At 43.4% G+C, this 144,179-nt stretch overlaps 3 protein-coding genes, 1 long non-coding RNA gene and 1 pseudogene across 10 annotated transcripts in view; 3 read left to right on the top strand and 2 right to left on the bottom strand.

Annotated features, from left to right (window-relative positions):
- Nucleotides 1-16,356: 16,356 nt before the first annotated feature.
- On the top strand, nt 16,357-16,629 carry LOC102923030 (non-histone chromosomal protein HMG-17 pseudogene; annotated as a pseudogene).
- A 31,276-nt stretch (nt 16,630-47,905) lies between these two features.
- Fbxo15 (F-box protein 15) lies at nt 47,906-109,993 on the bottom strand. Of its 7 annotated transcripts, none has more exons than XM_076555653.1 (10): nt 109,815-109,993; nt 102,352-102,462; nt 97,551-97,655; nt 94,812-95,054; nt 93,973-94,182; nt 90,847-90,973; nt 86,940-87,022; nt 85,901-86,043; nt 53,267-53,391; nt 47,906-48,264 (listed from the first exon to the last, which is right to left on the bottom strand). In XM_076555653.1, exons 1-10 carry the CDS (start codon nt 109,991-109,993, stop codon nt 47,995-47,997), a joined length of 1,596 nt encoding a protein of 531 aa, XP_076411768.1. In that variant the 3' UTR covers nt 47,906-47,994. The 7 variants fall into 7 exon arrangements, with proteins under 7 accessions (XP_076411768.1, XP_076411769.1, XP_076411770.1 ...); XM_076555654.1 differs by lacking the exon at nt 109,815-109,993 and adding an exon at nt 109,671-109,803; XM_076555655.1 differs by lacking the exon at nt 109,815-109,993 and adding an exon at nt 109,382-109,621.
- On the top strand, nt 62,887-63,412 carry LOC121823896 (small ribosomal subunit protein uS10). The gene has a single exon (XM_042263740.2). The coding sequence runs from the start codon at nt 63,016-63,018 to the stop codon at nt 63,373-63,375; it is 360 nt and encodes a 119-aa protein (XP_042119674.1). The 5' UTR covers nt 62,887-63,015; the 3' UTR covers nt 63,376-63,412.
- A 332-nt stretch (nt 109,994-110,325) lies between the features above and the next one.
- Timm21 (translocase of inner mitochondrial membrane 21) lies at nt 110,326-117,046 on the top strand. The gene is made up of 6 exons (XM_006988412.4): nt 110,326-111,005; nt 112,984-113,046; nt 113,136-113,233; nt 115,166-115,239; nt 115,322-115,427; nt 116,627-117,046. The coding sequence occupies exons 1-6, from the start codon at nt 110,711-110,713 to the stop codon at nt 116,723-116,725; spliced, it is 735 nt and encodes a 244-aa protein (XP_006988474.3). The 5' UTR covers nt 110,326-110,710; the 3' UTR covers nt 116,726-117,046.
- A 15,468-nt stretch (nt 117,047-132,514) lies between these two features.
- Nucleotides 132,515-144,179, bottom strand: part of LOC121824026 (uncharacterized) — a 21,081-nt gene continuing 9,416 nt past the window's right edge. The window contains exons 2-3 of the long non-coding RNA XR_006065760.2: nt 133,803-133,965; nt 132,515-132,958 (exon numbers count right to left, since the gene is read on the bottom strand). This is a non-coding gene — a long non-coding RNA (uncharacterized LOC121824026). The remainder of the gene's footprint in view (nt 132,959-133,802; nt 133,966-144,179) is intronic.

Genomic DNA, 144,179 nt, shown 5'->3' with positions numbered 1-144,179 from the left:
TTATCCATGCTCAGGTCATCTGCTACCATTTGTGTCACCTCCTTTTTCTTTAGGGTGGGGTCAGTATGACATTCATAGCCCAGTGCAGACACCTATCGGTGTACACTCAATACTACAGTGCACAGATTCTGCCTTCCAATATGGCACCGTCATTATTTCCTCGGGAATGATTAATTCTTTTCATTCACTAGAACAAGGACGAAGACTGAAGACACAAGACTCTGGTAGCCCCTCTGTGACAGGAAGCACCTGGCACAGTCTCTGCAGGAGGACATTGTTTAAATTTTTTCAAGATGATCTTGTGACTTAGAGATTGACTCTAGGGAATGTTTCTTGATAGGACACAGATCTTCATGCAGTCGATGCAACTAGCTCTGAGACCCGAGCCAAGATGTTCCTCTTTCCATCAGCAGAAACCAACAGAATCTGCATACTAGTGAAGGGGTCAGACTGCGACAAGAGAGCACCATCCCATCCCCTTAATTAATATTCTCGTGACATCCTTAATGAAAAGAACGCAAATGTGTATGTCAGAAGCCCATAGAAATACAAAGAGTGTTTTTAAGCTATGCTTTAATTGGGCTGGCAAGAAAACTCAGTAGCTGAAGGAGCTTGGTACCAGGCCAGATAACCTGAGTTCAGTCTGAGGAACCTGAATGGTAGAAGGAGAATCAACACCCACAAGTTGTCCTTTGGTCTCTTGTATGTGCACAAAAAATAACAACAACAATAGTAATAATAATAATTATAATAATAATAATAATTAAAATGCAAAAACTGTATTTAAATTAATATTCAATAAAGGGTAATTATTTCTTAATTTACATTATGACTTTTATCACTCTCAAAAAAAATTTGTGGCCTTTTATTATAAAGTCAATGTTGCCAATAGTCAGGCACATGACTTGGCACACTTCACTCCGACAATGGCAGCTAAGACTCCAGGTCTCCAGTGCAAGTGCAGTGGGTATGTGGTAAGGCTGACTCAGCAGAGTCATCGTCCTTGTGCACATCATTGGGACTATCTTGCTGAGGACCAGCTCTGTGCAGAAGAATGAGGCAGGAAGTTTGCAGACCATATGTTAGTCCTCACGTTGTCTTAAACATATCCTATGTGCAAAGCACACAATGAGAAGAGAATGTTATGAGTCTTTGTTCACCCCCGGTGTTTATTAGAAGCCTTTCCAATATCATGCTCCTGATGGTCCTTAGATGTTTCTTTCCATCCAAAATTATCAGTTCAGGACACTAGTCACCATTATAGGCCATCCTGGACTGGGAGTTTTATAAAAAAATAAGTAATGTGTTAACAGTCCTAGCCTATGATAAGTATAATTTGAGGTCATTTTCATGGAAATTTTTAATAGTAACTCATTATAAAGCCATAATAGCCCTCATCCTTTCTGGAAAATGTCATCATTTGGAAACAACCTCTTGTGATAGGAGAAAAAATTGCCCTTTGAGACCTAAAGGAATTGAAGCATGGATGGGACTTAATTTCCCTCAGGCCAACCTGCAGGTCATTGGCAATGCTTAAACAAGCCACTGCACCCCTCCCCCATCCATCAGATGATGCTGCCCCTTCCCCATCCATCAGATGATGCTGCCCCTTCCCCATACATCAGATGATGCTGCCCCTTCCCCATACATCAGATGATGCTGCCCCTTCCCCATCCATCAGATGATGCTGCCCCTTCCCCATACATTAGATGATACTGCCCCTTCCCCGGTAAGTGTCAGCCTACACCTCTCTCTCAAAAGAAATGGAGCTTTTACCTTCTTCATCTAGTCTTCTTGACAGCGTAGATCTGTAGAATCAATGTTTTAGGGGATAAAGAAGCTTTATAAATTACATCTTAAATAAATTCCAGAATTAAGCAGTCAAGTAAAAGCTGGTCCTCTGAGTCCCAGGTCAGGGTTCCTTCACACAACAACCCGAATAACTCAAACTGTGTCTTGATCAGCTCAGCTTTATGCAATTACAACTTTTTCTTCCTCTTTAAGTTAGCTCATTAAGTTTCCTCTAAGCGCTCAGACCATCTTGAGCGATGCGAAAAAACTGAATTTTAGATATAGCCTGCCATACTCATAAATGTTGCTAGCCCTGGCTCACTGTTGGCTAAAATGAGGTAGAAAAAAATGATTCCAACTCTTAAAGAACTGGGTGTACCTCAGTAGTAGAGTATGTTCATCTGGCTTCTGTCCTGTGGTAGCAACAATACCTATTTCATGGGACTCAAAGACAGTCGTTTCTAAAGCAAAAAGCTGTTTCTAAAGAGCTTACCTTAACTATAGATGTGTTCATTCAGTTTGCAAAGGATGTACAGGCTCACATGTGGGGGTGGGAGAAAATTTGAAAAATAAATAAAAAGAAAGAAATATCTGCAGGAGAAAACCTGGTTCCCCGACTCGGTCTGCATAGACTTAAACACACAGTACTCAGTGTAAGGGGCAAAGCCTTCCTCTCCAGTAAAGATTAATATACAACCAAAGACATTTTCATCTGTGTGAACAAAGAAATCTAAGAAAGTTGGGCTACTGAGAGAACAGCATAAGTAAAATGCCACGCAGTGTTACAAAGGTCCAAATAATAACGATTGCGCTGGGTGATGCCAACTGTGTATCGAAGCTCTGAGGAAAGATGTCATCTCCAAGAAAAACCGAGTCGTATTTGGTGAACACTGCTGTGTGGTAGTAGCACTCATCGCCTTATAGACCTGGACTCTATGCCATCTTCAGCTACCAATGGATGATCTGGCAAGTCCTTCCTTTTCCCAGGAGAAATTTACCTGCCTTGTAAGAAATATAACTGCACCAAGCCACTTGTTGATGGGAAACCTCAGCTAGCCACATGAGATTTTGTGAGAACTACAGCTCTGGATCTGGAAGTGAGATCTTAGGACAGATGGTGGCTCCGTCCATCCACCTGCTGAACACTCTCCTAAGAAAAACCCCAGCCAAATCCCACAGGAGTGAGCTGCTTCTTCTGTAACTACCAAAAGGCCAATTTACAAAAATGTAAGGAACAATAAATTGGTTTATGAGCTGTGCTGTGCAAGCATGAAGACCTGAGTTTGGATGCCCAGAGTCTATATAAAAAGCCAAACACGGTGGTGCACGTCTGTTCGCTCATAGCTGGAGTGAAGAGACAGGAAGTTACCTAAAACTTGTTAGTGAGCCTCACCACAACTGTGAGCTACAGGATCAGTGAGAGACCCTCTCATGATGATGATGGTATGGAAAGCAACTGACAAAGATGCCCAATAACAGCCTCTGGCTTCCACATATGTGGTGCACACAAGCACAAGCACACCTGCATGCATACACATGCACCAAGAAAAACAAGTAAAAATAAATAAATACATTGATTTGCTTCATTGCATTAGATTAGGTTTTAGATTTGTTTTAGTTAGGGTTTCTATTGCTGTGATGAAACACTTTGACCAAAAAACAAGTTGGGGAGGAAAGGCTTTATTTGGCTTACACTTTCACGCTATAGGCCATCACTGAAGGAAGTCAGGACAGGAACTCAAAACAGGGCAGGATCCCAGAAGCAGAAGCTGATGCAGAGGTGCCTCCCTTTGCCCCACCTTGTAGGCATGACAGTTGCCGAAACCTCAATGGGGGTTGGAATTTCCAGATCAAAGCTGGAATGGCTACCCACTACAACACATATTTAAGGACTCCACTGGATGAATTCTGAACATGCCATTATCAAGCATTAAATAATTTTGACCAAATCATTCTCGGCAAAAATTGTTCCTATTACCCTCGTATCACCTGTCAATGGGAACTCTATTCTCTACACACAATCAGACAGGATCATGGTTTTTTGGTTTTTTGTTTGTTTGTTTTTTAACTCTCTTCCAATTTTCAAGATGAAAAATGGTTTTTCATCTTGCTTTAATATTTCTCTCATGAATGAACATTAAACCTTTCCTGGGTTGGGAGATACCCAGGCTCCTACCTCACTGAGCTCTGTGGTCTCAGCTGACAAGGTCTTCTGGAATACTACCTGACAGTCTGGGATAAAAGGACAAGGCTGCTACAAAAACTACACAATGGAAGGTGTAATTTTAATATATGGACGACAGAGATGATCTTTATAATAGAGCCTGAAGAGTCACAATCAATTTTTCTGACAGAAGAATCTCACAATTCATTGACCTAAGGCACAGGATGGATGCTGGCATTTCCAGAGTGGCCATGTCTGCCTCTCTCATTGTTACATGTGTACACAGTAAAGTCTCACCCACTCCTTGAGCAAACCACTAGTGATAAAAATAAATTTCACACTGATAATCGCTAGAGCCATTGTTTTATATTGTAAGCCTTTAGTGACAGCAATATATGCTCAGATTTCTCTCCTACATTAGTTAATTTTTATCCTCTTAAATTTTTTTTTTGAGTGTGTATTGGGGGATGCATGAGCCACAGCACATGTGGGTCCTCGGGTTGCCAGGCTTGAGAACAATCACCTCCACACAGTGAGCAACCCAGCCAGTCAGAACTCTTTAAAACTCCATTAAGGAATCTCTTTATTTTAGTTATTTGAAATATAATAGAGTAGGGCAAATGAAAATTGCTTAAAATATATTACTACTCAAATTTCCCCTCAAAGTTATTATTTAGGAGAATATTACAAATGTAAGTTTAGAATTATGTAGCACTTTCCAAATTTCTATTAAGAAGAAAAGCATCGAACTTTGGGCCAAACATCCTCCCATGTTTTTATTTCATTGCCTGAACACTCCCTACATGCTCATTAATATTTTCTCTGTATTTGAACCTCTTCTTTCTGCTAGTTTTTATTTGTGTGCTCAGGACTAGATAATGGACTAAACCTTTGAAGACCTGTAATAACCATAGTAGCCCGAGCCAAGTGTTATTGGCCCCACCGGACCCAAGTGAGAATAGAGAGTCAGAGAGGCCAAGGAACGTCCCAAGTCATAAGAGACTCTCCTCCAGCCTGGGAACCAAACTCACTCACTCCAGCCAGTTCAAGCAGGCAATGCAGGAAGGTCCCAGGTCTGTATCTTTTTAGTCCCACATTCATCCTGTGCTCCAGACCCGTGTATCGGCTGACCTCCCCTTAGCCACCTGCCACCCGGTTTCCTGCTCATGGCTAACGGCTGTCAGGATGAAACGTAGACAGTGTGCACATGCTGCATGCCAGCCCAGGTCCTCAGACCCAACTCTGAACAAGGATCTTAAAATACAGAGATTGTGTCTCCTAGGAGTGTCAGAAGTTACATCTATGAAGATTCACCAGCATGGCTGCCCAAACATGAGCTGAACAAGGACAACATTACACGTGCCAAAGTGGATGGAGGAAAGCCCACAAGGCCTCAACCCTACCCAAAATACTACAGGCAGCTAAGGAATGCTAAGAGTGGGAGAAACAGTCTTCCCCAGGGAAGAGCACACAGATTGGTTATCCAATACCAAATGTTCAGCCCTGAAAACACACATACAAGTAACACTATACAGACTGAGCAGGCTATATTTATATATTTAGGGATATATACATATGCATATACATGCCATATATGTATGGAACCACAATTAATAAAAAAGGAGATTATGAATTTGAAAGGGAGCAAGAAGGGCTATCTGGGAAGGTTTGGAGGAAACAGGGAAGGGGGAGATAGACATAATTGTATAATAATCTCAAAAATAAAGATATAATTTTGAAACAAGGGAAAAATAGACACAGACTGCATCGTGAGCTGGGGGAGAAAGAAAACAAGTCCACAAATGCCATCTTTGACAAAAGGGTAAACGGGTGTGAAGTGCTAGAGAAGATCGCTGGAAGGTCTCAACTGAAATGTGAAGTTTGATAGAAAATTGGTACCAGTAGGTAGGGCAGCATGCTCCAGGATGATGAAGAAGATAAAGTATGACCAGGGAGACCCTGAGCAAAGGAAAAGCAAGAAGAGAAATGTGGAGTGGAGGTTAGAGAGAGACAGAAATCAGATTAAACTGTCTGGATTCTTCCTCCAAACATCTCCCAAACTATCTCCTCCTGTCCAGCGGGGTTGGGGACACCATGAGAACATGATCCACACGACCAACCAACCTGGGCTCACAGGGGCTGACAGAGACTGAACTGACTATCGGGGAGCCTGTAGGAGTCTGACCTAGGTCCTCTGCACATATGTTATGGTTGTATAGCTTGGTGTTTCTCTGAGACCCCTACCCGTTGGAGTGGAAACTGTCTTTGCCTCTTTTGTCTGCTCTTGGGCCCCTTTTCCTCCAACTGGGTGCCTAGTCCAGCCTAGTACTGTAATTTGTTATGCCATGTTCAGTTGATATCCCTGAGAGGCCTGTCATTTTCTGAAGGAAAACAGAGCAGTGGATCTGGGAGAGAGGGGAAGTTCCAGAAGGGGAGGAGGTTGAGGGAGGGGGAACAGCTGGGCAGAGTGAAGGGAAGGGAAACTGTGGTCAGGATGTAATGTATGAAAGAATAAACTCTCTGGTGTGTGTGCGTGCGTGTGTGTATGCATGCGTGCGTGTGCGTGTGTGCGTGCGTGTGCGCGTGTGTGTGTGTGCGTGTGTGTGTGTGTATGTGTGTGTGCGTGTGCGTGTGTGTATGTGCATGTGCGTGCGTGCGCGTGCGCGTGCGCGTGCGCGTGCGCGTGCGCGTGCGCGTGCGCGTGTGTGTGTGTGTGTGTGTGTGTGTGTAATGCTGGCAATAGTTTGCCAACTGGCTTCTCTTCCTCGTTCTCATTCTTTCTCCTCCTCACCTTGTCCACTGCTGTTGACCTTTTCTCACACAAATCTGCTCACTTTGCATTCCTGTTAGCAGCTCTCATCTCTAAATTGCTGCTGCTCAAGGCAGGCTAGCTCTTCTGAGCATCCCTCTGGACCTCTGCTCAGAGGGATATCTTCCCTCAGCACTGAGCTTGTGTGAGGTTTCCCTTTCTCTTTTCCACAGTTTACCACATCATCTGCACAGACTTCCCTTCCTCTTCACTCTAAGACTCAAGTCCTTCAGGTGAGTCATTTTGGCATTCATCACTTCAGGAAAGAAAATGCCTAGAAATTCAGTTCTCAGAAAAGTTGGAGGCGTTGATATGCCAAAGCCACCTTCTTTAGACCAGTGACTCAGAGTTGAGAAGCCCAGTGTCTGTGAGGCTGAAGATGGGGCAGAAAGATATGAACCTTGGCTTCATCTCTTTAGTGAGCGGAGGTGGTTCCATCCTGTGGAGAAAGTGCCTCAGCTTGACTAAGCCTGGTTGGGCAAAGGGCCCTGGACATAATCACTGGATTAATAACCATGGTGGGATGTAGCTGGAGGGCTTCTCTCCAGGTTCCCCAAGCCCCGCAGTCCCACAATCCACTTATAAAATAATTACTCAGACGCTTATATCACTTATAAACTGTATGGCCGTGGCAGGCTTCTTGCTAACTGTTCTTTTATCTTAAATTAATCCATTTCCATAAACCTATACCTTGCCACGTGGCTGGTGGCTTACCGGCGTCTTCACATGCTGCTGGTCATGGCGGCGGCTGGCGGTGTCTCTCTCCCTCAGCCTTCCGCTTCCCAGAATTCTCCTCTCTCCTTGTCCCACCTACTTCCTGCCTGGCCACTGGCCAATCAGTGCTTTATTTATTGACCAATCAGAGCAATTTGCCATACAGACCATCCCATAGCAGTGGGAAAACATTATTCATAACAATCAGCTTTCTGGTGAATGAGAAGGTTTTTCTATTCCCTTCTGGGTATGTATATATGTTGTTAACCAGTCTAGACACTTCTGTGCTAACCTTATATAACCACACACAGTGGGTTCACATTCTGGCAGACAAAGCCAAAACAAATACAGCCAAGAAAGGGGGAAAGAATTGATATATTACCTGCAGTGCACACATAAAACACAGAAGTTCCTTCCCAATGCTCTCCCTGGACAAAGAAAACACAGATATTTTAGAGAGTTTAGAAACTGTCATAGAAGAAAGTAATTTAGGGGCAGTGAGGGAGCACATCTCTGAGCATGCTCAGTCTAAGAACATAAGGGAAAATGGTAGATACATTTGAGGCATGCTCAATTCGGTTGTGATTGTTTTGACTGCCAATGTGACTGACATAATCAAGAAAAACTCAGAGAGTCTCAAGGAAGTATTGTTAAGACCAGGTTAGCCCGTGGGCATGTATATGAGGGATTGTCTTGCTTCTATTAACTGATGTGAGAATACCCAGTCTGGAAGTACGCAGCACTATTGCTGGTTTGGGTCTTGAATGTGGAAGAACAGATAAAATGGGCTAGAGGGAAGCATGTGTGTGTTCTCCCTCTGCTCCTGGGTCTTGTGATGTGACTAGCTGCTTCAAGCTCCTGCCTTGACTTCTCCGAAATGATGGACTATAAAACCTAGACTTGTAACCCTTTCCTAAGTTGCTTTATGTCAGGGAATTTGTTACAGCAACAGAAATGGAACTTGACAAGAACCTCATGGAGCACGTTTGAAAGGTTAAGATGGTGGACACAAGAACACCCTGGACATGTCCAGTTAGTGTGGTAAAGATGAGCTGGCACGCTTGGCTTTTTCCAACATGTTTTGGCTAAGAAAAGGGAAAAATTATTTGAAGGTGTGCCTTACTTGTTGGCTAACACAGGACCACAGCTGGCCATCTCACAAGGCAATCAGCCCAGCCAAATTTCCCTGAGAAATTCTAGATCTACCCTGTGCTCTCCTTGTGAACTCTTCCAATTCAGGCCCCAACTTTCTTAGAGAGTGCAGGTTGCATAAGGCAGGATCAAGTAGCACATTGTAAACGCCCCTCATGATGGTCCAGGAGCATGCAGAGAGCATCCTTTGGTTCCCACACTCAAGATAAGTGGCTTTCCTTCACATGCTCACATGAGGACACAGTGCTTGACCCCTGCCAGGAGCCTCCACAGTGGCTCCTCTGAAGGAAGCTTCTCTCAACCCTCAGCATCAGCTGCAACTCAAAAGCCAGGACGACCCAGGGGCTTCACTTGTCTCATTTCTAATGGCGAAAGAGCAACGCCTGTGCCCAGACTGCTGCAGGACCTGTGCCCAGGCTGCCGCAGGACCTGTGCCCAGGCTGCCGCAGGACCTGTGCCCAGGCTGCCGCAGGACCTGTGCCCAGGCTGCTGCAGGACTGGGCTGCTTTGGGCACGGGGCCTGGTACAATACACCAATGACTTCTCTTCTACTTTCTCTAAGTGCTAGAGTCGGGTTAGCCAAAAGGACAGTGCTGCATTTCAAAGCTGCACAGTCATTCCCCGAAGCAAACTCTTACAAAAACTTTCTTTAAAAGATAAAGGGGCAGTTTTCACTCCCATATAATTTAAAACAGATTGGAGAGAAAAACAGGAAGGCGCACATTTTCCAAAGGATGAACGTGTCAGAGAAAACAGTGAATCTCATGCCTAGACAGCCTACCCCAGTGCAGTTTCTAATTGTTCTAATAACTCATTTTTACTGGGAGATCAAATCACCATCAAAGGAAATGATATCCTCTTAATGTCTTATTAATAACGGCTATAGTCCTCAGAAATTGATAACGAAGGCAGAATTCAATTGGGTCAGATACATCTTCAACTGTATCATTGGGTGGAAGTGAGCTGCTCACAGAATGTCCATAATTACTGCAATTCGGCTTCTTGTTAAAGTCTGAAATTACATGGCTGACATCCCTTTTGTGACAAAAACACTTTTAAAGGCCAGAAAGTTTTAGACTCTCTGGTGAGAATGCTTTTGATTGGAAGTTTCTTGGACGCAGCTGCAGCAGTTTCGAGGGAAGCTGTGCCTGTGCATTTTCCTTCTGCCCAGAACATTTCAGGATCTGTTGTTTTGATTGCAACATTGTCCAGCAGGCCAGACTGATGATTAATTTGTGCTATTAAGCTGACTAAATGCTCCTTTCAGATGGTCCTTGAAAATCTACCCTAGGCACAGTCTTGAAAGTGACTTGATTGCAGATCTTGGGTGGCACAGAAGAGCTATGTGGTCCTTCCATTTAAGCAGTATGCACTGATGTCCTGCTCATGCAGGACTACCATGGCTCCTTGAGAACCCAGAAGGAGTTGGGAAGAAAAGCCACACCTGCTGTGTTCCCAGGGGCCATATGAACATGATGAATGGTGGGAAGTCAGTCACTAACCAGGTAAGTAGCAGTCTTGTAAAACAGACTCTGGCATGGCTGATGAGGACATTCCCCTTCTTTACCAACACTCCAGCATGGTAAGCTAAGAGGTCAGCTGACCAGCAGTGTGCCAGAGTGGACATGTGACCCAATGTTCTAGTTAGCTTCCTGTTGTTATGATAAACACTGACCAAAACCAACATAGGAGAGGAAGGGGTACAATTCCTCTTACAGGTGACAGTCCATCACCGAGGAAAAACTGAGGACAGGAGCTCAGGACAGGAACCACAGCAGAGACAATGGAGGAACACTGACCACTGCTCCCAAGCTCCTGCTCAACTACCGTCCTATAAAGTCCAGGCCCAATACTGCCTAAGACAAGTACTTCCCACTACGGTCTGGGCCCTCCTACATACAACAGCAATCTAGAAAATGTCCCACGACACAACTAATAAGGGCAATTCTTCACCTGAGGCTTTCTCCAGGAGACTATGGGAACTTGTTTTCCAGTAACTGCAGCAAATGCTTTTTTTTTTTTTCCAATACAACCCCCCGGCATCTCTAGCACAGAGTGAGCACTGTGAAGAAATGACTGCCTTTCAGATTGCCTTTGTGACTGTTGGGAGGAAGAACAAGGCATAATATCTTGAAATCCCTATAAGGATTATCTGTTTCTCCATCCCAGTTCCTAAACCCATTTTTACTGGTGAAATTCTATGCAAACTAGCATCTGAGTATTTCTAATCTCTCCTTTCTTATGTTTTTAAATAAAGTATCAGTGTTCTTACTGAATTTTTTCTGGTTAGAAAATTATATAACATATTTTGATTATGTTTTCCCCTCTTCCTACTTCTCCCAGATCGGCCCCACCTCCCTACCCACCTAAATTTATGTCTGTCTATCTATCTATCTTTCTATCTATCTATCTATCTATCTATCTATCTATCTATCTATCTATCTATCTCAAAATAAAACAGAAAAATTAAAATTAAAACAAAACAAAAAACCAACAAGACAAATATTGCCAAAACAAATCAGAAAGCCCACAAACAACAACACAGAGTTGATTTTGTGTTACCCTGAGCATGGGGCCTGCCCAAAAGTGCAGTTGATATACCCAATTGCTCACCCGAAATCTAAGTTTCTTGCTTGTGAGGTGCTGTTCTTGTATTGGGATGGACCATCCCCTCATTTAGGTGAGGTCTCTGAGCTTCCATTCTAATGGGTGGGGTGAGACTTCAAACAAGTAATCCCATAAACTAACAAATGAATACTCATGAATGCTGGGTACCGGGAAGAAGGGACTGCGCCATCCTTATAACCCCTGGCTGTTCTGTGCTTTCCCGGTGTCCTCTGGGCTCCCTTTTCATTTATCTACCTCAAGATGGGGCTTTAAGCAAACTCAGGATTCATTCAAATTAATTTTGCTAAAATGTAAATTTGATCATTTTAAATTATTCTCTTACTTTAAAAATTGGGTTGGGTTCCCATTTTGCATAAAGAGATGCCCAAATAACTTGCTGTTGCTTATGGCCCTACAGAAATTGGCCAGACCCTTTCCATCTCCATCTCCAGTACATCTACCCATTCACTCCCTACACCACCCAATTCCTTTTCAGATTCCACTCCCTAAATTCGGTTTCCCCCTTATTATGTGTTACTAGAAGAAAACCTAAGTCAACACTCTGGCTCCACTTGATCTTGGCTAATTTGAAAGTCATTGCTAGGGACTGGGCAGATGGCTCAGCAGTTAAGGGCATTAGCTGTTCTTCCAGAGATCATGAGTTCAATTCCCAGCACCTACATGGTGGCTTGCAACCATCTGTAATGAGATCTGGTGCCCTCTTCTGGCCTGCAGGCATATATGCAGGCAGAATACTGTATACATAAATAAATAATAATAAATAACTCTTTAAAAATAAATAATAAAATAAACATCATTGCTTTTGGGGGTTGCAAAGCTAAGGAGGATGCTGCTGGCTTCCCTCTGCTTTGCTGTAGATGATGCCTCAGATTAAAGCCACCTAACTGTTCTGCAAGGTTTCATTTCACTAGCTTGTCCCTGACAATTGCCTTTCAGTTACCTCCCTCTGTCCTCCAAGGTCTTTATCTCTGTCTCTCTTGGTCCTCTGGGAAAGGTAGGCTTTGCCATCTTCTGTTTTCCCAAGGAAAGATAGCTTGGTTACCCTAATAACTACACTAGTAACTACAAATGGGGAAAGGATCCAATAAGACACTAGTCATGCACCTTTCTCAACAGTACCTTCTTTTTAGATTCACAGGACCCACAATATCCAGTGGCGCACAGAATACAGTAGTAGCCCATGTGTCAGAGCAGCAAGCCCCCATGTTTACAATTGTCTTTGAGAAGCCTATCTGCTGTGCCTCCCACAGTTCTGTGCATCAGCCTTGTACTTGCTCCCCTAGGTCCTTGATGGTGACAGACTTCCTACTCATTAGTTTTCTAGTTTTTCAAGTAAATACTTCCCATTGCTCCAACAATTTATTCTCAAGTAATTGTTCCTTCCTTGGATTTCCAGTTACATAATCTTAATATGAGCCCATCACCATAGGGTCTACCTCCCAAGACTGGGTTGGCATGGGTACTGAGTCTTTGGTCAATGTTATCACTCAGTAAACATGAGCTTCTCTTTCCTGGCTGGAAGAACACATTTCTGATAACATGTCTCCCAAAACTCCTTATGATATTCTTGTGTCTCTGACTAAGGTTATTGTTTTTCAGAATTAAGCCCCATCTTTCCATCTAGATTAGTATTCAGGAGGAAACACTGGTTTGTTCAACTATGTTTTCCCCACAGTCCAGCACAAAAGGATGGTCAGTAAATGTTTGCTGAATAGATGAGTTAACAAACAAATGTCTCAGCAAGTAAAGAATAAAGAAAGCCAAAGGTCTTCATGTTCTGTATCTACCACTAATGTCATATTTATCCTAAGTCTTGGGTGAACACATCTATCAGTCCTTGTGGAATCTGATAATGAACCATCACAGAAATGTTTAGAAAGTAAGAGTAAAGCTGGGCAGTGGTGGCTCATGCCTTTAATCCCAGCACTTGGGAGGCAGAGCCAAGTGGATCTCTGTGAGTTCGAGGCCACAGTGGTCTACAGAGTGAGATCCAGGACAGGCACCAAAACTACACATGGAAACTCTGTCTCAAAAAACAAAAAAAGAAGAAGAAGAACAAGAAAGAAAGTAAGGGTAATTGCTTCTGATGAGTGATAATTTTGCTCATTCTTAGTAAAACTGTGTGTTGGTTATAATTATGAGCTATTTTCTAACAAGAAGTATAGCAGTAATTTTAAAGTTTTCTTCTACTAAAGATTCTGAACATGACTGGTGGTTCTCCTACATTATAACCATGGCTATTCTAGCAACAGGGACCCAAGGCTCTCAGTAACACAGGGTTTAAGCATCTGGCCAAGTTTGAGCATAGGAAGCTGGTTAAGTCTTAGGGTATAGAGAAGATATAAGAATGAGGACCACTATCTGCAGCATATATTTTAAACAGTTCTTTGGTCGTTTAGCTTATGGTAGAGATAGGAACTTGAGATCATATGCACTTGTAGCTTCTTAATGAGATTTTTCCATTACATAAGAGTACATGCCACAATTCACATAAAATCAAATGTGAAAGGTCTTAAATCACATATAAAACTAGTATCTTCTAAGTTGCATCAAGAATACAGTTGCTTCCTTTTCCCAGAAATGTCATTCAGATATAGTATAGAATGTATAGATTATACACACTTCTCTTTGTGGCCAACCTGACGGCTGCTGTACAACTGAACTTCACATTGTAGTAAAGGAAATCAAACATAAACCCAGCTAACATGTCACTAATCAGCACTATTCCTTTGTTGATATTTTTTATTTGAATTATGTTTATGCACGTGTGTAGACAGAATTTTCTCCATCCTGCCTTGCCCAGCAGTCCAGACAAATCTCTCCCACTTGCAGTCGTACAGCTGCTTATAAAATAATTACTCAGAGGCGTATATTAATTACAAACTGTATGGCCTGTGGCTTCAGCTTCTTGCTAGCTAGCTCTTTCATCTTAAATTAACTCATTTCTATAAATCTGTATGTTGCCATGTGGCTGTGGCGTTACCGGTCTGCTGGCATCCTGTTGCTCCTTCTGTGGCAGGCTGGCATCTCTTCAACTCTGCCCTTCTTCCCTCTGTATCTCTGCTTGGACTTCCTGTCTGGCTATAAGTTTTCTTGCCATAGACCAAAAGAGCTTTCTTTATTATCCAATGGGAGCCTCACATATTCATGAGGCACTGACTACATACAGGAGTCATCAGAGTGTCTAGGACAAAGCAAAATTCAGATCCTTCTCACAGGGAGCTTATGATGGAATGAAGAGGCACATTAGTCTCACTAATTACCAATGACACAGGCAGGCCACACAGAGGCACTAGAGAAGTGAGATGATCTATGGGCACCGACAGAGAGGGCACCTGATACCTAAGGACAGCGACAGTGGCTGTGGTCCCTGGAGGATGATCAGTGTGTCAAAGGCAAAAGAGCTGGATGAGAAGCAAAATGAGGCAAGCTTCCAGAGGACCTGAGTTTGATTCCTAGAACCCACATGGCCTCTCAAAAGTTTCTGTAATATCAGCCCCCACAGGATCCCATGCACTCTTCCAGCCTCCACAGGCACTGCCCCATATGGTATATAGACATATATGCTGTCAAAAGACCCACATTTATAAACTAAAAATAAAGGTTAACTTAAAAAGAGAGAAAGAGAGATAACCAATAATAAATTACACAATTCTGATAGGCATGTCAGGGTTTGGTATGAAATTCTCTCAACATTTCTATAAGTTTGGGCCTTTATATGACTTTTTAAAAGTTAAGAAAATGTCTCTAGAATTCTACAGGAATGATTTTTACATTCCTGTCAAGAGGTCAGTCAGCATTAAGTGCTGGGTCCTCCCATGGTCTGATGCCAGATGCCACAGAGACTAAAGAGCAAGGCCTAGAAGCTGAAAATAAAGATTGTTTGGGTGCTAAGGAACTGCATGTCCCACACTCCACCTCGTCATCCCATTCTGCCAGGCTCCCTGTGTCCCATAAGGTTTTACTTTCTCCATCCCTCTTCCCCCTCATCAGTCAGTGGTTTGGCTGTTAGAATGATAGCATCTGGCTGAGGAAAACATAGCTACGGTGAGCTAAGGATTTGAAAGCTCTGGTTCTGAGCCCTTGGCTGGAGATATGAAGGTCTTCTTCTGTGTTATGAAGTGGTTCTGGCAAAGGCTCTTTCCAGCAAAAGAATATTGGTGACCCCACAGTCAGGTGTTGGTGGTGGGTGGCACATTCCATGTCTGTTACCTTCTGTCTCTAACATACTCAGTTCTAGGTGGGTGGCACCATTAAAATGTGTAGGCCTGAATAATTTTTGCAAGAGTTTATCCATAGTGTACCCCACTGTCTCATTTGAAGGCACAAACTCTTATGAGCTATCTTTGTAAAGCAGAAATTGATGTATACTATATACTGTAACTAGTCTTTAAGACATAAATTACTTAATAATTAGACAAAGTTTAGTTTTGTTTTTAGTTTAGTTAGATACGTTTTATTGAAACTCTCAAAGACATGGAAGTCTGCAGTACAGGAAGTAGATGAAACTACACAGGTGGGTAGGAAGGCAACTGGACAGGACACCAACCGGCTTCTCTCATCACCACACAATTGAAAACCAGTAACACTAGGACTTTTGGATTGAATTACATCCACCCCTGTTAAGGTTGTAATCTGAAGGGTTGCTAAGGGCTCATGTTCTGAACACTACTTCTCTTGCTAGGGATGATATTTCAGGAGATTGTGGAACCTTTAGGATGTAGGACTTGACTGACAAAGTAGAACACTAGGGGGGGAACTTCGCAAGTTCTACCTGGCCTCTAGTTCCAGATTTATTCTCTGCTTTCTGGTCAACCTCCCCCACTGCATCATGCCAGTGAACTCAGCTGCTCAGCTGTGCCTTTCCGCCATGACAGACCACAACTGTAAGCCTGAAGCTGCTCCTTGCAAGTATTGTTGCCACAACAAAGCAAAGCTAACTAATACAATCAACAAAATATGTTCAATTCTTAACTCCAAAAACCTTCTTTAGAAATAGCGTCTTTGGGAAGAAGCAGTGAGAATGACCCCTGGACGGACCAAACCTGTGCACCATACTGCTGCATCCCCGTGTTCAGTGCCCACGTCCCCTGCCGCCATGCCCAAAAGAAAGGCTGAACAGGATACTAAAGGAGATAAGGCCAAGGTGAAGGATGAGACACAGAGAAGATCTGCAAGGTTTTCTGCTAAACCTGCTCTTCCAAAGCCAGAACCCAAGCCTAAAAAAGCCCCTGCAAGGAAGGGGGAGAAGGTCCCCAAAGGGAAGAAGGGGAAGGCCGATGCCTGGAAGGATGCGAATAATCCTGCAGAAAATGGAGACGCCAAAACAGACCAGGCACAGAAGGCTGACAGTGCTGGAGATGCCAAGTGAAACGTGCATTTTTGTGTACTTCTGGTGACTGCACAGTTTGAAATACTATTTTTTACCAAGTTTTACAGAAATGCAGAATTTTGTTTTACTTTTTTTGTTAAGCTATGTTGTTAGGACACAGAACACTTCAATGTTTTTTGGGGGAAGGAACCTGTGTCACTAACGAAATGTCTCCCAAGCTGGACTGATGGTGGCTGATGTGGGAAAACATCTTTCCATGATAATTTTGAAAGACTCCTCTTAGCTCTCAGGAGAGATGTCCTGCTTTTGACATACGTGACCACCATGGCACAAAATGCATTGTGTGTGGAGAAACTCTAAATTCGTTTTCATACCCTCCTCCCCTGCACCAACAACATAGACATAACTCCTTTAAAACCAGAGACCTGTTGGAACCTGACCCCCAAAACTGGTTTTGCCGGTCTATCTATCAGGCAATCTGGACTTTGCAGTGGAATTGTTGTGTCCCCAAAAGAGCAGCGGTTCCTTTTATAAAAGATGGTGGATCTTCATGATGATCCTGCCGTGTTCATTTCATTTCCTGAAAGTCAGGGTTGGCTTGTGAAAAGTTGTTGAACAACATCCTCAATGTGAACTGTCAGCCCTCACTCTAAGCTCTCCCCCTTTTCAAAGCATCGAATGAAGACTCATTGGGTTTTATAGTGGCTTTCTGATTTTGGTAGTCTATACAAGAAGGGAGTTTGGAAGTTCTTGTATACGGTTAATGACTGTCTGCCCATGTCCTGCCTGAGAAACCATGATTGTTTATGGAAAGTATCTTTAATAAGCTGGATACAGTTTGGCTTGGGAAAAAAAATAGGGTCTTTGGCACTAGGAATATAGCTCATTGATAGAGTGCTTCTTTAGCATGCTCAGACCCTAAATCCAGTCCTTAACACCAAAAAGGAAAGGAGGTAAGGAAGGAAGGAAAGGAGGAGGGGAAGAGGGAAGGGAGGGGAGAAAAAGAAATGGAGTCTTCATAAGCCATCAGGTTACAGTGAAACCACATTACAATAGGGTGGACTCTAATTCAACATGGCCATGTCTTTAAGAAAAGGGAAACATTGGATGCAGACACAGAGATTACCAACTGAAGATGACGGCAGAGAATGAAGTATGTTTCTACACCCCAGGGAATGCCAAAGATTGTTAGCAACCATCCGGAGCTGAAAGGAGGCCTGGAGCCATATCTTCTTAACAGCCTCCCAGGGAGTCCATCTTTTGCACACCAGGACCTTGGATTTCTGATCTCCAGAACTGTGACAGAACAAATTTCTGTTATTCTAACCTCCTCAGCCAGGGAGCTCTTTGTCACAGCAGCTGGGAGAAACTCAGATAGGGAGATCACACTTTGTTTTCTTGCCGACTGTGATAAAACAAAACAAAAACAAACAAACACAGAACAACTGATGTCCTTATAAGAAGGGTGTTAATCTGGACCCAAACAGAGAGAACATATATGAAAACACAGGCAGAGGCTGGAGTGACAGATCCACAGAGAGGCCACAGGCTGCTGGGAACCACCAGAAAAGGTGGGAGGAGCCATTCTGAGAGCTGTCAATGGGAGCACAGCCTTGCTGACACGGTGATTTTAGACTCCCGACCTTCATGCTCCTCTGGTACCTGGCACCTACAACTCCATTGCTGAAGCCCTAGAAAATGTGACACCCCTGGAGCAAAGTGCTAGCAACCAAAATTCAGAAATAACTTTAAATGATTATAAAATTTGATCAAGTTCTACTTTCCCCCAAATGCAAGGTTGGTTTAACATCCAAAAAAATCAAATACTTTAATAGATTACATGGATATAATAATATTCCAAAGAAAAATTACCTTGAGAGATACAAAAATAGCATTTGACAGAATCCCAAATTCATTTATGTTTTTTGTTTGTTTGTTTGTTTGTTTTGTTTTTTGGAGCGGGTGGGGGTTTCGAGACAGGGTTTCTCTGTGTAGCTTTGGAGCCTGTCCTGGAGCTTGATCTGTAGCCCAGGATGGCCTCAAACTCACAGAGATCCACCTGCCTCTGCCTCCCCAGTGTTGGGATTAAAGGCATGTGCCACCACAACCCAGCTTTATTCATGATTTTTAACAAAAAAAATTATCAAATAGGAAATAGGATTAGAAATAGAAAACCAGACATGGTGTGACACATCTGTAATCCCAGCATTTGGAAGACAGAGGTGGAATGATCAGTATCCTAGTCTACAAAGCAAGTTCTAGGCAAGTCTGGGTTACATGGCAACACTACATCTCAAAACAACAACAAAAAGAAACAGAAGGGAATGCCCTCAACCTGACAAAGGACATCTATAAAAATCCAGTACCATAATAACAAAACAGCAAATGTTTCTTTCCCTCCCTGTGGGAAGACCAGAAATGTCTGTTCAATATTGAGGTGAATGGCCCTAGCCAATGCAACAGGAGACGCACAAAACTAAGGATGAGGAGAAGCAGAAAAGGGAAGAAAAGGAGAGTGAAAAACAAAAGGGACTAGACAGAAGAATCATCCAGCTCGGAAACAACGTAAACTATGTTATGATATCAGGTGTCCTGTGTGAGTAAGTCTATAAGAGTCATGGAGCACACAATCAGCACACAAATTATATGTTTTAGTAACAAACAATTTGAAAATGAAATTTGAAAAAAACTCCATTCACAAAGCACCCAAAAATGAAATAAAGTTAGCAAAATAAAAAAAAATTATTCTGAAGCTATTTTAAAATTCCCGACAGAAATTAAAATAGCAAAAATAAATGAAGGCACTTCATGTTCAAAGATTGAAATATCTAATATTGTCAGGATGGTATTGTCCTTATACTAATAAGTAAATTAACCCTAAACCATACTGAAATGCCAGAATAAATTTGTGGGGGGGGCGGGGTCTGCAAACTAGTACTCAAGTTCTTATAAAAATACAAAAGAGTAACAAAAAGCAATTTTGACCCAGAATAAAGTCAGAGGACTTATACTTTCTGATTTCAGTGTTCACTATAAAACTGCATTAATCAAGAGAGTGGCATTGGCACAGGATAGGCATATAAATCAGTGGAATAGAATTAAGGGTCCAGAAATAAACTCTTATGTAACAATCAGCTTAATTTTGACAAAGGTGCCAAGATAATTAATAGAGATGGAAAAGAGTCCTCTCAACAATCGGGGCTGAGGTAATCAGATACAAATGTGCAAAACAGTGGCAAGAAAGATCTTAGACCCTCACCACACACCACACCCCATAGTTAATGCAAATAGTTCATAGAGCTAAATGGAAGAGATTAATCCATGAAGACTCTAGAAGGAAACACTGGAAAATATCTTCTGACCTTGAGGTGAGCAACGAATTCTTGGCAACTGTACCAAAAGCCTGACCCGAAGAGTAGTCGCAGCTTTTTAAACACAAGGATGAAAGGAGAAAGCTTTGAAGAGATCATTTAATGGAAGGAAACCTAAGTGGGGGGAACAGCCTAAAGACACAAGGGCAGAGTCAATGACACAGATAAGAAGACTAGAAAGCATCATCCCAACCCAAACCTGTTTACTTACGAAAGAAGAGAAAAATGTCCAGAACAATTGGTGGTTTTGGTTTTTGTTTTTAAAAAAATTAGAAGCTAAAAATGAGAAGAAAAATAGACTAGAAGGGAAGGAGTGTGTGTGTGTGTGTGTGTGTGTGTGTGTGTGTGTGTGTGTGTGTGTGTGTGTGTGTGTGTGCATGTGTGTGAAGAACACCAGGGTCTGAAAAGGGAGATATAACAACAGATATCAAAGAAATGCAAAGAATTATGAGGACATACTTTAAAAATCTTTACTCCATGTTGCAACAGAAATACAAAAGCAAAGTGACTCGCTGAGTGTCTGGAAAAACACTTTGTGTGAGTGCAGGAGCTCCTCCCTCACCAGCCAACAGCTCCAGCCCTCTTCTGTGTCAATATACCAGCCTGCAGGTCCTAAATGCAGAACAGACTCACCCATCAAGGTGTGTAGAGCAGCCAAGGTGTCTGCACTGTGGAGCAGGAAGATACAGCTGTTCACAGATGAGATTCCAGTGCAGAAGATATCCCAGGGAAGACACTGACTATGAAGACTGTGTATGCCTGTCTTGCCAACAGCTGCATATGGCTAATAGTTACCAGTGTGGCTCAGTCAGCCCTGCCATGACTTCCACCTGTCTCCTTACACATGCACACACAGTGAGTTATGCACTCAGTGAAGGTATTCTTATAGGCATGTGTCTATGTGCTGCTTTGAATCCACAATTCAAATGGGATTGGTTGACTTGAAACCTCACATCATGTTCACGTTTAACCTTAAACATCTATGCAATCATGTTGAGTGGAGGTCCTAATGTTACTTCAGTACCACAAAGCTTATTTCTATACTTGAGTTCTTAAGTACCAACAGTGGGGGTGGTTTAAATGGTGTAGTACACATATATGTGCATATCATTTTATAGCCTCAGAAAACTGACTGGAGACCTTATGAAGAAATGTACATGCTATATATTTCTGCTACCTGAATTCTCCTGGGTAATTTGAGGGAATATTTTAAGTTTCAGTAAATCAAACAGTAAATGGACTTCCTCTCAAAGCAGACACACACACACACACACACACACACACACACACACACACACACACTTTATTCTACTGAATTGGAAAATACAAAAGAAATGGATAGTTTTTTCGATACATATCACCAAAGTTAAGCCAATATGAGACAGTAATATAAACAGACCTATGACCTCTAATAAAATAAAAGCAGTAATTATAAGTGCCCCCCCAAAAAGCCAGGGCCAAATGGTTGTAGTAATGAATTCTACCAGACTTTCAAAAAAGAGTTAATGCTAATACTCCTCAAATTATTCCACAAAATTGAAGCAGAAGGAACATGCCCAGTTTATTTTATGAAGCCATTGTTATCCTGATACCCAAACCACATAAAGACCCAACAGAGAAAGAGAATTTTGGACCAATTTTCCTTATGAATATAGATGCCAAAATTCTCAGTAAAATGCTTGCAAACCAAATCCAAGAACATATCAAAAAAGATCATCCACTGTATGGCAGGAATGAGACATCTACAAGCGGCACATTATACTGCTGCTGTGTGGTGGATTTAGCCTTTGCTAGTATAAAAAAAAAAAAAGACAGATTTCTGGGCTACACGCTGCTTGGATAAAATCATAGACCCACAATGGCTCCCAGAGCTGGTGGTAAATGTACCACCGCCATGTTGGGATGCTGAGGTGGGTGGAGCCAGCAGCCACAGGGCCATTTCAGTCTTACAAATGCTGCAGTTTAAAGAAATAGATTCACAATAAGACAAATTCAGATGTAATAGATTATAATGTGTGTAAAATATACGTAGGCTTGAAAGAGACAAAAAAGGTGATATATATAGTTATATAAACAAATACATAGTTTTAAAAAATAAAGTCTTTAAAGAGAGTAAAATTAATGTAAAAAATAAGCCACATAAAGATGAATATTACACAGAGAATCTGGATTGTGTTGTCTTTGGGATTTTTAACTGCAGAAAAACATTTGATAGTAAAAGATATTGAGTTAAACCAATATGTATATTTTAAAGGTACCTTGACTTCAAAATTTGGATGTTAAGGATGTGTTGCTTTGGAAAGGAGACTCTGCTTTTGTTCCCACAGAAAGCCAGAGGCTATGGATTTGTTCCAGATTAAGATACATCAGGTTTGACCAGCCAAGACCCCCTGAAAGGTCTCCAATGACACCAAGACTCAGATGATCCAACATCCAGAACCATTTCAAGGCAACTGGCTCAGACAATACACCCTCACAGACTACTCTATAATCCTAAAATTTTCTTTGTGTCCCCATAAGATACAGTGCCCCCCTCCAACAGGAAGTAGTAAGAGAAGCTACGCCCAAATTTCCAAATGTACCAAGCTGGCTTTGGAGATGTGTAAAAGTTAAAACCTTCCTTTAAAAAAAAAAAAAAAAGAGGTCGGGTGGTGGTGGCGCATGCCTTTAATCCCAGCACTCGGGAGGCAGAGGCAGGCGGATCTCTGTGAGTTCGAGGCCAGCCTGGGCTACCAAGTGAGCTCCAGGAAAGGCGCAAAGCTATGCAGAGAAACCCTGTCTTGAAAAGCCAAAAAAAAAAAAAAAAGAAAAAGAAAGAAAGAAAAAAGAAAAAAAGAAAGAATGGAAGGAAGAAAGAAAAAAAGAAAGAAAAGGGGAAGTACTGTGGGATGGTCTGTATGTCTCTGTATGTCAAATGTGTTGCTCTGATTGGTCAATAAATAAAACACTGATTGGCCAGTAGCCAGGCAGGAAGTATAGGCGGGACTAACAGAGAGGAGAAAAGAAAGAACAGGAAGGCAGAGGGAGACACTGCCAGCCGCCGCCATGACAAGCAGCATGTGAAGATGCCGGTAAGCCACAAGCCACGTGGCAAGATATAGATTTATAGAAAAGGATTGATATAAGATGCAAGAACTAGATAGCTAGAAGCCTGAGCCATTAGGCCAAACAGTTTAAATAATATAAGCATCTGTGTATTTATTTTATAAGTGGGCTTTCAGACTGCCAGGGCTTGGCGGGACTCGGAGAGAAAACTCTCCAGCTACAGGAACCCCTAAACAACCCAGGTTGTTACTAGGACTATATTTTGCCCTCCACAAAATGACAGCACGACCCCATTGCTGGAGGCAATACTGATATAACTCACCTCATCGAACATGGAGAAGTCAAGCTGGTGCCTGCATAGAGCCTTCACCCCTACATTCCAGTGTCTTGGGTACAGGAGGGTACTCTGAATACTACCAAAGGGGAAGCAAACACCAACCCAGCTACAAACCCTTTGGTCTACAATGGCTTACTACCTGCAAGATATGCTGAGGCAATGGTGGCACAAAACTTGATGTAACCAACCAACAAGTGACTTGAATTAAGGCCCACCACATGAGATGGGACTCACACCTGACACTGCTTGTGTGACCAAGAACCTGAGACTAGCTAGCCCAGGATCCTTCAGTAAAACTAAGTAATACCAGTCTTAAAAAAAGGAAAAAAAAATGTAGTGATAAAATGATTCCCAATGTTATTGTGCTATACTCACAGATTAGTGCCTTTCTCAGCCATCCTCTGCTGTGGGATGTTCTGTATGGCAAATGTGTTGCTCTGATTTGTTAATAAATAAAATGCTGATTGGCCAGTATCCAGGCAGGAAGTATAGGTGAGACTAACAGAGAGGTGAATTGAGGGAACAGGAAGGCAGAGGGGAGACTACAGCCACCGCTAAGACAAGGAAGATGTAAGGTACCAGTAAGCCACGAGCCACGTGGCAAAGTATAGATTAATAGAAATGGGCTAAATATAAGAGTAAGAGCTCGACAATGATAGGCCTGAGCTAATGGCCAAGCAGTTTAAATATAAGCGTCTGTATGTTTATTTTATAAGTAGGCTAAGGGACTGCCAGGGCTTGGTGGGACCTGGAGAAAAAACTCTAAAGCTACAGTCCTCAGAGAAGCTTCTTCCTGCAGCAGATGGGAACAAATACAGAGACTCACAGCCGTATATGATGTAGAGAATGAGAGGCCTTGGAACACTCAGCCCTAAATGGGCTGTCTCCATCAAATCCCTCCCCTCGGGGCTCAGTAAACCCTATGAAAAAGGAGAAAGGAAGATTGTAAGAGCCAGAGGGCATGGAAGACACCAAGAAAACAAAGCCCTCTGAATCAACAGAATCATTGTACATATGAACTCAAAGAGACTGAGGCAGCAGGCACTGGGCCTGCAAGGGTCTGTACCAGACAGAGTCCTGGAGCTGAAAGGAGAAGTGGACACATGTCCCCATCCAACAAGGAAGCTATCTCCAATTGATAACCACTTGCAAATGGAGATTTTGCTTTCACCAAGAGAGCTTTCACTGGGACAGCACACTGCTCTTAAAGGCAGTCCGCATGCCCAATAGGAAACAAGCTGAAGGGTATCTCTGGAGGTTCCCCATCTTATAATGGCAGGGCTTCTTTCCCTGCATTTTTAAAAAACTTTATCTTATATTTTTACATTGCTTTTATTTGATTATTTATTTTCCCTCCTTTTCCCTTTTATGTCCTTTGCATATATATTATGGCTTCCACTTTAGTGTTTTTATGGGATTTCTGAGGGTGTGAATGAGTGGGTCTCTGGTCCCTTATATTTATCTGTTTTGACCTATCCCAATGTGTCAATTCTTGTTTTATCTTATTTTACTTTAATTTTATTATCATTTCTTATAAGCCTGTTTGAGAGAGAGAAAGGTGGTAGATCAGGATGGGATGGGAGGTGGGGAGGAACTGGAAGAGTAGAGGGAGGAGGAACCATAATCAGGATATATTACATGAGAAAAAAATCTGTTTTCAATAAAAGGGAAAAAAGAACACCAGTGTCACTTTGTGCTAATAAATGTAATAGCTGAGAAAATCGATGGGTCACTATAGAAATATAAAATGCCAGGACAGGTCATGATAAGGAGAAGAGGCCAGTATATGTGCTTGGAGTTTCCTGAAACCTGGCATGGCAGGGACTTGGTGATTTTGATGACTACTTCAACTTTTGTTTTCTTGCCATTGAAATTTTGTTTTAGTTTATAGTTTTTGTGGCAGGCTATTTTGTGGCCCCAAAAATAACCCATTAATTCAATATCCCAATCAACATTCCAGAGGGTTTTTGAAGGATTCCTCAGCCTCATATACTCAGAATAAAAAGCCCCCACCATTTAGCCAAATACTTAACATTTAAAAATTAAGATCAAACAGGGCTACCTCACTTTCCAGATCTAAGGCCACCTACAGAGCTGCAGAACAAGGCAACTCCAGTGCAGAGACACACGTTCCCAAGAGATAGCGGAAAGAGGTCACAAATCTGCCTGTTATTTTACAAGGAAAACACACAATAAAACAGACTTTTAAAAATAAACTATTGATAGGAAAACTCAATATATTCATAGTTGGATTCATATTTTACACCCCATGAAAATGAATGACCTAGCACATAAAGAGTGAAACTTGACGGCTAATGGAAGTGAATTATGCACATCCTGTCATGGGGCTGGAAAGAGGGCTCAGTGGGTAGAGAGGCTTGTCGTGCAAAAGCAACTGAGTTCAATCCCAATCCTACATAAAGGAGGAAAGGTGAGAACTGACTCCAAAGTCGTTCTTTGACCTCCCAACGTGTGCCAAGGCTCAGTGAAGACCCACAGTGACCCTAACAATACTCTTCTTTCAAAAATCCTCTTATAGTTTAAATAAGGAGGAGGGAAATTTGAGTTTTAAAAACATAAACCATGGGGGAAAGCTGACAGATGAGAGTTAACAGAACAGGATCCAGAACACAGCAAGAGCTCCTGAAAAAGAGGATACACCAAGGGTATGCAGTGAAAAACAGAATCCAAATGTGTAAATGGGTGTACTGTTCATCTGTCACAAGTAACCAAAATAAATGCATCACCTGACAACTATCAAAAGTACAAGTGCATGTCATCATTGACGGGAAAGTAGGAAGGGTGGCCATGGGGTATGGAATGCAAGCCAATACAAGTCAGTGAACGGCTTTCTAGCCCTAAGACTTCTCTGACTCCGTGTTTCAGCGGAATGGAGTTCCTTCTGCCCTGTTGTACCAGGCTCACACAAAGCCTCTCTGCCCATCTTTAGCGAGCATCCTTTACCTTGACCTCCATGGTGGACACAGCATCTGCAGCCATCCTGCCTTCCAGCAAGGCAGCAGGCCCTCCCTGCCCTCAGCAGTCTCCCCAATCTGAGGTCTTCTCACATCACACCAAGACCACATCCCTGTGGGTCTGCAGGTTCGGGTCTGAATCTCTGCCCCATTGTATGTGTTTCTTCCTCTTTCCCAAGCCTGCTGGCCGGTACCCAGGGCTGTGCACTCCTCCAAAGCTCAGGAAGGGTTCGTCAAAACACCCAAATGAACTGAGAAAACAAAAGCAAACAAATCTTTTCGTGGTGACTTATTTAAAGTCAGAGGAATGGAAGCTGTCAGGAGAGTTTTTATGCGTGTCATAGTAGGAATGTTTGGGTTTAAAGAGCAGGTTTCTCTTCTGTGTGCTATCCCCAGTCTCCCAAGGGCATGATTCAGCTGGGTGCAGAGACAAACAAATAAGGAAACAGAAACACGCCAATTCTTATAGCACCTTCTTTCCAGGCCTCTGCACCCACATTCCTAGGTCCACTCTGCCTTTCACATGTCAGCCCTACTATAAATAATAATACACCAACGTGTCGGTGATAAACATAGTACAATAATAACCAAATTTGCTTGTCATTTGTCATGGGCAGGTGCCACTTTTTTGATACAGTAATCTTGTGAGGGATCTACTGTCACTCTACAGATGACATTTTTCAAATGAGAAAAGTGAGGACCCGAGAATTACATCCCACATGCAAGATGACTCAATTAATGGGTGGCAGAGCACGGGATGGATACGGAGTTGGTCCCATGCCAAAAATCAATGCTCTTACCTGTGGTACCAAGCCTGACCCATAATGAAGGTCAGAAGCAAACAAATGGACACCAGATATGAAAGATGATCTCAAAAGGAGACAAGGAGTGTTCACCCATTTAAAGAACCGGGTATTTATCATGACTTTTTTCTTTATTGTATTTTATTTGCATTGCTACGCTAAAACCTCAAAATAAACAGTTACTGTTAAAATAGTAAATTTTATAAAAAATGTAGGAAGAAGGTATCTTTGTTGTGACACTGAGCTACCTTTCCTGATCCAACAACGTGCATTTTTCTCTTGCTCTTGGCACCCACAGAACTGTCTTCCCAACTCTCTATTTTCATTCTCTTGTCTCCTGAAAAGCAACAGGAAGTCTTAAAGAAACAAGAAGTCTTAAAGAAACAGGAAGTCTTGCATCAAATTATGACGGGCAGAATACTCTAAACACAGGCACATAAATAGCAGTTGCAAAGTACGTATATTTTAGGAAATGTCTCTTGAAAACATGCCCCTATATTTCTAGAATGCCAACTACACCGCACAGTGACAGAGGCAGTTAGAACACTCTACAGGATCAGTCTGTTCTTTACTGGCCCCTTGTAAATCCTGTGCCCATCTTTCTGTCTGTACCCCAAGACATAAGTGGTTGGTGGGCCATTTCCAATTTACATAACCAGGACAATGTGTAGAAAAATGCAGAGCACAAAATACAAGTCCATGGCACTGTTGCTGCCTTCTAATATCGCTGAGGAAATGGAGTAAACATGCAGGTATGCGCTCACACTGTGCTCCACCACAGAAGCACAGACATGCATCCAAACAGAAACTCACAGCCAGCAGCCAGCAAGTCACAAGTCCTCCAAGATCCCTTTGGCACATTGACCTGGCCTCATTTTCATTCTGATGTATTAAGTTCCACCCAGAAGACAGGAACACACAGATGGTAGGTGTCACCCATGCGCAGGCACAAGCCCCTCAGCTGGCCTTACAATAGTCAGGCAGGTAACATCTTCACTCTATAAGTGAAGAATTAGGGGGTGGGAGGAGCAAGGAGGTGGGGTCTGTGGGTGGTATGTAGAGTGAATAGAAAATTTCTTAATAAAAAAATGAAAAAAAAAAAGAATTGGGGGGTTAGAGAAATCAAATGTCCTGAGTTACATTCTAGCAGATGACCTGGCCACGATTAGAACTTGAACTCATCTAGCCTCAAAAGGTCTGTTTTCTGTTTAATCCTGACATCCCAACGCTTTATAAAGGGCAGTGCCTAAGACATTCTGTCTCAAAACGTCTGCTTCAATCTGTCCAGAGGACAGATCACACAGAGGTCAAAGGTAAAGGACAGTTTCCACTGGATGTTAAGCTCTTCAGTTAGTGTCGATTTCGTCAGAATTCTACCCGGCCATGATTTCTACCTCACACCTATGCCTAGCCAGATCCTGAGGAACTGGGCCTTCTCGTGCTCACTATCTTGCAGGGCCCGGAAAACAGAAACAAATGGTGGCAATCCTTCTTCTGTTATCAGTACAAATGCAATAAGGGACTCGGGCTGTAAGGCCAAATCCTTCATTTACAAAACGTTTGTATTGTCTCCAAGGCACTTAGCCATGGGAGACAGCATTTTATTTATTCCTTGCAGGTTCTTTAGGCTTTCTGATTCACGATGATTAGAACTCCAAGGATGAATCAAAAGAATAAAATGCAGACACAGGACAGCAAGGCTGCAAACCAAGAGCCGCAGTACCATCCTTCACTATCTAAGACATCTGTTTGCTTTTCAGATATTAAATACCAATTACCTCCTTGACCTACATAAAGCAGAAGAATGCTAAGGAGTTTGCCAGGCACAGTAAACTAGGCTGTGATACATTCATAAATAAAGTCATTAACAGGGCTGTTAATGAGCAGAGCGATTAAGAACTTGTAGTGCTCATACAGAGAACCCAAGTTCAAATTCCAGGGCCCACATCAGACAACTTGCAACTGCCTGTAACTCCAGCTACTGAGGATCTGACGCCCTCTTCTGGCTTCTGTGGGCACTGTACTTGTGCACAAATCTACAGTTTCTTCCTCTTCTGCCCCTCTCCCCTCACACACACATCGTTTTTTAATATATTTCAAATAAAACATGTTAAAATTATTGACAAGTCACACTAAACAAACTTGGGTTGTAGTAGCACACCAAAGACAGATTTCCACAGTTTTTTTGTTATTAAGTAAATAACATTTTAATAGGTATATACCACAGTTTGTCAGTGCTCCAGAAGGAAGTGGGAAACCCACATGGCTGCTCTGCCCCAATGAATCAGCAGCTGCTGGAATAGATAGTGCTAGAAACTAGTTGGTGTTTCTAACTCTGCAGCCGTACGAACTCATAATTCTCTTTTCTCCATCGCCTGGAACATATCCAGAGGATCTAAGTCAGTGTCTCAGTCAGGGTTTCTATCGCTGCAACAAAACACAACCAAAAAGCAAGTTGGAGAAGAAAACATTTATTCTGTTTACACTTCAGCATTGTTGTTCATCACTGAAGGAAGTCAGGACAGGAACTCAAACAGGGCAGGATCCTGGAGGCAGGAGCGGATGCAGAGGCCATGGAGGGGAGCTGCTTACTGGCTTGCTTCCCCTGGCTTGCTCAGCCTGCTTTCTTATAGAACCCAGGACCACCAGCCCAGGGATGGCACCTCCCACTATGGGCTGGGCCTTCCCCATTGATCACTAATTGAGAAAATGCCCTACAGCTGTATCTCATGGAGGCATTTCCTCAACTGAGGCTCCTTCCTCTCTGATGACTCCAGCTTGTGTCAAGTTGACACAAAACCAGCCAGCACAGTCAGCATATACTACATATATCCCATTTCACCATAATGTTTTCATACATGTACACAAGGTAAATATGATTTCTTACCTCATATTACCCACACTTATTCTCCCACTAATTCCCACTGGTCTCTGTTCCATTTACTAATGACTAGGACCATTTCTATGTCCTCTTTTATGTTTCATAAATGAGATCATTTGACATTTGTCTTTTTCATCCCAGACTATTTCACTTAACACAGTGATTCTAGTTCCATTTATTTTTCTTCAAGTGGCAAAGTTTTGGTCTTCTTCCTGACTGACTAGTACTCCTATCATTGTGCATACATACTACACTCACCTGATGGTAGATATTATGAGAAATTTGAGTCTAGAACTGGATAACCTATTGGTGAAGGAGGCACTTGTCACTGGAGAAAACTGATTACCCCTCTTCTTACAGAGAATTTACCAGAGATGACCACTCAGACACAGTTCGTCTAAAAGAGCCACAGAGGATACGCAGAATGCAAATTTGAGCACGTAGCTTGACTTCAAGAGATGCTGACCCTGGAGGAATTTGAATTTCTACCCAGTAGCTTCTCTACACTTTTTTTTTTTTAAGACAGAGTCTTACTCTGTAGCTCTGGCTATCCCGGAACTAGCTCTGTAGTCCAGGTTGGCCTCGAACCCGGAGAGCTACCTGCCTCCTCATCCTGAGTGCTGGGATTAAAGGCTTGCACCACTACCCTGAAAAACTGAAGTTCTGTGTCACTTAACCCTTTGGTGGAAGAGTGCTTTTCTTCTGTTTTCCACGATGCCTGGGCTGATTTCACATCATGAGTATTATGAATGGGGCTCTGCACAGTGTGGCAGTGGATGCAGACAGGCAGGGGGCAGGCAGTGTACTGACTTAGATCCTTTTGGTGTATTTGCAGGATCGGTAGATCTCAACTATTTGTTCGTTCTGCTTTTCGCCTCTGAGAACTTCCCTGTTGATTTTCACGGGACTGCATGGCTGAGGTTCCCACCTGCAATGTGTTCTGGCTTTTTTCCCCAGCATCCTCATTGGCATTTGAAACGTTTTCCTAATGATGTCCTTTCCGCTAGTAGTGAGGAGTTTTTATTTTCATTTTCCTGATGGCTGAGGATATCAAGCCTTTCCTTATGTATCTATCGGCATAAGTAGTTCATCTTCTGTGAGGTAGCGGCTCGTTTCACTTGCTCTGGCTTTCTGAAACTCAGCTCCCACTCCTAATAGCTTGCCGCCACGCCTTCCCACGTCTGGAGCTCTGATTGGTTAGCTTCCTTGATATATGCTCCTGAAAGAACTGACCTACACTTTATAACATCTGTCATTACATTCCCATCACGTGAAACTGAGTGTCTGACTTGGTCTTCCACTACTTAGCTAACATCATTGAAAGAAACAGCTCTTACCTCCAAGGAATAGAAGGCATGGTTTATTATGGAACATATATGAGTGGCCATGGCCTGGAATCATAAATTTAGGTCTCCTTAAATACAATGTTCTAGAATTTTTGAAAGCTGTTTCATGAAATATTATAGTTTTATATAACAAAGAAAGTCATAATTACGTCAAATTTAAAATACTTTTGGTGAGAATATCAGAGACTGTTTGGGAATCTGAGGATGCTTTTCAGTCAGACGCTAGCTGATGATATTCTTAGCTTTGGGGTTGGTAAAAGTTAGTGGTCCACTAAGGAAATACACTTCAAAGGGTTTTTATCTATTCGTCACAGCATATTAGTCCCGATACTCCTGGGCAAGGAATGGCTGGCTGTTCAGGAGGCTAAAGTGAGCCTGAGATAAGGTAAATAGCCTCTGGACCTGTAACATCCCAGCCTCTCCACATCACTGAGGCTCTATCAGCCAGTCATTCTCTGCAGACACAGCTGCTTTCCAGGAATTGGTTGTTGTTTTACCTTCCTTACGTGGCTGTGCTTTCGATTACTGTCAGCCAACTGCTCAGGCCGTAGCCTGGGGGGAACTCTGTTCCCCCAGACAACGGCTCTGCTGCTGCCACTAAAGGTAGCTCTAACTACATCTCTATCGTTCTAATAAAACTCGAGATGCGAAGGCTAGGGTCAAAACCTGCGAGCCCAGAGAGTTAGAGCAGCACCTGACTTTCCGCTTTTGCTGGCGTCCTGGGAAGTCCCGCCCTTCCACACCTCCCCAACGAAAATCAGACGAAGCTCCTCCCCGTTACTTCCTGTCAACCAGCTGCTAACCCCGCCTCTCCGAGCCCAGGTTAATTTTATTTAATTAACACAAATGCAACACATCTTTATATAGTTAACAAATGCAGCATGAAAAATTGTAACACATATTTGCCTGGTTAAACAAACATTTGGTCTTCACACTAACCAGTTCTCCAAGCCTGCACTCCAGAATCAGACGTGAGGCAAGGATGTTGACTGCTAATCCACAGAGTCGGACAGAAGTCAAGATGGTTTCCTACCTCTGTGCCACAGCCAGTGCTGGGAAAAGAGGGAACTCTGCCAGGGAGACAGTGGGCATCTCTGCCCTCAGCACCTGTGCTGCTTTAAAGCCAGTGTTTAGTGTTCTGGGTCTTCCTTTCTACCTTCCTTCCTTCCTACCTTCCTTTCCTCCTTCCTTACTTCCCTCTCTCCCTCCTTCCTCCCTCCCTCCCTTCCTCCCTCTCTCTCTCCCTCCCTTTCCTTCCATCTCAGCCTCTACTCTGCCACACTGCGTCTGTACATGCTCTATTTTGGAGCATGTTCTAGCCCTCCACTCTCCACTGTGTGAATTCCCCTTATGGGTTTTGTTCTTTTATAAGTACCATCTTTTCGCTACTGAAACTACAGTCTGTGCTTTGGGAGACTTACCTTCTGTGTGTCCTCAGCCCCTGCCGGCTGCCACCCTGCCCCTGCTTTCTACATCCACAAACTACACCAATCTCCCACTGTTCTCTCTCCAAGCTCTCCTATATAAGTATGCATATAAGCCTGCCTGTTTGCTACTGAAATGTAAGTGTCTTCTTGCTGTTATCCACTTAGGAAATTAGGAGTTCTCCAGCTACTTCTGTTCCATCCCCCAGAGACACGCATGATAGATGGGTATACCATGTCTACCAACTACACCACAAAACAAACAAATATTTTATAAACATTATTGTCTCTCTTTGTGTCCATCTACATAAGAATTTCACTGGTCCATACTTACTGTGATTCTTAGTTTTTTGTCAACTTGATACAAGCTAAGGTCATCTTGGGAGAGGGAACTTTAATTGAGAAAATGCCTCCATCAGGCAGGCACATAGGCAAGAGATTAATGACTGATATGGAAGAGCCAGCCCACTGTAGTCCTGGGTTGCATAAAAAGGTAAACTGAGCAAGCAATGAGGAGCAAGCCGGTAAGCAGCACCCCTCTGCAGCTGCTGCTTCGATTCTGGCCTCCAGGTTCCTGCCTTGGCGTCCATCAATGGACAGTGACCAGGATATGTAAGCCAAATAAGCCCTTTCCTTTCCAAGTTGTTGCATTTGGTCAGTATGCTTTATCATGGCAAGGGAAAACAAAGGAGAATGCTTTCAAATGGAGTTGCCAAACTGCACATTTCATACATTTTCAAATTTGTTAGAAAATGTAAAAAATGTTTTGTAAGGTGGATGTACCAATGTGTACTCAGATGGTTGCAGCAGCTGATGAGCAACACATCCCAATCAGCACTTGGAATCCTCGGGATTTCACATTTTTTTTTTTCCAATTGGAGAATGCAGAACTGACTTGCCCTGGTTTCATGTGAACTTCCTTGAAGACCGGTGAGTGATGGCTGTCTTCCTGTTTCTGTCCACTCATGCTTCTTTCCCTGTGACTTGTTGTTCATATATTTTCTCATATTCCCACATTTCTGGTCTTTGGCTTATAGGTTTGAAGGATTTTGTGCTTTGAAAATATATTCTGAGTAACAAGCGTTTACCAACTGCCTGCCTTTTAGATACCTCCCAACATTTGTTTAGGCAGGCACCTTTTTGCATGAAAATGCTCATTTTGGTCTACAGGTTTCCCCATGGCTTGTTTTATTTTCCTGTTTGTTCTGGTTGTTTTTCTACCTTGAAAATCCCTATATTTAAATGAGACATTTTCCAGTATCTTGTTCCCATGTTTGTAGGCTTCCTTGTGTGTCAGTCTATGGAATTGTACACTTTTTTTCCCTCTCATGCAAAGTAGGGACTACAATGTTAATATTTTACTTATGGAGATCCAGAAGCATTAATGGAATGAGCCATCATTTCCCATCCATTTGATGATGTCATTCTGTCATAGTTGTTTTTGTTTTTTTTTTTTTTTGTTGTTTTTTTTTTTTTTTTTTTTTTTTTTTTTTTGGTTTTTCGAGACAGGGTTTCTCTGTGTAGCTTTGCGCCTTTCCTGGAACTCACTTGGTAGCCCAGGCTGGCCTCGAACTCACAGAGATCCGCCTGCCTCTGCCTCCCAAGTGCTGGGATTAAAGGCGTGCGCCACCACCGCCCGGCCATAGTTGTTTTTGTTATGCATGCTTTTGATTTCAGGCTCTCTAGATTGGAATGAAAAGCATGTCTTTACTTTACCCCATGTGCTCACTTGCTTAGTATTCTGAAGACCAGATGCTGCACTGGTTTGGTCACCGCTGGATCCTAGGAACATCTAGTATCTGCAACAAAAATTTTGACAACATATTTAGAAAGATAACTTTTCCCAATGGAGACATGTGGATTAAGCTGTTTTCACCACACCCTAATATTCTATAATAGATTGTAGATATGAAATATATAAGGAAAATAAAATGATTTCATTTTCTTTTAAGCAGGAGTCATTTATCAATATGTGACTTTATATTTGTCATGCCACTTAGCTGCATCCCAGTTTCATTTTAAATGATGACATGGTCTCCATTTATCATCATCCTGCATTTTAAACTGTACATCACATACAAATGAAAACCGTCATGCTCACAGGTCAGTATGTGACTACCACTTTCTCTTTTCTCTTCTCACAGGACACATATATTATCCAAGTATTTATCTCTCCTTCCCCATTTCACTTGGCTGTTGGGAGGCGAACGCAATTGTAATTCTACAAATGATAGACATGGTGATTGATCATTTATGAGATTCACAGATGGACAGAAGAGGGCCAGTGTTCGTTAGTGGACTCCTTTCCCGTTACACAGATGCGCCCAGCCTCTGGCTGAGGAATTAGCTAAAGCTTCAGCCACAGAATGAAACTGTTAACAGCTCTGGACATACACAGCTGTAAAGAGTTCTATGGGTGGAGACATGGGCACACTTCTAGTTTTCATTTGCCTCTAAAATTAACTTGCCTAATCACATACACAAAGACTTTTCTAATGGATATTCACTGCTTAATTATTTGAGTCAAGTTAGGAAATGATGTGTAATTGCATTCACTTCAACAAATGCAGTCAGCTAGACATTTGTTGACGTTCTGGTATGTAGAAGATGACATCAGTTTATTACCATAACTTCTTTCCCTGGGCAAGCTTTAATGAAGTATGAAGATTTATCAATTCAATGTGTCTTCTTGGTGGGCTTTATTTAGCATGCCAATATAGTCAGCACGATTATCTTCTTCCACATGACATCTATAAAGGTCATTCTGGAGTGAACTACAAAGTTAGATGCAAGATAAAACCTCTGTCTGTCTGTCTGTCTGCCTCTCTCTCTCTCTCTCTCTCTCTCTCTCTCTCTCTCTCTCTCACACACACACACACACACACACACACACACACACACACAACTTCAAGCTCAGAGAGCTGTAGCAAACATTACCCTCTCTGCAGCCATGATAATCCTAACTTCATGGAATTTAGTATTTTCAGCTATGTCCTCATCTACACATCTAAAGCCTTCTTTCAACACTCTCTACCTGCTGAGGAGGGAGAGCGACATTATAGCCATCTGCAGCTGCTTACTGATTTTATATATATTTATAAAATTACTGATTTTATGTATGTGTGTGTATATATGCATATATCATATTTCCAATCCCCAGACAGACATAAGTAATATCCTTTCACATGCAATACAGCAAGTGAAGAAAAAAGTTAGGACCCTCTCTTTTATTCATGAGAGGTATCTATTTCCTCCTTAAAAGTTGTCCAGTAACTTTAATTGGGGGGTCTAAACTCTTAAGAAACTTCCTTGAGTTTTCCATATGGGTGGTGGAAATGGGGAACCTGCTACTCAATTTGGATAGGCACTCTCGTGGAGTGTGCTAGAGTAGATGATATCCTGAGGCAGATCCCAATTTCTACCTACTGACTACTCAGTAAATGTTTGCTAAATTGTCTGGGAACATGACAAGGAGTCTGAGTGTAAATCTCTCTCTTCACAGACAGTTTCAGTTTCTCCTGCACTCCTGTCCCCTGTCCTCTAGTGGCCATCTTCAGGACATCCACCAGCTTCAGCAGAGATTTCTACTCTCCTTACTGAGGGATTTCTCATACTGTACACTGCACCCACGGGACTGTGCGAACACAGTGATCTACCTCAGGGAGAGTTCCTGGTGATCTTTATGACTCAGAATGACTCAGAACTCTTATGGGCTACTTTCCCAGGACATTAACCCTGCTGCTGTTTCTGAAGGAAGGAAAGGGAGCAGGTGTACGAGAGTACAGCACATCTTTATGCATTCAGAGTATCATGATGTGTTTGTCATCCCAAGGTGCCAAGGCCACACTCCCATAACCTCCATGCAGATGTTCTGCAGCGGCAGCCCCGTCCTGAGCAGTAGTGCTGGTACTGACAGGCACTTGAATGTCATCACTCCTGCATCTCCCAGAGGAGCTACATATGGTGTGAGGGTCCCCATTACATTCAGGGGTACCTGGTCACCTTTTCAGATAGCATTCTTCACTGGTCAGCACCAAAGCACAGGACAGACATCACTCTTGTTGTCACGAATTGTGGAGGAACCTGTCCCCACTTTTTCCCCAGGGTACTCTTGCAGAGGATAAGAGATATTAGGTAGAAAGATAGAGGGGAGAGAAATCAATATCCTCCAAGCTTCTCCTGTATCTTCTAAATGGCCTTTTATAAGAAGGCCAATGGGTGGAGCAAAAGACCTCCCTCTAGCACAGCCAAGTGCAGAAGTTCCAATCACCTGGTAACCACGCACATGCTCAAGCAATCCTCTAATGCAGTCCTGCTGGGTAAAGCAAGCTCAGATCTTACCAGGAAACCTTTGAGGACCTCCACAATGAATTATCATTTATGTACACAGCAGCCAAGCACATTCCATTTTCCCAATTGTGAAGCAGTATAGTTCCTGCCAAGCAGTCAGGGCTCTTCTGTCTCACTAAAAGATACATTGGCTGCTTAGGTCTGCCCATGCAGAGATCTCATCAACATCTCTGACTGGGCTGTATATGTCTTGAACACAGGGAGGGCTCAGAACATTGTCAATACATACACATAATGCCATGTTCCAGAGCTTTGTGAGTGAATGAGTGAGTGAATGAGTGAGTGAATGAGTGAGTGAGTGAGTGTGAACCTCTTTGGCAGATTTAGCAACACAGCTCTTTCTGCTAGCTGAACTTCTCAGTGGGGTTGGATAAACATCATCCGGTAGATCCAAGGCAGACACAGGAAGGAAGTCTCTCTGCCTCAAGAGTAGTTATCACTGCCTTCTAGTCTGACATGTAAAGCTGACATTAAGGGGGATATCATGTATGCAGTCAATGAGCACCTCCTGAGTACATCTCATGAGCAAAGAGAACCATGCTGTGCTTTGGAAAAAGCCTTCTGATGGAAACGAATGCTTGGCTGCCTGTCTCATACACCTTTTGGGCCTCACCACTCATCCAGGATCTCAGCATGTACTGCCAATGCTCTCATGTCTTCAGGTAAATGACTAAATTATTCTGCTTGGAATAAGTCAAGAACACAGCCAGCTCCTGCCTCCTCTACCTAGGTCCTGTCTGCCAGACAGTATCTTCACTCAACAAAGGATAATACCACACTGTGGACTTTGGCTGTGCCAGTAGCTGGAGCTCCTGGGAGTATGAAACAGGTATAACAGGACTTCAGTGCTCTGGTTCCAAATGTTTGGGGCCATGGAGTGGCCTTCCTCAAGAGGAGTCCTTTTTTATCTTGCTTGTTTATGACTTAGCTGCTAAATATTCTCTCTCTCTCTTGCTGTGGGATGGTCTGTATGTCAAATGCTCTGATTGGTCAATAAATAAAACACTGATTGGCCAGTGGCCAGGCAGGAAGTATAGGCGGGACTAACAGAGAGGAGAATTGAGAGAACAGGAAGGTGGAGAGAGACTGCCAGCCACCGCCATGACAAGCAGCATGTGAAGATGCCAGTAAGCCACGAGCCACGTGGCAAGGTATAGATTTATAGAATGGGTTAATTTAAGATATAAGAACAGTTAGCAAGAAGCCTGCCACGGCCATACAGTTCGTAATATAAGTTTCTGTGTTTACTTGCTTGGGTCTGAGCGGCTGTGGGACTGGCGGGTGACAGACATTTGTCCTGACTGTGGGCCACGCAGGAAAACTCTAGTTACAATCTCTCTCTCTCTCTCTCTCTCTCTCTCTCTCTCTCTCTCTCTCTCTCTCTCTCTCTCTCTCTCTCATCTTCCATTCTGGTTCCTATTCTTGGGAGTTGAACAAAATGATAAACCATCTCCCCAGAGATGCCTACGTAGCCATTCTGCATCAGCCCATAAGCCTTCCCTGAGTTTTCTCAGGAAGCAGTCTCAGGAGCAGACAAAACTGAACTGCCCACCTGAGTGGGGGGTAGGAGCTGAGGGTTACTTGAACTTCTTGCCTGCAGTTGCAAAGAGTGAGCCAGAGCAAGGAACAGTGTGGGCTGTGAGGCAGGTGTGGCCTTTTGCTGTCCAGCTTTTGCTCTGAAACCCAGGCTACATTCTGGACCCCCAGCCCCCAAATGCACTCACTCATGGGGGCCACTTCAAACTGTCCTCAGAGGTTTAAGGAACAGTCGTTATCACTCCCAAACCAAGGATAGTGGTATCTGGCTCTCATTTTAAGGGTGGTAATTTCTACAGCCCCCCCCCCAACACCTATCCAGTCTGTGCCCCAGGTGAACTTTGGGCAGGTTCAGTGGTTGCTCATAAGATCAGGAGCTAGACATGTGGGAAGCCATTATTCCTCCCACGATCCCACTAGGCAAGCACTTCTGTGGCCCCTAAGACAGTAATAAACTGGGACATGGAAAAGCTAAGTCACCCTCTTAAGGACACAGGGCCAATGAATGGCAGAGCCCGGCTTGCCCAGACCAACAGCATCGGCATTTAAGCTCAAAGCCAGGCTTTAAGACACAAAACCTAATGGCCAAGCCTTAGCTCAGAAGACGGAACCTTTGGCATCTGTCCAAAAACATGTTCCATCTCATTCTTATAGGCCTGAACAACATGAAGTTTACATGTCTGAGGTCATGTTAAAGGCAGAAATGTTATGCCTTGAGGCATTTCACATGCAAGCTCAAACCAATGCTGCTATGAACTTTAGAGGGAACAAAGGCACAGTGAACTACAAAAATTCAATCTCTGAACATGATTTCTCCAAATTATGACCCTGGACTGCTGCAGAGAAAATACCAGCTTTTTGTACAGAAATCGCCAATGGGCCTTCGCTGCTGGCAACTCTGAACAAGTGTTTATGGCAACCATGGAAATGTCCTATTTAAACACTGCTATTAGATGGTGTGGACCATGTGAGACATGCATTCATTAAGGGTGTGAGGTACCAAAGACCATCAAAAAACAACAAAATAATTTCACAAACATATCAAAAGTATCTAAGTGAATAACACCACCACAAGGCTGTTAGAATAGCTGGATCCATTTGAGCAAAGAAAAGGAAGACTCAGGGCCCTGGAGGGTCCAGCCTGCACCACATTCACAGTTTTACCTGCCCACTCACCAACTCTGACACTTCCCTGATCTCTTCCCATCTCTACCCCATAGACCCCATCTCTCTGTTTCTGTGATTCTCACCTCCTCTTTCTGCATCTCTCTGTCACATCTCTTTCTCTCCCACTGGCATCTCTAACATCGTCTCCCATGCTCTAGAACTCACTCATGCTCTGGCATAAACTGTTGAGCTCAGTCACCTAGTCTAGTGAACACTGAAAGACGATTTTGCCCATGTTCTTCCAATTGTCCTCCTTCTGCTTTTCTTCCTACTTAGACAAGCCCAATTAAAAATAACACCCATATCCCAGGACTCCTTTAAGGTATGCACTCACACACCTTAGCTTACACATACATCCCTAGTCTGCTGCACAAGGTGTATTCAGTTTCACTTTCAGGGCCATTGGCTCCTTTAGAGAACATCGGTTTCCTTCCTGTGGTTCTGAGCGAGCACTGTGAAACATAAGCAAGAACTTGTCCTTCAGACATAGGTTATCAGCTGCAACCCTAGGGGAAGGTAAGTGCCAGTGCCCAGAGCTGGTGCTGAATTCAGTGACAAAGGGAACGTGTCCATCTACACAGTGATTTCACCCTTTGCCAGGGCAATGCTAAGTATGTGTTCAAGAAGACAGATTCCACTCCTGATAAAGAACCCAATGTTGAGTCCTCACAGAAAATAATGAGTGAATTTCACACACACAGACAGGTGGAGAAATTCTGCCTATGCCTAGAAAAACTCTGTCTGTCTCTCTGTCTCTCTCTCCCTCCCCCTCCCTCCTTCTCTTTCCCTCTCCCCCTGTGTGTGTGTATTCCATAAGTTATGTTCCTCTAGAGAACCCTGACTCATGCCCCCTAATTTATAGAACCCATAAAGAATAACCACAAAGGCAAATACTCACATAAACCCAGGGACTGCATAGGTCACACCTGCTCCAATAGTGGGGCTGTTCATGGACTTCTAATGCCACCGTGGAAGGTTTTTTATCTTGACCCTGCATGAAATATGTTTCCGTAGCCAGGGACTTCTGCCTACAAAAGAGCTTTGAGGAAAATCTTCCTGCAGTTGTCCCTGTGCTCCCTTGAGCTCTTTGGGAAGAGCAAACACTGCTCCTGGCAGGTCAGCATTGCAAGGGTCATGACTGCAGGAGGTGGAGGAAGCAGCAAACAGAACCCTTAGTTAGTGCAGCCGCTCTGAAGCCTCCTCAGACCCCAGTTCTCCGGAATGGCCATCCACCACTTAAGGAGAACCAGTAGCAGGGGAAATCAGCAACTAGATGGCGGGATGGTGGCCAACAGAGTGCCATTACAGAAAGGCAGTGTCTTGTTACAGGAAAACAGGGAGGTGTGGTTTGTAGGTGGATATGCAGATTATCACTGGAGACCTTACTCCATGACAACCATAATTCTTGCCTAAATGCAGAAAGATCTGCTTGTCCCAGAAAAGCACAAGAACCAGGGGAACTAAGGACTCCTGGAACTTGTGTTCTATGTGAACAAATCCAACAGTTCTTACTGCAGGCCCCACAGTCCAGTCATAGCAGAATTTAGCAATTGAGTTAATACAGCCATGAACTAAATGTCTAGTTTTAAATATTTTATCACATTATAGTCCATTAATAGAATTACAAGTAAAAGACATTCATAATTGTATGACATAACAAATCCAATTGCATTTATTTGGTTATTATTCTGTCTAGCCTGTTATTGAAAAATATGCAATTTTTATTTAGCTTAAAGCACAATACACTTAAGAAGTACTTGGCATTTGAAATAAACAGAAGGGTTCAGTAATTCTTAACCCCGCCATTTCAATCCTGAGAATGTTTAGACTATTTATCAATAAAACATCTTTCTCAGAATCATAGCAGCATTAAATACCATTAAACCAACAAAATTCTTTGACCTGGTTCCTAGACCATACAAGTAAATAGCTTGTAATATAATATACATAAGATGTGTATCATATATAAAATATACATATATGTAATATGTATTACAATTATACATATAAAATGTAAATTTTACAATACAGATTTGGTTAATTTATTTGATCTCTATCCATTTCACCAATTAATATTTTCCAGAGCATGTTCTTAAAGAACCATTATTTTTCCAGGTCTCATATTCCTACATGAAGTTTTATTTACTCAGTGGCTAAATGTCACTAAGGAGGCCCACAGAAAACATCATTGTGGGGGATAGGAGAGGCAAATTGCTCTGCTGTTTTCACAGGCTATGGCTTTCCTTCGCTGCGGGGCCCTGAAGGAATGCACAGAGTTGAACAGCTGCTTCGTGGTGCCTGGGAACCTGCCTCAGGTTCCCCTTTGCAAACTGAGGCAGTACCAGGTGGAATTAGAAATCTTTCTACATCTGCAGTGGGGAAATGTGACTGCTGACTCATGGTTTCTGAAAGTTCCTGAGAGGCAGATGTTAGTTCTAAGTTGGCCCAGTGTGAAGAGAAATATTCCAGCAAGAGCCGTCGGAAGAGCTGTTCTGTGTGTGTACTTATCAAGCACTTATCCACGGAGCCATCTCCCTAGCCCTCCCATACATAAAAACATGGGTGTTCACTTTTCTCAGGAAACCTATCTGGCAGCTCTTGGGATCTTCCTGGCCAACCAGTAAGCTTCCAGTTCAGTGGAGATCTTGTCTGAAAAATAAAGTCAGAAGGCAACAGGAGAGGATATGCAGCATCATCCTCTGGCCTCTGCGTGTGCACAGGCACACAGACCTGCACATTCTCATGCACTTCGTAAATATACAATGCACAGAGAGAGAGAGACAGAGACAGAAAGCGAAAGAGACAGAGAGAGGGGAGGGAGGGAGGGAGGGAGGGAGGGAGGGAGGGAGGGAGGGAGGGAGGGAGGGAGGGAGGGAGGGAGGTGGGAGGGAGGGAGGGGAGAGAGAGGAGGGAAAGAGGAGGGAAGGAGACGGGGTTGGGGTGGGGGGAATGCTGAGTGTGTCCTCTCAGAGAATCTGGTACATAAGAATATTGCCCTGCTGTCTTCTTTCCTTTGAACACTTGAAATGGGATCTGTCTTCAAATCTGTGAGTAGAGAAGTTGTTATACTAACAGACCTCTAGGACTTATTCATCTTGCATAATTGAAACTTTATACTCTTGAATAGCAAGTTCCCACCTCTGCCTCCATGCAGCTCTAGGCAATCATCATTCTAATGTTTCTATGAGTTCTGTCTTTTATATTTCACAAGTAAAATAATACAGTAGAGAACTTGTCCATCTATGTCTTATCACTTAGCATAATGTCTTCTAGGTTCATCCATGTATTTTTCAAGGCTCAAAAAATATTTCAGCGTGTGTGTGTGTGTGTGTGTGTGTGTGTGTGTGTGTGTGTGTGTGTGTGTGTGTGTGATCTTAATCTAGGATCAGGAAGGCTAATTTCATATCGTGGCTAAGAATTGTGCTGCAGTGAACGTGAGTGTGATGTCCCTTCAATATCCTGATTTCAATTACTCTGAATAAGTAGTTGAAAATAGGACTGCTGTAATATGTTAGTTTTATTTTTAAAAAATCTTAGAAATTTCAATGCTGTTTTTCCTAGTGGCTGTATAATTTCACATTCCTACTGATAGCATTCTAACTCCTGCACATCCCCACCAACACTTGTATTTCTTTGGATGGTATCCACCCTAGAAGTCCAGGGGCTACTTTGCTGTGGTTTGGATTTACATTTCCTAGCCACCAAGCCCAAAGGATCCCCATCTCTGCCCCTCCCCCAGCTCTGGAGCTATGGGCTTACACCATGACACTCAACAGCTTTTACATGGACGCCATGACTTCTACAAGGGCTCTAGAGTCTGAGCTCAGGTTTTCACGTTTGGGCAGCAAGCACTTGACCAGGCGTTTTGAACATCTTTTATTCAGGCGACTTGTTCTTTCACTGCAGAGATGGAGGCTGGCCACACTGTCATCTTCTTATTTTGCTTTACACACTTGGGTCTATAACAGACCTGGAACGTGCCCTTGGGCATGGCATGAAGCGGGTGTTTTAAAGCCATGAATCTATCTGTTTAAAAAGTATCAGGGAAATTTATTAAGGTAAATTGAGGAAATACACTCATGAATACAGAACTGAGTAGACAGCTGAAGACATCCTCTGATCTGACCTGGAGCGATTCTACTCACAGGCAAGAGCAGGGAGAAGAGGCATTCGAACCTTCTCCCTAGGCAGAGCAAAGACCACTGGAGTGTTTCTCCAGATATTGCCACAACTAACTGTTTGGGCGGGAGCTTCACCTCAGCCCCTGACACCCTGGCAGCATATGCCCAAAGAGTCTATAGTGTTCTGGTGGAAGCTCCACCTCAACTCCCCTCGCCCATCTCTTTCCCCAAACCCACCCCTTCAAAGCCCGCCAAACACAGCTCCTCCCCCAGAGAGGCTCAAGACCACTCCCACAGGGTATTTAAGCTGCATCCCAGAAATGGTTTTCTGGTCTCTCATCCAGTCTCCTCTCTTGGGGGGCTGGAGAATCACCCGGGAATGCTTTACCCATTAAACCTGGGCTTTTTCTAATTTGGTCTGATTTGGATTGCTGCGTAGGCAGAGAGGCTTACCAGGGTGCGAAAAAACTTATCACTAATCCCATGCCATCTATTTAAAAGTAACTCACCTTTGCCACAAGCGTCTGTGTCCTTTCTGAGTTCAGCTGTTTGCACTTCTCTTACCTAAAGGGAAACGTGGAATTCAGAAAGTCCCACCCCCACCCTCCCCCAAGCTGTTACCTGGTACTTATTCATAGACTTGGGTATTCTCAGTTCCGTTAGTGGACATCAGTTTTACTTGGGTGTTCTCAGTTCTGTGTTAGTGGACATCAGTTTTACTTGGGTGTTCTCAGTTCTGTGTTAGTGGACATCAGTTTTACTTGGGTGTTCTCAGTTCTGTGTTAGTGGACATCAGTTTTACTTGGGTGTTCTCAGTTCCGTTAGTGGACATCAGTTTTACTTGGGTGTTCTCAGTTCTGTGTTAGTGGACATCAGTTTTGTACGACACAATTCTTTTTACAAGTTTAGTACTGAATTAGCTTTATGACACTTTCAGCACTCTGCCACATCCCTATGTACTCAGGGTTCCTTGCATGGTCCATGTTCATGATAGATCTTTGGTCCCCAGCACCAGAGCAGACAGGAAGTACGGTTTAGTGATCAGACCTAGGCTTCAGGACCAGGGAGATCCCAGCTCTCACCAGATGTGCTCTTCTCCTCTGGTTATTGAAGTTTCCAGCTCAGCAACTTGTGGTGAAATATCATTACTATGCCATTTACCCATAAAGTTTAGGGAGAGCTTTAAAGCTGTAATTCTACTCCATATAGTGCCTGGCACTCAATAAGCTCTCAATTATTAAAACAGAAAGCTACTATTATTTCATGGTGAAATTTTCACTTCCTCCCCAGCCAATCTTGTCAGTGAGAAATCACCTGTGTTTTATCTTACTTCTGAGAGCACTTTTCATAATTAGATCCATAGAGATGAGTGTATCTCATTTCACTATGGCAAGCACATATGTCAATGAGTAAACACATGCTGGCCTTTGGGAAAATTCAGAGTCCTTTTCATAATCAGCTAGAAACCAGAAGGTAAAGCAAACAGTGAGCAAGGCCCTGGATGGATGGGCCAAGGACCTGACCTCACCATGCAGCGCTCTAGGCTGACCCCACAGGCATCTCTTCAGCATCTGCACATCCCCTGCCCGTGCACTCTCCTCTACCCGTGACTTCCAGATTGGAAGGGGCGCTGTGCTGCCCAGCTGAAATCTGGGCCTGACACCAATTGCTGACTGACCCAGGGCCTGCTCATTTGCAGCCTGCCTTCAGCCTGTTTTGCCCCTGACCAGCCTAGTCTTGGCTCTGTGCTTCAGCTATTGTGGACACATGGGGTCCACTACTCAAGGCTCTGCTGTTACATTCTTCTGGACAGCTCATTTCCTAGGTACCCTACTGCTTGCCCTTCTGGCCTCTGGCCTGACCCTTCTAGTATCCTGTTGGGTAGTACCTGTGGCTTCTGCAGCTCACACCTATCCAACAGCAATCTCAGTCATGTCTACTACAGCTAAAAAGTCCAAGTGATATTCCTCAAAGTCATGGGAAACCCGAGAAGGCTCTCCAGGCTGAAGACCAAATAATGTTTCCCAATACCCAAATGCACTGTTGTCTTCAGACCAGCTTGTTGAAGGAACAATTCCTTTACAGGCATCAGGGAAATACTTCGCAGACTTCTCCATTTAAGCACTTTGCTTCTTGAGCATTTGTAATTATCAGGTTTATAAGCAGACCTTATTAAAAATAAGAGACAACTATCAGGTTGCTTATATAAATCTCTTGGCAAAAGGTCATCAGACCTTTGACCGGATTTTAAGTTGGACAATATTTTGCAACTGAGCACACTTTAAACACCTTTTATCCCCCACTAGGGATAGATATACTATTCTGGTGTGTAACTCAAACTTGTTTTCTTTGCCAACTGAATAATTAAGAGTTTGCACCTGTTTCTTTTCTTGAATTGATTCAACTTAATGAGCCCTGCTTTGTGGAGCTGTTTTCCGAGATGCCCCACCGTAATCAATCCTATTGCTTTGCAAACAAAGGGCTTTCTTCTTGACAAAGGAGTATGATTATGAAATGCTTTTTTTTCCGTGTACATGAAAACTTAATTTCAATACATATAATAATCACATGGTGTCTTAGCACATTTGTTGCTATCACAAAATACCCAAAGACTGGGTAATATATAAGAAAAGACTAATTTGCTCAGAGGTTATAGTCAGCATGGAGATGGTCCCACACCATATCCTGACATCAAAGAGGGCATCATATGATAAGACCAAGCAAGTGTGCCAGAGAGCTCATTGGCTAGAGGCAGAAAGAATATTAGAGGAAAAACATACTCTTTTATTATATTCCTATGATTATATTCACATGTAATAGTCATATGTAAAACAAATATATCCCATATACAATGTAACAAACAAAGCAAAATGCCCAAGGGTTAAGTTGGGTCTGTCGGAACATGCTGATCCCTTCCCAGGCCAGGGAGACCAGGTTTGGGTTTCTCTCTCCCCAGACAGTAGCCACAGCAAACGTTGGATGATCTCTGGACCCTGAGTCCAGGGCTGTGCACGACAATGTCTCATGAAGGGAGTGGAAGCCCAGAGACCTCCCGTGTCACATGGGATACTCAGGTGTCTCCAATACTCTGTAATGCTCAGCTGACACCCAGGCAGGGCACTGCCCCAGTGCCATGGTGTGGCCAGCTGACCGTAGCTGTGTTTCCTCAGCATAGCTCTGGTCGGCCACTAACGGCCGAGAGCAAAGCTCTAGTGAGGAAGCCATGGTCAAGGCGAGCAGCCAGAGTGAACCCAAGTCACTAAGACAGGACAGGAGGGAGAGACAGGAGGCAGAGTGCAAGTGTTAGCGTTCATTGTTAACTTTTCTTTCTTTTTCTTTCTTTCTTTCTTTCTTTCTTTCTTTCTTTCTTTCTTTCTTTCTCTCTCTCTCTCTCTCTCTCTCTCTCTCTCTCTCTCTCTCTCTCTCTCTCTCTCTCTTCTTTCTTTCTTTTTTTGGAGCTGAGGATCGAACCCAGGGCCTTGCGCTTGCTAGGCAAGCACTTTACCACTGAGCTAAATCCCCAAGCATATTGTAAACTTTTCATCTTGGAATAATCACATATGTTTTTAAGTTGCAAAAGTATGGCAAAGATTCCCTATTTGCTCTTCACTCAGCTCCTCTAGATGCTGCTTCATGGAATTTGGTTCCAGAACCAGGAAGTGGTACTGGTAAGACTATGTCTAGTCTACAGTCCCCCTTCCACTCCCACAGCTGCCCCTTAGGCATCTCCTAGCCTGAGCCCCAATCTGAGGTCACACTTGCTCTTTCCTGTTATCGCACACACTCACACAAACCGCACGACCATATGTTTAGGAAGACTTCCAGGTATTCTGTTTGTTCTTGTCTTACATGAATCTTTACCTGGGGCATGTGCTATTGAAATTTTAATCTTCCAAACACTAACTTTACTCACAAACCATAGTTTCTAATGGAAAATAAGAAGGCACTAGACAGCCTGCCACGGATACACTTTAACTTTTAATAAGAACAAAGTTGTAAAAAACAAACAGCTTACTAGTAACAAGACTTTCCCACCTACTGCTAAACCTCAGTATTTTGTCCCAAACCAGTGGTTTATTTTTGCTACGCTGAGGTACAGGGCCAGGCTGATGAGAAAGTACTCCTCCGTCTCTTCGATCCAGACCAGCTCTGCATGCACTCCTCCTTCGGTGTCCATGTAGTCCACACAGTAAGTGTGCCCCAGGAAGTTGGGACCGTCAGAGGGGTAGGCGGCAGATCTCATGCACACTGGAGAACTCACACACCAAAAGGGCTTCCTGTGCTCATCCAGAAGGGTCACATCCACTACAGAGCACCTCTGTAATTAAGATTAACAAGTGTCAGGATAAAATGCTCATTTTCACAGGAATTGTGACTCTGTAAAACCGACTGGAAATGCTGCTTGTGGCATCCAACTCCAAAGTCCTCTCATACACACCACAGGACCTACTTTTTATCTAAAACCCAGCTAGTGCTTACCAGACTTCCTCAGCAGACGACCTCATCCATGTGTGCGCACAAAGCTGTCAGTGTGGGCAAGTTAGTGCCGGAGCCTGTCTAAAGGCAAAGGTCTGCAGAAAATGAGAGGCCCGTGCCACTGCTTCCAAGAGGATGGCACCCTGCCCTGGACAGCAGCTTCTCAATGCTCCAGCAGACTGTTGCCTTCCGCTCTCCTGACCTGTTTCCTTGAGGCTCTGAACTTCCGGCCTCAGGTTTCTTTTCTTCGTTGTCCACCATCTTCTGTTCACACCGTGACTGGCACTGGGCTCCCCATCCACCCGTGTCTCCCTCTCATTCTCTCTTTCAAGTCTCACCATCTCCTCAGAGACCTCCACTGCTAGTGGACCAAGGACAGACTCCTAGGATCCATTCCTCACCTCAGTTATTCATCCCCACTCTCTGACTCCAGACACTGCGCCTCCCGTGAGTGCGGCACTTCCAGAACCAGCACTGCAGGCCCGGCTTCCCGCTTGTCTCTCCACCCTCCTCCTTACTCAGCTACTCCTGGTTCCCAGCCCGTCACCAGATGACAGGTTCACCAGAATTTTGTCCCTGTGATGCACTACTAGTGCATCCTGAATTACACGCTGTGAGGCACAACTATGTGTTAAAAGAAACTACACACAGCACTATCTTAGTAAATTCCGTGTAGGTAACATACACGTAACATATAACACATGTGTGCTTGTGTGTGAGAAAAGGTTTGGGAAGAATCATGGCCCATGACCCCTAACCTACCAGTCCTCTACCTCTCCTTGGGCCTCCTCACCTCAATCACGTCCATTTCACTGCTCTTCACTGGATGATCTCTTCCTCAATGCTTTATCTCACCTGGCCCCAGATCGACTAAAACCCAGCTGTGGCTGAGTCAAAGTGTCTCATGTGTGTCTGGATCTGACTGCCCAGCACAGCAGCAGAGCCACAGATGGGCATCCCCAGGTAGCCATGGTCACGCTCAGAGTTCTGTCTTTTGAGTCTACTGTGCATTACACAGCCTTTCTTCTCCCAGAACTGGCATACTGCACCCTCTCCTCTGAACCTCTGTGCCCTACTCACAGGGTGCCCCTGCACATCATGTCCTCTTGCAGAGAGATGTGAGAAGAGCACCTTCCTATCTTACACACAACTATGTCCACGTCACCTCCTTATGCACATCTGTGTTCAGTGTGCTTTTAGCAGTGGTTGGGATGGTCCCCAACAAGGAGGTAGCCTCTGACACAAGTGAGCGCTATCTCTCTCTCACCAGCTTTTAACGTTCAGACATGTTCAAGTGACCCTGGGAAGAGGGGCCCAGGAGGAGGGAGGAGGGGACAAATGGACAGACACACAGAGAGAAACAAACCTCCCAGAGCCATGGCGCCCCTTGCTCTCTCTCTTTGCAGACAAATCTATCTTCCCTCTGTCCAAAGCCTTACCTCCTGCTCACACTCCAACCCACTCTGACCCACCTCCTCCTAAGGTCTCTAAACACAGTGAACATCTGTTCAGTCTCCACCTGGGCAGGCTGAGCACTGCTTATCATTCTTGGTTTCAAATACCACCTTCCCAGCACTTCCAGAACCACCCATGGCTTCCACCAGGCCTACTACTAGAGGTCCCCACGGCTTGACAAAGCACTGGTTTTATTATATATAATCACTCTCTCTCTCTAGATGGAATCGGTCTACATCCACAACTCACAATAATCAAGGTGCCCATGGTTTCCAAAGTCTACCTCCAAGCTGAACCTCTTTCAGATTCAAGAATTAAATATACAAGTTTTTGCTCAACAACTTGGATGACCCAAAGGTCAATCAAGTTTGGTGTAATTTCTTCAAACCCATGATCATCCCAGTAAAACTGCACCTAGCTAGGGTGCTGTGGCGGTATCACTGGCTATCAGCTGTCGGGTTTGGTGCCACTCAACTTCCTCTTGCCCTCGCCATCCACCTGCAACCCACCACTAACCCTGCCTGGTCCGGATTAAATGCAAACTGATGCCAAGCTTTACTGCAGATTTCTAAGCCTGGGCTCTGTCTGGAAGAAAAAAAAAAAGATAATTTGTAGTCACATATACCTATTAAAAATAGAAATAAAAGAAACTCTTTTGCTTGTGAATTGTAGACACAGCCTTCTAATGTATAAAACACCCCCTGGGTAAATGCTGATGAAGTGTGTCACCTAAATCTGGTTCTGTTAAAAGAACAAAACAATGATTTGTTACGCTGCTTTCTTTGAAGTGACGTGTGAGCTTGACAGAGGTCTCTGATGGTCTGGGCTTCGTGGCTCCCCTGAGAAAGTACTGGTTTACTAGAGCTCGGGAATGCAGGGAGCTAACACTTGCTGGCTTGGTAACGATGCAGTGGGGAGCATCCCGAGCCAGGCCAGGAGCTCACACATCTGTGTCGGATGTTCAACCTGCAGGTCGTAGATCAGTTTTCCTCTTTATAAGAAGATGGTGGTAGAAACAAGTTACAGATGATTGCAGTGACTAAATGTCATGTGACCCGCACAAGACCATGCTCTAGGGTCAGGCACTGCGCTTCCTGTGCAGTGTGTGCACAACTAGGTCTGTGTCGAGTTGCCTGAGGGGTTCAGTATCATTCTCGGTGACATACTCCCTAATCTGTCTGGCTCTATCCCTGTCAGAATCTCTCATTTATAGATTTCTTTTGACAATCCTTTCCTTATGTCTTCTTTTGGTTTTTCCTTTATGCCTTGTCATCTTATACATTAGAAAGTTATATCTACAATTCCCAGGCCAAAGAGATTATCTTTTATTTCTATTTTTAATAGTCGTATGTGTCTAAGAATTACCTTATTTTTCAGGCAGAGCCTTCCTCTGTAGCCCAGGCTAGCCTGCACTGGCTGTTACACCTGCCTTAGTCCTCTAGTGTGAGGTAAAGGTGTGAACAAGCACACCCAGCCAAAGTCTTTTTGTCCTTTACATTCTTCCTTTAAACAAACACAACAAGGAAATCAAATCCCCTAAAGTCAACTTCTTAAACTGCATTTTTACTGTTCACTGTGCTTAGGGTGGTCAGATTCCTGGAGGGAAATCCCTGAGCTATACAGCACACACGGAACACGGTGTCCCTCACTTGGATACTGTCTTTGGGAACTCCAAGGATAAATTAGCCATAACACATAATACTGGCTCCAAACATAAGTGGTATATCCACATCCACCCAACCTCCAACTCAGGAGACAACACCTTTCTTCCCTGTGAGAAAGGTATCATTGGAGAAACTGTCCAGGGCCATCCACCACTACTTCAAAGATTCAGAATCCCGCCTCTAGAAACAGTGCCCTGAGCTTGCTGGAGGGCCGAGTTCTGCAGCTGTTAGTGCAGCCTCTGTGAGAAATGCTGTGGGAGTCCCGCAGACTTGCTGATAGAGGACTCTCAGGGTTGAGTCTTCCTTACTGCAGTTCCAGGGAGGCTTTGTTTCCAACCCCAGAGCTAGGCTAAAGCTTTGTCTCGGTAGAATTACCATACTTCCCTTTTTAACCCCAGAGAACTAAACACCTGCTTTGATCTTGTTGTGAAGAGAAAATGGAATTAAATAACTTTAAAATTACCCTGACCCTTTAAGCTTGCCATATTTATATTCTGCCTTTCTTGGTCCTCAAGATCTATTTTTAACGTTAATATTTTATTTTAATGTGTTTTTACGTCATGGCCATTTCAGTCTATCACAGAAAAACAAAAGGTCACATCTGTACTCAAATATATGAAACAATAATCTTTTATATGTGACACACACACAATTTGTACCAAGGTTTAACATGTGCTCACAGATAAACAGGATAAATAACAAATCCCAGATGGTCTTGGTCAGTGTCATTACCGTCCTGCCCAGATGTCTACCAAAGTGCAAAATGAGTGCAGTGCAGAGGCTGTCTGCAGTCACAGCCAACCTGTGACTCCCAGATTCCACTCACACCATTCAGTAAAGAGAACCAGGAGTAACCATGGGCACACAGTCACACAAGAGAATGGAACCATGGGAGACCTCTAATTTCCTCCCCCTCTTCCTGACAACCCCCAACACTAACCCAACTCTCCCCACCATTTGGTTACTTTTATTTAGCTGCTCAAGATCCTGGAAACTAGCACAGGAACTCAAAACTGCACAGTCTTCAAAAGGGTGAAAATGTTTCCAGCAACTGCTACTTGCCTGGCCAACCTTCAGCTCCTTCCTCTCTCCACTGGACAGACTGACTGAGTGTGTAGGGAACAGAGGGTACAGTCAAAGCTATTCAAACACAGCTACAGTCCACCTACCCATTCTACTCCTATACACTCCATGGACGGCAAAGATAGTTGTGGTGGTTTGAATGAGAATGGCCCCCAGAGGCTCATATGTTTGAATGCTTGGTCCCCAGTTAATAGAACTGGTTGGGAAGGATTAGGAGGTGTGGCCTTGTTGGAGGAGACATGAACTGGGGGTAGGCATTAAGGTTTCAAAAGCCTACACCAGACCTAGTGTCTCTGTCTGTCTCTCTCTGCCTGTGGATCAGGATGTAAGCTCTCAGCTACTGTACCAGTGCCACGCCTGTCTGCTTCCCACCACGATGATCATGGACCAACCGTCTAAAACCAGACAAGCCCCCCGTCAAATGCTTCCGAGCTGCCTTGGTCATGGTGTCTCTTCACAGCAATAGAACAGTAACTAATACAAAACATTAAATAAATACTTGATGAAGATCTCATTCTGCTAAAAGAATTCACAAATCTATAGAAACCAGAATACTTTTAAGGGAGGTTTATATAAACACAACAACAGACTTTTTTTATTACACATAAGTTACTTGAAGAAAAAAATAACTTTTGTTTTTACCTCAATAAAGCCGTCAAAAACATTAGTTCTCCATGCAAGGCCAACTTTTCCAATAAGAGGTAGGTGTTCTCTGTTGTTTTTTAAACTTATCGCCATGAACTTCACATATCCATTCTCAATGCACCCTGAAATGATTTAAGGTTAGTTTAATTGCTGCATTTCAATGTGAGGCAAAAAAAAAAAGTCTTTAGGCTGGCTACTCCTGAGGTATGCCTTGTACTGTGATGTTCTACTCACTAAGGACACGTGCACTGGAGAACAGCTCACTCTATCATGAGGCCTGAGCAGTAAACCTAGAGCTCAGAGACTGGAGAAGAGATGTGGGTTCTAAGGAAACTCAAAGGTGCGTCAGAAGATGGCTGAGGAAATACACCATGGTCACTGCCGAGAAGACAAAGGCTCAGCCTCACTGGCCGTGTCAGCTGGCTTTCCATCACAGAAGACACTTACAAGGAAGGACGGCTAACTATGACTCAGTTTTCAATGTTTCTGCCTATGCAGGCTGACCCCAGTGCTTTTGGATGCGTGATAAATATACATTATAGGGTACATGTAGAGTAAGCTGAGGTCCCACTAGACCCTTTAAGGGCACACCCCCAATGACCTGAACACCCCCCCAAACAGGAACCACTTCTGATAGGGCCCACTACCTCTCAATAATGCCAAGCTGAAAACCATGACTTTTAAAACACATGGGCCCTTGGAAGAAGGGTCATAACAGATCAAGGCCACATTACTTGGTCATGCCATCAGTCATGGAAATGGAAAAGGACAAACACTAACAAGCTTAAGGAAAGAGATTCAAATTATGTCCAAGAAAGAAAATCAAATGGGATCAAGAAATGAGGAAGGACTAAAGAGCAGGTGAACAAGAGGAGGGAAAGGAAGAAACCTATCTTTGCATATGCTCTTAAGCAAGGAAAGTCCTGCATATGTTTACCAAAATCTGAGCCCAGTCTCTACATTCTACATCCCTCTTCTACCTGGCTCACAGGGCATACTAGCAACTTTTTCACCACCATGAAGGAGTGCATGTGTTCAGCTTCTTGTGACAAGCAGTGCCTGCAACACTGCCCTGCTCCTATGAACACACACCTCGAGTTATTTAACACACCATGAAGTGACATCAAGCACAGTACTACTGCAGTATCCTCACTTGTACATGATGACTTCAGAGACAGACATGTGCATCAAGGGGAGGTGTGACTCACTGGGCAAAGCAGAAGGAAAACATGGAAGGTTGCACTTAGGTTATCTCATGGTGACGCAGTTCATAGAAGACAGTGTAATACCGTGAGACCCCTTGGTTCTGAGTTATGTACGTATGCACACACACTCCGATCACTAAGCTTGGCAGTCTAGTTGTTTGCCATGTACATACTCTGCACACATCCCCCTCTCTAAACAATGCACCTAGTAACCTCAGAACACCCTCAGCATGGCGACCCATACTCCCATCTCTAAATCACCCTGTATTTCCCCACCCCTGGTAACAATCACATTTTAGACAGTTTCTTTTCAAGTGTATTCCCAATGTATCCAAGAATAAAGACTAAAAAGACCAATCCAGCCTCAACTGCTTTTTAGATTTGGGTACAATACGACAAATTTATGTCCTTTGTCCTTCTAGGCTGAACTCCCTACTTATTGTATGGGAAAATGAATACATGACCTATTAACAAAATAGAGAACTATCTTCACTACCCCCCTCGTCTTAGATGGGGTTCCTATTGCTGTGAAGAAACACTATGACCACAGAAACTCTTAAAAAGGAAAACATTCCATTGGGGCTGGCTTACAGATTCAGAGGTTTAGTTCATTATCATGATGGCCGGAAACATGGCAGCACACAGGCAGACATGATGCTGGAGGAGCCGAGAGCGCTACATCTGGATCATCAGGCAGCAGGAAGAAAGCGACACTGGGTCTGGCGTGAGCTTCTGAAACCTCAAAGCCCACCCTAGTGGCACACTTCCTCCAGCAAGGCCACACCTACTCCAACAAGGCCACACCTCCCGATAGTCCACTCCCTGGTAGCCAAGCATTCAAATCTATGAGCTTATGTGGGCCAGTCCTATTCAAACCACCACACCCCTTAATAGCCAAACTCTTCCTCCTCTTGGAAACCATTGAAGGAACCTTCAAACAGTTACTAAAATGTAATAATACTAATCAATACACAAGAACAAACTACTGACATCTACAACCGTGTGGATAAAGCCTGAGTCTTACACTGAGCAGAAGAATCAGAGTACAGGGAAAGCCCAGAAGCATAGAGAAACTGTGATACTATTTATGTGATGTACTAAATGTGAAACCAATCTGTGGTGGGAAAAACGGACCATCCCTATGAGAGTCTGCGACAGAAAGACAAAGCACAAACAGAAGTCCACTGTTGGCATCTGTGTCCACCTCGCCCTGGGGCCTTCTGCCACGTATTAGCCACACTTCCCACATGGCTATGACTCTGGTGGGCCCCAACAATTTAGTCCTTCAGAACTTCAACATTCGTCTGTATGGATGTCAGCAATCTACCCTCACCTTTCCTCTTCTAGACCTCTACTGCACCCTGCCATTTCATTACATGCAATGGTTTCTGCATGCTGAGATCTGCTTTATCAAAAACAATACTCTGGAAATAAAAGGCCATGTCCTTCTGTGGCCTATTTCAGCTACGATCAGGGTTCGTTTCTATTTCAGAAATAAACGTAACATAGAAAAGGTGGAATGTAAAGAACATGGGGAGGATAGGTTGATTGGTAATTGATTTTTCTAATGCACAAGGAAGAGGGAAAGGGATAAAGAAGATTAGAACGGACTGAGGCAGGAATCACCAGAGTCACCTAAAGAGATAAGCCCAGTAAAGGGAACCGGACTCAAGATTCCACCTGAGAAGCAAACAGGGTAGCACAGAGTCACCTAGAAAGAGCAAGAGCAAGCACCTCTCACACAATGAACTCAAAGCTCTTCCCATGTAGTATTAACCAGTATTGACTAGACCAGATACCACAAAGGGGCAGTCAATGGCACAATGGTATAATCATTAGGTCCCAGTGGTCAGACAGAGCCGGTTGGTACTGCCTCTTAAGGAGAGAAAACCTTTGGTGTTCCTCATTGCCTCTTATGTTCTGACATAACATCCCCCAGGCACATGCATGGTTTTTCTACACGTGTTTCCTTCCTGGCTAATTATTTTTAGACACCTTTGTTATTTTTCAAGTCTCCAGAAGAGAAGAAACTCAAGTATCTAAGGTCAGTTAGAGCTGGTGGAGGACAGAGAGACAGGGCTCCAGACACTGGGGCAGGAATGGTCTCTCCTGGTCCTCCCTGTTCCCCAGGCCAAACTGACACAGCTGAGGCTCTACTAGGGTGGTAAGAAGAGCACAACCTCTACTCTCTCCACCTGGTTGGCATGGTGACAACAGTGTCAGCAAAACCTACTCAAGTCTTGAGTCATCAGGTGGTCTCTACATAAAGGATGCATACACAAGCACCAGGACTGTTGCTGACCCTGGTTAAAGAGAATAACAGATGTTCTTAGACTCTGAAACTTTACCACGGGCTAACTGGGCAGTCTGGAGCTTGCTCTTTTAAATTACTATGTTTTCAGGTCCAGCAGGCACTTCCCTAAGTCTCAGTTCTATCTTCCACGGCTTTGCACCGATCAGTTCAGTCCACCCGAGTATAGTTTACTTTCTAGACAAGTTGGAAGAAAATACATGGATCCTTTTGGAGGAGGGTTCTCTACGGCCTGCTCTGTTCTTGCTTAGGATACTCTTACATTCCCTACAACAACAAGACAAGATGGCGGGGCACTGGGTAAGAGAAGAGACACCTCGCTGTCAAGTATCCTCTTCATGTGGCTTCACACTGACTCGGGTGAGTTCATGGCACAGCCAACCCCAAGGAGATACAATGAGACTCTCAGAAGTGAGAAAGGACCTCAGACTCAAGACCCGACGGTCAGGGAGGAGAGCTAACTAAGAAGGGAGCTGACCTCGAAGAATTATAACAGGCCAAGCGATAGGCTGTCATGGCACACGCTGTCTAGACATGTCCTGTCCCACGCTGGACATCAAGGGCCTCATCAAGTCACAGCACCTGGAACTAAGAAGAACCTCTGAACTCTTCAACACTGTGAAGTGGGCTGTTAGGCTGTGCTAGGTTCTGACTTTTAGAGCACTGAATAGAAACTTAAAAATAAAAAAATGATCTGACACAGAATTCGGGTTTTTTTTTTCTTCTAAAATAATTTTTGACATGGAAAGCACAGACGAATTTGTAAATAGAAGAGGAGTTGATAGGGAAGCATATTTGAGATGATGAAAGAGACAAGAGACAAACGGCTAAATAAAGGTCTCGAGCAGGCAGGAGTGGATATATTTAGAAACTGGAAAGTCCATTTTGGAAAGAAATGGGACAGCTTTCCCTCTGAACCAGGAAAAAGCAGGACTGAAAAGAGCTGTGACGAGTGAAGAGGTGACGGCCGGAGCACAGGGAGCAGGGCAGGAGGGCCTGGGAGTCAGGGGATGCAGGGTGTGGGTCGTCATGAAAAGCTACAAAACACAGGGGCCATTAAGTAACTGCCTGGAAGACCTCTAAGTAGCAAGAAGGGACAACTGAAGTGTGACCATCCTGCGCAAGAGGCTGACTCCAAGTCAGAGCCACAAAGGTGGTCAATGCTGCAGAGGGAAGCACAGACAGCGAGGAAGGAAGGGTCTCTGCATGCCACACAGAGTGAAGATGGGAAGGGTGTCACTGGACTGCGTACTCAAGAAAAGTAAGCCAGAAAAGACCAAAGAGCCAGAAAGAGAGGAGACCCGGATAATTTATTAGGAGTACAGAAAGAGGGACCACGGACAGTTAAGACACTTACAATCCAAGAAGAGGCCCTAAACTCGATATCCTAGAGAAGGAAGATCTCAGGATGCGCAAGTAAACTCACACCAAGGGAAAATTGGAAAACCTATCATTTACATTTGTTGCACTTATGTTCCCCAAATTACTTGGTTTATATAAGAGATTCTATTTCCATAATAACCCTTACAAAATATCTTACTATCTAAGACATCTTACTTAAACAAATCTCCTTGACAACAAATATACTTCAAAGAATTCAAATCACCAGCAAAAGTGAATGAAGAGCTGAGGTTAAATCTGGAGCAGCAGCCAGAGCAGCTGAAACAGGCCTCATCAAGGACAGCTCATCTCCCGCCTCACCTGTGCGCCATGAGGACTTCATGGAGTGTGGCCTGTGTAGTCCCAAAGGCCTGGGCTTCTAATGCCCTGCTGTGGCCATTGGTGATTTTTCACCAGGCCCCACAAACTACACAGCTGTACTCCACAGTTAGGTAAGCTCTGATACGAGCAGCGGTCACTTGCAATGCTTACTTCTCAGTCACTAGAGTCCAGAACAGGAAAAATGTAGTACATACTCCTAATGAAGATGCCATAGTGCAGTATCTGCTCTAAGTTTCTAAATAATCACCACCCAGAAAGGACAACACTGCTTCCCATGACTCACGTGTCATGATAAATGCTTACAGAGTACAACCTGACCTAGAAACACAGCAAGCAATTAATATCAGGGACAGAGGGAATGAAAAAGCCACCTATTTTTAGAACCACAGCCACAAAAATAAGATAAAACGATATATGCACAAGATCTAGAAAGGACAACACTTCAAAAGAACTCACTTTCAGCTGTTGTAGACTGTAATCTTGGCACAAGGAAAAAAGAGAATCTGTAACTTGATAACCTCTGAATTCTCTGAAGTTGTCTGCAGTGTCTTACAGATTAAGCCCAAATACTCAGCGCAGTCAAGATCTGAACAGGAAGCATGGCACAAAAACATGCAGGTGCAGGACCAACATAACAAGTAGAAAAGGGAAACATTACCCCAAGGAGCTTAGTCATGCCAGCAACGGGAAGCAAAGCATTCCTGAGGAGGGAAAGCACAGCATCAACATCAAAAATGTTCTCTGCTAAAGTGGTGCCAACTTGACTGCATCAATGAATGAAGTAAATGCACATAAAGAAGCGGGCACTCCTGTGGAGGGTCAGCTTATCTGAAGCAGGATGACCCACCCCAAAACCAGATAAAAGGAAACTGCTTTTGGCCTGCTCGCCCTCACTTCTGCAGACAAGAGAACCACTATTCCAGTGGCTCTCAACCGTGGAAGTCGAATGACCCTTTCACAGAAGTCACCTAAGGTCTGTTGAAAAACAGATATTTACATTACCATTCATAACAGTAGCAAAATTACAGTTATGAAGTAGCAACAAAAATAATTTTATGGTTAGGAGGTCACCACAAGATAAGGATTAAAGGGCCACAGCATTAGGAAGGTTGAAAACCACTGATCTATGCTGTTGCTATGGCTTTTCTTTACCCATATGGGAACCAATTTCTCCAGGACTCCAACGCAGACTGAGAACCAACAGCTTCCCCAGGAAATTGCTGAAACTTCCAGGCTTTCTGCTCCAGCAATTGCTAAAATACTCAGCTTTCTGGTCTGAACTATGGATTCTTGGCCTCTCCAGTGTGAAACAGCCACTGCTGGAGTACCTGGACTGCGTCTGTAAACTAATCTAACAAACCCCTTTTGATGTGTTTATCTATGTATTCTACCCACTCTGATCCTTTCGAGAACCCTAACACATTGTACAGCAAAATCTAAATAAACAAAGAAATGGGCCAAAACTCTAAATAAAAATCAAGTATATCTGAGCTGGGAATATACATACTGTTCCACTCAGTAGTGCAGTGCTTGCCTTGTATGACCAAGGTCCCGGATTCAATCTTAATAAAACCTTAATTCCTTCTAGATTAATGCACAAATTCAACAGGACTCTGATAAAATCCCGTAAGATATTTGGTACTCTAGCCAAGTGAATACATGTAAAATAAATATTTATATAAATATAAAAAGCATAAATAGGTAACAATAAATCACTAGTTTCTTAAACTAGGGTAGAAGACATTCATTTTCATAACAAAATAAGTAAGTCTGAACTATCTGCTTCCCTACTGGAGGCAATCACCCTGAGAGAAAAGGGTAAGAACTGAAGAGAAGTAATTAACCTATAGGAAATAAGGTGAGTGTATGTCTCATTTCAGAAAGTAGGATGTTCTATATAAAACAATTTTAGAAGAAATGTTTTAAAACCACATCTAACTGAAAACTTTTGAGATATCTATATGTACAAAATTAAAACGTAAAAGACAAAATGGAAGAACTACCTGGAACAAGTAGACAAAATGGAAGAACTATTTGGAACCAGTATATGCACACAAATCATAACATTTAAAATAACGGAACTACACATAGAAGTGAATACCACTGGGACAGAAACATGAAAATAAATCACATAATAGCACCTCCTTCTAGCCCTTGCAATGACTGTCTTCTCGTGGGCTCTGCTGTCCACGTGTGCACAGTGGTAAACTGTTGACATGAACAGTAAGAAGTGGTGGTGAAGCTGGATCTCAAGAGGGTAAGAGGGCACCTACCCCTCAAAGAGTCTGCAGTGTGGTCGGTCACTGTGGTGACCACGAACCTCTGGTTAAACTGACACACCATTGTTATCTCTCGAATGATTAGAGATTTTTCAAAATAACACTGATGACAACCATGCTCCAATGATGAGAAATGAAGGCCTAAACGCCCAATTGGGAGATTGGGCCAATAAATCAGGATAAACCTAACAGTGGAATTTCATACAACCTTTCAAAGTCAAATTTTTCTAAAACTAGAAAATGCTCATGATGCAGTGTCAAGGAAAAACAGAGAACAATATTTTCCAAATAATTTCTACAAAGAAAGTAATATGAATTTGAAAAATGGACCTAATTATGAACAATAGTTGTCTTTGGGGATTTTATTTACTTTTTTTGTAAATATCTACAGATTTTGAAATTTTGTAATAAAAAGACCTTCTGGTTTCTAGTTTAGCATGAGTATTGGAAGACACCATTCTGCCCTAAGAACAAGTAAGTCTGAACAAACTAAAAAATAACTATTGCTAGATGAACAGGGAAAATGGACTCACAGAGCAAAACCACTGTCCCTACAACTTGACAACAAACAGGAGAACTCAGGAAGGTCCAAGCTCTTAATCCTGCTCAGAAACCTGAGCAGTAACAAACCTGAGTCCACTCCAGAGGACTCTATCATGGGCAAGTACAGAATGTAATCTGTAGGAGCCAACAACAAAAACTATCTCCCAGCAAGAAAACAACCAGCGTTTTAACATAGCCCAATCTGTCCAGGGAGTGGGAAAATTCAACTACAGCCTCCTCTAGCAGCCTAAGTAGTTCAGAGAAGAACTAAGAAGCGCCGACGAAATACACAGTATAGAGTCACAGCCCACTAAAGGACTGGAGAAACACACATAAACATACCGATCCCATTACTAAGGGCCCATTTTCTACAGTTCCTTTGATCCAATGGACTCTGGCCGGTTAGGTGGGAGGGGCGGTAATGGGGGAGGTATTAGGTATCGATAAAGATGCAGCAATCCTCAGTGTGTAATTACTGAACACAACAGCACCAACTCTGTGAGCAAGCAGAACTGCACGGAGGGGTATCTACTGATGGAAATGGAGACTTCTCCACCTTTCCATCAGAAGTCGACAGACGTAGCCAGCAGACAATCAGTAAGGACATAGTTAAACACAAAATTAGCATTAACTGCCTAAGTATAATGGGCATCTGCAGGCTGCCTTATCTAACAACTGTGGAGTACATATTTTTCTCAAGTTCACATAGAACACTCACCAAGAAATACTGCACCATTGACCATAAAATCATAAAACAAAGGACTCTAAATGATATGGTGTCTTCCTCTAAATTACAAAGGACTTTAGTAAAAAAAAAAAAGGACAATAAAGTCAGCTGGAAATTTTCAACATGTCATGGTGATTAAACAAACTTCTATTTATTTAACACAAAGATCCGATAATACATAGAGATTTTAAAATATTTTAAATTAAATGATATAAATATATTTACTTTTCTCAATGTTCTGACAAAATACCTAACAGAAACCAGCTATAAAAGAAGAAAGATTCATTTTGGCTCCTGATTTAATGATTTTAATGAATTTAAGGATTTCTGTGATCAACATGGAAAGGTCGGTACAAAGTAGACAAGGACAGTTCACAGCACAGCAAGGAAGCCGAGGAAGGGTACCGCCTGCCTGCACCATGCTGGCTTTCTCCTCCTCCTCCCCTTCATCCTACCCAGGCCTCCAGCACGTGATAGTGTCACCCACACAGTCCTCTGGAAAAGCCCTTAAAGACACACCTAGAGACATGCCTCACTGTCCATGGTGATTCTGAATACCACCAGGCCAACAATGAAGATCAATCCTCAGAACAACTGACCAAAGTGTGTGAGATGAGATCAAAGTAGTGCTTTGAGTAGAATTTACAGCACTAGACATACATACTAGAAAAGCAAGAACTACCTGGAGACAATTTCAGTTTCTACAAACTAGAAAGCCACGAAAGATTGAATTAATTCTAAAATAAGCAGCAGAAAAGAAATAATAAAAATTAGAATAAAAATCAGTGAAATCACTAGAGGAAAATCAAAGAAACCAAAGGAAGTTCTTAAAAAATAAAATCAACTTTCCGAGGCGTGGCGCTGCGTGCGGCGGAGCTCCGTCCGGCCTGCTCCCGTCCTGACTCACCGCTGTTCGCTCCTGCTGAGGAACAAGTCGGTCAGGAAGCCGCGCCGCAGCCATGGCCTTTAAAGACACCGGGAAGACGCCCGTGGAGCCCGAGGTGGCGATCCACCGGATCCGGATCACGCTCACCAGCCGCAACGTGAAGTCGCTGGAGAAGGTGTGTGCCGACTTGATCAGGGGTGCGAAGGAAAAGAACCTGAAGGTGAAAGGACCCGTGCGCATGCCTACCAAGACACTGAGAATCACTACAAGAAAAACACCTTGTGGTGAAGGTTCCAAGACGTGGGATCGTTTCCAAATGAGAATCCACAAGCGACTCATTGACTTGCACAGTCCTTCCGAGATTGTTAAACAGATCACTTCCATCAGTATTGAGCCAGGAGTGGAGGTTGAAGTCACTATTGCGGATGCCTAAGTCAGCTAAATAAATTGACTTAATCACTTGTTAAAAATTTTAAATAAAAAAAAAAAATAAATAAATAAAATAAAATAAAATAAAATAAAATCAATATATCTAGCCAAACTAAGAAAATAAGAGTGAATATAAATTACATAATTGTCAGAAATAAAAAAAATGGGACATCAGTAAAAATTTGAAGAAACATGAAAGAGCAGTAAAGGAATACTATGAACAAATTTGATAACCTGGGTTTCAATTCTGTGAAAAACATCATCTGCCACCGTTTAGATGAGAAGATAATCTGACCAGGCCTATCACTATCCATGGAACTGAGCCCATGATTAACAATCTTCCAAAAAGGAAAACATACGATCAAGTTATTTCACTGGAAAATATGTAAGAAATGATACCAATTTCCTAAACCCTCTTCCAAAAGATATAAACAGAGTGAAAACTTTTTAACAAATAAAAACACATAATACCACCTGTTCAGGACTAAAGAAAAACCCTGAATTAACTATGACAAGAAAGGAACTTCCTTAACTGATAAAGAATAGGTATTTTAAAAGTTACAGTTAACAACACAGTCGTGGGAAAAACTCAAGCTTTCCCACCTAGATCTGAGAAAGGGAAGGATGTCTCTTCTCATTGCTGCCCAACAGGACTGTGCTGGAAGTCTCGGATAACGCAGTAAGACAAGGACTGCAAATATAAAATGACTGGTCTTCTATCAATACACCTACCAACGAATATCTGAAACAATGAATTTGTAAAGAAAATGGGTTTATTTTGACTATCATTTTGAAGGTTTCAGTTCATCATCAGTCAGCCCTCTGCTTTAGTGCCATGGAAAGGAAGCTCATCCGAACAGCAGCACACAGTACAGCAAGACCACTCACTCACCTCATGACCAGAAGTGACAAGGAGACAGGCTACCACCCTACAACACCAGGGCATACCTACAGTGAATGCAAGACCCTCATTGGGCCCCCTTCCTAAAGTTTACAGCATTTCTCTACAGCAACAGCCAAATCAAGTTCTTAACACATGGGGACTACAGGAAACATTCCTGATCCAAACTGTAGTAAAGGGTACCCTAACTGCAAAGAAAAAAAAGTAAAAGTTTGTTCACAGATGGTATGATTATCAATGTAGAAGATGCAAAACACTCAGAACTGACAACCTTCCAGCATGAAGGAAGCTTCTGGCTCAGTTCCAGCTTGACCTCTCTACTTCTTGCAATCAAGATGCTTTATCTACTTCTGGTGGACAATTAAGGAGTCACTTAAGTCTGTTTTTTCTTTTTTGGGGGGGTGAGGCTGGGCCCTACCTAAAATTTGGCAATTTCCTTAAAAAGTAAATATATTCTTAACACATGACCTAGTTATTATGTTTCTTACTGTTAACTCAAATACGTTGAGTTAAAAATATGCCTATACAGAACCCTGCATACACATATTTATAATAATTTTAATCAAAATTCACCAAACTTAAAAATAGACATGATGTCCTTCAGTAGATTAATGAAAAAGCTAGCACATCTAAACAGTACTAGTGAAGGATGAGCTGTATCACACTAAGACCCAAGCGACAAGAATCCCATAGCCATTTTGTAAGACAATAGAGCCATTTCTTTCATTTGTATTGATAACTTTTGTTCTTTGACAACTCCATACACGTCTATAGTGGATTGTTTGTTCTCACCACCAGCCTTCCTGTGTCTCCCTCTCCAATCCTGTCTCTTCCTCCTTCTTATAGGGTCCTTTCCCATACCCCCATCTTTTTGCTTTGTGACCCACTGAGTTTAACCAGGACCAGACATGTCACTAGATTTGGATATATCCATTAGTGCCTGCTGAGCTCAGCAATGGGTAGACAACTGAAACAATGACTATCCTCATCCAGAATCCATCAGTAGCCAACAGTTCAGCATGGAAGGGTAGGGCCTCATAAGCTCCTCACCAAAGTCCATGACTGTCTGTTAACCAACAGTGTCGTACAGGTCCCGTACAAGCAACCACAGCTGCTCTCAGACATTTATAGTAGCTGTCACATCCCAAAGGTAGTACCTCTCAGGGCTTCTCTTTATCTTCTGGCTCAATGTCAGCCTCAGAGACAAAGTATAAAAGTCCTCTTTAGGGTAGTCAACTGTCACTTGTTCTAAGCACCCTGAGCAGGCACAAACCTCTGCACTCACCACTGTTCACTACTAAAAGAAGCTTTTCTGATGAAAGGTAACAGTAGTAATTATCTGAGTATAAACACAGATACTTAGAACGTAGTTTAGTGCTATATCAATTTATCTAAACAAGAGCCTATGATCTCCGTAGGCATGTGTCTTTGACTACAGGGTTCACAGTACCAGGTATGTATTTCCTCCTATGGAACAGACCTCAAATCCAATAAAGAGTTGTTGGCTACCCACATAAGTCATGCCATTATTGCATGGGTAGGCACATCTTGCCTTGCATGTTGGCGTTACAGCTTACAGGATCACTGATGCCTTATATGTGCCAGCAGCCTGAGCAGAACCTTCCAGCATGGGAGGAAGCTTCCAGTTCAGTTCTAGCTTGATTTCTCTACTTCTTGCAACCAAGATGTCTGATCTAGTTCTGGAGGCCAATTAAGAGGAATCACTTAAATCTGTTTTTGGTTTTGTTTGTTTGTTTGTTTGTTTGTTTTATGGGTGGGGGGGGAAGACTGGGGCTTATCTAAAATTTGGCAATTTCCTTTAAAAGTAAACATACTCTTAACACATGACCTAGTAACTGTTCTCCTTACTGTCTACTCAAATATGCTGAGTTGAAAATATGTCTATATAGAACCATGCATGCATATATTATAGTAATTTTAATCAAAATTCACCAAACTTAAAAATAGACATGATGTCCTTCAGTAGATTAATGAAAAAGCTAGCACATCTAAACAGTACTAAAGAAGGATGAGCTATCACACTAAGAAAAATAGAAAAAAAACCTTACATGTTACTAACTAGAAGTCAATCTGAAGAATATGCATTTCCTGATTCCATCTGTGTGATATTCTGTGTGAGATCTGTGAAGAAAACACAAACTATGGAGACAGTACAAAGATGAGTGACTGCCAGACATTGAGGAAAGGTGAGGAGCAAAAGGCAGAACACAGAAGACTTTTAAGGTAATAAAACAACTCTGTACAACACTGAACAGCAGATACACACCATTAAAATTTGCCCAAACCCATAAAACACATAACAAAAGTGACTCTCCTGTAAACTATGGTCTTTAGGCTATAACAGCATGTTGCCATGTGGTCATCAGGTGTAACTAATGTTCTTCTCTAGTGAGGCATATTAAAGGGGGAGGCAGAGGTATCAGTATGGGATAGTTTTGTATCACCTTCCTCTCGGTTTTGCTATGAACCTAAAAGTGCTCTATAAAGTAAAGCATACTTCCTTAAAAGTCAAAGGCTAGGAGCATCAACTTTGCTATTAAAATCACTTCTCTGCTTCATTCTAACTACTCCTCTCAATACTGAAAAAAGACTACAATATACCATGCTGGGCAAAACCTTTCTCTTTCTGCTTCTGAAAATGGGTAATAATTAGCTTGATACTAAGATCAAATAAGTATACATTCCTTTATCGTCTGCATTGCTGATCAAGCCCTTTGGCAAGCTCAATTTACACTTCAAAGACACAACTGGACTATTTCCTCTGTTCACCAGGCTGTACCATAACCTAATCAAAATGTTAATGGATAGTTGTGCAGAAAAGAACTAATACAGCATGCTGGAGTCCAGCTATTCGTCACAAGGTCTGTGCACAGGGACAGCCTTTGAAAATTTAGGAATACGGAATTCAAGAGAATTCCTCCACCTAGCTGATAAGGCTGCTCACTGTGCCTAATGCCCATGCTGCATGGTTTATACTGAGCATCTCTTTGCTTGTAGAAACCTGGAAATAGGGTAGACCTAGACAGCAGCACCCTTAAAAAACTGAATCTCTGGTGAGATCATATCAGCTCTCAACAATCCTAGAGCAATGAGGTGGACCCACGTGAGAACAGTGAAAACGCTAGGCACTGGGTGGTTCCCAGTGAATTTCACTCAACATACCTTTCCTCTTTGTCGATTTTATCTACTAAAACATCAATATCCTAAGTACTGTGAATTGTCCCAGTGAGTCAATGAGCTTAGAACTAGCCCTAACTGATGTCAGTCTATCTGCCTTTAGAAAAGAAGGAAGGAAGGGAGGAAGGGAGGGAGGGAGGGAGGGAGGGAGGGAGGGAGAGAGAGAGAGAGAGAGAGAGAGAGAGAGAGAGAGAGAGAGAGAGAGAGAGAGAGAGAAAGAAAGAAAGAAAGAAAGAAAGAAAGAAAGAAAGAAAGAAAGAAAGAAAGAAAGATTGCACAAAGGGAAACCCATAAGGCACTTTTACAAAACTCACCTCTAATATTAACTGACATATCATTCTGAAGCGTTTCCTGTGCTATTATCCCTCTTTCTCTCTTACCCTCTCATAAATCGAATTCAGACAGCAAAATACAACCTCATTTAATATTCCCTTGTACTTAATTTTAATGGGAACACACACACACAAAAAAAAAAAAAAACAGTCATCAATTATGTGGCGTTCTAGGGATCATAAATTTTTCTTTGAAAAGAGATTATATAAATCCCTTTTTAAAAAAAACTTCAATATAGCTATGACTTGTCAAAGTGGCAAGTCTCAAAAGAAGTGTGCTGGGGAATCAAAAGAAGAGTGCTCAATACAATCTCAAAGAAAGAGTGCTGGGCAGACAGCTCAGTGGGTAGTGTTGCTGTGTAAACATGAGGACCTTACACTAGCTCCCCAGCACCCATCTTTAAAAACCACTGCCAACAGGAGCATCACTCGTCTGTAACGCCACTACTGGGAGATGGGGAAAGGACTCCCACGGGTTTTCTGGCCAGGCAGTCTGGTCAATTATTGAGTCCCAGGTTCAATGAGACCCTGTCTCAAAAGTAAGGTAGAGAGCAATGGAGAAAACACCCAGCATTGACCACTGCCCTCCACAAGCACACACAGAAAGAAGTGCACATACACACTTACATAACCTCAAAGAAAGACAACTTTCCAGTTCCTTAGATGAGTATGAGTAAGCTCCATAGAAAGTAGTCAAACAAGCCAAGGAGGAAGAAGAAATGACCGATCAAGTCGAGCTGACAGGTAGAAAAGCCTATCCAAACAGTGCCTTCCTATGGACAGTACCGCCTAGAAGCCCGGGCACACGAGGTCAGACCTTGCAGAGTAGAACACACACGCATCCAAAGGGGCAGAGAGAGGGCAGCAAAGCAGGCCTGGGTGTTCATGCTGGGCGCTGGATCCACAAGAGACAGGAAGGAAAAGCCCAGCAGCACCTGCGACAGTTTGAAGTGGGTGACAACAGCAAAGCTAGACATGGACAATCTACAGGCTGCTCCATGAGAAGTGAGGCCATGCCCACCCCAGAGCAGTCGTCAATGAGCCAACTTCACAGTTATCCTCACCCAATGGGATGCAAGAATCTAACCCAGGCATCAGGAGCCATGATTGAAAAACAAAAATCTTCAAAGAACCTTTACAAAGTCCATGAAATGAGTTACAAAGAGAAAATATTGTGACTAAGGGTAGCCTGCATCAGACTCGCTGAAATGGATACATAATAACCTCTCTGAGGATTTGCATTCCCTATATATTCAACTCTAGAGACCCTTTTTGCAAGTTAGGCAAATTGTCCTACACAACTCGTTCTACACCAACACTGTCAAGAAATAATAAACTCTACAGGATGACGACATACCCAGATATAAAGATACATCATGTTATACCTAGTTAACACGTGATAATTACTCTTCTGTAAATAAATGTTTGTCATATCTAACTAAATGGTTTAAGATAACCTGACAGCTTTGAACTGTAAAGGAGCAGTGGTGTCCTGCCCCTCCCATCCCATCTATCTCTTCAGTGACGCCATACTTCTTTAATGACAGGAGTGTAGTGGCTAATGTTTGCCAAGCAGATCCCATCTCACTACTCATTTTCAAAAACAAGTAAGGATCTGTTTGGTGTTATCAGTTCAATTACAAAGGGGTTTAATTTTAAAAAGGGAAAGATAGGGGACAATTAGCTCAGTGCAGAATGGTGGCTCCCTCTCGCAGAGGGAGAAGCAGATGGCAGCAGCGAAGACCACACCAGGGCCTCAGATGTCATGGCAACAGTCTATTTCTTAAATTCTGTCCTGGTTCCCTGATTATAATCTTATTGCGGTCTAAAGCCTGGACCTACGGCATGCATAGAAAAGATTCCAATAGCTCACCATTAAAATTTTAAACACAAGTTTTGCAGCCATCCCCCTATTCATTTTTCCAAAAGGACTTCCTTATCTGTCTACCTACTTACCTACCTACCCACCACCCACATAACTGTCCATCTGTGTTGCTGGAAATACAGCCTGTTGTCTTATACTAGGCAAGTGCTCTATCACTGAGCTATATCCTAACCCCTCCAAATGTATTTCAGAATCAATTCTGCAAGTTTTACAATTCTCACTGAGATTTTTAAATAAACAATTGCCATCAATTTATAGATGAAATTGATACACACACACACACACACACACACACACACACACACACACACGCACACGCACGCGCAATCGTTACTCGAAGACAGTATGCTAGAAATGGTCCCACCAAATAACCACGCTCAGGCTCTATTTGTTAGCCTTCCCCTGCTACAATAATCTAGATACTGAACACTGCTAGTCTAGACACCAAGACTAACTGCCTCATGTTTCTCCCTTGCCCCCCCCCAAAAAAAAAACATTCAAGTGCCTCTGCTCAGCGCCCTACAGGAGTTCCTGGTGTCACCCTCTTGGTGGGTAGTGTGTATAAGCACCTGGCTCGGCAAGCTCGCTGCCTCGCTGCTTAAAGCAGGGGTTTTGTCTGTTCCCGTGCCTGGTTCACCCTTGACTCTGTGACCCTATGGTGTTCCACTGAGGCTGTCTCATTAGTGGCAGGCCAAGTTTCTCACTAAGGACGAATAGAGCATAGAGTAACCTAAATTCCAGGGACATGATGATAAAACATTTCATCCTTGATAGGGACAAAGTGTTTTTTAAAAAAAAAAAATAACAGGGATAAAGCTCTGTCATCCTGAACTACAATGGCACAGCTGAAATTTACTAAATATACCACAGGGTACCAAGAGAGTTTCTCAAAAACAGTAAAGGACGATCCACTTGTGCTTTCAAAAGACACTGCAAACTCTGATGGCAACAGCACCCTCTGCTGGCTCTTAGTGGGATCACGTGAAGAGGGAGGAAAGGCACTGAACACACATAGGAAAGTCCTCTCACCTACTAAAGTGGGGAGGGGCGTGTGCTCGCACACAATCTAGAAACGGCAATGACTGAATTTCACATTCCCTCACTGACTCCCACTCTTGCACGTTCTAACAAGTGCCTTATTACTGACAGGCGCATCCCCTGTGTGGAGCTGGACTGGACGGTACTGCAGCACAGGAGACCCTGCTCTGACCACAGCCGGGAAACCAAGGACTTTGGAAAGACAGTGACAGACAGACTCTCTCTCTCTCCTCTCTCTCTCTCTCTCTCTCTCTCTCTCTCTCTCTCTCTCTCTCTCTCTCTCTCTCTCTCACTCACACACACACACACACACACACACACACACGGAGAGAGGGAGACCGACCAATGGCTATGTATCCAGGTGTTTGCTCTGGAGTGAGGTGGGCCCAGGTGCAGATGGGAACCACATCACGGCAGCCTCATGGAATCAGAGGTGACCAGCTATTAGCTGCAAATCCCGTGTCACCAACACAGGAGAAGAGGTTCTATGTCACAGTTTCACTGTAATTCCTGAAGACATGAAACTGCAGAAGCAGCTACAAGGAGTGCTCACAGTGCATCATCAGGTCACTAGTGCTCACAGTGCATCATCAGGTCACTAGTGCTCACAGTGCATCAGGTCACCAGTGCTCACAGTGCATCAGGTCACCAGTGCTCACAGTGCATCATCAGGTCACTAGTGCTCACAGTGCATCATCAGGTCACTAGCCATTCCAGCGCAGACAGTCAGCAGTAGCCAGGCTAATTCTGCATACATAAACATACATGTATATGGACACAGATAACGAAGGAGACAAGGATAGCACAAATAAGGAAAGGGAATTATAAACTGGTAGATCTGCATACAGACAACACTGAAGCTCTCTGTGTTTACACAATGTGAAACTACTTCACATTTTTAAAGCAGTAAAAACTGAAAAATGCAATTAGTGTTTTAGAAACAAATTTGACAGAATGGTTGGTAATTTGTACAAACCATGTCCAGTCAGAAATAGAAAACATGCCTGGTGCTTTTCTTGCAGTGAGATGAAATAGATACATAGGAGCTACGTTCAGATTTTTTTTACAAAGAAATGTTACCTCTAGTGAAGCTCCTATACTCTGGGTATACACAGAACATCCGGGCTCCTGATGGATCTGTGGGGCTTCCTCTAATGTGAGGTAGTTAGGGGCTTACCTTTTACGTGTGTTGTAGAGAAAAGGAAAGGAGAAAGCCAGGGCAAAACCACAGTGGCTACTCTGGACCTGTGAGTGGCCTGAGAAGCAGGCTTGATTGGCATCTGGGCCTGTCTGGACTCTGAGAGGCAGGCAGCAAGGTTTTCCTCGTGGCATGCTTCTCAGCCCCTTGCCATCCTCATGCCACGGCCCTGCAACGCCACTGAGCTCTGGCCACCCTCTGCAGCAGCAAGCCATCCCTCTGCCTCCTAAAAGAAGCACAAGCGCTTCCTCCAGAGACGCCGCCCAATGGACCCGCGCCTCTGTGGTGAAGAAACACAGAGAGGTTTGGTACAGGCCCGTGATTCCTCAAACAGCCCTTCAGCAGTGTGGCCCTCAGGAGCGGTCAGCACTAGCCGGCCGAGTTCCACATCTATTGAGTATACAACACATACACAGAAGGAGATGAGGACAACATGAACAAGGAAGGGTATAATTCACTGGAGAACACGCATGTGCACACCTCTGGAACACTCAGACTGACACTCGGGAGACAGCCAGGAACACACTGACAAGTACAGCATCAAGGTGATCTTCTAAAATAAAATTAACTGGTAAGCCTGAACAGCGTGACGTAAGAGCTATGGGAGGCCTGAGACTCCAGAGGTGGCACGGCAAGGAGTCTCACTGCACACCGACGGTGAGCCAAGCCTGAGAGTGACGGTGCGGAGATGTGTGGGGACACCGCAGGCGTGAGGGCAGGCCATGACCACAGGAAGCACTGACCTGACATATACAGCCCAGGAAGCTGGCCCTGCGGCAGCAGGCTGAGCAGAGCAGGGCAGAAGCCAGGTGGGGTGAGACCATCGAGGGCACAGTGGCAGTACTGGGACCGGGCAGGAAAGAGTTTGGACTCCACAGACCATAATAATGGTCCCAAGGTTCAAGTGGAAGGAGACCTCTGGGGAGCAGCTGCAACAGGGACGACCCGACTACCTTATCCCCTCACGAGGCACTACTCTCCGTCACTCGTCATCAAAGCCCGGTTCTCACCACAGCAAGGCCTGGGCAGGCTGAATGCCGGCCCGCAGTGGGAGAGGAGGACTGGTCGGGAGGGGCGGGACACCCTGACAGTTGGCACCATGACACAACAGGCCAAGTTCTCTGCCAACACTATCACCACCAAGGGCAGAGACATTTGCCAAGTGTGGATTAGGGTATGGTGGTACAGACCTGGATTCCAATGAAGAGATTGCTTTTCTGCAGAGCCTCTGTGACAGAACAAAGGTAAACACTGAAGTACACAGACACCATCTGAGGCCCAGGAAAAGGCAGAATTTTCCAACTCTGCAAAGAGCAGCTGCTCTGGAGCAGACCCATGGCCATGGGCTGGCAGTGCCTGGAAACAGCCGCCCAGGGCAGAGGCTCACAGCAGTTCCATGCCCAGATTATCAAAATGGACTCAAAAACATAAATCACATGATCATGATCATACCAGTAGATACAAACAGCCCTTGGAAAAAAATCGAACAGCCTTTCAAGATACGTGATGAAAAGAAGCTATGAATGGACACAGCACACATCAACATGATAAAGGCTACGTACCACAGACCTGTAACCAATTATCACGCTAAATGAGAAGACTAGTGTGTCCACTCTCTATGCCAATTCAATATAGAGCTCAAAGTTTCAGCTACAGTAGTAAGACAAGAGAAGGAAATAAAAGGAATACAAATAGAAAACAAGGGGAAAAGAGTTCCTATACCTCCCTTTGTAGATGATATGATTTTATACTAGACTACCTAAGAACTCTTAGAACTGACACACTTTCAGCAAAGCAGCAGGTGAGAAAATCAGAACATGAAAATCAACGGCCTTCCTATATACCAATGGCAAACATACGGACAAATCAGAGAAAAAATGCCATTCACAATAGCCACCTGTGTTGGCTAGTTTTGTTTTGGGGAGGTGTTGTGAAATATCAGCTGAATGTGTTACATTTATTTATACTGTGGAATATTTGTTTAATGATGCAAAGATGTGTTGCATTCTTTTATGTTGCATTTGTTGAACTCTGTGAGGCTGTGTTACTTTGCCTGGTAAAACCTTGATTGGTCTAATAAGGAGCTGACTGTCCAATAGCTAGAGACAAGAGGGACAGGCAAGACTGCCAGGCAGAGAGAATAAACAGAAGAAGGGGGTGAGCAAAGGAGAAGGACGCCAGGTGCCAGTCATCCAGCCAAACGCCAACCACACAATATGAAGGAAAGAAAAATTATACTATATGGAAATAAAAAAAAGGTCAAGCCCAGAGGCAAAAGGTAGATGGGATAATTTAAGAAAAGCTGACTAGAAATAAGCCAAGCTAAGGCCAGGCATTCAGAAGAAAGAGTAAGTCTCCATGTGTTTATTATTTGGGAGCTGGATGGCAGGGCCTCAAAGAATAAAAAGAAAAAACTACAGGGAAGGGAGGTGTTTGTTTGTTTTGTTAACTAAACATGAGAAGAAGTGTGGGGCGTTTACCCACCACCCCCACAGCTTCCCAGAGTTTTCTTGAGTGCGAGCAGCAGGAAATATTAGATAGAAGGATTTATAGCGGAGAGTCTTGTGGAGATAAACAGATAGAAAATAAAGGATAGCCTCGAGAGGGCCTGGAACCTATTCCAACGGGCCCCGACTGTCTCTGGTCCAGGGTTTTTATAGAGACGCCAAGGGGTGGAGCAAAAGACCTCCTCCCCCAGCACAGCCAAGTGCAGGCCATCTCAGACACCTGCACTCAGGCCCGTGGTCCTGATCATCCTCTATTTGGACCTGCTGGGTAAAGCCACGAGGAACCCCAGACCGGGCTCCCACAGGTCCCCCCTTCTTAATATATAAAAAAAAATAACTATTAATGGCTTACAGCAATCTCCATAGCTGTTACACCTCCCAGTATGGGAGTAGAGGATGATATAGATGGCATTTCTCTTTTGAATTAGGTCCAAGGTGACCACAGCAGTCTTAGCTGCCTCAAGCCCTTTCTAAACCAAAACTCTTAAGGCAACTACAAACTTAAAGAATCCCTTAGCTTCATCATTACCATTAACAGGTTAACATAAATATTGCTATACATAGTCACAATTCTCTCAATCTTACAACTCAAAGCAAACTCTTAACAGAACCATTAGAATTAGCATATATGGTGCTATATATAGTTAACAATTTTCTCTGTCTTACAACTTTAACTCACTCATTTGAATTTTCTTGTTAACAGAACATAGGAAAAACTTCGATGTATTCACATCAAACTTAAACATTTCCTCAATTCCACAAAGCCAGGGTGCATTAATATCAATAGGTTTCTGCGAACATAATTCAATCTCATAGCTCCTCCTTTTCTTTATAATTTTTAAGCAAAATCTCAAGCCTAGTTAGAAAACCCAAACTTTTCTGTTTAACCAGTTCCATTTGTAACACAAAACCAGTTCCATAAGTAATTCCATTTTTACATAAACAGTTCCACAAAACAATTCATAAATCTCCAGTTAATAAAGCATATATGCATACACAAAATTGCATCTTGATTCTAAGTAGAAATACATTTCTTCATTTAAACAGTTCCATTTTTAACCCAATTCCAGAAAACCGTTCCTAGGTCATTACTATAAGTAAGCTCAAAATTGTCCCATTGCAATGAAATCGCTATTGTTCATTCCATTTAAGTACCAAAATTCAAATGATAAATATTGGTACTAGCCTTCCAAATTTGAAGAAATCCATAACCAAAATCTTTGTAATTTTAACTCATTTTTAAGTTCAAAAAGTTCAAACAAGAAATAAATTCTGGTATCAGGCTTTCACTTCCAAATATGAAGAGACGTTTTTCAACCAAAACTTTTTGCAGTTAATTTTTGTTCAAACAAGCGTCTCTGCAACTTTTGTTCTCACAGACCTTTTTAGTTATAGTAATATTTTAAACCGCACCGTTTTTGCTGTTAGCTCAGGTTTTTCTGTGCTGCGTTGATATCCCACGGATCTCAGCTGCGGATGCCTTGTGCTGGTTCTGGCGTCCGCTATTCTTAGCTTCTTAGCGGCTTCTGGAGCTTTTGAAACCATTCAGACTGCCTACTTTGCAGTCTACTAGGACACTATCTCCTATGTCTCAGGTGTTTTCACCATTTACATTAATAGACTCACACTTAACATTTACATACACTTTTTTGCAAACTCACATATAACATTTTTTTGCCTTGCAAAGCATTTAGACTCATATTCAACATTTACACGTTTTTACAAACTCACATACAACATATTAACATCTACTTATTTATACTTTATAGAACTACTTTAGCAAATATATTTCCTATTAATTCTTATATACTTATCTTATTTCTTATTTAAACTTACATTTACAATTAGCATCTTACAAGCTTATTACTACATGTCTTAAGACTACCTAAGATACTTCTTACAAGCTTATATTCTTAAAGGAACTCTATAGATCTATTTTACGAACTTATATAGGCTACCATTAGCATATATCTAACTTAGCAAACACCTAAAGATTTCTTAACAGATCTAACAAGACAGAATTTTTACAAACTCACATATCTTATTTTCATTTTTCTACTTCTTACTCTTAATTATTATCACTATCTCTATTATAAAGATTCTCTTAACTAGACAGGAAGTACGTACATCATTTCTAAAGTTTACAGTTTATAGTTAGCTTTGTTATAAAGCACTGGGATTTAGTGAGTGTTGTCATTATAGAGTTGTGATACTTGTTGCTAGGGGATTGTAACATTCTCAGGACGAAGCCACACCACAAAGTTGCGAGTGGGCCTTTTCGAACCGGCAGAGATGCACTGTCAGTGGTAAACGGTTTTTAACTAGAGGCTGTCCCTTCACCCAAATTCATAATAGCTCCCCTAAGAACTTCAACTCAAACAAACGTTTCTATCACAACAGTACTTTTGGTTTGTTCTACTGAAAAACTTCACTTCACACTAAGGGTGAAATTACCATATTTAGCTGCTGTAAAGCTCTTCACCAAAAACTGCACAGCTATTAGGTGGTATTTTAAGGATTTTAAAGTGACTTGTTTGCTCTTATAGGTAGTTTTTTGTCACCCAACTGCCGTAAAAACTTTGCACAGCTATTAGGGTAAATAAGGCATTTTACCAACGGAGCCCCAAACCGCGAAGCACCTAGTTTCATATCCTTTCAATCCTTCATTGGAACTGATACTTAAACTTAGACGACTTTCCTACTCATTCTTTTAAAAGCTGTATTTTAAGTTTACCATGAACATATTTTTGAGCTGACAAAAGTGTTTCAGGGCAATATCGCCATCTTTAGTGGAAAAACTACCTTTCCCAGAATGCGTTTCCCTTATATCAGTCCATAATAATATCAGTCCCATATATCATTTCCCATAGTTCTTTTTAGGTCTGAGAGTCAACTGGTTCTCTTTCACCAGACTTGCCCGGGAGGTTTGAACAAAGTTTTTTGCTTTTGCAACGGGAGATTTGAACAAGCCTTTTACATTTTCAGCTATGGCACATTGGGAGGTTTCTATTCTCCTCAGCTGGCTTTAACAGGTGTCTCTCCTTTATCAGACACTGGCCCCCGAATCAGAACCGCACCTGCCTCGTTAGCGCGCATTGAGGCTGGCATTTCTGATAGCAACTTTCCTCGGGGCTTGTGCTTGCCTTAGCCAGTCAGTGAAAAACAAGATCATTTACAACAGCTTTTCCATAGCTCTTTCAGAGAGATTTTCTCCCACTGATCTTATTCTCATTTTGCTTGTTCCTTCCCCCACAGATGCAGAGCTTCAGCTATCTGTCTGCGGCTCTGTACCTCTGCTAGCTGCCTTTGGAGGGAGGGGCTTTTTTTCTCCCCCCGAATCTGCCTCAAACTCTAGCAGCTTTGTCAGGTCATGCATTTTCTGGGGAGGAATCTGTCCCCTCTGTTTCTTCAGAGTCTTTCTCCCAGACAGTTCCCAGATTGGTCTCAGTTTATCCCCTCTACCCCAGAAACAGTTTCCGACACTAGAGTGGCGGCTTTCCCTGCTACTGAAGGTAGGGGCTTTTTGTCCGTTTGTTTTCAGGGTCTGTGTGGTTTGCGTACAGACTGAAAAATTTAACAAGGGAGGTTTTTGCCATCTCTAAACTCCCATTAGGACAGGTGTTCTGCCTCATCAGGCCTTCACCTGGCCCAGTCCCCCAGTGGGTTGCATTTGCTTGTCTGGGTGCTCAAGGACAGAGCTTATGCCAGAGGCCATCACCCCTCAGGGCTACACTCCCTCATCTCATCGGAGTCAGTTGAAACAAAGCTTTTCTCAAAGAGGTGCTTTCTCTGACAGAAAAGAAAGCTTTACTCCTGGATAGTTCTGTTCTGCCCTGGCTGGGCTCTTTCCCCAGACAGCATTCTGACTCAGCAGCACGACTGCTTCAGACACAGTTCAGCTTTACTGTTTTCCCAGAAAGGTCCTTTCTCTGATAGGAAAGCTTTTCTCAGATTCCTTTTTGTAGTTGTGGACCTTTCAACCCGGGACTTGTAGGAAAGCGGGCAACTGTGCCGTTCCCACCGGCTTTAGCTTTGTTTGTTCATTAGCAATCTTCCCCTGGGTCCTGCACCTTCCTGCCTCAGCTCTGTGCTCCAGGAAGTTTACGACTGCAGGAACTCTAGTATCCCCGAAATGCACTCCAACTCAGAGACGCTGGCCAGTCGCCTCTGGGTTTTTGCTCAGAAGCGAGGATACAATGCTAACAGTTTCAGGGAATCTTTGCATAGGACGATTAGGAGCACCTTTTCATTCTGAAACGCTCACTCAGAACCTTTGCTGCCTTAGCTCGGCTGTAACTGAAAAGCTTGGCTTTTTGCTTTTCTCAGGTAAAGTTTCTGGCCCTTTTGGGCTCTCTGTAGCTGTTCACCCACACTTTCCCCAAGCGTTTCCCTCAGGGTACTCTGACCCACTGTCTTTTACTAGCTTGAAGAGACAGAGCTTAGAAGGGGTTTTTAGAAACTTGTCCTTGCCTCCTGCATTGCAGGGAGGATTTTTAAAGCTTGAAAACTTAGAGAGGTTTTGCTGTCTTAAATTTGTTGTTTTCCCTTAGAGCTAATCACAGGTGGTCCCCATACTAATATCTTCAGGTGATTCTAATTTTTGTCCTCTCTCAGAAGGACAAATTTAGTTTTTAAGTTTAAGAGCTTTTGAGAAAGATTAAGGCTTTTTAGAGATTTTTCCCCCAAATTTTCCAAGAAAAGCTTTAGCGTTTAAGAGAAAGATTTTTCCCCCCAGGAGAAAGACCAACTTTTCCCAAAACTTCCCAACTTTAAACTTTGACTTCTTACACCCCCATTTTTGCCTCAGGGAGAAATTACTTTCTCCTGCCGCTTGGACTTGGCATTTCAGCTGTCCCCAGGTTCCATAGGAAACTTTTTCTTCCCCATAAGCTCAAAGAAGAGCTTTTTTACTACCCGTAAAGCCCAAAGAAAGATTTTTTCCCCCAGTTTGCTTTCAAAGCCCCCAAAGTTAGAAAATTGAAGAGTTTTCTGTCTAGTTGCCTTACTTATTTTTTCCTACACAATCTTATACTTCTAAGTTTTTCCTAAACTATATTACTACCCTATATCTTATACTTATCACAGATAGAAATTGAGAAAGGGATAGAAGATAGAAAATTTTGACAGAAGAGAATTTCGCTGCAGCATCGGACATCCTTCCAGTCCGCTTTCCTTTTCTCTCGAGGATAAAACGCCTGCCTTCCCAAAAAATATATATAAAAATATATATATATTCCATAACACCGGCATGCCTTTCCACTGGCAGGGCTAACTCAGCACTTTCACCAAAAACTCTGTAATAAAACTATTATTTTCCTTTATCTTTAGTCCCTATTACTTTGTCTTAAGTCCCTGTTCATTTGTCTTTAGTCCCCCCTTACTTTGTCCCTTTTTTCTTTAGTCCCTTTTTTCCCCTTTCTTTAGTCCCTTTTTTCCCCTTTCTTTAGTCCCTTTTTTTCCCCTTTCTTTAGTCCCTTTTTTTCTTTAGTCCCTGTTCACGGCGCCATTCTGTGGGGCGTTTACCCACCACCCCCACAGCTTCCCAGAGTTTTCTTGAGTGCGAGCAGCAGGAAATATTAGATAGAAGGATTTATAGCGGAGAGTCTTGTGGAGATAAACAGATAGAAAATAAAGGATAGCCTCGAGAGGGCCTGGAACCTATTCCAACGGGCCCCGACTGTCTCTGGTCCAGGGTTTTTATAGAGACGCCAAGGGGTGGAGCAAAAGACCTCCTCCCCCAGCACAGCCAAGTGCAGGCCATCTCAGACACCTGCACTCAGGCCCGTGGTCCTGAACATCCTCTATTTGGACATGCTGGGTAAAGCCACGAGGAACCCCAGACCGGGCTCCCACAAAGAAGGAACCTCAATTGAGAAAACACCCCCATCAGACTGGCCTGTAGGCAAGCCTGTAGGGTCATGTTCTTGATCCATGACTGATAACTGATGTAGAAGGAGCTTGGAAGACAGGAATGATAAAAGAGATAGAAGCATGGGATGCAAAATCTCCATCAGGACCACTGGTACAATATTTTGACTTAAGAATCTGTGACTCTGGTCAGACAGACTAAAGAATTAGCTATGATAAATAAAGGATCAGTATCACTGAAGTGAAACATCTGTTTTAGCAGGACAACTATATCGACTAGCCAAGGCTGAGAAGTCAGATGTGATTAAGAAGAGACCAGCATCACTGAGGCAAAATCTTCCAAGAGTACTTCTTCAAGGTCAGCACAGAGACACTGTGTCCAGGGTGGCCAAGCCGGCATCTCATGCTAATAGCAAAAACTTGGCAATGTGTAGAGTCCTTCAGGTAGTACTGGTTTGAAGGCATGAATGGGGTCTTGGAGAGCAGCTGAGGCTTGGCAATATATGGCAGGGTTGGAGCCCCTGAAAAGAGGGTAGAAAGGGCGACTGATGAAGACAGCCTCTGTTGCAGCAAAGACCCCAGTATATTGGAAATATCAGCATCATGGGGAGACTGCCAAGGACAGCAGCAGCTGTGGAACAGAACTAACCTGAACTTATGAGACAAGTTATGTGAGCTATGGGTTTCAGTGCCCAAGAGGTGGAGTCGCTCAAGTGCCTTGTAGCCCAGATAATCATATGTGGGTCCCAGACATCAAGCACTGGAATTTTTACATTGTTGATGTTGGTTTTGCTTTGATTCATGATTGTTCCCTAGTTCCCGCCTCTTGGAGTAACAAACTACATAACATTTATTATTATTATTATTATTATTATTATTATTATTATTATTATTATTATTATTATTGGAGCCCACAGTTGAAAAACTTTGGACTTTTGAAGAAACATTGGATTTTTAAAGAAAACTTAGACTTTTAAGACTGTGGGACTTTTAAAGATAGAAAAACAATCTTAAAATACATATGAGAGCAGAAAAGACCATGAGTAGCCTAAGCAACCCTAAATAACAGAGTATGTTGGGAGTTACCACTATACATAATTTCAAGTTGTACTACAGAGCCACAGGAATAAAAACAGTATAGTACTGGCACAAAAACAGGCACATGAACCAGGGGAATAGAAGAGGGGAACCAGAGTCAAGTCACTGCAACTATAGCCACATGACTTTTAACAATGATGTAAAAATACTCATTAGAGAGGAAAATGGCATCTTCAACAAATGGTGTTGGTCAAAATGGTTATCAACATGTAAAAGAAAGAAACTAGATTCTTGGCTCTCATCCTGAATAAAATTCAGCTCCGTATGGATCAAGGACTCAACTGAAGACCAGATATTCTGAAACTGCTAGAGGAAAAAATAGTAAGTAAGCTTCGGCATATAAATATGGAAGTGTAAGGATTTTTCTGATAGGACTCCAATAGCATAGGAAACAAGACCAGCAATTGATAAATGGATCTCATAAAACTAAAAAGCTTCTGTACAGAAATGGAAACTGTCAATCAATGAAAGAGGCAGCCCAAGAATAGGATAAAATTTCTGCCAGCTACACATGTGACAAAGGATTGGTATCTAGAAAACACAGGGAATTAAAAAAAAACAAAACAAAAAAAAACAAAACAAAACTAACCATCAAGAGAACAAATACCACAATTTAAAAACAGCCTATGGAACTAAATAAAGAGTACTCAAAAGAAGAAATACGAACAGCTTGTAAACAGTTTTAAAAATGATCAACATCTTTAGTTGTGGTAATATTTTGTTGTACTCTAGTAAAATTTGCCTGAAGATCAGAGGACAGAACAAGCCACTAGGTTAAACATAGAAGCCAGACACTTTTAATCCTAATACTCAGGAGGCAGAGATCTGTCTGGATCTCTGTGAATTCAAAGCCACCCTGGACTACATGATATTGATCCAGTCTAGGGGAGAAACAGAGCCAGGCAGTGGTGGCACAGGCCTTTAATCCCAGTACTTGGGAATCACACGCCTTCAATCCCAGCACTAGGAAGGAAATAATATGGCTGGGTGGAGAAACGTATATAAGGTGTGAAGGGACAGGAACTAAAGCCTTTTCAGCTGGACCCCTTTTAGCTAAGGAAGCCTTTTGGCTGAGGACTCAGAGGCATTAATTCAGAGGATTCCTGTAAGTCAGAGGACTCATAGAGCTGGTGAGGTGAGATGTGGCAGTGGCTTGTTCCTTTGTCTCTCTGATCTTTCTTTCAGCATTTACCCCAATATCTGGCTCTGGGTTTTGTTTTGTTTTGTTTTGTTTTTGTTGTTGTTGTTGTTGTTTTTATTAAAAGACCATTTAGCAATTCCAGCAACATTTAGTCACCAGAGAATAAGGATTAAAACTACTTTAAGATTGTATCATAAATGGCCATCATCAAGGCTATAAGTCTCAACAATTAGCTGCATGGGGAAAGAAGAACCTTATACAGTGTTGGTGGAAATGTGAACTTCAGAAATCAGTCTGGAGGTTCCTCAAAAAACTAAAAATAAGAGTTATCATATGACCCAGCTATACCACTGGGTATATTTATACCCAAGGATATTTGGACAACTATCTTCATTGCTGTTCTAGTCAAAATAGCTAGGAAATGGAATTAGCCTAGATGTCCATGAACTAACTGATGAAAGAATAATAAAAATATGGTACATAAACTCAACAGAATTCTACTCAGCTGTAAAGAAAAATCGTTATAAAATTTGCAAGTAAATGGACAGAACTGGAAATAATACTGAGTAAGGTAACTCAGGCCCAGAAAGACGGATGCTACAATGTTTACAATTCTCACATGTAGATTCTCAGTCCAGCTCTTCAGTTGTGTGTGTTTGAATTGGAGTACCTGCAGATTCTACAGTGTGGAAGCTGGGAAACTACAAGGGAATATAGGAGATGGGTGGGGCGCCTACGGAAGTGCAGATCGTCAAACACCGCTGAAACAGGAGAGGGTGGGCACACACAAGGACGGCTGAAGCACAAAAGGCAGAGGGGAGCGAGAGAAGTGGGCAGGGAGGAGGAGTAACCAAAGTGAAAAGCGTATGAAGCAGTTAGGCAGACACCCACCATCCTGTAAGTCAACTAGAAAACTTTTAAAAAGTTAAAAGGGAAACAGCTTATATGGGTAGACAGTGCTGTTCCTAGAATCAGTGGGTCAATAAACAAAACTCCCACTGCCAGCTGTGGGATACTTCTGTATGAGATGCTGGTCACAGAGGTCCCACTGGCTTCAGAGCCAATATGAGCTCCTGTCATTCCTCTTGGGTGCCCTCCAGAACCAAATAAAAAGGATCTACCTACTGCTGAAAATATGACACACCTTGGTAACAAGATACAGACAAAACAGGTCAGTCACGGATGAGGGAGAGGCTCAGAAGCCCCTACCTTCCCTGCTGAACTACAGGCTACCAGTGGACTTTTGGTGAGGGACCGTAATCTCTTTCATTTGTGTATCCAATGGTGAGTCCACTGAGTTCCCAAGGATAGTTCCAAACCCGTGATTACACAGACAGCCCTATTAAACTCGGTACGTCACAGAACAAAAGGAAAAGACATGAAGGCAGGAAAGAAATCTGTAGAGAAGAGGGGTGGACAACAAGGATCAGAGGAAGGTGGGGGAGCAGTCACAATACATTATATCCATGTGTAAGATAGGGAAAGAACAAATTTAATTAATAAAAAGTAAATGCCAACAAGCACAAGAACCTCCCTGAGCCCAAAAGGCAAGGGTGGCTTTCAGACTAATGCACGGGTATGAAAGGCACAGACCACCAGACTAATGCACGGGTATGAGAGGCACAGACCACCAGACTAATGCACGGGTAAGAAAGGCACAGACCACCAGACTAATGCACGGGTGTGAGAGGCACAGACCACCAGACTAATGCACGGGTGTGAGAGGCACAGACCACCAGACTAATGCACGGGTGTGAGAGGCACAGACCACCAGACTAATGCACGGGTGTGAGAGGCACAGACCACCAGACTAATGCACGGGTGTGAGAGGCACAGACCACCAGACTAATGCACGTGTGTGAGAGGCACAGACCACCAGACTAATGCACGGGTGTGAGAGGCACAGACCACCAGACTAATGCACGGGTGTGAGAGGCACAGAGCACCAGACTAATGCACGGGTGTGAGAGGCATAGACCACCAGACTAATGCACGTGTGTGAGAGGTACAGACCACCAGACTAATGCACGTGTGTGAGAGGCACAGAGCACCAGACTAATGCACGGGTGTGAGAGGCACAGACCACCAGACTAATGCACGGGTGTGAGAGGCACAGACCACCAGACTAATGCACGGGTGTGAGAGGCACAGACCACCAGACTAATGCACGGGTGTGAGAGGCACAGAGCACCAGACTAATGCACGGGTGTGAGAGGCACAGACCACCAGACTAATGCACGGGTATGAGAGGCACAGACCACCAGACTAATGCACGGGTGTGAGAGGCACAGACCACCATGATACAGATTCCTGATGACAATTTTAGCTTCAAACGGAAGACTGGCTATAGCTAGTTATAGGACATTAAGTAAATAAAAATTCAAAAGTCCAATGTCACACTAAACATGAATAGTTTTAGTCTACCATAAAGGGTATTTCTTAATTGGCCAGCAGTAGCTGAAGGGAAAGAACTGGGTGCTTACCTGCTTCTGTGGCTCACAGTGGTAAGAGAACATGCTTTACAGAAAAGTTCGGCCTACAAATCTAAAACCAACGCCATAACTTTTTAAAGTCAACATTTTTCTAAACTCAAACAGAAAAATCTGATTTGGACAAGGGTCATTAGGTGGATGGCAGTTCACCAGGTGGAAGAGGATTAGGGTAATTATGTTTGAAAAAGAATGCCTTCCCAGTGAGGAAACACAATAGTCCTCTTAACCAAATGATGAAATCCAGCATTACTGATAGGGCAGCCTGACATAGCATGCCTTATAATATAACACATAATGAAGTTCCGCTTTCCTCTATAAAATATACTCACCAAAAATATTAAACTTGAACCCAAGCAGATCTACACTAGACTTCAAGAGTTCACAAGCAACCCCAAAAGGGAACAGGCAGTGGATCACAATAGGGTATGCATTCTGAGCTTGCGTTTCCTCCAGCCCTTTCCTTAGTTTCAGAAAGTGTGGCAAACGGCAAACCCTGAGACAGTGCACATATGAGAAAAACCGGCTTCTCTGTGGTCTCACTCTGTACGGCCGTGGCATTCACCCTGTGACATTTTCCAAATTCCTGGGAGAGGGAAGATTTGGAAGTAAGAAAGACAGTCTGGAATGTGGTCAGAAAAGAGGAGGCAAGGCTCCTCTAGAGGTGAGAGAACGGTGGAGCCAGAGCCAGGGTCAGAGCAGCTGTGCTGGCTGCAGCACTTCCCAATCCCGTCTAGGCAGAGAGAGAGCCGGGGAACACAGGCGCTGACAGAAGATAAAGGACAGCTAGGAGGGGATTCCTAACTTGGACACAGAGCAGTTTCTCTTCTCTACAACCCACCAATTTCAGAAACAAACGTTAACTCAATTTCACCTTTCCTGGAGAAGAGGTTGCGAAATGTACTACACAGGTAGAAAATCCCCCCGCCATGCATGTCAATGTGAAGCTGATAGCCTTGCAGTCCATACTCGGGGCTGTCATCCACAAAGGGGCTATGAGGAGGCAGCACATAGGGGCTGAAAAGCAATCAAAACAGACAAATCTGTCAACATCACAGACTAAATAATTGGTTGGAAAATACTCCTAAAAATTATTATCTATTCAATTCACTACCTCCCACCAATGACACACTATATAGGAGCCCTAATAATCTTCATACTGTGAACTCAAAAGAACTGTTCTTTGTTGTTCTCACCAACTTCTACAAAAATCAGAACCAATATAGAGTTCTACAGGCAGCATTCTGACCACCACAGGGACCGTGACTGAGATCCACCCTACAATAGTAGTTCTCAATGGCCAAAGACAGAGGCACCCAGCAGAAGGTTCACCAACACAGACTACAGGTCAGGGAATCAGGCAAACACTCAAGCTAAAACCAACCAATTATTTCAGTAAGAAAAACCTCACCATGGAAGGGAACATACTTAAAAGCATTCAAGAGCTTTACAGATATTTAAAAAGTGAGTAAGGGAAAGACCCAGGGGAAAGCTTCAGGGAGACAGAAAAAAATGCTCCCCACCTAACAATAAGCTGAAATATTAGAAGACACCCACAAAAGCAGAACAGAGTCAACCAGAGGGTCAAAGGTCTGTACATTTTCAAAGTCCCAAACTTCACATTAAGTAAGAGAACTTGAGAGAGAATGATAGCATGCTATCAAAGCAAAGTACTCCTGCCTCTGTAAGTAATACTCTACCAGGTATAAAGTCCTTAAACTAGAATAAATCAAGCAGACACATATTCATAAATAATACAATTATGCTAGCAATAGCTAAGAGGTCAGTCATGTCTGCTCTCTTGTGTCTACTGGGTATGGAATACTTTTATAGCTATTGTTAGACTATTAAGACAGACCCGACTTCTATCCTGACCACACATAAATCCAATTCACCCACATACAGATACATACATAGTGGCTGAGCCTAATGTGCTTCTCTCCACAAGACGATGAAAATGAAGATTTGCCATGACAAAAGCCAGTCCGTCCTCCTTCTGAAAAGTTAATTTAAAAGAACATAGTGTTCAATAGAAGTATTTTAATTTTCACAAGTTCATTGTGAAAATCACAGCTTATCATCTTAAAGATACATGCATTATTATTGCTAGTAAAGTGTTACCATAAGACTTGTATACAATAATGAGAGCTGGATCATGATTCACTCAATATGCAGAACATGTAGTCCCAAAAAAATTAATGTCCTGCATTCTTGAAACGGCAAAATGCTCTATTCTATACAACGATTTCCATGTTATTTACATGTATACATAAATAATATATAATATGCATATACCCATATACATGTATACATATAGGAGTGTGTGTGTATGTGAGAGAGAGACAGAGAGAGAGAGAGAGAGAGAGAGAGAGAGAGAGAGAGAGAGAGAGAGAGAGAGAGAGAGAGAGATATGATTTCAGGCTATTTCAAACTCTTTTCAAAGTTAAAGACAATCTGATAAGACCCTGAAGATGTCTGGAAAATTTCATAAACACTGAGCATTACTGGATAATGCTTCTCCTAGTTAGCTTCAGCTGTCAGCTTGATACATCCCAGAATCATCCAAGAGTCCCAACTGAGAGACTGCTTGGACCTGACTGGCCTGTGCGCCTGTCTGTGGGGCATTTTCTTAATTGCTAATTGATATAGAAGGGCTCAGCACCCCTAGGCATGAGGCTCTGCACTACCTACAACAGCTGCTGAACAGAGGCTGGAGAGCAAGCAAGCAGCCTTCCTCTACAGTTCCCACCACCTAGTACCTCATGTGACTTCCTGCCCTGATTTCCCTCAGTGATGGGCTGGGACCTGGTAATGGAAGATAAAATAAACCCTTTCCTCACCCAAGCTGCTCTTGGTTGTGTTGCTTATCACTGCAACAGAGATCAAGCTAGAATGACGTTTCTTTTGCAAATAACTGTTTTGTTTAGCAAATGCAGTAGAAATGACTAATTTCACTTCTTCACTTGCCAACTGAGTTAAATGGCAGAAAATGTGGTTATAGGGGAACTGATGTTCACTGCTACAGTATATACACCTGAAAATGCCACTCTATAACCAGATCAAACAGACCAAAAAGGACCCATAAGTTTAAGTCATAAAATGCACAATACACTTCTTGCTGCTTGTCCTCAAATCACACAGAGGGAGTAAAAAGGACAGAAACAATGACTATGACAGTCAACTGATAAGAAGGACAAGAGGATGATGCTTTAGAAAACTGAAAACTTGATTCTGTCCCGTCACTGTACAGAGATACACTGCTACTCTCAACCAATCTGTGAACTGCTCTCATACAAGAGCCAAGAGCCAAAGCTACAAAACTAAACAACTGTGGCAGCACAGAGGTGCACCACACTACCCTGCAATCCACCAAGTGACTGTAGAATAGAACCCTTCTTTTGAACTGTTGGTCAGGGTAGTATAAGTGACTCCCAAAAGAATGTAGACTATTGCTGCAGCTTAGCTGCCCCTCAGAGGTTGGAGGTAACCCTGTTGCTGAAGATACTGCACACTTGGGACACAGGCTTCAGACTGACTCCGGTGGTTCACGCTGGGCCTGACCTGAAAGCCTCTTTCCTGTGGTCTAGCTTCTGCAGCACCAGAAAATACTACGCAAGCTCCCAAGGGAGGGACAGTAATTGTCCTACCCAGCTGCAAACACCCATAAACCACAACAATGGCCAGCACGGTAAAGGGGCACATACGTGGACTACCTGTAAGCGGCACCCAACAGCTGCTCACTGAACTTAAGGCCACTCCACAGGAGGGAAATCCTGCTTAACACTAGAATCCTAGCCAGCTTCCTAGGGCTAGTGAGGTCATGGGCCTCAGAAAAGAATCTACTAGACCAGTGCAATTCCCTACTACATTCTAAATCCTATCCTGATAACCCTGAGTAACCACAGCTACCACCCTTTATCAAAAGTGCTTCTCTGTACAGCAAAGGGAGAGAGACCATTACAGAAATCCACAACTGGACACAGTGCAGAGATCCACAGGTACATCATACCTCCCGCATCTGTGGCTCAGGGAACATTGCAGAGAGGATACATAAAGACTGTAAGAGTCAGAACATGAGTAAGTTTGCTCTCAGACGGTCTGTCTGAGAAATGACTGCATAAACAAGACCCAAACAATAGCATAACCAATAGACAGGCTAACACAGATAAGGGAAATTGTCACACGGTCCCATACCTAGACATAGATCTACAGGCAACAAATGAGTGCTGAGACAGAGAATTATATCCTTTCCTAGGGTTGAGCCCCCTAATTGGTTATCCAATAGTAAGCCCTAAAACTATATACACATAAGCAACGAAAATGAACCCAGCAGGTTGTATTTGTATATGTCTGCACACATATAGACATGTGTGTATGTAACAATAATGATAGAAAGAGGCTATCAATTTGAGAGTGGGATGTAGTGGTATTTGCTCCGCCCATGACCTTGGGTTATAGGCCCAAAGGAGGCGGTGCTTCCTGCCTGTATGTGACCTCTTATAAGGAGCTGGAGAAGGGTCACATGCCCCTGCTCCCTGCTCCTGCCTGTGAAGTGGATTCGCTCCTGATCAGACCAAAGTACCACTGTCTACTCCATTCTGTATTCATGAGTATATTTCCTCAATTTATATCTTAATAAATTCTGTCACACATTTAATAGACTCGCGTGAATTGATAGTCATAGTGGGAAGAGGCATGAAGGGGTTGGAAGGAGACCTGTGAATGGCTGGAAGGGAAAGGGCAAACGGGGAAGTGATAATTCCATTTGAATTAAAGTTAAAAACATATCCAGAAGGTCAGAACTCAGCCTGGCCTAGTGAAACAGAAACACACAGATCAAAGGAGTAACTTCTTAGACACTTGACACTGAAGGGCAGAGTATGTCCCATGTCACATTCACAAATCAGAATTTAGATTCTTAGAGACCTCCATGTTGGGCATGTACTATCAGAAAGTTCGGCAAAGAAAGACTTGAAGGGAGACTGGAACACGTACTTACTGGGAGAAGTGGGGAAGTGCCCTGACATGGAAGAACTAACTGTCAGTAGACACAGGAAGGCAGAGAGTGCCGTCATCCAGATCAGCACGGATGCTTCCGAGTCTACATTCAGTCTCATGCATAGCAGTGTGCAAACACGGACTGTGGTACATAACAGTGTGCAAACACGGACTGTGGGGGGGAAGGACACAGTCCGTGCGTGAACTCCATCTTACATGCATAGCAGTGTGCAAACACGGACTGTGGAGGGGAAGGACACAGTCTGTGTGTGAACTCCATCTTACATACATAGCACTGTGCAAACACGGACTGTGGAGAGGAAGGACACAGTCCGTGTGTGAACTCCATCTTACATACATAACAGTGTGCAAACACGGACTGTGGAGAGGAAGGACACAGTCCGTGTGTGAACTCCATCTTACATACATAACAGTGTGCAAACACAGACTGTGGAGAGGAAGGACACAGTCCGTGTGTGAACTCCATCTTACATACATAGCACTGTGCAAACACGGACTTTGGAGAGGAAGGACACAGTCCGTGCGTGAACTCCATCTTACATACATAACAGTGTGCAAACACGGACTGTGGAGAGGAAGGACACAGTCCGTGTGTGAACTCCATCTTACATACATAGCACTGTGCAAACACGGACTTTGGAGAGGAAGGACACAGTCCGTGCGTGAACTCCATCTTACATACATAACAGTGTGCAAACACGGACTGTGGAGGGGAAGGACACAGTCCGTGCGTGAACTCCATCTTACATACATAACAGTGTGCAAACACGGACGACAGTTTGTGTGTGAACTCCATCTTACCTGCCACAGCCCCACCAGGAGGCCAGGATTTAGACAGAATATCCGGACAAGTCTGTCACAGCCAACCATGGTAGACTTGCTTAAATGACTCAGATCATACTTCGCAATTAACGACAGCCATCGTGGTCTTGGAATACCATGCCAAGAGAGAAGAGAGAGATGTGAACTTTCCAACATGCCTTGTTGTCAGGTCTCATTGCTTCAACTAAAAATGCTTTTGAAGAGCAATTTATACACACTAACATGCTCAAACCAAGTGACAGGACTATGGAGCCTTGTACAACTAAGAGGCAAACGCACCAAGTTTCTTACCCTACTATGTTTTTCTTCCCCACCCCCCTCTCGCTCTTCCTCTGAGAGCAGATGTGCCTTTTTTCCAAAGTTTTTGTAAGGCTGGGCTGAGAAACAGTGAAAACTGAAATATTAGAAAATGAATTTAAGCTGGAATCATGACTGTTTTCATGAGAGAGCCACACAGAACTCTCAGTCTTAGTGCTCAAGAGTAAATACTCAGACGTACAGGAGATGCCTTCACTATGTCCCCATGATGAGGGAATGCAATCATCAACAAGTACAGTGCATGGCGACAACATACGGCTCAGGAAATCAGAAGGAGCTGGGATCTCAATGGCTGATGAGCAGAGGCAGAGCACTAGGAAAAGGCCCCACCATCCTGGGACACTGCATCTGGAATTTACTTGCAGGAACTAGTACTCAAGACAACCAGTGATAAACATGCAGATACTGAGTAAGACAAAGCAGGGTCACCTGTGGCACTGTTTCAAAGCAGAGGAGGGCTGTAGGGCAACAGAACCAATCTGCAGCTCTCATGTGGCAGGACTCTAGCACTGTGTTCCTAAGGGATGTTTATGCTGAGAACAATAACTAGATAGCAGAGCTGGATGGTGAGAGTTGTGACATATTAACTAAAAGTAGACACATGAAGAACATGCCTGGAGGACGAGGAAGGCAGGACCAGTGACTTCAATATAAACTCAAGAAAACTCAAGGGGAAACCTTAGCTCCAGCTGACAATGACTTTACAACATCACAGACTGGGTCCCAACATGCGAGACACCTGCTCAGAGGGAAGGCCAGAAAATCCAAAGACAAAGTACCATGACAGCACAGCACATCTAACAGATGCGCAACAGCTGGCAACTGCTGCTATCGTGATAGGACAGAAAGAGGCAGCGAGGTGGAGACAGCAGAAAGCCTCTTCCCTTCATCTTCAATATACCAAAGCTTGGAAACACACTCAAGTATGGCTATGGAAATATTGAATAGACTCTGGGGACAAAGTCCTCATTCACCTTAGCTTTATAAACCACGGCCTCTGAAAACATTATGCAATCATTCTCACAAACTCGGAGGGCACAGGACTACATGAACCGAGAAAAGAACTCTAACAAGAATGACAGCTGAGAGTCCACCAAGAAAAGTCTAAGCTGCAGGGAAATTATTTGCAAATAACCCCACAAGCACTTTTGATATTCCCAGAAAAATTTCATAGAAGAAACAAATACAAGCATAAGTAAAGGCACAGAGTCCCTCCTGTATCACAAAGATACAGACAAGGATCATCCCTCGTGATGAAAGCACTGGCCTACAAACTGTAGAGAGGCCCATCAAAACAAATTCTCAAAACACTTTCAGCTCTGCTCACCACTGTCGATCAAGAACTGGAAATCAGTTACATTAGATTAACGTCCCCCAATGAATTCCAGCAGTCATTACCATGTAGTAACTAGTACCTGATCTTTTTTTGGTGGCAATTTCTGGGAACATATATACTTTTAAGTGAGTTCTACAATTCAACATGACGTGCACTCTAAACCCATAGTCTTACAAGATTGTTTTAATTAATGTTAACTAACTTGTACCAGTATCTATAAACAATAATCCATGATATACCAAGTAACAAATCATCCTATCAAAACAGTGCATTTTGTGTATTCCTACCCCAAATATAATTTCAGAATGTATACAACTTACCTACTATATCAGAAAAACTTGGAAGTTCATCATACAAATTTCAGATTTATCCAAATAAAAATATCACTTAAAAAAGTAACTGTGTTGTCAAAATATATCTAGTAATCTGTTGGGGAAAATAATCCACGTTTTTACACTGATAATGTTCTCAGAACACAGCAAGCATGGGCAGCAGTGAGAGGCCTGAGTATGACCACTAAGCAGCCAAAGAGCTGGCACACAGAGGAGCCAACAGCAAGCCCATGCCAGGGAAACCATGAAATAACAGCATCTCTCCACAGGGACAGAAGCGAGACGGAGACGAGAGGAACCCATGACAACTGCAGTCAGCAGCAGGGACGGTAGGAAAATCCATGTGGAAATGCTGCTACAAAGTCAAAGACACCAACGCGGGAGAGGTAGGACAGACAGCAGCACTACAATCACAGAGAAGGCGGACACTGCTACAGCGCAACAGTTTACTATAAAAACTATCAGCCTACTTGGGACATAAGGATCTACACCTGCCACAGTCCAGCTTTTCCAAGACAGTGGTCACTGACGAATGCGGGATTTGCTGGGAGAAGCAGCTGTGAGCACTTTAGTGTGTGTGGACTCGGGGAAAGCCATCTAGCGGGAGGATGAGTGTTCGGGGAACACACATCTGACCTAGATTCACAACTGAGTCTTGTGATCTTCACCCTAACGCCATCAGCATCATACCAATTTACAGGTGTGGAGATGGAGGCAGAGTCAGGTGCACATGGCCACACATCTAGTAAATTCAAGAGAAAATCACACAGAATGAGTGATAATTGTACTTATAAAGTGTTTAAACTAAAATCAGTATATAATTACTGAAGAATATGCACATTTATATCATTTGTTAAAACAGTTAAAAGTAAGAATGTAGAAAAGCCACACATCATCTAATAAACTTTTAAAACTGGACTCATTTTTTACTGTTGTAATATTCAAACAATTTATGACAAGCCCAATATCTTCTGTTCCACAGCAATGCAGAATGACAGGAAGGTCTTTAAGATACAATCAAATTAAAATACACTTGTGGTATTTTTGAACTACAAAGGAATGCCAATTAATATTCAGGTCCAGAAGTCTTTGCCAACGTGCTACTGAATTAGTACTTACCCATTTGGGTCAGGGGTTTTATACCGGTCCATAAAAACTGGCGTCACACCACACAAATCCAGGGTGGACAACATGGCTAGACATGGCCAGTTTTTGCCATACCACATAACAGTGACAGACGTATCGTTTAAGGAAAGATCAACGTGTTGCATGATGTGTTCCTTTCCACTTTTTTCTCTTAATATAATTGCCCAACCTAGGCCAGACAGTCTAGAGAAAGAAAAGAAAGCTCAAAATGCTTTCCAAGAAAGAACTCTAGATCAACACACACACTTCGCATGCCATTTCCACAATACCTACTTCTTTAAAAGACAAAATTCAACATCCTTGGCACACTCCTGACATATTTTCATTTCACCCACAGCACCTTCTGAACCTTTTTCCTCCTAGCAAATACTCCCTGAGTATCTATGATGGTCCATGACTGGCAGTTCAGACAATGGAAGGACACCTTCAACACTCTAGCTCTACTCCATATCATGAGGCTGTTTCTGCTGTTTATAAAAACGTGAGCCAACATCAAAATATTGTACATTTTACAGACACAAAAACACACACAAGAGAAAACTATCAGAGATAGTCCCATCTAATACAAACTGCTCATGGGACCCATTTCCCTAGCCTATGTAAGATCCAAGTCTAGGAGTGTAGCTCATGGGACCCATTTCCCTAGCACATGTAAGACCCTAGTTTCCATCCTTAGGCCTGCAACTAAGTAAAAAGCCTGCACGTCCCCGGTACATCTAAAACCCTTGGAAATGACAACATCAGGTTAGAAACAGCAAGGTTCCATGGTTCTGTCCAGGAGCCACTGGAGTGTCCAAGAGTAGCCTACACACCTGAGGGCCTCTTTGGTTTTCACCGGAAGACCTGTGTAGGGGTTGACAGGTTTGAGAATGTGGGCTAGTGCTGCTTTCACAGATGAGATCTGTTTTGTAATATATTCTTTCTTCCAGTACCCAACTTCTTTATCCTCAACTGACAGTACACTCACAGACGTGGCGGTCTCCTCCACTGTTTTAACTTTCCAATGTGATCTTTTTGATGAAAATGCAGCTGAGTAGATCTTGATCCAAATAAAACTTGAAGAAAGGGATAAAATAAGCAAATTGGAAGCACTGTAAAGTACTCATAACAGCAATATATTACATTAGAGATACATAATAATTTTTAATTTTCAAATAGGCTAATTCCATCAATAATTTACATGTCTTCATGTGTACAGTGGACCACAGTCTGAAATGAAATGTTTTAGATGCACTATCCCCAAAAGCACATAAAAAAGAGAAAAACCTATTTCCAGAGTCAGGTTTAAATTTAAGAATTCCATGTTATTTGGGATCATCCAAATACTGTCTTTCTGCAAGGTAACTGAGTAGGAGTTCAATCATACAAAAATCAACACTGTACACAAATACAAAATGAGCAAATACCATTACACATTTGTGGTGAAATTTTGTGTTCTAACAAATAAAACTCATCTGGGGGTCAGAGAACAGAACACTCACTAGATTAGATATAGAGGCCAGACTGTGGTGGCACACACCCTTAATCCTATCACTTAGGAGGTAGAGGTCCATCTGGATCTCTATGAGTTCAAGGCCACACTGGAAACAGAGCCAGGCAGTGGTAGCACACACCTTTAATCCCAGGACTTAAGATCTCATGTCTTTGCTTGGGAAGGACACAGGCCTTTAATCCCAAGAAGTAATGGCACGAAGCAGAAAGGTATATCAGGCTTGAGGACCAGGAACTGGAGGCTTTTAGCAGCAGTTCAGTGAGACCCTCAGGGGGAAGGACTCACGAGGCTCTCAGTCTGATAATTCATGGACACAGGATCAGCTGAGGAGTTGGCGAGGTTGGCTGTGGCTTGTTCTATTCCTCTGATCTCTCAGTTTTCAACCCAGTATCTGGCTCCAGACTTTTTACTAATAAGACCATTTAGCAATTCATGTTACATACATTCATTTTGCTTCCTATCTTTAAATTTTTAACAATGCACATGCCCTTATTTCAAAAAGGTAAAATAGTGAAAGTCATTAAACTATAGCAGCAACAGTTAAGTTTTCCTGAGCACACATGTCAACTGTTACTTAAGCAAGTCACACACACTAACTCATTTAGTCCTCCCAATAAACACATGAGGTAGCTACTGTTTTTATCCCCATTGTACAGATGATATCATTGCAGCCTAGACTGGTGCAATCAAATGTGCATACACACATGAAAAATTATCTATATTCATTCCAGAATTATTGCCAAATGCTATCCACTAGTTGATGTAGATAAAACTAAGAATTTCTTACACCTTTTAAAGTTAAGAGACAAGAACCTCCCTTCCCAATTAAACCATGTTCCCTTTCGAGTGTGAAAACAGCTTTAATGAGATCAGAGGATTTACTACGGGTTCCTCACTTAAAGGGCAAACACAAGAACATCAAAGATATATTGGACCAGTCATTTTAGAACTAGATTATTCATTACTATGACCTGAAGAAACTGTAAAAAAAAAAAAAAAAAAAAAAATGGATTCCAGACCACCAAATTATAATCTTGCAAAGCATTAAATTATAATCTTTACAAATGCAGAATAGGAATCCAAAGTTTTGCGTTTTCCCAGCTGACTGTGAAACTGTCTTTCATGGACTAGTGTCTGAGAACCACTATAGAGAATGTTCCCTTCTACCATGCTCCAAGAATACAAAATACTGCAGCCTATCTGTCATTCTCCACACCCTTAATCAAACCAACCTGCATTCTTTTTTTTTTTTTTTTTTTGGTTTTTCAAGACAGGGTTTCTCTGTGTAGCTTTGCCCAACCTGCATTCTTTATCTTGATGTTTTTCCTATCGGCAGGTTCTACATAGAAATCAATATTAGCATAGTCTTTGATATTGATTAAGAGAGAACCCTAAAAAGCCAATAAGTGGGCACAAAATGCTCAGTAGATATTAGGAGGACTCTAACTCTCTCCACACAAGGTGAAATTCTAGGTGATGGCCAAGCTCACAAAGAGAAATAGAAGCAATGGCTTCTCTTTATTCATGGATGCCTGAGAGCCTAACTGAAGGGCCTCTCTGATTCCCACAGTAAGGCCTGAGCATGTTGGGTCTCTCTCCTCCCCTCTCTCCCTCTTCCCATATATCAAGTATATTGGCAGACTTGAGAGGCAGATTTGAGAGGAAGAGCTAAGTCCATTTAACAGGGCACCCTCCCACTTTTTTCTCTATGATCTGCATGACCACCAATGGAGAGCACACCATCTGCCCAGGACCAGGTAAAAAGCTCTGTGAATGAATGAGTCTACCACATTCAGGACCCCTAGTCACAGATCAAAATTTTATTCTACAGATCCAATAGTAATAGGCTTTATCTTCAGTATATGCAAAGAATATTCTGTATCTTACAGTCATAAATGCAAATGTTTGAAAGTACACGACCACATATAGCATTAGATACATCACTGTCTATTAAGTAACAAAACTAATTCTCTTAACTTTTAGGAAACAGCTAAAATGCCTACTAATTTTCACGATTTCTATTATCACATATAACAGATGGACACAGTATTCTCCTTACTTGTCACTGGCCAAATGATAAAAGCGTCTGCTCACACATCCAGTGCACAGCAAGCTCACAGCATCCAAGTAGGAAAATATATTCAGCAAGATTTCAGAGGGCATTCTGAGAAAGGAGGGAGAAAATTAAAACAAGTTAACCAATACTGAATCCACAAATTACCCAGAATACGACTGGCTATGCATCTCTAAAGAGAGGGCTACAGACACATTCATCTCTTTAATAAGCAAACTGTTCTCTCACCCTCGATTAATTTCTTGATTGTAATTTTCTAGTTATTACCATTCTCATGGCATAGACCAATTTAGAGATTATAAGACACAGAGAACTGACTTTTTCAGCATGTCAACCATATCTGCACACCCAAATCAACAGGTAGTAATTCAATGAGTCCATCATGGATGTATATTATTCTCTGCTGCAAAGCAGGAACTGGAGGATGGGAACACATTCTCACCATGAATAATGCCGCTAGAAATGGAAACATGAACTGTGTTCATACCTAACCTGCATTTCGGGTTCCCATTCGCCAGCCTGCTAAATGTCCTCAAGAGGGACACTGACTGCTTCTTCTCTAGTTCAAGAAAACATCAGGCCTCATAGTGTCTTCTGAAGGGCTTCATGTCTAAATGAATCATGTTATAATGTATTATCAAGATTCCTTCTACTTCCTAGTTGCAGAATTCTACACACACCACAAGAATCAGGCAGCATGAGAAATCAGGAATGGGCCTTCAAGCACCTGTATCAGCATTTGGCTGAAGGGCAAATGAACACAGAGCTTTGAAGATTGTTGCAAGAGATGGGAGAAAGAAAATACAGGGATAAAGGACTAAAGAAAACAGTTTGGGGCCAACTTAAAATGGTTTGGCAATCTCTAGTTGTGATTTTAGTAACTGAAATAATTTTATTTATTAATAGAATTAATGATCAAACATTCATAGGGAAATATTAGTCCTAAGACTCTGAAAATACTAAGACAAAATCATGTGGATCCTTAGAGAAAGGCAGCTAGTTCCACACGTATTTGATACATGCCACCATGTGAGTGTACCCACTGCTCAAGGCTTCTGCAAGAACAGGCAACCTCCCCTCAGTTACATCGTCCCTGCCCTCCCCCTTGAAATCTCTTATGTTCAGAATCAGTACGTTAGACACCTTCCGTGAGAAAAGAGACAACAAAACTGAGGGGAAGTTTGGGCACTGTGCTGGCTGGTTTTATGTCTACTTGACACAAGCGAGTCATCCGAGAGGAGGGAACCTGAGCTGAGCAGACGCTTCAGTAAGACAGGGCTGTAGGCAGGCCTCTAAGGCACTTTCTTAATTGTGGTGATGGGCTGAGACCTCAACCGTGGGTGGTGCCATCCCTGGACCTGCGGTTCTGGGCTCTACAAGAAGGCAAGGTGAGCAGCCAAGGGAGCAAGCAACCCAGGAAGCAGCACCACCAGCCCCACCCCCCACACCCCCATCCCCCACACTCCCATCCCCCACATCCCCATCGTCCTGCACCCCCCATGGCTTCTGCATCAGTTTCTGTCTCAGGTTCCAGCCCAGTCTGAGTTCCTGCCTTGACTTCCCACAATGGACTAAGATTCCAGACATGTACGCCAAATCAACCCTCTCCTCAAGTTCCTTTTGGTCATGGTGTTTCACCACAGCAATAGAGAAGTAACTAAGACAGTCACTGTTAGGACAATCCACTGCATGTCCTTTCATACGTTAATTGTTTTATAAAAGTCTGTCCCTATTTTTTAAAATTATTGTAATTCAAACAAATTTAGAGTTGATCATAAAGACATCTCAGAAAGGTATGGAGTAACTAAGAATTTATGTGAACAAAATCCCATTCAAGTGAGGCATTAAATAAGTTCCACCTTCTTATCTGCCAGAATTGAACATGGGGGAGATGTGTATCTTATATCTCTATATAATATATCTTGATCCCATCTACCCGTCGCTGTTCCAAGTCCTCTGAATAAGTGACTATAAGTGCTCAACCATTACTGAGACATATCTATGTAAGCAGCTCCGCCACCTTGCAAGGCTCAGGGAACATGCTGGAAGATGGAGGAAAGAGTGTAAGAACAAGAGGATGCAGAGGACTTCTGTGAAATGCTGTCATGTAGACATGGCATGGCTGTTGCTCAAACTCACAGTAGCCCTGGTTACCTACACAAGACCCATATAATACATTCATACTTACTACTTAACGAATTTGTTTCCCAGCTGGAACAACCAATGTTTACACCCACACTGGGTTACTTTCTATTGGATTCTAATTACTTCACATAAGTCACTGGAATGGAGATAAGGAATGATGAAGAAAGAAAGGGGATGAGTAAGTGAGAGACAGGGCAGAACCAAATATGTAACAAGAAGCTCTACTTCAAGAAACTCAGCTGATTTGCATATGTTCATTTTCAATACTATGGTGGTAGCAGTGGTTTGAATGAGAATTGTACCCACAGTCTTAGGCATTTGAACACTCAGTCCAATCCAGTTGGTATCAACATTTGGAAAGGCTTAAGAGGTTGATCTTGCTCGAGGAAGTGTGTCACTAGAGGCAGGCTTTGAGAGGCCTTGCCCTACATCTAGTTCCCTCTCTCTACTTTGTACTTTCAAGATGTGAGCTCTCAGAATTCTGCTCCATGGCCTCTAACTCTCTGGAACCATAAACAAAATAAACTATTTTATAAGTTGCCTTAGTCATGGTGTTTTATCAGAAGAACAGAGAAGTAAGTAATACAGTGACTAAGGTACAAACATGTCTTTGTCCCTGCTGTACACAATGACTCCATTCTAATACTCGTACACACATCATCCCCACCCTTACACCCAGGGCATCTCCTCCGAGAACTCTCACTTCCTTCTACCAAACCACGGTTGCCCTGGATCCCCACTCATGTCCTCAAAGCCTTCAGTCCCTCTTCATCCATCCAGGCCTCCGTCTTCTCCACCATCACATCAACCTTTGAACTGTGACCAAAATGTCTCATCTTCATATGTATCTGCTGGTCTAACCCCACCTTTCCCCTTCTCGAGTTGCAGCACAACCTCTGCAATACACCTGGCTGCAGAGCTTCTAGGAAAGAAAAGCAACAAAAGAAAATACCCCAACTTGTCTCCACTTACTGCCTCTAAGCGCACGCCTCCTCTTTTCTGTTTCTTACGCTATAACTATAAAATCAAAACAACACAAGAGGAATTGGTTGGCCCTCTCCTTCTGTAACACTCTTCTAGACCCTCCCCTCTCACAGGTGCTCCCTGGATCTGTGGCTGCTTCTCAATTCCCAGTACCTCTGGGCTTCCCCCTTAGACAAGTGTCTTTGTTCTCGCCCCAAATCCCCCAGCGATCCAGGACAGCAGCACTGGACCTGTGGGGTCTCTGCAAGCTCCTTGGTCACCAGCAGGACTCTCTTCTGGACTCCCCACTTCACCGGAATTCTTCCACATCCCTAGCAGTGGGACCTCCATTCACACATCTGCTGGAGCCAACAGTTTGGGGTCCCCACCTAATGTCTGTTGATCCCTCAATGACATCTATTTTATATATGAATGATGTCAGTTACACCTCCAAATGTCCAAACTTGCCTGTCTCACTATCTCCCTCCTCCTGGAACAGAGAGACAAAGTATATAAACAAGATACTTTACAAGTCCAGCTACTACCAGGGGCCTGGCAGCCCCAAATCGTGGGAGCCTGTGCCTATCCCATCACACTAGCTACCTGGTGCCTCTCCTACAGAAAGCCCGCCCACCTCTGCACCTCTGGGTTCCCACTCTGGTACATTCTTCACCAAGCTCTTTAATCTCAACTTCACTTTCCATCTTCAAAGTCACCTCCCCAAGGAAGCCTTTCCTACCACCCCATTTTATTATTCTGGGGTATGAAATTCACTCATTTTCTTGACCACATGTACCCCAATTTATAATTTTTCACTTAAAAAATCTCTCTCTCAGTAGGCCATCAGCTTATAGAAAATACATGTAAAGGCTCACCATGTGTCCCTCAGCATCAAGTACAGCATCAGATTATTATGTAACAGATCCTATTCCCAGACTAAAGGGTTTTAAACATAACTAATGTCCTTAATTATCTCTTTTGACTTCTATATGTAAAAATATACTAAAATAAGTACATTGAAATGTGCATATAAAATATGGTACTATTGGCGGAACTAATTATGATACAGTATTAAACATCCAATTGTGAATTAGTTTTGCAATACACAGGGTCTTCAGGCTTTGCATCCTGGGGTAAAATGTCTCTCCATGAAAATACCAACATGGCAGAGCTCCAAGGGATGCTAATTACGTCAATGTATCCCATAATGGTATTATAACACACATCTATAGGCATCTTAAACATCAGTTCACAAATTTTTTAAAGATTGAATGGATTTTGGTTCCAATGGTCACAGTACAGATCTCACAGTGACAGAGAATTCCAAATATCTGATCTAAAAAACCCCATAGGTTCATACAACTTTAGGAAAAAACGTGATCTTTTGGCTTTCCATGGGTCTTTATCTACTGAGAAGTGAATAATTAGGAAGAACAATTTAATAGAAGGAAAATTCAATGTACCTGTCACCTTTAGAAGTTGAGTTTCATAAAACTAGTCTAATAGGGGTAATGGTGACAGGCTCATGACTCATGTCAAACTCCGTGGTGTACATTCTTCCTACATAACCCTATTCTTAGAAAGCTCAAAATAGCAACTTGGTATATGCTGCACTACAATTTTCTCTAAAAAACCCCATGCCTAAAGCCCACCACCCCATGAGAAGCAGGCTACGTACCTGTCCAGGGACATAAAACAGACGGAAGAGGACTTCTCGTTAGACTGGTCACGCCTGGTAGACTGCCTCAAGACAGATGAGCCTCTGGCAAGTCTAACCCCAGAACCCTTTCTGAAAGCACAAGTGAGAAATTGAAGTTATATAATTACCAAATGAGGTAAATTTCCTGTTCCCCTCTACAAAATTCTGAAGGATCAACAAACTCCAAAGATTATTCCATGTGAAAGTTCATCTCTGGACGTAAAGACAGAAGGAGAAAAGAATGGAGGGACAGAAGGAGGGGGCGTTCAAATCAAGTGTGTGGTAGGTAAACAAACCCAAAGTCTGCACGTACAGTGCAGTACTGGTGCTCATTACAGACTGCCGGCCTGTCGAAGGGGCGTTCCAAAATGTACGTGAGGGAGACAAAAGGGGAACGATAAACACGTTGCTCTAGTTTCACGTTGTTGCTGAAACAGCATGTTCTAACCAAAACCAATTTAGAGAGAGGGCTTATTACAGGCTGTAGCTCATCAATGAAAACAGAAACCTAAGGAGGAGCATGAGAAGCAGAATCATGGAGCGATGCAGCCTGCTGGCTCACCACAGGCTCAGGCTGAGCTAGCCTCTACGGCCCAGGACCACATGCCCAGGGAATGGTGATGCCCATGGTGGGCTGGGCCCTCCTCCATCAGTTAACAGTCAAGACAATCACTCACAACCATGCCAGAGGCCAATCTGATCTGGGCAATCCCCAACTGAGATTCCCTTCTCAGATGGTTTTTAGGCTGTGTCAAGCTAACAAGTAAATCTAGTTACTAGTAAATCTAGTAAAACAGACATATTGAGCGGTCAGTTTCATTAATATAACAGAAACCTAATGAAGGTAGAATCCATACATTTTTAATAACTTCGTATCTGTGAGCTAGATCTATCAACACAACCTACAACTTTGTTGATCTTTGAAAGATTTTCAAAAGATAGCACTAACTATCCTTTAAAGGTTTAACTATCCTTTAGTTAGGCACAGAAGTACCTATATCCAAAGGTTTCCTACATTTTAATACCAGCTGTCTTTTTAGATATGCATAAAATAATGCATCTTATAATTTACAGGTTTTTAGTATTGATGAAATAAACATTCTCAAAGTTTCTAAAGCAAGTTTGTATTAAGGTCAGTCCTGAAAACAAGTGAGGCTCACTGGCAGACTGGAGGAGGGCTGAAGGAACAGGCCGCCACAGTCCACAGATGCCAGTTTTAGGAAGCAGCCCCATGAGCTCTCCCAGTGGACTCTATTGCTCTTGGGAATGCCTAGAAGCTACTTCTTTGAGCAATGTACAACACATATCCATCAGCTACTGATACAACTCTACACCCTCATGCTATTTAAGGTGCAATATAGAGTACGTATTACCCATTTCTCATTCACCAATGTTTAACCACCCTCAGGATCAACCTGGTATTTGGAATAACACAAAAAAAAAAAAAAAAAAAAAAAAAAGGACTTGATTAGAAGCAAAAACAGGCTGTCATAAGAATTTCAATGAAAGCTAGTTAACTCTCTGGAAGCTGAGAGATGGGCCATAAAAGATGCCAATTCTCAGCTCCAAGCACATCCCACCATGAGAAGCACAAGCAACACAGGGTCCTGGACCAAAGCCTCAGTTGACTGAGCAGCAATGTAGCCTGTTAGCTTTTGCCAAGACAGGGAGTGCACCACAACACGTATCTCGGTACTCGTCAAATCCTCCAAGCCCCCAGCTCAACGAGCGGCATTCATTCCTCTAGACTTCTAGCAGCAGCAGAATGATTTTTCTCCCCTGGTTAACAACAAGCAGAGTGGCCTGCACATGAGAAGCTCCCCATAAATATTAGCTGTGGTCTGCACCCTGGCAGCCTGGCATGACAGGGTGGATAAACTCTCCCAGAGCCTGGAGGGTAACAACACACACAGTAGAACCACAGACAGCACATGCTTCTGCACTCAGCCTTGAGCAAATGTAGCCCAGTGTGCATCCCGTCTCATCTGACTCTCCAGACTGAGCTAGGCCAGACAGCGGGTCTCAGTCTGACTCTGGAGAGCAGGAAGGGGGGGGGGCATATACCTGAAAGTCTGGGAATGTCACCCCAGACTGTCTAATCAGAAAACCCTAACTCTACCATATACTTTTATACTTCTGTTGAAATTCTGTGTTTAACAAAGATTTCTACAGCAGAAAAGCTTCAAGCCCATTTACCTGGCCCTCACACAAAAATCAGAAGCAAAGAATGATGCCCAAATAATACTAGCTTCCTAGGACTGGTCTAACCACGAACCACAAAATGGAGCGTTTCCAATAACAAAATGTATTAAGAAGGGAAGGTACCAGTCAACACAGTAAATCGCTTTTCTAAAGAATACATTCTAAAGTGATTGAAAATTACTTGTGATTATTCTTATAGTCTATATTGACTTACATATACCATCTATGTGGAGGCTTGATCCAAGAAGTCCAAGGTTTCATATACACACTAAGCACTGAATGATCTCACTAACACACACCATTCTTTCCAATATAAACAAACACATTGTGGTAAGTCAAGTATAAACTTACCTAAAAAGCATTATGATATTGGTAACAGTGTTTTGCCACAGTGTATTTTTTCAATCAGGAGATGCTGGATGGCTGCTGAGATGGTTCAGGGTTTATGAGTGGGTGCTGCACTCACACAGGACTCGAGTTTGGTGCCTACACCTACACCAGGCAGCACCAGGCAGCTCACAACAGCCTGCATTTCAGTTCCAGGAGAACCTAAGGCCCCTGGCATCTACCAGCGCCTGCACTTAGGTGCAGGAAACCTCACACAAACACACACACACCTACACATACAAATAATAAAAGATTCTTTTAAAGCTAGAAAAACAAAAAGTATTACCTTAGGCCTATCTAAAAAGAAAAAGAAAAATAGTATGGTGCATAAACTTTAACCTAGCAAAAACCAAACGTGTTAAGGACTCTTGCTCACCATGTTACAGAGAAGCTGGCTATCTCGCTGGTGCAAGGACAGACAGAGCAGTGAGGGTCTTACGCAGCCAAGTCTAGTAGTGTGAACTGAGATCCTTAAAAACCATACATCAGGATTCCATTTCTAGAAATAAGCCTTAACTCAAGAAAATGTTCCCTGATCATTCTCTCAATAAATGTTCACCTCAAAGCTATTTGTCTTGGAGAAGAAAAACAGCAGACACAGCCTAGGGATAGGAACTGTTAAAGCCGCACTGTATCCATGACATTAACAACAGCCAATGGAGAGGCAATGTCTACACAGTCGTTTTAAATATAAACAGGCCCATGCTGTCTTCCAGCTATCTGCGCAGCGTGCTACTCACCTACTGTAAGCACTTACTCCAACAACATGACCTCATCCAGAGGTCCTTGGAAGCCATCTCAGACTCATCCAGCTCCTGAGGACGGGCCCTTTAAGCTCTTCCCCTATGTGTCACCATGTCACCACCCAACACTGAACTTGACTGTCTTCTCTACTGTCACCAAGGGGCTTTCACCCCGCACTCCAATTCAGCACCCACAACATACACAGCATTCAGGCAGTATTCAACACTTTCCAAATAAATACACCAGGTGAAATACCGGGCCATAGTTTAATAGTAAATGTATTTTTTAATTTCTTTAAAAGGAAAAGGCACGTGTGTACACGTACATGCACGCACGCACGCATGTGCAAATGTCTGGAAGAAAAGCCAACATACTGAAGCTAAGATATAGTCATAAGAACAATGTTTGGTGGAAGCAATGTACAGTAGGCAGGCCTCTCTGTACAATTTATATGTTCTCTTAATATTTTATGTCTTATGAAGACTTCTATTTAAATTAGTTAATATTTACCCCCAAAGTCTTTGTGTCAATTTTACACATCAGAAAGAGGGCCTCTGTGGCCCCTCCCCACATGTGAGGGCTATGCCTCTGAGAAGCACATTACTACTCAGCTTTCAAGAAACATGAGAACACAGGCCTAATCCAGGCAGTTCGCTCACTTGCTGAGAAACAAGATCATCTCGTTTCTAAGTATGTGTACAAGAACTGTAGATTAACGTGTGTAGCAGGAATCTTAAAAATAAAATCAGACTTGGAGCCAGGTATTGGGGTGAACACAGGAAGATCAGAGAAGCAGAACAAGCCACAGCTTCCTCACCTTGCCAATTCCTCAGGTGATCCTGTTTTCTCAAACTGAATGACTCTCAGCTGAACTGTGCTGCTCAAAAGCCTAAAAGCTTAACCAGCCTCTAGTTCCTGGTCCTCACACCTTAAATACCTTTCTGCTTTCTGCCATCACTTCTTGGAATTAAAGGTGTGAGTAACCATGCCTGACTGTTTCCAATGTGGCCTTGAACTCACAGAGATCCAGACAGACTTCTGCCTCTGGAATGCTAGGATTAAAGGCGTGTGCTACCACTGCCTAACCTCCATGTTTAATATTGTGGCTGTTCTGTCTCTGACCCCAGATAAGTTTATTAGAGTGCACAATATTTTGGGGAACACAATACCACCACAAACGTGTACTATGACATCTTCAACATCAAGCTGTTTACTCTCCCTACACAGTTAAGTAATGACTGGGCAGGTAGGTACTTTCTGGCGTCAGTTATTTAGGAAAGAAAAAGGTACCAAAGGCTTTTCCCTAATCTGACACCAAACAGATATGTGTATCTTTGACTAAAGCATTTACTACAGCTTATTTACCAGTTTACTCTTCAAATACATCTTAATGGCATATTCTGCACAAGGGAATGCTGTACAACTTATTGCATTCTACATTTGTAAGAAAAGCAAGGGTATTTTACTTTTAATACTTTTCTAAAAATGGCATGGCTACTTTTTGTGGGTGTTTTTTTTTTGGGGGGGGTGCCTTTAAAAGAGACTCCTTCCCCTCGTTTCATAAAATAGATAACTAAGTCTCTAACTAGATAATTTAAAAGATATTATGGTCCCAAGCAAGAAGAGGAGCATCCCCAAGATTCTTCTGACAACCCTTTTGGAGCTCTTTTTACCATTTCAAATATCTGTCAATTTAATTTTGGCATGATTAAAAAGCACATCTCCATTTCTTCCTGAAACTGACTTCACATTGTAAATGGGCCACTCCACCAAATAACCAGTGAGCTGAACACATATCCTCAAACAGCTCTATGTCAAATCCACTGTTTAGTTTGGAAACATTTTTCAAGTACCACAAAGAAAACATCCAGACAGAAGGACAATGGATTAGCAGTAAATGCATCTTGAGTCAACGTTTTGCCTAACAGCTTAGAATAAGCTCAAGACATTTATAAAAATAACTTTAAATTGTATTTGCTAGTATGAAATAAATTAGACTAGGTATAAATTAACCAAACCTGATATGCATTCTGCTGTATTTCTTATAGAACATAATGTTTATAAATGTTCATATTTTGTGTTAAATGAGGAACTAGTGATTCCTAATTGACACACAATTTTCTCATGTAGCCCTAGCTGTCCTGGAACTCGATCTGTAGACCAGGCTGGCCTTGAACTCGGAGATCTGCCTGCTTCTGCCTCCTGAGTGCTGGGATTAAAGGCGTGCAGCACCACAGCACAGCTACTAACTGCCTTCTTAAAGCGTAGTCAACCATTCTATTCTTTACAGCTGACTTTTCTTTACCAGAAGAATCTATCCAAGTCAAATTCACAGGCTGAGAGCAGGTTCCCACACCATCATGGCAGGTACTTTATTTAAATCGATCTATCAGAAAGATCACCCAACTGAAAAAGAAATAAAAAACTCAGATGAAGTTCATCTTGCTCTGCCACACAGAGCACTATCTAAAGAATGACTTTAGGAATAGAAGAAAATTAAAGTTCAAGTTTCCAGGTTAAAGGCCAGTCTTCCACTTCTTATTGCCAACAACGTCACCATTCTGTCACAAGTCTTATGACGTGTCCATGAGAACTCTGTCAACAACTATTATAATGATGCCATCTTTCTTAAACAGGGTAAGAATGAGGACCTAGGAAGGACACAGGACAGGGCCCTGGAGTTAGGAAGGGAGTGAGATACCTTAGGTAGTTGACATAACCTATTAACAGGTTATTTTTATGCCTACACAAAGATACTTGGATGCTTAAAAGGCATGTACACAACTGTTGCATGTATAAATCAAGCAAGCCTTGGAAATAAAATGAAAATCCTCAAGAATTTACATTCTTGTTTGGCATGAGAGCAATGGCCTTTAATCCCAGAACTTGGGAGGCGGAGGCAGGAGGATCTCAGTGAGTTCTAGGTAGGCCAGATTGGTCTATATAGTGAGTTCCAGGACAGGACAACCAGGGCTACAGAGAGACCCTGTCTGAAAAGGGAAAAAAAAAAAAGTAAATTCTTAGCATTTTCCCTCCACCTAAGCGATCTAACTGGAGTGCTACAAGAAAACAGCTCACAAGTTTAGTAAGGTACTTATTTGGGTGAATACAGATTCTTCAGAGAGGGCCTTTTCCTATGCCCTAAAATCGTTTTCTCCGGGAGGCAGAGGCAGGCAGATCTCTGTGAGTTCGAGGCCAGCCTGGTCTCCAAAGCGAGTTCCAGGAAAGGCACAAAGCTACAGAGAAACCCTGTCTCGAAAAACAAAAAAAAAAAAAAAAATCGTTTTCTCTCACTGTGAGAGAGGAATATCCTTTGGCTTAAAGGCACTCCTTGAAAGAAACAGAAAAGTTAACCTTGAAAACTGAACAGTGGTCTTGCAGGCCCTGGCCCTTAACAGGACACTGCAAACTAGAACAGAGTTGCATAACAAGACGGTCTAGACAACAACGTGGCGTGGTGGGAGAGGTACACAAAACGTCGAGGAGTACATGCCTCGAGGCCATCCTGGTGGCTAGAAGCACCCGCTTAGCACTGGGTTTCGATGGAGAAATTCTACTCCACGTGACAAGGCCATCAAGACAGGCTAAGGGGTGATTCTCGTGCTAAATTCTCTAAAATACAACAAGAAAGGTACTCCAGAGCCTTGTGCCCCGTGTGCAAGCCAACAGTCTTCACCTGTCTTCACAAGTGCGCCGCCGCTGGCTCCCAGCTGTGGGAAGTCTCCGGAGAGCCTCGCCCCGGGGCGCACCCATGAGTGGGTGGGACGCTCGGGAACACGTCCCTTCCAAAGTACCTCTCCTGGTGTCCTGACTTGAGGTACCCCGGGTTCCCGGGATGGAGAGGTTTCCCTCCGCCGTTCTTAAAGGAGCAGGAGTCACGTGCCAGAGTGGGACCAATGGAAATACTCCAGAAAGAGCGGGCAGTGGGACACCTAAAGGAGACCCACCCGCGAGCCCCGAGTCACCTGAACCCGGAGCGCCCCGCCGCCGCCGCCGCCGCCCCCGCGCCAGCGCCGTCCCCGCGAAGGGACCCGCGCAGCGCCCGAAGGCCAGAGCATCCCGGCCACAGCACCCGACCGCGTCCGGTCGCCATGGAGACCCAAAGGTACCTTCGAGCGGCGGCGCGACAGTGCAGGAGCGGCGCGGCGCGGCCCCTCGCGCGTGCGCAGAGCCGCCTCCAGCCTCGCGCGGACGCGGGCCGCGCCGCCCGGTGGACGCCTCCGCTTTTGCGGCGGGGACGGCGTCCTGGGCACTTCCGGGCCCGGCTTCTGTCCCGTGCCCCGGTCATTCTGCTGCCAGTTCACCGCTGCGAGCGGAGGTCGGGCGGCCCGAGGCGGCCCGGCTCATCTACGTGTGTTAGCAGCAACGGGGACGCTGCGACTGTCACGTTCTCGTGTTTGCGGCACACGCACGGCATGAACTCCCCGGCGGACGGCCCTCTATAAAAAGGCCGTGAGAACACGCGATTTTGCAACTAGTTCGATGTGGCAAGTCCCGTTCACCCCACGCGGCCATGGAGGAGCCGGGGGATGCCTCATTAACACCCCCGCCTCATCCTGCTGTCAGGGCACTCGGCGCACGCGCAGAGGCCGGCGCAGAGGCGTCTGGGAATTCAGGCTGGGCTGGCGGCTTTCTGGCTGCTTGGCATTGTGGGAGATGTAGTCCATCCTGCCTCCCCTGTTCTGCGGCTCCGCAGTAAAAAGTGAAGCCCGTAAACTGCCATTCCCAGGATGTGTGGGGTTTCCCAGGCTGCCTTGCGAAAGCATGGCGGGCAAGATGTGAATGTCAATAGTAAGGTACATTTTAAATTTAAAAGGACATTTTAATTCAAGAGGAGAAAAAGGACGACAAGGTGTGCGTAACCTCTCCTGTAGATTTTTCATCTTGACATCCACCGAACACACTGTGTAATGTAAATGAGTTGATTTCATGTTTCGTCCGCTTGAGTGTGCGGATTACTAGGCTTTAGAAGTTGCCATCCCGAAGCCTCATAGTTTCTGTGAACATGATTTGTGCTTTTCTACGAGTTGTGCAGCATGTGGAGAAGCTGCCCGCGTCCTGGGGCAGGCAGTTGTTGCCACACTCTATGCTCACCAAAGCTTCCTTGAAGACTCAGCCTTTGAGGTGGGGGCTGCTAGAGCAGAAGAAAACAGTGCGTCCTAGAACTGTGTGGGGGTTCACCCAGAAAACCTTCTGGACGCAAGGACCGGACCCCCAGAAAGCAAAGGAGGACAGCAGCAAGCAAGTCTCTATTAGCAGAAATCAGAGAGGGGAAACGAGCGTCTCGACGTCTCAGAAAGGTAACGTATATAGCAGTACTTCGGTCAAGACCAGTCCCCCCAGCCAACGTGACAAAATCTGCCGAATACCATTTTATGCCGAGTTCACGTCTAAAGATGGGGTCGGGGAATTATTAAAATTAAAAGAATGAACTGTCGACCCACAGTTTTCACAACTTTATAATTGTTTTGGAAATTGATCTCGAATTTGGTGTAACTATTACATTGCAAATAATAGTTGTATGGATAAATAGGAAGAGATATTATTATCAGCCTATAGAGAAAGTGTTATGTTGTTCAATAACAGAGAGGCAGAGGACTGCAGAAACACAAGGAATGGGGGTCTTGTGTGAGACTGTTGGGTCAAAAAAGTCAGAAGGATGAAGAGAGCTACACTGTAATATTTAACGGGAATTTTTTAAACTTAACAAGTGTTGTAATATTCACAGCTTTACAGTAGACATTATGGGAGCTATTAGTTCTTGAATTAGAAAATTCCTATCAGGACTGAGTGTTTGAAGGAACAGGATTTTGGGGTGCCCAGGTCGATGACCTGATGTGGAAAGCAGAAACAAATACGGTTATGTCTTGATCTGATTGTTACTGCGCTCTCAATTTCGGGCCCCACACACTGTCTGTTGACATGTAGTTTATGATATATGGATAATGGAATAGAGATTGTCATTGTAGGCCTCAGCCTCTGAGCCTAGTAAAGAGATTGGATTTATGAAGCAATTACTGTTTAGATCAATCCCATAAATTATACAAATTTTGGTAGATGCAATATTTCTATTTTCTTTTTTAAAATTTTTCTTTCATTCTGTGTGTGTGTGTGTGTGTGTGTGTGTGTGTGTGTGTGTACGTGAGTGTAGTGGAAGTCAGAAAAGGTTGTCAGATCCTCTGTAGCTGGAGTTACAGGCAATTGTGAGCCACCAGACATCTGTTCTGGGAACTGAACTCCAGTTCTGCAAGAGCAGCAAGTACTCTTAACCACTGAGCCAGCTCTCTAGCCCCCTGAACACATTTCAAGTTAGCAACCTGTACTAAAACTCAAAAGTATGTTATTTTTAAATAAGTGGTTTTATTTATAATATTTTACTGTACATATGAAAAAAGTAGGGGGAAAATGCTACCTGTTAATTTTTGATTTTCTGGAAAAACAAAATTTTAAGGATTGAAGTTAGAGAAATCTGGGTTCCTAATGTGACTATACTAACCTATAAGTGTACCAAAGGGATAAATGTTTCTCAGCATCTATGAAAAAATACACTGTGATGATATAGCTTTGTACACATAGCATGCACTTATGTAAATAATGTGTATAAATACATACTCCCCCATAATAATATCTTGATTGATTACCTTAGTTCCCAGACTTCTCTTTAATCCATATGTTCATATACTTACTTAGTGCAGCAAAGTAAGAACAGCCTCGGTAGGTTTATTTGATTCATAGATGGTCCTGGCCACCTACTTTCCAAGTCCAAGTTTGAGGACTTAATGCACCAGTCAGTGGGGACCTGTGGGGTGGTACTGGTAAGAGTTGCTACCGTTTGTTTGGGTCCCTTTGTTCCCTTGTCTTTGGGTTGACTGAGTTGGCATTCTTGATCTGGACAGGGTAAACCTGTGTCCATGTTGCTCATCTGTGGCTGTTCTCTGAGAGACTGATAAGGGTTTTCTGCCACTAGGAAGGAAGCAGTATCAACATTATGACCTTCAGTGAAAGAAGTACAGAGATTGCTAGGCCCTGTATACAGCCATACCACACCAGACAGCCTATTTTCTTCTGCTCTTGGAAGCTAAGTGAGGCTAGGCCTGGTTAGCGCTAAGATGAGGGAATTTTTTTTTTTTTTGAAACTCTGAAGCTCAGGAGCATTGAGATCAGCTGCTGAGAATGGACCTTGACCCCCACGTGCCACCTGCTTGAAACACGCAAAGCCTCCTGGGGCCAGGGTACTGTGGACACTCTTTTAACCTATCAACATTTTTTTCTTTGCAGTGAAAGAAGCTGGAAGAGACTTCACCTACTTGGTAGTGGTGCTCTTCGGAGTCAGCATTACAGGTTAGAGAACCCAGCAAGTGTCAATTCGAATACCTTTCCACAGCCTCTCAACCCATGGCTTTGCCTCATCTTTCTCTCTGCTTTTTCAGGTGGCTTGTTCTACACGATTTTCAAAGAGCTGTTTTCTTCATCCAGTCCTAATATCATATATGGGAAAGCCTTAGAAAAATGCAGAACACATCCCGAGGTTAGTTCTCTGATGAGATGTTGGGAAGCAGGAATGCACCACTTCTGAAGCAGTGACACCCTACAGTGTTGAGCTGCTTGGGTTGCTTTTGTTATTAGGTCTTTGTTCACTGACTCACTTTGATCCTGGTGTAGACGGACTTTTCTTTCCTGCCTGCCAGTTCCCAAACAACCAACACAGAGACTTGATGTGAATTTTAAATGCTTGGCCAATAGCCCAGGCTTGTTACTAGCTAACTCTTACAACTTAACCCATTTATATTAATCTACTTTCTGCCACATGGCATTACCTCTCTTTTATCTTGCACCTCCTATGTCCTTACTGTGTCTTGCTGGTGACTCCTCTGACTCTGCCCTTCTTCTTCCCAGTTTCCTTAGTCTGGTTTTCCCACCTAACCTTATCCTGTCCAGCTATTGGCCAGTCAGCTTCTTTAGTAAAACAGTCACAGTGTAATTTACACAGTGTACAGGATTATTCCACAGCATCCTGGCACTCAAAGATCACTATGTATGTTTCATTTTACCAGTTCTTTGTGGTTGTTAAATGCCTCTGAGTCAGGGTAGATACTTCAGATGCTGGTGGTCTCTGGCATTTTTCCTTTTGTGTCCACATACAGAGGGGAGACTGAGAAGTATAGCTAAGAGAGTTGATTTTGGCAGAGACCACATTTAGAACACCCCACTGTAACTGTTTGGAATTCAGGGAGTTCTGTGTGGCCTCTGGTAGGTGCCTAGCCTGTATTAGGATGCACTGGTAATCACAGACTGAGACAAATAGAACCACACAGAATAATGGAAAGAGTGGGTGTTGTTGGGGTCATAGCTTCCTAGATGGTCCTTAAACTTAAGCAGATCTGTTTTGTCGGCACTGGTTAGGTCCCACTTTTGCCAGGCTGCGTGCCCCCTTACAGTAGATAATCCTAATCTGACACTGCTGGGCTTAACCTATTAACTCTGTCAGTTAGTGCCTCTTTCAGCTCTTGGGTCTTTGGTGTCTGTTGACTGACAGTCTTCCTTTTCATGCATGCTTGCAGTAATAAGGACACTCAGCAAAGAGACAAACTATGGTAATTTTAGTTTGGTATTCAATTTGTGTTCTTTAGAGAGGATTCCAACGTATTTGCTTTGAAAATTCAGTGCAAATTGTTTCTATATCAAGTGAATTTTCTCATTAGGAAGAAAAGACTTGCACCTGGTTTATTTTAACAGCATCATCATTACTTGATATTTTTTCCTCGCTGTGCTTAGGGCTTTAGAATTTCATTTTTACCTCTCAGCTTTTAATACTGGACACCTAATAATTTCATGTCAAATGCCTGTCTTCCAATATGAGTGCGACTAGAGAAATATTCAATTCTTTGGTTTATTTTGTTTCCTTTAAGGAGAGGAGACAGATTCACCTCAGCCTGTATCATTTTTTTTTGCATATTTATGCATGTTTGTTTATTTTTTTATTAAGAAATTTTTTTATTCATTTTACATACCAATCATAGATCCCCCTCTTCCCTCCTCCTGACCCTCCTGTCTCCCCCACCCCGCCCCAACCCAGCCTCCCAACCCCCTCCTACAAGAAGGTAAGGTCTCCCATGGGGAGTCAGCAGAGCCTGGTACACTCAGTAGAGGCAGGTCCAAGCCCCTCCCCCGCCTCAACATCCTGTGTCATTCTAAAGTGACACTACAGAGTGAACCATTTCTGCCCCTGTGCATGAGATATTAAGTTATTTACGGTATGATCTCTACATAATGCCCTTTATTTCTAGTTTTCTTCTTTGAGTCACCAGTTTTGTTAAGGGCCCTCACCATACTGATTTTTTTTTTTCTTAAAATCACTTGGAATGTGCAAACAAATAATGTGTCACTTGATTGTCAGAAAATATTTATACAGGAGCCATGGAAAGAGTCACACTGAAATAAGCATGGTCTCTGTTCTCAGGTGATCAGTGTGTTTGGGGAGCCTGTTAAAGGCTACGGGGAAATGTCGAGACGTGGGCGGAGACAGCATGTCAGGTAATATGGTGTCCTTGAGAGAACTCTAGCATAACTTTTAAATAAAAGGAACCTGGATGTCATCTTTGTATTTTCCTCACAGTTTTATTGAATATGCAAAGAATGGGCTAAAGCGCATCCGTGTGAAATTCTACATTGAGGGCTCTGAACCAGGAAAGCACGGAACAGTGCATGCTGAAGTGGAAGAGGTATGCCCGCCTTGGGTCACAGGGTCAGAAGGGGTCACGGGGTCCGCTGATTTTGAGCATAGTGTTGCTTAAGCTCCAGAGAGTTCGACAGCCAGGGCCAGCTCCCAGAGCTGCTACCCAGGGTTACTCAGAGAAGGATTTCTCAAGAGCAGAGATAGAAAGACTTCTTATCTGTAATAATTCACACACGATCTGAGGGTAACTCTCTTTTATTCTTCTTCAATATCCTCTAATTCTTTTGTTCTAATTCTATAGTTCTAAACCTTAAGTTCCAGTTCTCGCTATTCTAAATCTATAGTTCCAGTTCTCTCTCACACTACATCTTCTGTCCCTCTCTCACACTTTTCTCTCTGCCCATGCAGCTGCATCCCTCACTCAGCACACACAGTCTCACCTCTGCCCAGCTCTTACACAGCAGCCTCCACACGGCTCTGCACAGCCCCCTCTCACAGCCAAACTCAGGACAATTATACGTTACATTCTTCAGGGTCCAACCCATTCTCATAACACATGGTAAGTCACACCATTTCTCTCAGGCTAGGAAGGTCGTGCTGGCCAGCCAGTGAGTAACACTTGGCCGTGCATGTAGCTCTTTTCCAGACAGAAAGTGCCATTGAAATTCAGGACTTAACAGTAACAGTTAGTTGGCTGAACCCTGAGTCCTGTAACACAAACTGAGGCTGGGAGGACATGCAGAAAGTCGATTACTGCAGAGGATTATGTCTACCAAAGGTGCTTCAGCAATAAACACCTGGGAATTTGTATTCTCTGCAGGAGCAGCCAGTCTTTTCTGAATTTGTTCTGAAGTCCAAAATTAGCTGTCCTTGTGACTAAGAATACTGTTACTTTTCTGTGTCAGTTTTGAAAAATATTCTAGTATTATCAGAATTGTACAGCTTAATCAGAAATCATCTTCCTAACCATCCACAGCTATATGTGTGCCCAGAGATGTAAAACACACTACCAATAAGCTGTGGGAAAAACCCACAGCTGTTCTTTTTAGGGAGGTAAGTGGTGGCACATGAGAACGTTACAGGCAGAAAACAACCGGTTTCCACGGCCAGTGACCCCACGGACTTGCCTAGTGGGGTCCTCAACAGTTAATCATCTGGCAGGTCGACCTCTTGAACACTAGTTGTCACCTGCTGTATGCCACGGCCCTCGGCAGGAGAGGGTAACAACTTCTTCATGTTTTTCAGAACCCACAGAGTGGCCGGTTTGAATTTCGATACGTATTTGTGGAAGTGGCTCCGACTAGATCTATTGTTGTTGAAGATAATCGTTCCCAAGAGAGTTAAGAGAATCAAGCCAGCCTGCTGCTTCCCGCAGGGAATAAAGGGATTCATTGCCACTGTGATCTTACAACTCTTTCAGAATCTGTTCAGAAAAACAAGAATAAAAAGTATGTCCCATAGAAAGTGAGTGTAATGTGAGAGATCATGAGTTTGAACAAACCAAACTGAGTTCTTCTTGTGAAAATCATGAAATGTAGCAAATTTTACAGTATCATGTGGAGTTGTCAATCATGACAGTGTTTCAGCTGTATGTTCATGATAAATTTTTGTTACTGAAATTTATATACCACATAAATAAAAGTTTCAGTATTTTATGCTTTTTAATAGTGTGTGGTTTTTCTATAGCCTACAAAATAAAGATAAAACTAACACCAAGATGTCAGATTTCCACTAACTTTGGAATCTGATTTGAGATAAATGTGAAAATATTAAGAACAGTAGTGAGCCAGATGACAAATACACTGCGGGAAGGTTACATAAGCTCATGACCTCGGGAGTCAGTCTGTGTACCCTCCTGAGCTGTGGGCACTGCACACAGGGAGCGCGCACAGTCCATAAGCAGGGGATGGCTCACTCCACCCTCACTGGTGGATGATGGGCCATGTGTCAGACCTCCCCTCTGGTTAGCGTGACTGAGCGAGAGTTACAGGACACATCCCAGAACTGTTGATGCACCATGGATGTTCCAGCCCTTTCAGAATGTAACACTGATACTTGACACTTCCAACTCTGAAGGGAACTGAGTGAATGTATGGGAGGGTCACTTAAGTGTTTCGACGTGTTCAGACAAAACTCCAATTTTACAAATTTGTGTATTTTACAAGAACATTTCATAAGAAAAATCTCTCATTTGGCTTGTCCAAATATGTCAAAACATACAAAAAAATAAATAGCTTGTTCTATCTGAAGTATTTTCTGGGTGTTTGTTAAAAGCGGTCTCCTGCAAAGCTACACAGAGAAACCCTGTTTCGGGGGGGGGGGGGGGGGGGGGGGGGGGGGGGAGCGGTCTTCCCTTGGAAGTCTTGATCATATAAACAAGTGTGCTGTGCACTGGACAGGTGTAGAAACCTCTTTATCCTCAGAAGGATTTCCTGGCTGCTGTTTCTTCCATCTTTGGAAATGGGTGGTAAGGGGTTCTGGATGTGTTCTTGAGATGGTAGCTTATTCAGGAGAGGAAATATCCCTGTCTATCTGTCTGTCTAACATAGTTTATCTCCAGTTACTTGATTTTTCTTTTTCTTTTTCTTTTTTTTTACTTTAACTACTTTGTTGCAACTATTTTTAAAGTTTTTTTCTTTAAGATGGTGTCTTGCCAGCTAGGGAGCCTGCATGGGACCGACCTAGGCCCCCTGCAGGTGTGTGACAGTTGTGTAGCATGGTCTATTTGTCAGTCTCCCAGCAGTGGAATCAGGACCTGTCCGTGGCACGTAGCTGGCTTTTGGGAACCTGTTCCCCATGCTGGTTGCCTTGCCCAGCCTTGGTGGGGGAGAGGAGCTTGGTCCTGCCTCAACTTGGTGTGCCATACTTTGTTGACGCTCATGGGAGGCCTGCCCCTTTCTGAACGGAGATGGAGAAGTGGATTGGGTGGAGGGGGTAGATGGGATGGGAGGCTGGAGGCAGGGAGAAGGATTGGGAGGTGGGGTGGGGGGACTGCTCAGTATGTAAAATAAATGGAAAAAAATAATGATAATTTTAAAAAAAGATGGTGTCTTGCTAAATAGACCTGGCTAGCCTTACACTCTTGACCTGCCTGCCTGCCTCACGTCTCTCAATACTGCCGGTACTGTGATTACAAGCATGAACAACCACTCCAAGTTTAAGTGATTTTTACAAGAAAACTTCCTCATTTAAGGAAAATTGTGGAATATTATTTTAAGGTGTGTTAAATTTGTTTATGCTGTGGAACATTTGTTTAATGATGTAAAGATGTATTGCATTTGTTTAATTTGGTGAAGCTGTGTTGCTTTGCATGTCTAAAACACCTGATGGTCTAATAAAGCTGAACGGCCAATAGCAAGGCAGGAGAGAGGATAGGTGGGGCTGGCAGGCAGAGAGAATAAACAGAAGGAGAAATCTCTGAGGTAAAGGAGAAAGAGAGAACAAGGATCGAGAAAAGAAGGCACCAGCCACCAAGCCACACAACCAGCCATGGAGTAAGAGTGAAAGTAAGATAAACAAGTAAGAAAAGAAAAAAGCCCAGAGGCAAAAGGTAGATGGAATAAGAAAAGCTAGCTAGAAATAAGCCAAGCTAAATCCAGGCATTTAAAACTAAGAATAAACCTCCATGTATGATTTATTTGGGAGCTGGGTGGAGGGTCCCCCAAAAGAGCAAAGAGTAAAGCCAACAACAGAATACATTACAGCGAGCTCCTGTGTCCTGGTATCACAGTGATGAGGCAAGCTCTTGATTCAGCCTTCCTCTCCTAACCAGTTTTCCTTGGCCTTCTCAGGAGAACACTCAGTGTCAGTGTTGTCACCAACCTTTACTGAGATAAACAACAAGCTGGGAGGTTCTGTTGTCATCTTAAACAAAACAAACACAAACAGAAAACGAGCCAAAAAGCAGCCCTGCTCCTGCTGGAGCCTCTTCCGCCTTCCTGGATAAAGAAAGCTGACGTCTGCCCCATGGAACCTGTGCACTGCAGCCTGGTTTAAAAGAGCACTGACTGCTCTTCCAGAGGTCCTGAGTTCAATTCCCAGCAACCACATGGTGGCTCACAACCATCTGTAATAAGGTCTGGTGCCCTCTTCTGGTCATACATGCTGTATACATAATAAATAAGTAAATTAAAAAATAAAATAAAATAAAACCATCTGCTTTCTGTATACTTCTGAACTTACTTCCCACTTTATGCCCATGTCCTTCAATTTCTGGGCTGATCAAGTTGCTTTTATATACAAAAATAAAGCAATTTTTTCAAAAACGAAAAAAATCTACTTATGATTCTTATATATAGCCACAGGAAAATATAACATGTAATTTTTCACTATCTTTTTTATATCTTGAATATCACATGTTCTTTTGTGTGTGTTGCTTTTTGTTTGGTTGGTTTTTGTGAGACTGGTTCTTGCTGTGTAACCCAGGCTGGCCTCACAGTGAATTCTGTCTATACCTTACATATCTCATGACCACAAGCATGTGTCACTATGATGGCTATTCTTGGTGGTCAGCTTGACTACATCTGGAATGAACTACAATCCAGAAATGGAGGGCACACTTGTGATCCAGATTTTGAGGCAGGAAGGCAGCATGACTTTTAATCTGGGCCACACCTTCTGCTGGAAGCCCGTGTAAGACAATGAAGAAGGAAGGGTTTGCTCAGCCTTCACCTGCTTGCCCTCCACTTGTCAGTAAATCCATTCCTTCACTGGTGCTGGAGCCCGCTTCTTCGGGATTCCAGCATCTACAGAGGACCAGCTGAGACACCTCATCTCTAGGGACTGAGCAACTACTAGATTCTTGGACTTTGCATTCACAGCTAGCCATTGTTAGACTGCAGCCTGTAAGTCATTCCAATAAATTCCATAGATATAGATATAGATATATAGAGAGGGAGGAAAGAAGGGTGGAAGGGAGGGAGGGGAAGGGAGGAAGGGAGAGATCCATATAAGTTCTATGACTCTAGAGAACCCTGAATAGTATAGTCACCATGCCCAGAATAATTTGTTTGTAAAAACAGCTTTTTAAATCCATGTTGATTCCAGCATCTGTTTCCTTCATTTTTTATATCAGATAAGCTAAAAAAAAAATCTAGAGGACGCATTGATTGGCCAGTGTCTCCATCTGCCATTTTTATGAGTTTACAAATAGTGTGATCATTTTCATTAAGATTTTTTGTCATTTTGTCATGTCCAACCAGTGAAACTCTTCTCAGTTAAGTGTAGAACATGAATCCATGAGATAAAACTGACGATTCAGACATAAAACCCATGCAACTACAAACACCTGATTTTTTTTTTCTTTTTTTTTTTTTTTTTTTTTGAGACAGGGCTTCTCTGTGTAGCTTTGCGCCTTTCCTGGGACTCACTTGGTAGCCCAGGCTGGCCTCGAACTCACAGAGATCTGCCTGGCTCTGCCTCCCGAGTGCTGGGATTAAAGGTGTGTGCCACCACCGCCCAGCTAAACACCTGATTTTTGACAGTGATGCCAAAAATAGGAATCAGATAGAAGGTTTCTTCAGCAGATGGTGCTGTGAATGCTGAGTATCCAAATGCAGAAGACTAAGCCTGGATCCTTGTCTCTCATCCTGCACAAAGCTCAGTTCCAAATGGATCAGGACCGTGACTTAAGACCTAATACCCTGAATCTGATAGAGGAGAAGGAAGAGAATGCTTCACCTGAAGGCCTTGAGGAATTTCTGAACAGGACGCCAGCAGCACAGGGAGTGAGCCTAACAACTGACAGACAGGACATCAGGAAACGAACGGCAAAGTCTCTGTACCCAAAGGAAAGCAACTGAGTGAAGAATAGAACCATATCTATCCACGCGTCTAATGGGAGACTAGTACCTAGAATACAAAGATGTCGTGATTTGAAAAGAACTGTATTTTACAGCACTGGAAGTGGTGTAGTTATGCAGCTGAGAAGCTACAACTGAGTTATACACATAAAAGCAAAACCCCGGGCGACAGGCAAGTAAATCTCTGTAAATTTGAAGCCAGCTGATCAAAATAGTGAGTTTCAGGACAGTCGGGACTACAGAGAGAGATGCTGTCTCAAAAAAATAAAAATAAAAACATCTGGGCTGTATATATCAAGTCAGTGCATCTACAGTTAATCTCCTTGCGGACTGTCTTGGGTGTCATCATGGACCCACTTTGCTTCTCATGGTGTGGTATACGATTGTGGTGGTTTGAATGAAAATGGCCCCAATAGGCTCAGGGAGTGGAGCTATTAGGAGGTATTGCATATCCCAAGCATTCAATAAGAGAAAGACAAAAGTACAGGTCTCACTGCCCCATGATAACAAAAGGACATGTCCTTCTGCTCTGTGATGGGCAGAAACAAAAGTACAGAGGACTAAGGAGCAAAGCAGAAGAAAATTCCAAGAATGGACAAGTCAAGTTCTGCAAATACAAAGAAGAAAGAGTTATAACCACTAGGGTAAGACTGGGGAGGAGCTTCCCAGGAGAGGAACACTGCTCCATCCCTGGACTAGGCAGAAGGACATGGAGAGAACAGGCTGCAGATGGCCTGTCCACCAGCACACTCTCCTACCAAAAGCACAGTGGGGTGCACAGCACTGCTCCACAGCCCCCACTGCCATAGTCTGCACTTGCTGTGACCTCCCACCCAGGTCCTCATCCACTCATCCTTAATCTAGGCCTTCCAATGGCCCCCATTACATATCCTTCACCTAATGACGGGACCTTATCTTGGCAAACCCACTGTGCATTGAAAATATTATAGGTCAAAGCTCATTAAGTACACACAACCCAATAGCCAGCCTGGCTCATAATGTAGTGTGATGCAGAGCATGGGCTGTTCACCCTCCCGATCAGGACGGCCCGGGATCTTGAGGTCCTGAGATACATGGGTTTAGCTCAGGAAGATCTAAATTCAAAATTTGAAGTGTGGCTTGCATGAAACACAGATCACTTTTGGAGCATGGTGTGGCAGCTAGTTTTATGTCAGCTTGATACAAGCTAGTGTTATCTGAAAAGCGAGATGCTCAATTGAGAAAATGCCTCTGCAAGACTGGGCCATAGGCAAGCCTGTGGGGCATTTTCCTAATTAGTGATTGGTGTAGGGGGACAGCCCATTGTGGGTGGTGCCATCCCTGGGCTGGTGGTCCTGGGTTCTATAAGAAAGCAGGCTGAACAAGCCATGGGGAGCAAGCCAGTAAGCAACACCCCTCCGTGGCCTCTGCCTCAGCTCCTGCCTCCGGGTTCCTGCCCTGTTTGAGTTCCTATCCTGACTTCCTTTGATGACGAACAGTGATATGGAAGAGTAAGCAGAATAAACCCTTTCCTCCTCAAGTTGCTTTGGTCATGGTGTTTTGTCACAGCAATAGTAACCCTAGGACACATGGTAAAGCTGGAAAGCTTTTAATGGAGCCACCATGAGTCTGTATCCTTTCTGCAGCCATCTTTGATTCTAGCCTCTGATGGGGGCTTTCCTTTCTCTTTGCACCCCAGCTTTGTGGTTCCAGTGATGAGCTTCAGTACAACCACCCTCTTTTCCTTACCCACAACACTGCTGTGGAGTCTGTCATAGCAGACTCCAACTTCCTGTGGACAACTCTTGAACAAAAGTAATGGAGGCTTCGGGTTTTGAAAAGCAGTCCATCTTTGGCTGAGGAGGTTGGATTTCCTTTCTCTGTGTGGTGGATAACCTGTAGCAGTTTTTATGGGGGAAAAGTGCCTCATGTTGGAGAAGATGATTCTGTCATTCAAGCGAAGTCTAAAGAGGGGACAAAGTAAAGAGTCTGCTCAGGGATGATGCAGTAGTCCTGGGAGGAGCTAAAGAAATGGGTGGATTTGGGCAGGATCAGGTATGAGGACTTTTAAGGAATAAAGTTTATGAAGCTTGGAAAATGACATTTAGCCAAAGATGGTTCTATGGTGATGTTTTCCAAATTTCGTTTTATGGATTTTATTAGATTCTGATTTCTTAAAAAGAATTTTATGGTTAAATAATCTTTTAAAATGTTAGATATCTTTTAACTCTTAAGTTATGATGGATTCTCAATGGCAGGGTTCCTAAGTATCCTTTTACAGCAATTTATATAACTGTCAGGACCTGGGGGATTTGGAAGGAAAATTATCTCAAATTTATTTGATCATATCTCCCTTCACCACAACTCATACCCAGAGTGGGACACACACACACACACACACACACACACACACACACACACACACACACATATTTTCCTCTCTCAAGAAATAATCACTAGCAAGACACTTTGGGACGTGCTTCCTCAATGTGTCCAACTTGACATCTGAACAGACAAATGGGGTCAGATGACTCCAAAGTCAGTAACGGAAAAAGAGCAGGGTTAGGGTATCAAACTGTAAGCCTCATTTTGGAAACTGAGATGCTACCACTACCGAAACTCCCAGCATTCACCAGCAAATTCCGTACTTAGAAGTGTTAGCAATAGAGGCACAGACTTGGGACCCTTTACCATAGGGCTGTGTCGTGGGGTATTTGTGCACTGTGTGAAAGTACATTTGCCATGATTGGTGTAATAAAAAGCTGAGTGGCCAATAGCTAGGCAGGAGGTATAAGCAGGATTTCCAGGGAGAAAAAGGAAGAAGAGGAGATAATTGAGGCATAAGGAGACGCCATGGAGACACAGAGCAAGTTGGACATACAGAATGGGAGAAAGGTAAAAGTCACATGGTTAAACATAAATGAATAAAACCTATGGGTTAATTTGAGTTGTAAGAGCTAGTGGGAACAGCCTAAGCTAAGCCCAAACTTTCATAATTAATAAGTCTCTGTGTCATTAGTTTACCTCAGGAACCTGGAGAACAGCCAAAAATGTAGGGGGCAGGGGAACTACTTGAAGACACTGTGGCCACAAAGAATTTCAAATTTGGTGAAAGGCGGTGAGCCACAAATCCAGGGAACAAAGAAAAAGCAAAGAAACCCCAATATGACGAGGTCACACTCGAGCTGATGAAAATGAGAAGTGGAGAAATGATAAAACATCCAGAGGAAAGGGATGCTGTTGTAGGGGACAGCGGGGCTATGTGTGGGGACAGCGGACACGGTGCTGTCTGCTCTGGGCACTGGAGGAGTGACTGGGAGGACATGGGGGGGGGGCCGAGGGCAGGGAGCATGCACGAGCACAGAAACAGTCAAGATGTAAGGCATGCTCTTCAAACCTTCCTGTGGGTGGTCGGGGCAGAGCCTGGAGACCAGGGACAGTTCTGAGAGTTTAGAAGCTCCCCCTGGGTGACAAGCAGATCCCTAAAACAGATTATCAGGTCTCTTCTCTGGCCTTCCTGTCATTAAGACTGCTTGTCAAGGTCACCTCAACAGTACTCTGGAAGGGAACCCTGGACATCCTTATTCCTCTAGGCTTCAGGTTCCTCAGAATGCATCAGGTTTCACAAACCTCTGGACCAGACCATTTACTCAGTCTCCCAACCTGCTTGCCCATCAGAATCACTTAAAACCTCCTTAAACTGGGCTTTAGGAGGCCTGGGGTTGCATCCATATTTATCCTCAGCAGCTGCCAAAATAACAACAGAGAGGTATTATCCCACACTCTGGAGACCGGGGGCAAGGCCAAAGTGTCTGTCCGTATCTGCAGGGCAACACTCCCGCAGAAGGTCCTTGGGAGGAATCCTCCCTGCCTCCACTAAACTCAGCCTCCATGGCTAGGCCCGTCTGCCCTTGGTGTCCCATCTGCCCTTGGTGTCCCATCTCTCCCCTTGTAATAAATAACTCCTGTCTTTGGATTTAGGGTCCACACATATGAAACATGATGAGCCCCCAATCTTAAACCTTTAGTTACATTGCAAAGATGCTTCACACAGTACAGATATGAGAGTGCAGCCATGTGTTCTGGAAAGGGCAGCTGTCCCATCCTTGATATTACAGGAGAATCTATATTCTACCATGGAATTTTCAAATGGATGATGGGGGCGGGGCGCACGGAGCAAAAGAATGCTTTCACAGACAGTTCCGCACCCATTGTTTCCATATTCTTTCCTGCTGTTTGTTTCTCCCTGAAAATGGGCTGTGCTCTGATGGGGGGCGGGGGGGGGGGGAGGACACGACTAGCTGGTGAGAGCCACGTCTGAACTCTGCGGCTAAAGGCTGCACCAAGGAGCCTTCTGTAAAATCGTGCACGTGCATGCAAGGCCCTTCTCAGCGCCACAGCTCCGAGGTCCACCGCCACCTGTGGACCCGCCACACACCTGCAGTAATTTAATAAAAACTGACACATGTCACCTGCCGAAGAGACAAACTATTTGACTCTCCTTGGTGAGAGCTAACAAAGATGTCCGTAATAGAGCTTTCACTAGGCTCCTTGGAGGCCCAAAGGGAGATGGAGAGAAAGATGAAGCCAAGGACTTCATACTCACCTTCCCCCAGCTGAGCGGTTCTGTGCTCCAGGCCAAAACACCGAGAGTGTTCTCAGTGCTGAAATGGAGAGAGAATGTGTATTAGCTGCTTTTCTGGAAACTGTGAGGGAATACTTGTCAAAGCAACTTACTAGAGAAAGAATCCATTTTGGCTGATGGTTTAAGGGGACATATGTGCTTCATAGCAGGGAACGCACGGAAGCAGATGGCCCCAGAGCAGCAGGAGCATGCGGCTGGGATGCCTCACCTTTGCACAATTTGGAAGGACAGGAAGAAAGGGCAGGAAAAGAGAAAGCACATGTGTTCGTGCCTAGGAGAGAGCAAGAGAAAGGGGAAGGAGTGAGGTAAGCGAAGGAGAGGAAGGGAAAGGGAGAGGATGGAGGGAGACTGAAGATATGCCCCAAAGTGGTCCTCTTCTTCCGGTCAGGCCCCGCCTCCTGTGAGTTCCACAACCTCTCCACCAGCAGCTGGAACAAAAGTCCAAGCAGACACATGAGCCGGTGTGTGTGTGTGTGTGGGGTGGGGGGGGGGGCGTGTTACATCTAAACCTTCAGAATGAGTTCTGATGGAGTACGACCCCCCAGAAAACCTTCGCAAAAGGGTAATCACTTTCTAAAATGTGTAACTGGAAAACTTAGGAAGGCGCCACCCAAATCTTGACACTCAGGGTTCGGCTCATTTTCTGCCATAAAACCGGGGATGATAATACTCCTGGAATATTGTGCACTACAGGATGGCATGGCTGAACAGACACAGCCTGGGTTAGAAGCCAGCAAATCAGCACAAAACAGCCCAGCTGCCCGGCTGCCGAAGTTCAAGTGCACCAGGTTTCCTATTTGAAAACATAATTGGGGTCTCTCTTCACCTCAGTGCTTTGACAGGCGTCGTGATGAAGTGTTTTTGACACCTGGGCCAGAGGAAAACCTCAGATGTGATTTTTCAGCCTACCTGAAATGGATTTTGGAAATACCCTTTGATTCTTTATGGAAATTACAGCATGATGAAGAAGCATTCATAGAAACTAACTGTTCATTACAATTCACAGGAGACCAGTCTTCAAATTTAGGCAAACTTTCAGAACAAGAAGGAAGATGGAATTGTTTAATGTGCTTAAAGGATTTAGCTTAATTAGATTCTGTCTTTTGGTTGAAATAATTTAGATAGCAAAAAGGAAATAGATCCTTGGCTCTGAAGCATTTTAATATGCCATCCGAATGCCTTGTTCAGATTCTATGGAGCAGAACTGCTTTGCAGGGTGTTAAATCTGCATTGCGTGCCTTTTAAAGCTGTGCCGCAGAGTTAAACTGTGTTTTAAAGGTTGTGTTCTGAATTTGCCACTGCAGAGGAGAAATGCCTTTTTTTGCCCCAGTCTTTTCTCATCCACTGTGCTCTGCAGGTGGGTTGTTTTGGTTTTTTTTTTTTTTTCTGTTATGATTATTTCCCTGTTCCCGCTGCCCTTGTTTATCACTAGGATTTTTCTCAAGGCACATCTGTTCTGGCTCTGTGATTATGGACCCAGGTGTGAGGACATGAGCACTTAGCCTCCAATGGATAGCACTGCAGGTCAGACGGCTGCCGGACCAAGAGGAGAGGGCGGTGTGACCTATGCTTTTCACCTGTGCACAGCAGCCTGACCATCAAAGGGCTGATGGCGGGGCTGAGGAGATGGCTCAGCAGTTAAGAGCATGCGCTGCTTTAGTGGAGAACCTGAGTTTGATTCCCATAACCCACGTGGTGTGGCACAAGCACTCGAGCACTCTTGGCATTTACACACACACACACACACACACACACACACACACACACACACACATGCACTAAATAATACACTAAATAAAACTAAATCTTGAAAATAAGACTCACTTATTAAGTAACCTACATTTTTCTTCAGGAAGAGAAGTCTTCTGAGAAATCTTTTTTTTTTCCTTTTAAATTATTTACTTTTTTTATTCTTCCACAATTTCATACATGTATATTATGTATTTAGGTCATTTCCCCCCTCATATTCTCCCAGTCCCCTTCCACTCCCACTGGACCCCTTCACTCTTCTGTGAAATCTTGATCACCTTGAACAGCAAGAGTCTTAGAACACTGCATTGGTTGGGTTTTTAATCACAAATAAGTCACTTTCAGCAGAGTCAGGCCTGGCAGACTACCATCTCCAGCAGCTTCAGAGAAGATCTCAGTAATGAGCCAAATTGACCATGACAGAACCTAGTGCCACATTTGTGACATGCTTGCCAATGACACATGCTAGCACACAACCCCTGATGGAGAAACAGTCTGTGTAATAATTGGCCTGTGGTCAGAAGTATCAAGGTCCTAATAAGTCCAAGGAAAATGAGACTGAGAAAGTATTCCAACAGAAAGAGGTGGTAGAGACGTGACTACCAAATGTACATTCTGAGTGGGGTTGTTTTATTTTGACATATAATGTAGGAACCACCAAAGAAACTGGAGGGAGTCAGTTTCAGTTCTCCAATTCTGGCGACTGGCATGTCATCATGTAGGTGTATTTTGTAGTTTGCCAGGCCTGCTATAATAGAATAGCACAGAGTATGTGGCTGACGCATTAGAGGCTTGAAGACGAGAGTCAGATCAAGGTGTTGATAGGGTCGATTCCCTCGAAGGCTTCTCTCCCTGGCTTGTACACAGCCAAGTGCTCACCGTGTCCTCCCATGACTAGGCTTCTGTGTGTACTTGAATGCCCTCTTCACGTGAGGACATCAATCATACTGGATTAAAACCCACAGTAATTGTTTTATGTTAACTGCCTTTGAAGGCATAGCTCCACATACTGCACCACTTGACTTTGGTGGCATGAAGGAGTCATGACTTCTCTGCTAAAGCAGGGAGCATCCTAGTGTGTAGGAGATGCACGGTGACAGCTGAGATGGTGTCATGGATTATAAGAGAACATTTCCAGATGTTACTAGAGAAAGAACTCGCTCATGGTTCTTGCAACTTTTCCTATAAGGAGCTGTTACAGAAAGGCAGCCATTCAGGGATGTCTACAATTCTCTTCACCAGGTAGACGAGATTGCTACACTAAATTAAATGTTGCAGCTTCCATTTGAAGTCTCTGCTCTGAACTGACTCAGATCCTATCATCTTCATCCAAGATAAACGGTTCACTACACAAAGTATTATTTGGATGGTCTATTGTGAAATATTGGCATGAATTCTTAATATTATGAAAGAAAACAATCCTGGAAAGCATAAAATATTTACAGCCTGCTGTCAGCTCTGCCTCACTGGAGGAAGGCTCCCCACTTGCACATGAATGTTCTTTGGCTTTGGGGGACAGATGGTGAAGAGTGATAAAAAAAATACCAAAGAATTGGAAGGCAGGGACTGAACATGATGCACCATTCCTATGCAGAGCAACTGTCTCTCTCAGACAAAGAAAGCAAACTCATGCTGTGGTCTCATTCTATCAGCTTCCATCCATCACTGCTCTTCAATTCACATAGACCTCCTCCCTTCCTCCACCCACTGCCCAAGAGAAAGCCTCATGGAACACTCATCATGTCATGGGGCCACAGGACACAGGGCCACAGGTAGGGTGTTACCTCCTGTGAACTTCCTCTCTGGGAGGGGACTCCATCTCCAGGCCCTACCTCCTTAGGCTGCTCTGTTTAGAAATGGCCGCAGACCACCTGTGCCCTTCCTCTTCCTTCTGTTTCTCCAGCCCCAGCTGACTTCACAAGGATGGCTTTTCCACCATAGAATTTGTGTCAAGAGGTCCCACCCTTGCTCAAACTCCCAAGGATGAGACTTCACAGAGCCACTCACCTGACAAGGCCTCATAGCAGGGTGAGGCAGTTCACTTAGCTGCCAGGGACCCTCTTTTGCATTGAGCTGGTCAGTCCACCCTAATTGCTACCTAGCAAGCCCCTAGCAATTCCCTTGTTATGGTCCAACACATCCTGGAACTGGAAGCAGTGTGTCATTTTAGTCTGGATTGGTTTAGCTTTGGGAGACAGGAAGTCCAACTGTATCCTGTGAGTGAGGTTTCAGGGGTAAATTGCTATTGGCCATCTATACTTAGGCGTGATTGGGCACACATGCGATTAAAATCAGACACAGCACAGGAAGTGACATGTGCAGTGAACAAGGGTTTCCGGAACCCAGGCCTCTCAATCACAGCAGTAAACCACCCACACCTCGCCCCTAGCAACCAACACTGCCTCCTCCTGGACCCTCCAAGAGCCTTGAAAGGGAACCTGGGGCTCTTCAGCAAACCCTGCTCTGGCTGGTTTCTCCCTTGCAATGTATTCACTCTGTGCTTGTGTGTGTGTGTTAATGAGTGTATACACATTTACGTGTGTGTACACATGTGTCTGAAGGTCAGCGGTCAATCCGGACACCTCCCTCTATCACTCTCCACCTTGTTTTTTGAAACAGACTCTTACTGAACTCGGATCTCACCCGTTTGTCGAGACTGGCAGGGCGGCAAGCTCCAGTGGCCGCCTGTCTGCACCTCCTAAGCACTGGTATCCCGGGCACAGCTACCACGCCCAGATTTTTGCCTGAGGGCTGGAGACCCGCACTCAGTTCCTCAAGCTTGCACAGCAAACACCGCCGGTTACATCATCTTGCCCTGCCCTGCCCTGTTCTCTGTCTTCACTGTCGGGTAAACCCCTGCTGCTTGGCTGTTCCTGTGCATTTCTTCAATTCTTTGAGCAAGATACAAGATCATGGAAACGCCAGGTCCACACAGCAACTACAGAGGCTGGGGCACTGTCCAAACCCAAGCCTGCTGGCAGAGGCACACCTTCTGTTCCTTGTCACAAGCCTGCATAAGCAAGCGCTAGTGTATTTAGGGGATAATCCAGGGACCATTAGTAAAGATAGAGTCTTGGGGTGGAAAAGAGGAAGACCAAGCCTGTCTACCTCTTGAATAGTCCCTGGAAGAAACTGCAGGCCATACCCAATGCTCTTGGTCCTAAGAGGAGGGCATGGGCATGTGTCCTCCACTGTCCCTGTCACAGCTCCCAGCAAAGGCTGATGTCCATAAGAAGCAGAGACACTCTATGATCCTTCGCAACATCGAGGTCCCTGTTGGCCTGAGGCAGTCACTTTTTCTGATTAAACTAGAGGAAATATTTTAAATTCATTAAAATTAATTGCAATAAAGTTGATTTAAATAAGTTTCTATTGCAATTACAACAACTTAAACTAGCTTAAATAATTTAACTTTTAAATTTTCTGTTATTTCCTCCAAAGCGTTTTCATTTTGAAATATGTCCTCAAAGCTATGATTATATTTCTCATTCTTCTAATAAGCTCCACGTTCCTTATCATCACCATTGTGTAAGAAGTCCAGAGTATTTGTTTGAAGTATCAGAATCTTCAACCAAAGAATTAAAGTTTAGGCTACAGTCATTAGGCACAAGACCCTGGCTGGCAGAGGACTCTGGGGTAGGAAGGACAGGCACTTCCCAGTTTCCCAAGTCACTCAACCTGGACCCCTCTCCCTGCTCTTCCCACCTCAGGCAGCTCCAGAGTCTCCCTGGCCTGCAAAGTGTGGTTTGTTTATCCAGTTGGGAGAAAACTAATTTTCCCTTTGCAAGCAGTTGTCAGCTAGAGAGAGCGTCTGGGCTAGGGAGGGAGCTTGCACGGTCTTTCTCAGCTGCTGCGTCACTCTTAACGCCTCCTACCTTGAAGCAAATGAGCCTCGATTTTTAGAAGAGCAGAGGAAATCCCGGTGTTGGGATATGGACAGCAGGTGGGCTTGGAAAGGACAATTTGTTTTATCTTCTTTACCATTTTTCTTACTGTTCTTCTCTGAAGAAATGCAAAAGTGTGGATAGTAATTAACAGCTCGGAAGGATTCCACTCTTCATCAAAGATCTTATCTTGGGTTCTCCTAGAAAGCGAGACCCTTTCTAAGCTTAATTGTAATTTATACAGCGCTAAATGATATAAATAAGCACACACAGGTGTAACATCAATTAAGAGACCTAGCGACACAGAAAGGTGGACCGCCTAGGCCCTGCCTTTTTTCCTTCAGACATGTTTGTGTTGGTACATTGAGAGGTGACTGGCATCGAGAGGTGACTGGCTTTTCCGGGGTACATGAAAAAACTCCAGGAGGACCTGGGGGGTGGGGTGGGGATGAGGGGCTGCGACTCACAGACTACTTCAGGTTCATGAGAACTTAGGTGTGACAGGCACCGGGGGAGATGTGTGCTTTCCTTCAGTGGGATAACTAAATGGCTGTAACGTGCACTTTCTGAAGTTTGGGGAGGTCATTTAAAACCATAGGAATAAAGAGTATTGCTCTGATGATGCTGAGATGGTAGTAGATGGGAGGGTTCTTAGTTGGGTGTAGCTGAAGTTTTCTCTAGTCCTGCCTTGCCCACAGTCAGGACAAATCTCTCTCACCCGCCAGTCCTGTAGCCGCTCAGACCCAACCAAGTAAACACACAGAGACTTATATTGCTTACAAACTGTATGGCCATGGCAGGCTTCTTGTTATCTAGTTCTTCTATCTTAAATTAACCCATTTCTGTTAATCTATATGTCGCCATGTGTTCTGTGGCTTTACCTGCTGCCTTTACATGCTGCTCCCTGGACTGCAGGCTCGCGTCTCCTCCCGGCTTCCACCTCCCCGCCTCTCTTCTCTGTTTGTCCCGCCTATCCTATACTTCCTGCCTGGCTACTGGCCAATCCATGTTTTATTTACCAATAAATCATAGCAACATATATTCACAACATACAGGACATCCCACAGAAGTTGGGTGGATGGTAGGTCATTTGCTTTAATTTGTAAAATATCAATCCAAGGACTGGTCAGGCTGATAGAGCTTATGATTTTGTTATTAATGAATTCTCACACTGTAGAAATAAAAAAATTAAGACTGGGTGATCTAACCTTCCCTAAAGTGTTAACATATTGGTTCAAACTTGTCCGAAGAGGTTTAAAGCTTAGTTTAAACTCAGTTTAACAGAATCTGAAACAGTGCAGGCTTCACACAAGCTTCTCAGCTAACTGGCCCCTGAGAGATGAGCCCTCCAAGCTGAGAAAGCGCTTGCCCATGCTAGCACATCTCTGGGTAAATGTGATGTTCCACAGGAAGCACCTGGTGAGGATTTCCTCTCCTCGACTGACATCATGGAGTGTGAACTTCTGCCTGGAGAATTCCTTGTGACTGATAATACCTGGCAATGGCATAGCATAATAACCTGCAAGACAAAAATCACACATGAATAAGCTAGATATATTACAAGGCACTAACTATTATAACCATTTGCTGTTTTGGAATTTTTATTAGGATCATAGCCAAGTGCTGTAAAAATTTAGATGCTTCTTGCTTATTTTTATAATATAATACCGCTCTCTGAGGTAAACTATTTCCTGAATATAAAAAAAAAAACCCTTGGGAAAACGAAGCTGATGAAAAGAAAAACTCTTGGAGATAAATGGGGTGTCAGAGAAAGGGGAGGACTTCAGAGTGCGGTTTCCACACTGCTGATGCAGAAACAGCTCTTGCCTCGAAGGGAGTAAGAGGTGGTTTATTCTAGAGCTAAGAGGGGCCATGACCCAGGAACACAGACTCGGGTCTTCTCAAAAACCATCTTCCAATGTGGTCACAGTTTCTTGACATTTTTATAGTTACAGAAAAAAAGTCATAAATCAAGACACCTTTCAAATCTGCTGGTAGGCATCAGTCAGGCGGGTGGCAGCAACGCAGGGAGATCTCTGAGGTAAGTTTCCGATGTCATCGGATGACACTCTTAGCTGTGGGGTTGGTGGGAGCTGGTGGTCTTTTAAGTTAATACACCCTAAAAGGTTTCACACTGTAGTCACAAGGACGTTAGTTAGACAAAGATGAGCAAACTATTGGGATAGGGTGTAAAATAGCCCAAGATGATTTGATTCCGGATCTGCAGCACTCAGGTTCTAATCAAGGGAGCAGCCTCCCAGATTCTTTTGTTTTTAATGAGCTGCTTTCTTTTCCCTTGGGAACTTCACCTCATATGAGAACACAGCAGCCATGACACCCATGAGCCTCAAGCACACACTCACCTCCATCTACTTCCTTGTCCTCTATTATTGACAAATCCTATGACGTATCAGAAAGGGGGTCAAGAACAGCAATCCCGTAATCAAGCTGCTGCCATTCCCTGAAGACTCTGAGTTCCCAACTGGTGTGGACATTTTCATCTAGAAGGCAGGGTTACGGCCTGAGCTGTGGGGCCCAGGATAGAGGATCAAAAGGGATCAGGAAGTTAAAGATGTGAGGAGTCTCGGGCAAAGGCAACACACTTTATTCACTCCGGGGCAGATAAGAGCCCTTTGTATCAAGGACATTTGTACAAAATCACACGAAAGCAACATCTTGCTAAAACTGGTTATATAATGAGTTATGTAATAGTCACATTTATTGCTAGGTCAGGGTTCCCTGGAAATAAGATGCTAGCAGCTATCTTAACTGACCTATTCTGGATATCTACACCAGCATGGCACTGTCTAAACCTTTATCTTGTCCTTACGGAGTCAAATGTCTGACTTGAACAAATTACATATGGTGTTTTATATTTTATTTGTTATTGCTGGAAAAAAATAGCCTAACAAATATTTTGCCTTGAAGAAAGACGTTTTACTCTGACATGGATGTCTTGTTTCAATGCTCCAGAACATGCTCTTGGGGCTGAAAGCCCTGGGTTTGAACAAAATTATTGAGGGACTATGGTACTGAACAGCTAAGATTTTAATTTGTGTTATCAGAGTTTTGAAAGCTTTTATGTTACTGGTATTGTGACTTGTAATGGATCCATAAAAAATTGCAATATATTTTTTTTTTTAGCTTCTTCTCACAAGGAGCAAAAAACCCACATACTGACACACAGGGATAGCAGAGGACAGAGTGACAGCTGTTCCTCACATGTGTATCACATGTTCACACCAAGCAGGGTTATTTATGCCAAATTCACGTGCAATTAAAAATGCTCAAAAGTAGGGCTGCTTCAAGAGTGCCTGTTTTCCTGGCAACCGTGGACTTCCTCCTGCCCTGGGAGATGTAGAAATGGTACGTGAGAATCTAGAGCAAGAATTCTCAAGTTAGAACTTGAAGACAGGTCAGGGCCAAAGCTCCTAAGTCGCACAAAGTGCACAGCGCACGGAGGAAGAAAGGCTGTGTGTGGAGCCAGCTCCTTCTGCAGGCACACCCCGCAGAGCTCTGTGAGGTCCTCAACTCTGCAAAGGCCAGCATGTGTGCTTTCTTTCCTAACACCTCTCTTCCCTTGTTTTTCTCTCTTTTTACAGGAAATCGTTCTAGGCCGTCCATGGGATTGCATCATTCTTGTCACAGTTGCGAAGAGTCCTTTGAGTAGTTCCGCATGTGTCTCTGGCGCTGCAGCTTGGGTCTTGCTGTCCCTGATACCCGGGGATGGGATGAGTAGATGTGGAAGCAGTGACACAGACCCCAGGAGGTGGCAAGCCATCTCCTTTATTAAACAAAGGGCTGGGGTATTTACGTGGGGCTGTTGGCGGGCTTTTGCTTCCAGCTGCCGCGGTGTTTTTTGGTTGGCCCTCGGTTGCACGTCATCATTTTTTGGTTTGGAGCTTATGGGTCAGGTTTCCTCTGGCCAGAGTGTTCTCTGTACATGTCACAGCTCATTGTTTGCTTAAGGCATGGCCCAGCACTTCGGCCTTACCCCCTCACACATGTATGACCCTGGTCCCTGTTCAAGGTCTTTACTAGCCTTTGGCTGTTCAGACAAAGCTCCGTTGATTGTTCTAGTTTTGTTCCTAGACCCTCTTCTCTTCCCCACCCACCAAGAGATAGTTCTTTCATAGCCTGCCCCTTTAGCACCACTTATCACATCAGCCCTTAACGAAAACTATGAATTCTCAGGAAGAAAGGGGGACAGAGCTGTCGTTCCATTCTGCCTTCATATGGCAGAAACCCAGGGGAGTGTGAAGGCTCTGCCTTCTGGTTGTAGTTGAAATCCCCTCCCCTCAAAACACCTCACAAATGTTCTAAGGAGAGAGAAAAAGCAATGAGAGAAAATAATAATGCCCCTCGGAATCAGCAAGATTGATTCCTCAGATGGGTCTGTCTTTGCTCTCTGCTCCTTCCACCAGAACTAGAAAACGATGCAATCAAATCTGTGTTAATCCCGACTTTTGTCCACCAGTGAGAGACTCTCGGGTTCTGTGTGGCCTGGATACTATTTCATGTGGAACGAAATGGAGTGAAGCTTGTGGTTCCTTCTGTAACAGCAGACTAAGGAGGAGTGAAATCACACACACTCACACACACACACTCCAGGATGAAAGAGAGGGAGACCTCTCTCCTCAAGAGCATCACCAAGACTCACAATACAGGGTTCTGTGAAAGCTGGAAGAATAATAGAGATAGACCATCTGTGAGTAGACTAAAAGCCTCATTGCAATGATGCACTCACCCTAGGAAAATATTCAGCATCCAATTACAGAGCGGAAAATTTGTTAAAGTTTACTGTAGAGGGACCACAGTGGAACTTAGAAAGTATTGGGTCAAAGACGTGGTGAAAGGGGAGGACAATCAGGTTTATACTAGTGAAGTCTCAAAACCTCAGAGTGGGATTTGTGGTCCAAAATGGACCACAAAGTCCCATTTGGGAGTGTGTGTGTGTGTGTGTGTGTGTGTGTGTGTGTGTGTGTGTGTGTGCATACCTCTTTGTGCAAGTGAATTGAGGTCCAAGGACAACCTCAGGAATCATTCCTCTGGAACACTGACCACCTTCGTTCTGAGACAGATCTCTCATTGGCCTAGGGTTTGCCTATCAGGTGAGGCTGGCTTGCTTCTCCAGTGCTAGCATTACAAGCATAAATCACCATGACCAAGGGTCTTACATGTGTTCTGGGTTCTAACTCACGCCTCGGGCATCACTTTACCTACTGAGGCATCTTCCTAGGCCCCAATTTTGAGATTTTTTTTTTTCTTGGTTTTTCGAGACAGGGTTTCTCTGTGTAGCTTTGTGCCTTTCCTGGAACTAGCTTTGTAGACCAGGCTGGCCTCGAACTCACAGAGATCCACCTGGCTCTGCCTCCTGAGTGCTGGGATTAAAGGCATGCGCCACCACCGCCTGGCCATTTTGAGATCTTTAAGTGACCCAAAACTACAATCTTCATTCTCACATATTATGAGCACACGGCATGCAATCCTATAAATTTTCACCTTTATAAACTTTGAGAGGAGTTATTTGGAATTATTAAAACCAAGAATCTAGGAACTAAAGTGAGACATTGCTGGCATACACTGAGTCCTTGTTGCAGAATTCTAATCATAAATCTGTCTTGGCAACTTCCTCACAGTACAGGCATAAATTCAAACAATAGAAACCCATGCTTTTACAAAAAAATACTTAGATGTTAATTCATACTTTTATTTTATGAGGACTATTTTAATCTCTTCATTTCTTCCTTCTTGATAATAAAGGAGTTACTTTTCTTTACACTCATCTGTTTACTCTGTCATTATTTTAAATCTTTGCTGTAATGTAGGGTTGCCATATCCCTACACTAGTGTTAGTATATTTTGTTTTTCTTTTATTCCAATGCTAGAATTGAACCCAGGACCTTGTGAATGCCAAACAATTATTTTAATACTGAGTCACACCCTCATTCAATGCAGTTTTAAACAGTAGAATTCTTGATCTATAATTTTCTAATAATGAACCTTTAATAGAGAGCATTGAAGTTCAAATATGGATTACTTATATTCTAATTTCTTTTCTTTTTTTTAAGACAGGGTTTCTCTGTGTAGCTTTGTGCCTTTCCTGGAACTTGATTTCTAGACCAGGCTGGCCCCGAACTCACAGAGATTCACCTGCCTCTGCCTCCGAAGTACTGGGATTAAAGGCATGCGACACTATGGCCCGGCTATATTCTAATTTCTTAATGTGTCCATAATGTTCCCCTAGACATGCTTATCTAGTACACCTGCCAGGGAGTTCTCAGTCATTAGGGACTGTTGGTTTCTTCCCACCTTTGGAAGTTTGCATAGAGCACCTTCTGAACCAGAAAGCTAGTCTTCAAAGAGGAAGCTTTTGGGTCAATTCCAGCTCAGGATCCTCTAGGTCCTGTGCCTAAAGTGCATGGTATCTTCATCAATAAGTACTTATTTGGTTGCCCACCTCTGGGGGCAACCAAAGGCAATAGCAATAGCTGTAATGTTTGAGAGTCTCTTGGACAACAGCCCTGATGAACAGTTCAAAGGGGGGCTTCTCATGTCTGGTGCTAGGGTTTTTGTTAGATGGTCTATGACTCTTGAAGGGAGCATGGTCAGCCCAGATGGGAAATCTATATTTAATTATGTGTATTACATGAATCCATTTTGTCCTAGACTTTATTTGTTGGAAGGCTTTTTTATTATTATTTCAATCTCCTCACTTGTTTATGTTTGGGGTTTGTTTGTTTGTTTGTTAGTTTTGAGACTGGGTTCTTCTGTGTGGCCCCAACTGTCCTGGAACTGGCTCTACATGTAGACCTGACCTTTAGAGAGCTGCCTTCTGGAATTAAGGGTACGTGACACTGAACCTAGCTAATCTCCTCACTTGTTAAAGGTCTGTTTAGGTTGCTGACTTCTTGGTTCAATTTTGGTCATTTTGTTGAATCTAGAAATTCACCCATTTCTTTTAGGTTTTCCAGTTTCATTGGGTATTTTAAAGTACTCCTTTATAATGTTTCAAATTTCTTTGGTGTTTCTTGTAATGTTTTCCCATTCACTTCTGATTCTGTTAATTTGAGTCCTGTCTTTCCTTTTTGGAATGGTTAGTATTTAGGCCAATGGTCTGTCAATCTTGTGCATCTTTTCAAAGATAATCTGTTGATTTCTTTTGTTTCCTCACAGAGGAGTCCAGGTCCTCAGGATTCCCTGAGCATAACTCATGCTCTAACTCTCAGAGCCACTAGAGGGCAACTGACGCCAGCATATGAGTGGACATAGGACATTTATAAAACTGGGTTGCAAGTATTTACACTGTTATGGCATTCTTTAGTTGTAGCTAGAGTTTTCCTGCCTGGCCCACAGTCAGGACAAATCTCTGTCACCCGCCAGTCCCACAGCCACTCAAACCCAACCAAATAAACACAGAGACTTATATCGATTACAAACTCAATGGCAGTGGCAGGCTTCTTGCTAACCGTTCTTATATCTTAAATTAATCCATTTCTATAAATCTATACCTTGCCATGTGGCTCGTGGCTTACTGGCATCTTCACATGCTGCTTGTCATGGTGGCAGCTGGCAGTGTCTCTCCCACCCAGCGTTCTACTTCCCAGAATTCTCCTTTCTCCTTGTCCTGCCTATACTTCCTGCCTGACCACTGGCTAATCAGTGTTTTATTTATACAGAAGATATCCACAGCATTTAGTCCTTGTTATTTCTTTAGATGGTCCTTCAAAGTATGTTAAAGATTCATTTTATATAGTATTTATTTATATTACAACATTATTTAAATACCAAGGGATTAACTAGATCAGGTTGGCCTGTGGGAATGTCTGTGGGGCATTGTGTTAATTGCATTGGTTGGTATGGGATGATCTAGTACACTGTGCTATTCCCTGTGCAAGGAATCCTGGACTATCTACATGTCAAAAGTGAGTTAAGAACTTACAGGCGTAAGTTCATTCTTCCTCTGTCTTGGCTATGGATATAACTAGCTGCCTCAAGTTCCTGCTTTGACTTCCCTGGAGTGATAGACTGTAACCTAGAACTGTAAGCTAAAATGAACATTTTCTTCCCTGAACTGCTCTTTGCCAGAGTATTTCTTCATGACAACACAAGTGGGACTCGGGTACCTAGTAAGTCTACTTAAATAAATAGAAAGGGGGAAATGCTGTGGGATGGTCCTTCTGTATGCTGTGTTTATATATCACCCTAAGTGGTTGCCAATAGCCAGGCAGGATAAGGTTAGGTGGAAAAACCAAACTAAGGAGGGGATGAAGAAGGGCAGAGTAGGGGCAGATGCTGGCCAACTACCCATGAAACAAGATGCCAGAGAATTGGTAAGCCATGGGCCACATGGTGATGCATAGATTAATGGATACGGGTTAGTTTAAATATAAGAGCTAGTTAGTGATAAGCCTGAGCCATCAGCCAAACATTTATAATTAATATAAGCCCTGGAATGATTATTTGGGAGTGGCTGCGAAATGGGGCAGGACAGAAAAACCTCCATTTACAAGGAAAATATCCACATACCCTTCAGGAATTCCAGAAAGTTTTAACTGTCATACTCTGTAATTCTATAAGCCTGTACTAGGTCATAAGTCTGTGACTTGAGAAAGACCTGACTCTTATCTTCATGAATAAACAAGTCAGAAGCACAATCACTAACCACCTGTGAGTGTCAGAATCACTCAAGGCATAAGCGAAGGAAACACAGTGGGAAAGGCATGAGCTGTCAGGGGCGGGAAGGGCATCCCCTGGCCTCATGTGACATCGAGAGACCATGCATTCAATGTGGAAAGAGGCAACTTGTAGCTCCAAGACATGTTTGTTTAGAGGAGGGGCTTACAAGAGCTCTAGCATTAGAAATCTAAATGGACCCAAAGGACCCCTTGGTGAGGATTTTCTCTCATAAGAAATTTAAGTAGTAAAAACTTTTCAATGATTTGTCTGAATTTGAGGAAATTTTTGTTGTTGTTGTTTTGTTTTGTTTTTAAATGTATTCTCCAAAAGCCTCGCCGGTTGTGTTGGAGATTTCTCCCACCTTGCTAAGTACCCAGCACCTGCTGATATGAGCCTGTCTCCTCACTGCATCCCTTCTGCTTAGGAGACAAAGGTCCTCCAAATCCAAGAGGGATTGTGATCATGTAACCTTCGACCAGTCCAAAGACTTGAACACTACCCTTTGTACCACTGACCTCTGCCCTGGGCAGATTGACCTCTGCCCTAGGAGTTGAGTTGAACTATAACCCAGCACCAACAGGAGAGCTGGGGGCTTCCCCTGAGCCCTAGAGGCCTCTCTGAAGTCCCCTGTGACTAAGGGAACTTCCCCAAATTCCCTGAGCACAGCAAATAACCTGGAAGTTCAAGGTGAACCTCATCGAGTTTCTCTCTCCAGTCACCTTGGAAGTAGAGCAACCAACAAAACATTCCACCTTCCATACTGTGCAAGCTGCCAGGGCAGAGGCCATCCGTAGTCCTGTCCACTGTAAGCCTATGAACCACAACAATGACTGGGTCGGCAAGATACCCCCAACAGGACAGTAATGGCACTTTTATTTTAAGAGTAAGAACATCTGTCTGATTGGACTTAACGAGAGGAAATTCGTTCCTGGTACTGTAAACCCAGCCAACTGCCCATAACCGGAAAGGTCAAAGACCCAGGAGGAGAACCTTCTGCTGCCATTTTCCTAAGCTGATACAAATCCTGGCTGCATTCTAAACATTCAACCTTATGCTCACTGATGCAGCTCTCACCTCTCATCAAAGAAGCTTCTTTTTGCAATAGTGGAGATGACTACAGAGACAACTGCAATCAGCCAAAGTGCAGAGAATGAGCAACTGTGGGATGTCCAACCCCGACAGATACATCTGCTATACTACCCCCTATACCTAAGGCTAAGGGGAAGATCATGGAAGAGGGTATAGAAACACTGTAAGAGTCAGAAGACCAGACTGTCTGCTATATGTCTTCAATATATGACAGGGAAGCTGAACCCATGAACTCTCAACTGTATGGTTGCCTGAAGATCAGCATGAGGACAACACCCGCTGACATGCTGGCGTGGACAGGGGAATTCCATGTAGTACCACCTCTAGATGAGGAGCCACACATAACCAATGCCCACTGAGAGTCAGAGAATCAGTCCAATACCAAGTGGTCAGCACAGGACAGAGGTGCATATGAATAAATCTAAATGGGCTTAGTATGTTATATATACATGTACATGTATATATTTTTATATACATGTGTACACACATATATATAGACATGTACACATATATTTATATATGCATGTATATACATATAAAAATCATAATTTTTATTCACAAATTCTTTACAATAAAGTTTTGAATTTAGGGGTATTTGCATAAGGAATCAAGGACATGAGGCAAATGTGCCAGATAGGAAGGCCAGCCATGCACTTAGTTGCTCTGTATGGGTTCCTTGTTGGGTAATAACTAGAGCTGGGATTAGTGTTGCTTCAAGAAAATACAGAATCCCCTTAGTTCTACGGTTCCAAGAATGCAGACTCCCTTGTGCTTACTTGAATACAAAGTCGGGTGACAGGAGAGTAATGCCAGTGAGGCCACAACTGCCTGCACCTCTGGAAGCACCCTGCAGTCTGACACCAATCCTCATTTGTGACATGGTTTGAAGTTCCTGGATCCACCTCCCCGGAGCCCCCAGGGTACATGCGCAAAGCCTTTCTCAACCCATTGGGATTCCTATTCAGTGTTGCCTTTTTACAGGGAATACATGGGCACCTTGGACTGCAAAAAAAAAAAAAATCCCATGGATATAGACCTAAGCTAGTGATGGAGGGATTCCTAGTCATGCTCTGTGCTGTATGAAGAGGGGCCGACTGTCATTGCGCAGGGTGGACCCGGGATGCCATCAGCCCAGGATGCTGGGCCACTGGGCAGGAGTTGCACAGTCTCTGATCCAGACAGAACAGGCTTGAGTCCTGCTTCTGCCTTTTCTAAACTAAAGCCTGGTAAAAAGCCTCACTGCTTGAGACCACAGCTTCACCATCTACTGTGGTGGTAATCTAATTGTACTGAAATATTATTTTGATTGTATGTTAATAAATAAAGTTGTCTGGGGGTCAGAGCTATTAGAGCCATAGCAAGAGTGTGGCGGTGGTGGCACACGCCTTTAATCCCATAGATATCTGTGTGTTCAGGGTCAGAGCTATTAGAGCCATAGCAAGAGTGTGGCGGTGGTGCCACACGCCTTTAATCCCATACGATCTCTGTGTGTTCAGGGATACAGTCAGCATTGGAGACATATGCCTTTAAGACCTAGGGGGCTGTACATTCAGACAGTGATGAAGCAGTCATGTGTTTGGGTTTACAACCAATGAGAAGGCAGAACAACATACTATAAAAAAACGAACCGACAGGAAGTAGGTCTCTCTTTTCGCGAAGCTGGGACAGCAGGAGGAAGGGTGAGATTTTAGTTCTGAGCTCTGACCTCTCGGCTTTCTCTTTTACATTGTTTCTGTGTTTCTTATTTAATAAGACGGTTGGTTACATCTACATCTGGCGCCCAACGTGACAAGAATCCATTAAAAACTGCTTGGCTTGGCGGCAGGTCCGCTTTCCTGCAAGGGCGGCAGGCGGCCCGCGGCGGTGGCAGCGGCGGCGGCACGCGGCGGCCGGCGGCGATCGGCTTCTTAGTCCGAGCAGCGGCTTCTTAGCCTGGGTCTAGTTCTGCTTGACCTCAGGCTGGACTATCGGTGAGCTGCTTGCTTAAATCCTGCTTGCTTAAAGCCGGTGCTACAAACAACTCAGACCTGCCCTGCCGAACAGGGCCCTGCCTGTAAAACCAACGCACGTGGTCGGAGCTTAAGGAAGTCAGACCCAAGCCTTGACTCGGCACAAGAGGGAACACGTGGCTGCATTTAAACTTTAGCCAGCTACGCTTTCTTGTTCTCTCTCTCTCTCTCTCTCTCTCTCTTTCTCTTTGGATTTACACCTGGGACACTGGGTGGCTGCTTTGAAAATCCCCTCAGATTTCTACTGTTCTACGCAGATTTGGTAAGTCATAACATATCAGATATTTTAAAGGAAACTATCTAAAAGAGAATTTTTTTTCCACATTAAAAAACAAATGGGTTTTATGTGTACATTGGAAGAAAATTGGTTTTTGTTCGAAATTTTAGGCAGTCTGGCAATGGAACAACTATATAATATTAGTATTGGTGGAATTATGCACCTTATCACTATAATAATCCACATTTTAATATTTAAAAAGATAGTCAATTTAAGTGCCAGGATAACAGCTTTAGAAGAACTTGTTAAACCTGTAAAAATTCAGACAGAAGAAATTAACAGTGAAGTTGTTTCAAGTCGGGATCATAAGGTTGCAGAAAGAAAGCCTGTTTTCACACAGTCACCCTTAATTTATCCTGTAACCGTACAGCAGATGCCTGATCAAATGGCTACACAAAATACTTGGGCTCCAATTGAAATGTTGGATTTAAAAGGTTTAAGGAGGCAATAGTATCTTATGGCATGCATTCCCCATATGTAAAGCAAATGTTAAACTCTTGGTCAACATATAATAGGATAGTACCACAGGACTGGCGGGACCTTGCACAAGGTGTTCTGGAACCCAGCCAGAGACTTCAATTTCTGACTTGGTTTAAGGAGGAGGCTAAAAACATAGAAAAACAATGGAGGGATAAAGGAATACAAGTTTGCCAGGATCAGCTTATGGGCGAAGACCAATATGCTTC

Source organism: Peromyscus maniculatus, chromosome 19 (genome assembly GCF_049852395.1).
Source record: "Peromyscus maniculatus bairdii isolate BWxNUB_F1_BW_parent chromosome 19, HU_Pman_BW_mat_3.1, whole genome shotgun sequence".
Taxonomy (NCBI): Eukaryota; Metazoa; Chordata; class Mammalia; order Rodentia; family Cricetidae; genus Peromyscus; species Peromyscus maniculatus.
The sequence above is the reverse complement of the archived record's forward strand: the minus strand, read 5'-3'. Positions and strand labels throughout refer to the sequence as shown.

Excerpts from the sequence above, each read along its gene's own strand:
- LOC121823896 (XM_042263740.2), top strand. The coding sequence starts at position 63,016 with ATGGCCTTTAAAGACACCGGGAAGACGCCCGTGGAGCCCGAGGTGGCG.
- Fbxo15 (XM_076555653.1), bottom strand. The coding sequence starts at position 109,993 with ATGACCGGGGCACGGGACAGAAGCCGGGCCCGGAAGTGCCCAGGACGC. Across the intron at positions 90,974-93,972 it reads AAAACCCCTGACCCAAATGG|ACCACGATGGCTGTCGTTAA; the intron begins GTAAGTACTAAT and ends TGGTATTCCAAG. Across the intron at positions 87,023-90,846 it reads TCCTGGTGGGGCTGTGGCAG|AAGGAGGACGGACTGGCTTT; the intron begins GTAAGATGGAGT and ends TTAACTTTTCAG.
- Timm21 (XM_006988412.4), top strand. The coding sequence starts at position 110,711 with ATGATTTGTGCTTTTCTACGAGTTGTGCAGCATGTGGAGAAGCTGCCC. Across the intron at positions 111,006-112,983 it reads CGTCTCGACGTCTCAGAAAG|TGAAAGAAGCTGGAAGAGAC; the intron begins GTAACGTATATA and ends TTTTCTTTGCAG. Across the intron at positions 115,240-115,321 it reads GGGCGGAGACAGCATGTCAG|TTTTATTGAATATGCAAAGA; the intron begins GTAATATGGTGT and ends TTTTCCTCACAG.